General features: G+C 36.4%; 6 protein-coding genes and 3 pseudogenes across 14 annotated transcripts; 5 read left to right on the plus strand and 4 right to left on the minus strand.

Moving 5' to 3' along the window:
* Positions 1 to 337: 337 nt before the first annotated feature.
* LOC137736540 (putative aspartic proteinase GIP2 pseudogene) lies at positions 338 to 5,938 on the minus strand (annotated as a pseudogene).
* Positions 5,939 to 7,607: 1,669 nt separating this feature from the next.
* Positions 7,608 to 12,377, plus strand: LOC148691904 (putative aspartic proteinase GIP2 pseudogene; annotated as a pseudogene). The gene is made up of 4 exons (XR_015954703.1): positions 7,608 to 7,828; positions 7,959 to 8,009; positions 8,119 to 8,189; positions 9,912 to 12,377. The product of XR_015954703.1 is annotated as a putative aspartic proteinase GIP2 pseudogene (transcript).
* Positions 12,378 to 15,452: 3,075 nt separating this feature from the next.
* Positions 15,453 to 16,961, minus strand: LOC137738047 (putative aspartic proteinase GIP2). The gene has a single exon (XM_068477650.2). The coding sequence runs from the start codon at positions 16,882 to 16,884 to the stop codon at positions 15,568 to 15,570; it is 1,317 nt and encodes a 438-aa protein (XP_068333751.2). The 5' UTR covers positions 16,885 to 16,961; the 3' UTR covers positions 15,453 to 15,567.
* A 12,020-nt stretch (positions 16,962 to 28,981) lies between these two features.
* Positions 28,982 to 30,373, plus strand: LOC137738164 (putative aspartic proteinase GIP2). Its single transcript, XM_068477790.2, has one exon. It carries the CDS (start codon positions 29,119 to 29,121, stop codon positions 30,343 to 30,345), a length of 1,227 nt encoding a protein of 408 aa, XP_068333891.2. The 5' UTR covers positions 28,982 to 29,118; the 3' UTR covers positions 30,346 to 30,373.
* A 1,943-nt stretch (positions 30,374 to 32,316) lies between these two features.
* LOC137738165 (putative aspartic proteinase GIP2 pseudogene) lies at positions 32,317 to 33,053 on the plus strand (annotated as a pseudogene).
* A 1,860-nt stretch (positions 33,054 to 34,913) lies between these two features.
* Positions 34,914 to 39,784, plus strand: LOC137737422 (dual specificity protein phosphatase 1). Of its 4 annotated transcripts, none has more exons than XM_068476885.2 (6): positions 34,914 to 35,137; positions 35,814 to 35,964; positions 36,077 to 36,212; positions 36,682 to 36,802; positions 37,243 to 37,388; positions 39,522 to 39,784. In XM_068476885.2, the coding sequence occupies exons 2-6, from the start codon at positions 35,857 to 35,859 to the stop codon at positions 39,542 to 39,544; spliced, it is 534 nt and encodes a 177-aa protein (XP_068332986.1). In that variant the 5' UTR covers positions 34,914 to 35,137; positions 35,814 to 35,856; the 3' UTR covers positions 39,545 to 39,784. The 4 variants fall into 4 exon arrangements, 3 of the variants coding, with proteins under 3 accessions (XP_068332986.1, XP_068332985.1, XP_088539429.1); XR_015955208.1 differs by having other exon boundaries at positions 34,920 to 35,137; positions 37,243 to 37,747; positions 38,512 to 39,784; XM_068476884.2 differs by having other exon boundaries at positions 34,920 to 35,137; positions 39,519 to 39,784.
* Positions 39,785 to 48,688: 8,904 nt separating this feature from the next.
* Positions 48,689 to 50,288, plus strand: LOC137736595 (transcription factor MUTE). The gene is made up of 3 exons (XM_068475836.2): positions 48,689 to 48,855; positions 48,975 to 49,418; positions 50,037 to 50,288. Exons 1-3 carry the CDS (start codon positions 48,760 to 48,762, stop codon positions 50,112 to 50,114), a joined length of 618 nt encoding a protein of 205 aa, XP_068331937.1. The 5' UTR covers positions 48,689 to 48,759; the 3' UTR covers positions 50,115 to 50,288.
* A 42,783-nt stretch (positions 50,289 to 93,071) lies between these two features.
* Positions 93,072 to 95,943, minus strand: LOC137736768 (heavy metal-associated isoprenylated plant protein 32). The gene is made up of 3 exons (XM_068476028.2): positions 95,440 to 95,943; positions 95,222 to 95,297; positions 93,072 to 95,062 (listed from the first exon to the last, which is right to left on the minus strand). The coding sequence occupies exons 1-3, from the start codon at positions 95,467 to 95,469 to the stop codon at positions 93,492 to 93,494; spliced, it is 1,677 nt and encodes a 558-aa protein (XP_068332129.2). The 5' UTR covers positions 95,470 to 95,943; the 3' UTR covers positions 93,072 to 93,491.
* A 7,913-nt stretch (positions 95,944 to 103,856) lies between these two features.
* LOC137737997 (putative E3 ubiquitin-protein ligase LUL4) lies at positions 103,857 to 109,643 on the minus strand. 5 transcript variants are annotated; one of them, XM_088683041.1, is made up of 4 exons: positions 108,767 to 109,643; positions 106,170 to 106,680; positions 105,707 to 105,853; positions 103,857 to 104,149 (listed from the first exon to the last, which is right to left on the minus strand). In XM_088683041.1, exons 1-3 carry the CDS (start codon positions 109,432 to 109,434, stop codon positions 105,740 to 105,742), a joined length of 1,293 nt encoding a protein of 430 aa, XP_088539167.1. In that variant the 5' UTR covers positions 109,435 to 109,643; the 3' UTR covers positions 103,857 to 104,149; positions 105,707 to 105,739. The 5 variants fall into 5 exon arrangements, with proteins under 5 accessions (XP_088539167.1, XP_088539169.1, XP_088539170.1 ...); XM_088683043.1 differs by lacking the exon at positions 103,857 to 104,149 and adding an exon at positions 104,572 to 105,124; XM_088683044.1 differs by lacking the exon at positions 103,857 to 104,149 and adding an exon at positions 104,572 to 105,233.
* Between the last annotated feature and the right edge of the window lie 10,728 nt (positions 109,644 to 120,371).

The raw sequence follows: 120,371 nt of genomic DNA on the forward strand, positions 1-120,371 counted from the left end.
AGATTCCAATACTTAGTGGATCACAACTAGGTCAGATCGTTTCCCTTTTCAGTTTTCTATCATCTCGATCTTGAATTCTATTACATAGAACATAAAATTATAAACATTTTTCATATATAGATGCATAATAGTTTCTTCAAGATACGACATGCATAATTAATTTTTAAATTATTTTGATTCCATCAAAATACCTTAGATATCAATATTGTCAACATTTCTACATATTATTTGAGACTAGAGAACAATTTTTATTTATTTAATTTTTTTTTTTTTTAAGAAAAGACTCATTAATGTCCAAACTCATATTCAAAAAAACTTCATAAAACACTTGGAAGAAAAAAAAAAAACACAACATAAATTATTATCTGATCACTACATGGCCAGCTAGCCACGAGCTACACTGGCAAAGACACGAATAATGTTGGCGTTCTCTTTGTCTCTAAGCAATAGATGTGAAGTTGAAATCAGCACAAGTTGTCGGTCCAGACAAGAGCGAGTTACAGAACCCAAGCCTAGACGCAGCCAAATCAAACTGCAAAAAATTTTCCTCTAACTGAAGCCCTCCGATTACAATTGAGGTCATTGGGTTACTAGGGCTCAACCCAGCATCCACAAACCCTAAACACAAAACCTCCTCGTTCACTTGCACCATTGAGTTTGCTCCCAAGAACCTCCAGTATACACTCCCACTCTGCAGCACAAAGTCGATGGTAGGCACAGCTGGCCCGACACGTGTCCTTCCGATGCGGGTTGAGTTGAAGCAAGCTCCGAAAGGCTCCACTGGTGCAACCCTAGGAATGTGAGCAGGGACTTCTTTGAGAAACAAATCCACAAACGCGGTGTAGATTGTGTTCTCCAACACCGTGTAAGGGTTGACGGTGCTAATCTTTGTGCCTCCGTAGCCGTATTCTTTAATGACTAGCAAGGAAGTGTTTAACGGCACGGTATTATTGCCTCCTTACCTAATTATTGTGTTGGCTGGCATGAGGACGCAGGTATTATTGTTGCAGCCTGGTCTCACCGGAGGCGAGTTGCAGTCGTGACAAGACTTGGAGTTTGCAAGAGAGCATTGGGCGGAGTGGCAGCGGGAAGGCTTGTAGGTGGAGGAGACAAAGTCTTTCTTGCAGTCAACCCAGAATAACTCACCACCAAGATCTATGGTCAGTTTTAGGGGCACTAGAGGGTTTCTCTGCTTGAAGGTTGTGAGGTCTTGGAGAGTAGAAGCGTTTTTTTGACCGGAAGAACTAGGGCCTTGGGTCTGAATGATTTTTTATTCGTCACAAATTATATGATTTGCAAATTTGATCTAAAAAATTGGTATACATAGCATTACTCACTTCACTTTATTTTTGTATAATGTTAAATGATTGTACACAAAATCAGTATGTATGTTCTTTGAACTTTCATAAACCTAATCTAGCGGCACCAATTTAGTTTATTCATTAATTTGGTCTACATAGTATTACTATGAAAACTTCATTTTAAAGAGATGACTTTTAGAGTAAAACTTTGACTGGTCCTATGATTTTCTAAGACCAACTCCAACCCTTAGAGTGAAACTCAAATTTTAGGTTCTAAATCTCCCATAATTTGCTCAAATCCTTGGGGCAAATATGAGTTTTAACCCAAAACTCATTTAGGCTAGGATTCCCTTGGGTTAGTGGGCTAAGATCTAACGGTTCAAATTTAAATCCAACGGCTAAAGTATTTTTTCATAGTGTTCCACGAGTTTCATATTCATAAAATTAAATTAAGATAGTCTACATAATTTTTTTTTTAAGTTACTTTAAGAAAAAAATTCTTAAATTCTTTCTTTATTAATCTCGGGCTAAAACCTTCTGAGTTAAAATTTTTAAGTTTTAACTCAAGGATTGGAGATGGTTTGAATGGGTTTGTTATTCTTTGCCAGTATTTCTCACCTTTGGAGTAGTGTTTCAAGGTATAAAGCAAGGCTTGTAGCCCAAGGTTTTTGTAATATCCTGAAAAAATTGAAGTATATGAAATTGATATTCATAGTTATGAATATGTGGGCAAAGTAGGGAAATGAATCACTAAATGGTTAAGAATATTTCAGTGGGGAAATGTGAAATCCCGTTCCTAATTTTGAATATTAAATTAAGTATTTTGTAGTCGTATTAGTGGTTACGATGTATTTATACTTACGGCGGATATTTGTTCGATAAGTGAACAGATGAAAATGCCCTAGTTGGCTCAATTTAATTATACAAGGATGTATTTTATCCTCACATATTTTATCATATTCTTGATATATTTGGATAGAGGACGATCCTACGAGCACGTCAAAAATCGTTTGTCCATTGGAACGAGAAATGAAAAGTTACGGACGTTAGAAGTTCTTAAATAAAATAGACATTTAATATTTTTGGGTTCCCATTAAATTGGGAAGGGACCAATTAGAAAAAAAAAAAAAAAAAAAAAAAAAAAAAAAGGCATGAGGAGGATGGACGAACGGAAAGGAGGGGAAAGAAGAAAAACAACTGAAAAAATGGAAGAAAGAAGAAGAAGGGGGGCTGCCCAATTAGGGAGAAAAAGAAGATAGAGGGACCAATGATGGACAGGAGAAAGGAGAGGGAAGAAAAGGAGAGGATTTTTTGTTTTTTTTTTTTTGGGGGGGGGGGGGGTGGTAACAACCCAACAACACTGGGTCATCCTTTAACCTGCGGCCCGACCCGACAAAAGTCATGGTATCGACGCCCTTTCAGGCTGTTTCTCCGGTGATTAGAAGCCACACATCACCTGGAATTGACCTAGCACCCCTTCCTCTTCCAATTTCACAAAATAAAAAATAAAAGCCCGAGTTAAATTCGTTTGATTTTGTGATAAACTCACCGGCAGGTTAGTAGGGTGTACGGCTAAATTCCTCCATTTTTGAAGGTAGTACAGTCGACCACCCCCATCAAACTACTTCTCATGAGGTTTGGAACAAAGCACAGACAACTATAGGGGTGGCGGAGAACCGGAGGTGAAGGATCAAAGCCACCTATTTCTAAGGTTTCCGGTGAGTTCGAGTGAAATTGGGGCCTTTCCCAACCAAATTGGCCTTGGTCACAGGTATGAAACTTGCTCTACTCATTGAGATATACAATTCTGTAAAATTTTATAATTTTTGGAGTTAGTTGAATTTTACGGCGAGTCAAGGAGGCCGACATCCATGTACGGTGGTGTGTGGGCCGAGGCACCCCCTAACCATACTAAGCTAAATTTTGATGGCCTAATTCCATATTTGACATCCTATTAACAAAATTCCATTGTTTGAGTATAATTTCGTTAAGGTCCGACACTTCAATATTATAACAATCGACGATCCGACAGTTGGATCGTCACCAAACTTTGATACATTATAGTACATAATATTTGAGGACCATAGAAACTTACGGATCAGGAATCTGACATATGGATCTTCCCAAATTGGATTTGTAAGTTCGTAAAATAAAACGTTGACCGCCACTGAAAATTATGATTGGCAGAGATCCAACCGTTGGATCGTGGTAAGATTTTAGGAGGTTCTATGAGCATAGTAAGGACCTTAGGAAGTTATGGATCTAAAATCTGATGTGTGGATCTTCCAGATCAAATTACGGAGAGTTGTGGACCCTACCTTGACCGAGTGTTGACTTTTGGTCAACATGTCTCAAAATGTTCTAAATAATAAAATTAGTACTACAGGAGACTAAGTGAAGTCTAGTGGGCCTATATTGGTTAGAGAATGACTTGAATATTTGCAGAAATGAATTAAAAATGAATTGTGAACTACAATTGGCTTGATCCCTCAAAAGGGTACGTAGGCAGTCTAACGAGAAATTAGATGCAACCATAAAATAAATGAGAATAAATTTTAGTGGAAAATCTTCAAAGATAGAAATGTTAGAATGGTTGTTAACCTAAAAGGTAACAATGACATTTTTGACCTACCATTAAATGTATTTCTGAAAAAAATTGGCGAGGCGGGGCAGGGCGTTACAAATGGTATCAGAGCAAATGATCCTACCTTACAATATGCAATATTATTGATGGTTGTGGATGTGAATTGCATTGATTTTGCACTATTTCATAAGTCCTTTGACTAATGAGGAATTTAGGTGAAATACCTATATTGTGGATCACTATGAAGTGAATTGAATTGAGTATGAGTAGAAAATTTTAAAATGCCATATTTTATGTATAGCTATAAGAACGAGTGTTTGACTTAAAGTTTTTGGACTACTCTTGAATTAAGTTGATATTATGTTATTCATTATTAAGATTTTGAACACTAAGTTGATTGTGAAATTGTGACAAGTATATGGAAAAGTCGTATTATACCTGTGCAATTGAGAAATGTTGAATTGGGAGAAAAGGCCCGTGAAAGTTGATTTGGGTGGAAAAGGCCCGTGGATGTTGATTTGGGCAAAAAGGCCTGTGGATGTTAATTTGGGCGTGATGGCCTGTGGAATGGGAGGAATGTTTGATTGGGCAAAATGGCCCGTGGATGTTTGATTGGGCAAAATGGCATGTGGATGTTTGTTTGGGTAAAGTGGCCCGTGAATGTTGATTTGGGCGAAATGACTCATGAAATGTGGAGAAATAATTGAATGGGCACAAAGACCCAGAGTTTCCAGGAGAAAAGCTCCATGTGTGGGTTGTGAGAATGAGTTATCAATGTGGTGTGTATCGACCAGGTATATTACAATCTTTTCCAGTTGCTAGTCACTTATTGGGATAAAAGAAAACGGTGATGAAATTGTTGTTTTGCCAATGATATTTATGGCTGGAAAATTTAAGTATGTGAAATTCTGATAGTTATTTGGCTGATAATGGCTACGATGGGAAAATATGGTAATTGTTTTGCCCAAAAATGAATAGGGCAAAATTTTTATGATGTTTGGTATTGCCAGTGAATGTGGCTAGAATTTCTGATATTGATTCTGCAAATAAATGTTGCTGGGAATCTGAGTATATGGGTGAGAATCACGATGATTTATTGGTTGATTTTTTTTTTTTTGTTTTATTTTGAGCTTGAATAAAATCGTAGACTGAGGTTATGATTTTACTATAAATGGAATGGTGGGATTAGCTTTAAATTCCTTTTCGTTAATCGATGGTAGAAATTTCGGGGACGAGATTTATTTTAATAGGGGTCGAATGTAATATCCTGAAAACATTTAAGTATATGAAATTGATATTCATATTTATGAATATGTGGGCAAAGTAGGGAAATGAATCACTAAATGGTTAAGAATATTTCAAAGGGGAAATATGAAATCCCGTTCCTAATTTTGATTATTAAATTAAGTATTTTGTAGTCGTATTAGTGGTTAAGACGTATTTATATTTACGGCGGATATTTGTTCAATAAGTGAAAAGAAAAAATGCCCTAGTTGGCTCAATGTAATTATACGAGGACATATTTTATCCTCACATATTTTATCATATTCTTGATATATTTGAATAGAGGACGATCCTACGAGCGCGTAGGCAAAAACCGTTCATCCATTGGAACGAGAAACGAAAAGTTACGGACGTTAGAAGTTCTTAAATAAAATTGAAATTTTGGGTTCCCATTAAATTGGGAAGGGACCAATTGGAAAAAGAAAAGGGAGGAAGACGATGGATGAACGGGGAGGAGGGGAAAGAAGAAAAAAAAAACGAAAAAAGGGAAGAAGGAAGAATAAGGGGGGCTACCCAATCGGGGAGAAAGAGAAGAAGGATGGACGAATGACAGACAGGGGAAAGAAGAAAAAAAAAATGAAAAAAAGGGAAGAAGGAAGAATAAGAGGGGTTACCCAATCGGGGAGAAAGAGAAGAAGGATGGACGAATGACAAACAAGAGAAATGAGAGGGAAGGGGGAAGAAAAGAAGAGGAACCGAGGGGGGGAGGGTAACAACCTAGCCAAACCTGGTCATCCTTTAACCCGCGGCCTAACCTGGCAAAAGCCATGGTTTCCGACGCCCTTTCAAAATATTTCTTCGGCGATTAGAAGCCACACACCCCCTGGGATTGACCTAGCACCCCTTTCTTTTCCAATTTCATCAAAAAAATGGAGTTAAATTGGTTTGATTTCGTGATAAACTCACCGGCGAGTTCGTGAGGTGTACGACTAAATTCCTCCATTTTTTAAGGTAGTTCGACCACCAACATCAAACTACTCCTCATAAGGTTTGGAACAAAGCCCAAACAACTATAGGGGTGGCGGAGCACTGGAGGTAAAGGATCGAAGCCACCCATTTCTTGGGTTTCTGGTGAGTTCGAGTGAAATTGGGACCTTTCTCGGCCAAATTGGCCTTGGTCACAGGTATGAAATTTGCTCTTTTCATTGAGATATACAATTTTGTAAAATTTTATAATTTTTGGAGTTAGTTGAATTTCTAGCAAATCAGGGCGGTTGACCGTTGTGTGCGGCGGCGTGTGAGCCAAAGCACCCCTTGACCATCCTAAGCTAAATTTTGATGCCTTGATTCCATATTGGACATCCAATTAACGGAATTCCATTGTTTGAGTACAATTTCGTTAAGGTCTGACACTTGAATATTATAGCAATCGACGATCCAACCATTGGATTATCACCAAACTTTGATACATTATAGTATATAATATTTGAGCACCATAGAAACTTATGGATCGGGAATCTAATGTAAGGATCTTCCCCAATTGGATTTGTAAGTTTGTAAAATAAAACATTGACCGACACTGAAAATTGTGATTGACGGAGATCTGACCGTCGGATCGTGGTAAGATTTTAGTATGATGTTCTATGAGCATAGTAAGGACCTTAGGAAGTTACGGATAGTAAGGACCTTAGGAAGTTACGGATAGTAAGGACCTTAGGAAGTTACGGATCAAAAATCTGTTGTGCGGATCTTCTAGATAGAATTACGGAGAGTTGTGGACCCTACCATTGACTGAGAGTTGACTTTTGGTCAACATGTCTTAAAACGTTTTAAATACTAAAATTAGTACTATAGGAGACTAAGTGAAGTCTAGTGGGCCTACATTGGTTAGAGAGTGACTTGAATATTTTCAGAAACGAATTAAAAATAAATTGTGAACTACGATTGGCTTGATCCCTCAAAAGGGTATGTAAGTAGTCTAACGAGAAGTTAGATGCAACCGTAAAATAAACGAGATTAAATTTTAGTGGAAAATCATCAAAGAAAGAAATGTTAGAATGGTTGTTAACCGAAGGGGTAGCAATGACATTTTTGGCCAACCATTAAATGTATTTCCGAAAAAAATTAGCGGGGCGGGACGTTACAGTTTTTCTTAAGAACATGGGATTGACTACTTGGACACCTTTAGTACTATTGTGAGGCATACCACTGTCAGAATTATTCTAGCTCTTGCTGCCATTAATAATTGGAATCGCAAAAATTAGACATATATAATGCCTTTTTACATGGATATTTTGTAACGACCCGTCCTTAAAATTTCGGTTTTATAATTTTTTAAACATATGATTTTTTTACTTATTATTTACTATATATTACTATATTATTTCTATATTTTATTTAATATAATTTTAAATAGGATTTTGTGTGGCCGTGGGGCCCATACCCCATTTCCCATTTTCTCCGTGTTTCCCTTTTCCCTTACATTCTGGAATCCTCTTGAACTAGCTCTATCTTTCTCTCTTCCCCCTACCTTGATAACTTTATCTCTTTCAACTTACCCCATTTCTTCTCTCAAACTTATCACAGACAACCAAGCCTCAAGGGGTTGATTGCACCCCAGATCCTTACTTTATTTCCTCCCTCTCATCCCTGTCAACACTGCAACCTTGCATGCACGGTTGAACACTGGCGACCTAACTCGGAATCCAACAAAACCGAGGTGAGTTCAAGGTTGATTTGAGTTTTGTTGTGCCCTCACTTCATTTCTTTTTCTTAGGGACTAAAATAGGTGAGGTTCGAAGCTAGCTTTTTGAGTTAACCCCTATGTATATCTTTGTGTATGTGCCCAGATTTCGGTTGTCTTCTCCATGTAAACTTTGATGAGTTTGTGAAGTTTTGAGGTTGTGCTTTACTCGAATCGATCTAGGTACTTAAATACCTTTCTGCATGTAAAAATTGGTTGGAAAATCATTATGTTTGACGTGCATGCACTCTGCCTTCCATTTCCAGATTTCGACGAGGAAACTAGCAAGTTGCAGACCATTTCAGGCCATTAATCTGTTTTGTTTTGTTATAATTTGGTATAATCTTGTTCCTTACTTGTCTAGCTTCATTTTGATGTTTAAATGGTAATTGTTTATTGTGATTTGACCCCAAATCGGAGCCGAGGAAATTTCCTGGCTAAAAGTCCAGCTTTCTCCTTCGTTGGGTCCGGTGACCTGTGAACTCAATCAGGTCGAGCCGACCCGCAACCCAATTTGAACTCGGCCCAAACCTTTGGGCCATGTAACCCATTAACCCAAGCCCAATTCCTTTAACCCAGTAACTTAGGCCTAAAGGCTTAACCCAATAACCCTAACCTAGGCCTAACTCAATAATCGGCCCAACCCTACAACCCAAGCCCAAATCCGACCAGTTGACTGTTAACCCGACCCGTTGACCGTTAACCCAACCCGTTGACTTTTCGATCAACGTTGACTGTTAACTAGTCAACGTTGACTTTTGGGTTGACTTTTTCAGGTTTCGGCCAAGACCCCTCATAGACTAATTTTGACATCCTGATTCCAAATCCACACTCCGTTTTCACAAATTCAATTGTTTTAGTAGAGTTTCACTAATTGGTCCTCGTATGTGTTTAGGTACGATTGTTAGTGGCGATCTAGTTCTTCCTAGTTCAAGCGACTCCCTAGCAGCGGAATATTTGTCAGTGAACCCTTTCTAAACCTGCATGTTTATATAAAATATTAGGATTGCATGCATATCTTATTTCATAATTTGAGCATGTTTTAAAGTATGTTTTAAGGATTTCCATATTTTTGGTTTATAGAGAATTTATGATTTATTTAAATTGCTTTACGAAATATTTATGATTTATCTAATTTACATTCTACTAAAGGTTATGAACTATTGCTTTTATACATAAGAAATTCGGTGGATTTACGAATATGAATTAGCATAGCCTTATTTGACGAGGTTTTGAGCTTTTGAGCTCTGATGTTTTGACATGAGTTTTTGAGATATGTTTTCTATAAATATCTAGTGGGTTATCATACAACACATCTACACAACACGATTATATAGAAGTCTATGGCCATAGGACACAGTTAAGGATACTTATGGTATACCCCTCAGCTTTACTGACGGAACCAGTGTCGGACAGCTTCACTAGCCACGACTAGTGTCGATGTGTGATGTTATATGTTTCTTCTTTGGGGTAACCCAGAGTCGTACAGCTTCACCTTCGGGTGATGGAGCTACCATATTTCTTCATTGGTGTAACCCAATGTCGTACAGCTTTACCTTTGGGTGATACATAGGTACTGCCTTCGGGCGAATGGGGAATGAGATATTTATGCGATACCCCTAACTTCACTAGCCTAGGGCTAGTGTCGGTGTGTGATGTTATATATTTCTTCTTCGGCGTAACCCAGAGTCATACATCTTCACCTTCGGGTGATGAGGCCTACCATGTTTCTTCACTAGAGTAACCTAGTGTTGTACAGCTTCACCTTCGGATAATGGACAGCTACTACCTTCGGGCACCTATGATACCCCTAAAAAGTACAGTATTTATGAGATTTACGGATTTGCCTTTGGGCGTTTTGATATCATTTTTAGAGATGATTTTACAGCTACGCACATTTCCTGCATGCTAGAGTTTTAGCAAAACCTATAGGTAGTATTATATATGTGTTTTCAAAATAGGGGGTTATTATGTTCAAAAAAGAAAACGGTTTTCTTATTATTAGTATTATTATTATAAACTTTGGTCCACTCACCCTTTTGTTTTGCGCCTCTTTTAGGAGTTAGAATCGAGGCATTCGATCCTGTCGTCAGGGCATTTCCGGATAGGTATCATCAAGTCTTCTCAGTGTAGGACTCACTTCTTTATTCATATATTTTATTGTAATACTTCATATATTCCTTGATTAGTTGTATGCACTAAACATGTTTCCGCATGGACATATCTCTTTCTAATTACATATTTTATTTATATGCATGTTTAAAATGGCTTCGCCACCCCCTGGGTGTTATAATCTTAACATATAGCTTTACTGGTTCCAATCCAGTGAAGATACAAAAGGTGGTTTAAGAGCTCTTTAAGGTATTTGAGTTAAAAGACATGGGTCAGCTGACTTATTTTTTGAGTTTGCAAGTTCAATATAATGGAGATGTTTTTGTTAATCAGTCCAAATACATTAAGGATTTGGTTCACAAAGCAGGAATGGACTTATGTAAACCTACAACCACTCCTTGTAAACCTTGTCATCAAATGCTTCATTCAGAAGGACAAATTTTGACAGACCCAACCACTTATAGAAGCATTGTGGGTTCCTTATAATATCTAACTTTTACTAGGCTAGATATTGCCTTTGTAGTGAATATAGTATGTTGGTTCATGGCTTCACCAACTGATATCCATTTTGAAGCTGTCAAGAGAATTATTCGATATCCCCAAGGAACTATAAACACTGATATTGTTTTTTCTGCAAACACAATTACAAAGCTTAATGCTTTTTCAGATTCTGATTGGGTTGTACATTTGAATACTCGAAGATCAATTATTGGTTATGTGGTTTATTTAGGGAATAATCCAATCTCTTGGCTGTCTAAGAAACAAAACTCAGTGTCAATGAGCTTTATTGAGGCTGAATATAAAGCCTTATCACATACTGCAGTAGATATAGCTTGGGTATGAAATATATTAAAGGACTTGGGAATGTTCTTACAAGTTCCACCAACAATTCACTGTGACAATATGTTTGCCATTGCATTAAGTGCAGATCTAGTTTTTCACTCAAGGATAAAACATCTTGACACAGATTACCATTTTGTAAGGGACAGAGTGCAACAAGGAGATTTGGAGGTTTTATACATTCCAACTGAAGACCAAACTGCAGATGTCGTCACTAAAGGTCTTCACAATCTCTCATTTGTCAATCCAATCTCAAACTGGAAAATCCCAGTTGAGATTACGGGGGGATGTTGAAGATATATGACTACTGCCATATCATTTGACACATCATCACAGTTAGATAGGAATGCCACATCAGCTATTGTAGTATGTTAGTTTGTTAAAAGTTAGTTACATTGGTAGATTAGTTGACAAGCTAGATTCAGCTGCTATATAAGCTTGTATTAAATCATTGTGGGATGATCTTTTCCATCTTTCTAAGAAATAATAAAGTCTGCATTGTCTTGATTTTCTCTCTACATTTCTTCTTATGCAGTTTTTATATTTTTCTGCAAAACATTCATCTATGTATACCTTGATGAATGTTATCACCACCCTGGTAAACTCGTCTCAATCCCTAACTTCCTCTTCATTTGTAGTCAGATGTATCTTTTGGCAAAGCTTCCCACTACCATCAATGGTTTCGCTGGACTTGGCAAGGATAAAATTGGAATTCCATCCCAATTCGCTTTCGCTTTCAGGTTCAGCAAAAAGTTTGCCATTTGCTTGCCTTCTTCCACAAAATCATACGGCTGTTATTTTCTTTGGTCTCGACCCTTATGTTTTGCTCCCTAGTATGGATGTGTCCAACTCGCTTACTTACACCTCATTGCTCCTCAACCCTTTCACCACAGCCCTGGATTACGTGGAAGGTAAGCCTTCGGCTGAATATTTCATCAACGTAACGTCTATCAAAATGAACGGCCTTACATTGCCGTTAAATTCTTTGTGACTCATCTTAGATCAAAACGGCCTTGGTAGTACAAAAATTAGCACCGTTAATCCCTACACAGTGTTGGAAAGCTCAATCTTCAACACTCTTAGTTGGGCATTTCTGAAATTACTCCCCGCTTCAATTCCTAGATTGGGATATATAGAGCCTTACGGACAATGCTTTAACTCGTCCTACATCAGAGAGAACGACGTGCTTAGTATTGATTTAGTGTTGCAGAGTGAGAGTGTGTATTGGAGGCTGTCTAGACCAAACTCGATGGTGCAAGTCAAAAAAGACGTGGTGTGTTTGGGATTTGTTGATGCTGGGCAAAGTCCAACCCCTAGGACTTCCATTGTGATCGGAGGGCATCAATTGGAGGAGAATCTTCTCCAATTTGATTTGGTTAATAAGAAGTTTGGGTTCAGCTCCTCACTACTGTCTCAAAAGATCAGTTGTTCCAACTTCAACTTCACTTCTACTGCTTAGAGAGAAAGTGTCCTTTAGGTACCTGGTGTGCTTTCATTGTTTATTATAATGTTTCTTCCTTTTATTAAAACAATAATATTGTTTTATATTGTAGGTGTTTATTAATCTTCTTGAATCTTGATTGCTTTCAATGCAATATTTGGCATCATGACAAATCTATTTATTTGATATTTTACTAAAAAAATATTGTTGTATAATTTTGTATATGAAACAACTAGTCCTACCCATGGAGGATTGGAATGGTACTACTTCACACGATGTATTTACTTTTAGGGTAATTTTGTGAAAAATTAATAAAAAGTTACAATATTAATAATGGATCAACAATATTTATGTTAAGTTAATCATGTATTGTGATACTTAAATGCCTTTAAAATAAACAAAAAGTACAAAATCTGCAACTACAGCTAGCACCCACTTCAACTAACACTCTATTTCTTATAGGTTTATATTTGGAATAAGTCAATACGGATCAGACATTGCATTGTTTCCTAATTCTGTTTTTTACATTTGGATCCAGACACTGAGTTGCAGCGTCCATTTATTGGTTTTGTTTTTTCCATCACTCACACACCTCCTACATGTTCCTTTGTACATTTGGATTCAAACACTGCAATGCAGTGTCCGTTTCCTGGTTCTGTTTTTCACTTTTGGATTCAGACGCTGTGTTGTAGTGTCTGTTTCCTGGTTCTATTTTTTTCATCACTCACACGTCTCCTACACTTCACACCTCACGGGACTCCTAATTTTACATTTAGATTCAGACACTGTAATACAATGTTTGTTTCCTAGCTTTGCTTTTTACATTTAGATTCAAACACTATAATGCAGTGTCCGTTTTCTAGTTCTGTTATTTAACAATTGGATTCAGACACTACAATACAGTGTCCATTTCTTGGTTCTGTTTTTTACATTTGGATTCGAACACTACAATGCAGTGTCCGTTTCCTGGTTCCTTATTATTATTATTATTTTTTTTTTTTAGTTGACTCCTTCATGTAAACATAGGGTGAAAGAGTGATAGAATATACATATTTTAACTATTTACTAGATTCAGATAATCTCAAGATCAGTTCTAGAGGAATATAAATCCAACGGCCGAATCCTCTTCCCCCTCAACTTTTATTTCTCCCTCGCACCCCCACACCCCATCGTTGTTAACAAACCCCAAATTCAATTGCAGGTCATCTATGCTTTAAGTTTGATTTATTTTCACTATCCTCACTATCCTTTACTGTTTTAGTTTTTTATTTGTGATCTCTTTCTTCTTGTTCATCTTTGAGATTTCTCTCACTCTAATTCTTTCATAGTTATGAAAAAGATCTCTGCAACCAAAAGACATTGATTTGCACGACCCCTCTCTTTGTTGTTTCATTAACATCAGCTAAGATTTTAAGGTCAAAGGACTTGCAACTGAGGGATGCGGTGGTGGTGGGGCTGGGTAAGGTGAGTGACTTACAATTGGTGGTTGTGGGTTAGGTGGGTTGTGGCAGTGTTGGGGCTGATTTTGAGGTGGGGTTGAATTTAATTTGGAATTTGAGGAGTTGGTGGTTTGAGGTTGAGAGCTTCGAAGTGAGGGAAAAAGAGAAGAGTTAAGGGGGAAAAGAGGAAGGATAAGAGATTTTGGTCATTTGATTTGGATGAGATCCATCGGCCAGGAGGATCTCCACAAATTGATCTGGAGATGATTTAAATTCATATTTATAATATATTAAGCCCATATAACATTTATAGAGAGAAAAAGAAAGAGTGAATGACAGAATAGTCAAATTCTAACTATTTATAATGACTAAAAACCTATGTGGCATTTATTATTGACCTATGCCTAATTAATAAAAATATATCATTGATTAAGTCCAAAACAAAAATACTCCATTGATATATGGCTTAATAGTAAAGTTTTTATTGACTTTTGCCTAAATTACCTTTACTTTTATGCAATTAAGTTTGAATTATCATCAATTTAATTTGAATGAATGTAATATAAATTATTATCTCGTTTGTCATAAAAGAAAATAGTGCTTATCATGAAATGTTATTGTATTTATTCATTGAGATTTTTTAAGAATTATTCTATTTGGTCTAGAACTGTTGTAATCATTCTTGTCTTAAAGTGCATTTTTAGTCTATTTACAAGTTGTGGCCTTCTTGAATTAACATATGAGAGAAGTAAGAGAGATAACCCACTCTATAACCACTTAAACAGAAATCCCTATGTGAGGAGTGAATTTAGAAAATTACCTTCGTTCAATTGTTCTTTGTAGGATCGAATAGTTTATAGGGAAACGAATCCGAATATATTTATTTATGATGATCCCATTATATGATTACTCATATCCCATTATCTCCAATTCATTTTGTTAATTACAGTTTGTCTTTTTCTTGTATTGACTTTTACCCCCTCCAGTATTTTAACATTTTTTCTGTGTACCATTATTGACTTTGTATGGCGTTTGGAGCTGTGGGCGAGGAAGCTAATCGTTCGAAGATGGAAAATAATAGAACTATGGACTAGGAAATTGTGGGTAATGGTAGAGTGTTTAAATTTTTAAATTAAATTTGTAAGTTAAATGTCACTTAGTATTACATATAGTAGTATTTTTCTTCACTTATAAATGAAATATCTTATGTTCGATTTTTGCTAAAGTAAATTTAAATCACATTATTGACTCTGCCAAAGTGTGACTCTCTATAGGCTTTCCATTACATCATGTTTTAGGTACGATGTTTTATAATGCTGGCAAGAAAATTATGCTAAAAATATAATATGACGAATAGTCTATGAAGAACCTATTTTTTAGAGGGTTTATTTAACATTTGTCTAATATAAATAGTGTGTGACTTTTCATATTGACTTTTAACTTATTGCCTTTGGGCTGGTGAGCAGGCACACTAGAAAATTGTTAGGAATAGAATGGGGACTCGATGAAAATTTACTTGTTGCCGCGTCTCTTGACTTTGATTTTATTTTTTAATTAACACTTCAAACCTTCATTTTTTTTAATCTAAACCAACCAATTCGAGTTTAGAGGAGGATATATCTCTTACTTTACTGTATCCGTATCCAATTTGGAATAGAAGGGATATGCGACTAATAAGTCCATCATGTGTATGATATTTGTAAATTTGGAAATCTTATTCTCCAACATTGTATACAACTAATAAAAGCTGAGGTATTTAGAAAAAAGATTAACAAAGTTTAAGCGTTGCATAAATCGTAATCATCCTGACCATTATTCATAATGTAATTACCATAATGAAAAAAATTACAAATAACAGTTGAATCATAAGGTCCTCTAACTTCTTAAGCATTAGAAGTGAAGTTGAAGTTTGCACAAGTTGTCCGACTGAACAAGAGCGAGGAACTAAACCCAAGCTTAGAAGCAGCCAAATCAATCTGCACCAAATTATCCTCCAGTTGGTGCCCACCAATCACAATAGAAGTCCTTGGCCTTTCACCTCCATCCACAAACCCTAAACACAACACATGGTCGCTTACCTGCACCATTGAATTTGCTCCAAATATCCTCCAGTACACACCCTCGCTTTGCAACACGAGATCAATTTGAGGCACAGCAGGCCCAACCCTCGTACTACCAATGTTCTTCGAATTGAAGCATGCTCCGAAAGGCGCTACTGCTTTCACTCTTGGGATGTTTGCAACCTCTTTCACAAATGCATTGACCACGGCATTGTAGATTGATGTCTCCAAAACCGTGTAAGGATTCACAGTGCTGAGCTTCGTGCCACCATACCCTTCATTGTCAATAGCCAGCAATGAAGTATTCAATGTAACAACCTTTTCGTTGATCTTAATTGACTTCACCTTGATGAAGTAGTCTGAAGAAGGCTCGCCTGTGAAATAAGCACCTGCTGTGCTGACAGGGTTGAGGATCAGTGGGGTGAAAATAAGTGACTTGGACACGTCAATATTGGGAAGCAGATTATAAGGCCCATCCCCGAAGATCACAACACCTTTAGAACTCGTTGAAGAGCTCAAACAAATTGCGAATTTTCGACGGAAGCTAAAGGCGGAAGCGAATTGGGAAGGAAGCCCAATTTTAGCCCGGCCGAGGCCAGCCATGCCCTTGACACCACTGGCTAGACCTTCCAACAAAAATGCATAACCACAAGTGAAGAGTAGGTTGGGGACAGAGACCAGCCTACCAGGATTGGACCCATCTGTGGATTGGATGGACACCATGTCTTGACCTAGGTCACCGCCCCCGGCGGTGCGGTTGATGGGGTTGTCCAGTAAGAGACCACATGTGTTGTTGTTGCAGCCTGGAGATGGGGGAGAGTAGCATTCTTTAGTACAAGACTTGGAGTTTGCGAGTGAGCATTGAGCGGAGTTGCAACGGGCGGGCTTGTAGGTGGATGAGATATAATCTTCACATTCAACCCAAAGGAACTGACCTCCAAGATGTACTGTGAGTTTTATGGGGACAAGAGGGGATCTTTGGCTCAAAGTGGTGAGGTATTGGAGGGTGGAGGAGTCTTTTGTTACTGGAAGGAGAAGGGCTTTTGGTCTGAAAGATGCCGATTTGGCTAGTGACGGGACGAAGATCAAGTGGAAGAGTAATGAGCAAAAGAGAAGGCAATGAAATGAGGAGGAAGCCATTGTTAATTGATTGCTGGCAATTGATAGAGATGGTCGAAGAAGTGGGAGGGCATTGCTACCAATTTATAGGTTTTAGAAGTCCTCGAATACTTGGCGAGCTTGCGAGGAACCGACGCTTTGTCAAACTTGGCAACTTGGGGATATTCTATGTATCTATATCCTTATTATGCCAGCTAAATCCATGGTTTTCATCCTTCCTATGGCTACTTTGTCTCTTTAGATAGCTTTGAATTTCATGGTGTTTGTCCTCTGTTTAATTGTAATATTTTTACCCCTCGTCAATCAAATTGGCTCATCTATTGATGACAAAGTAACAAACAGGAAAGAAGGTTAACTTCTGGAACATTACTTGGAGAGCTTAACAGGAACAACACTATCAATAAAAGTATTTCAATCAAACTTATGTAGTTTTGAGAAGAGCTTATAGTTGAAGTAGTTAATTAAGGGTACAAGTCAGCAATACAGTTAGAAATATAGTTAGCAAGTATGTTAGTATTTGGTTAGTGTTGTTAGGTTTTCTAGTATAAAAACAGAGTTGTGTAATATCCCTCTTTAGTTAATTCATGTCTCATATTTCTCTCTCTAAACTCTCCATGTTCATCTTCTTTGTCTTTCTTCTAATTTTCTCTTCGAATCTCAAATATTTCAATATAGTTAACAAAGAGTATGTATTCTTACCTGAGGTTTTGTATTCTTAGGGCAATTGGTGTGCATGGCCGTCCTACAAGGACTCCTCGGTGTTCTTGAGATGTTATTGTGTTTCCTTTCTTCTTTTTGCGTTAAAGTAAGCACGAATGGTGCTGTTAGGAACTCTCTCGACTTGGCTTGTTTTGGTGTTATTTTTCGAGATCATAATGAATTGGCACTTGATGGTTTTGCGGGATCCCTATGGTTGACGACTTGACGTCATCTTTAGAGGCTGAGTTTCATGCCGTTATTCATGTTGTCTCCTTTACTTGGGATAACGGTTGGCATTTTTATGGAATGAGCGTGATTTCTCTTTCGTTGTTCATTTTCGTTCAACTCCATCTAATGAGGTACATTGACCTATTCATGTTCGTGGCACAATTTCATGTGATTGCATGCAGGGTAGCGGGTATGGGTGTGCCATATATAGTATGAAAGTAATTATGCATGTGACAGATTGCTTAGTTAGTTATTGAGTTGACTGTTCGAGTAGTTTTTTGTGGGATTTTAGTCCTCCTCGTGTTACTGCAGTTTATCTTCATAATGCTTTTCAACTTCCTTGTTAGAGATTTTGTTAAGAGAATTATTAGTATCTCATTACTAATTCTTAGCTGAAGTTCATATCTTGTTATGTAGTATCACTCGCTTAATGAAATAAATTTGGGTAAAGTACAAAAAACTACCTCAACTATCGGTGTCACGACACTTTTATACCTTATCTTTTAAAATTAACAATTTCATACCTCATCTTTAGAATTTGTGCCAATGTTATACCTTTCGTTAGCTTGGCCGTTTATTTCTTAGTTAAATGTTGACGTGGCTTGATTCGAGACCTATTTTTTATTAAAAAATTATTAAAATATTATTAAAAACTAAAAAAAATCATTTATTATTTTTAAATATTAAAATAATAAAGAAAAGTAAATTAAAAAATTAAAAAAAAAACCCCAGGTCCGTTCGTCCCTCCCCCCTCTCTCTCTCTTCCCCATCTTCCTGCAACCCAGAAAGAAGAAGAAGAAGAAGAAGAAGAAAAAGAAGAAGAGAAAAAAAAACAAAAAAAAAAAAATAACCCAAACCAAACTCAGGTTATCCCCCCCTCCCCCCACCACAAACCTAACCCCCTGCAACCCAGAAAGGAGGAGGAGGAAAAAAAAAAAAAAAAAACCCAACCCAACTCGAAAGAGGAGGAGGAGGAGGAAGAAGAAGGGGAAAAAAACTACCCCCCCGGGGGCCCAACCTGCAGAAGAAGTACAAGAAGAAGAAGAAGAAGAAGAGAGAGGAGGAGGAAAAAAAAAAAAAACCCAACCCAACTCGAAAGAGGAGGAGGAGGAGGAAGAAGAAGGGGAAAAAAACTACCCCCCCGGGGGCCCAACTTGCAGAAGAAGTACAACAAGAAGAAGAAGAAGAAGAGAGAGAAGGAAAAAAAAAAGGAAAAAAAGAAAATCTAGTTAGAGCAATAGTTGCTCAATTTTAATCTAATTGTAACAATGGTCTTCCAACATAACTCATTTTAACAAAATTCTGATGCAGTTGACGAAAATGACCATAACTAAACGTTTTGATGAGTTGAGACATCTCGATTGTAGCAATGGTCATTTCAACATAATTTATTTTGATAAAATTCTAACAAAGTTGGCGAATAATCATAACTACATATTTTGATGAGTTAAAGAATCAGTAATAATAAATTTTTAGTTAAATAATCATTGTTTTAATTTGATTAAAATTAAAGAATTATTGCTACAATTTACTCTAACATAAATCGGAGGACTCGGGAACTACGTACTTAGTGCCGCCTGATCAACGCACGTTTTCCAGTTAGTGCTGCGAAATGATGACCTACGTTAGCTTTTGTCTCTTTGACTTTGACTCTTTTTTTTTACATGACACCTCAATCTTTTGGCTTTTTGTAATTTGATCCACAATTATAATTTTAAGAAAAATCTCTCTTAATTTAGTAATACAATCTAGAAATATTGGCTTTGCTGGATGCCAGTTATGATGTATTGGAGGGTGGAAATGCCTTTTGTGACTGCCAGAACAAGGGCTACGGGTTTGAAGGATACTTGGGATAGTGAAGGGGGCGATGAGATTCATATCGAATGGTACCAGGGAGCAACATAGAAAGCAATTTGGACATTATTTATAAAGTATTTGCAATTAATTAAGCTGCTAATTAATCAATGAATTAACTGATGATTGGTTTGAAGAAGTGGGAAGGAGGGCATGTCCATTAATAAAAGTTGGGTGCATTTTTGTTCACTATCTTATTTTTCATTATTAGATGAATATAAATTTTAAGATTTATATTTGTCACTTACGCAAATTTCTAAATTTAACTCATTTAATGATAATAAATAATGTAGTAAGTATTACCTTCATTTGAGAATGATAAGCAAAAATATTTTATAGAAATTTGAAGTCTTTTAAAATTGTTAACCCAAAAGACCCATGTGTTTCAATTCTTATAATATATTCTGTGTAGGGGTGGGTCATTGTAAATAAAATGTGGGCAGCTTCGGCGTCAAGGGTGGCGACGAGGGAATACTAATTGCCAGGAATCCACTCTAATTAAAGTCTTTCTTGCTGGAAACCACGTGCAGATGTGCTAATTAAGTGCATGCCTCCAAACATTAATTAAAGATATTCTCCATCTAAATCTACAGTTTGTGTATAGAAAAGCATCACCGTCTGGTTTGGTACTGAGGTGATTCTGAAAAAAACTGGTATAAAAAAAAGCTGAGAGCTGTTTTTGTGTTTGATAAACATTCAGCTTCAGCTTTTTTTCACAGTTTTGGGTGAAAAAAAACGGTGAAAAAAGCCAAAAACAAGAAACTGCAAAACCCAGCTTTGAAAAACCAGTTTTTTTTCACATCTATTTTACATAAAAGTTTATCAAACATTATAATACTGCTTATTTTTTTCAAAAGCACTTTTACAAAAAAGTTTACCTAACACTATGCTGCTTTGTTTCACAGCTACTTATTCTCACAGCACAGCAGAAGTAGCTTTCTTTCAAAGCACAACAATACCAAACCAGCCCTTAATTTGGTCCTCAAAAAATTATATATATATATATATATATATATATATATATATATTTTACAAAAAGCGGGGGATATTTCATTAGTACGAACGGAACAAGTGTACAAGTTGGTGCTAAAAGGTACATATTTTACAGGACAAAAGATTCTCTCCGAATCCTCTTTGTAAGGATACGAGAATCAATCAATTATGTATGTTTATCGTAAATCATACGGTTATTTTTTGTTAGATATTATTTATATTCAATTTAAAATTTAAAATGATTTCTGACCGCACGATATATGATAAACGGATGTGATTGATTGATTCTTTAGATTCCCACAAAGAGGATCTGGCGAGGATCCTTTTCCATTTTACAGAGATAATATTGCACAATTAACAATAAAACAAAAACAATGCTTGAATATTCAAAGATAAGTAAGAATTCCTATCTAAAACTATTCGTCTTTGAATTATAGAGATTTGTGCTTATGATCAAAACCGTTCAAATTATAAATATTTTGTAAATATTAACTTTGCAAAATTAAAACTAAAATCATTAAGTCAATCTATTGTAACAAATACAAAGACGGTTCGTAATGCTTTTATTAATTTCGTTCATATGTTTTTAATTAATTTATTACAGAAACAATTTTTATAAAATGATTTATAATACGAATGATTCTAATCATAAATACGAAGCTCTATAGATTGACAACCAACAACTTTGAGTAGAAACTCTTACTCAAAGTCTCTCTATATGGCCACTAACCACTACAGTAACTAATAAACATTGGTGCAAATACGCCACAAATACAACGGTAGACGTAACACACCTGCAACCGTAGCACACTGCTAAATGATGAAGCCAAAACAACTCGGCAAAGCAAGCACAAAACTGCTAAGCGAACTGTGTTCATAAAGGCCTGCCTAGGGTCGCCTTGGCGCTAAACGACTGACCACCACCACGATTAGATAGGCACCTAGGCTGCTTAGGCGCTCGGATGCCCCACCTAAGTACTCACTTAGACTACTTAGCTCGCGATTCTCACTTAGACAAAAAAATAGATAGCTTTTATTTTGAATTTTTTTTTTTTAATAAATTGTAAGAGACTTATTGGATATTTGGATGAACATTCATTATACGCTCATTCTCCATGTTTTGCAATATGTTTAATTACTTTATACTTTACATGTTATTCTATTTTGCAATTTATTATAATTATGTTTGTTTAAAAATATACATAAACATTTATTATATGTTATAAAATAACTTTATTTGGAAATTAAAAAAAAATGTCTAGGTTCCTACCTACCGCCTGACTAGCACTTATTAGAACCTTGCGGACAACACAAGACACTAAAATCTAAGTCAGGAAAGGAACCACCAATTAACAGGTTTCCACTGTGAGGACTCATCATTTATTGAGAAATCCGTGGCAGCCATAGAAGGAGCCTCGGCAAATCTGGCCAGGTAAAACGGCTCAACTTTTGAGTCGGCTGAAGAGCACATAACTATCACGGAAAGTCAATCGTAGGAGGCGTATTCGACCCACCACAACCACAAAATCGACCCACCACCACGAGTCTAGTTGAACTCTGAAGGCATAGCCCAAGTATGAGAAGGAAATCCATAAAAACATAGGTTGTTGCTTGCGAAAAACATTGGACTGTAAAATCTGATGATTATTTTGCAACTAATTTACCTTACATTTCTGGTAATTTAGATATTAAATGTTAATGTCATGTCGTAACATAGTTATTTGTAAAAGGTAAGCTATCAAACGTTAATAACAATAATGGGTAATTTTGGGACGTCAACTAATAATTTTATTAAAATATAGGATATTGGTACCCTTTGCTTTTAAGGGTGACGTCTTTTTAAGGCAGTTATAGTTTACACTAGAGGTGGGCACGGGCCGGGCCAGGCTCAAATTTGGAGAGACCAGACTGGACTTGTTCAAATTTGGAGAGACCAGACTGGACTTGTTTAAAAATGCAACGGGGCGGATAATAAGATTTTGAAATTTGGAACCAGACCTAACCCGCTCCATATAAAACGACCCAGTTCTTACGGGTCCACGGGTCCTTTGTTTTCAATTTTACAATTTTTTTTCTTTTCATTTTACGACTTCTGGAGATGTACATCCATAACAATGAAGCATCCACAATGATAATCCATGCCTAGAAACCCAATTGGTTTTATCCACTAATCAAAAAATCAAGATGGCTTAAGCAGAGCTGCTTTGTTATTAAAAAAAAAAAAAAAAAAAAGGCATTTTCAATGAAAACCCAGATGCTCTAAAGTCTAAATTCCACAACAAATTCAGAAAGAAGAAAAAAAAAATCTATCTCAGATTTCCCACCATACCTGTAGATTAATGAAAACCCAGATGGGCCAGATGCCAAATCTTGTAGAAAATTAAGATCTAAGAGGAGACACTGGAAGACTAAGAACAAAGGGCATAATGATCAATTTCGATTCGCATAACGCTGACGATAGTGGTGTTTGACAATCTCGAGGTGCTGATCATGGGGGTCTTCGTCCTCTTTACTTGGGACTGTAGAGTTCGACAATCTCGATATCAATTTGGAAGAAGATGAGATGGTGATGAATTTCGATTTTGATTGAAGAGTTGGAAGACGGAGAGAGGGAGACAAAGACAGAGTCAAGGCTTTCGTGTCGAGTCAGTGAATTATGATGGCTTTCGTGAATGAATGGGAAGCGAAAAGAGAGCAGTCTGACTTAGAAAAGATCCAATCAAACGATGGAGTGGATATGTGATTAAATCCAATCCAATAATCCAACGGTAAAAATGGTTCGGGTTGAGCCCCTATTTTTCCTTATTTTTGGCCCCGCCTCATTTCTTTTCCAAAATATTTCGACCCATCCCGTATCTGCCCCGATTTGCTTAAACCCACCCCCACCTGCGAGTCTAGGACCCGTTTGCCCACCCTTAGTTTACACCCATTATTCATACTTTCTATTCTATTTTCACCTTGAAAAATAAGTCTTTTGACACACCCCAACCTAGAATGTTCAATTGGATTTCGAATCGAGTTGTGTTTGCCGACACCAAGATGGTGATGAAGCTATAAAGTGTAGTGATGTAGAAACTTGAGTAAATGTAAGAGTGCGCTTGTAAGCGGAAATGAACCAATTTCTCACATGACATCAGAGCATAAGTAAAGTACAGTAAAGTAGGACGAGAATTATACCATCGAAGGTAACCTCTTATACCAAGATTTGCCAAGATTCCTTGTCGATACGAAAACTCAGCTACTAAAACCTGGAGGAGGAAAAATAAGGGTGAGTGGGCCTAGAAATAAAGCTTTGTAAAAACCTTTTCAAAAACATAATATCCTTTTGTCGTAAAACAAGTATAGTTTTTAAAATATACATACTATGTCTAGTATGAAAATACTTACTGTAGCCTGCAATATCACAAGAATTCAAAACGTCACAATATGTCGTAAACAAACACCTAACGTTCGATAATCGCATCATCTCACATAAACAAACATATCATATCAAATGCTCATCACCATATGCTGACACACTAGTTCATGCAAAGATATTCTGACATGAACAGGACTGGGTGTAATAATGATTTATGCTCTAGTACTACAATCACATGAAGACTGGTGTTATGCACATCACATACGACTCCTAATTGCCTATAGCAATCTAGGACAGGACTGGCACCTACAATGGATCCAAAGTGAGCGTACAGTGCGATGTGAACATACAGGTGAAACCTGGCCTTGGCCCGGCCGAGTACAAATACCAGTGTAGCACACGATGAGCAGAAATGTAAATATAGTACCACATTGATTCGATAAACCTAGTCAACAACATATTATTCAAATAAAATATTGATCATGGCCATATATAAAATTCCATAATAGTACGCTTAAATGTGCATCCCGTAGGATTAAGCATACTTTTGTAAATTCCATCATTTCGCTAATTCTTATAAATGTTAACTAATCTAGGTATACATAGTAAATTCTTTATTAAACATATATGGAAACTAGATAAATATATATAGTACGTAAAAGCAAAGACCTACTCACAAATTATGTCATCAAGTCGAACCCGCCTCGCGAACATTGAAGATCCTTACAATGCGTTTCACCTAGAACAAAACCATTCATGCAAATATATAACAGCTAACGTATAAATGCGTTTTCGTACAAAGTACAACAAATAAAGAAACTCTTTTAAAATAATCGAATTTCAAAAAACGAACGGTGGATTCGGATTTGGCACATCAAGAAATTTAAGAAGGGATCTCAGGTTCCCCCACGCGCCACTGCATTTGCCGTCACGGGACAGCGGCCTAGGAGGCCACGCGCCTAATTAAGTTACTGAAAAGTCGTCGGCGCCGCCGTCCACAGTACCTCCGAAGAGGCGCATGTGCTTCACGCGCCAAGCACTGTAGCACCACGTGCAATTCACGCGCTTGCGAGTACAACAACACTCACCGTCTTCGCGAAGCACATGTTCGGCCTAATTTTTGGGCCAACTTCCAGGGCTAATATCTAGCTTGATTCACCACCAAAATCGATGATACAAAAACCAACTTGAAGCTAGAAATGTAGGGAGTCGATCTATACGTATTGGTAGTCCAGTCGTGGTCGGTATTGGTCGGGAAGTTGGTCTGAAAATGGTCGAATGGCCACAGTTTTTCCTTACCAGTTTTCTAGAAAATTGTCCCTGAGGTCTTTCTATGCTTGAACACCACCAAAACAAACGCGTAACTTCAAAAGTAAACTCAGACCAACAAGAAGGGAAAGATCAAGGAAGTCATGAGGCTTACCTTGGTCGAGATTGTGGAGAACTCGCCGGAAAACTCCTCGAACATAAACAGTGCTATAATGACGTAGGGTCTGGTCTGGGTTTGATATGAAGATCTGAGCTTAACAAAGGTGTGGGGAATGATAAGGTGTGGTGGTTTAACAGTTTGGCTTGCCAGAGCCAGTGAGTGATAGTGCTCAGGTTTTCCAGATTCTCTATACTTGCAGAGAAAGAAAGACAAGAGGGAGTTGAGAGATGAGAATGTGAGTGAAGAAAGGTAGATTTGGATTTGTTGGAGAAGAAAGAGACACATGACAGAAAATGTGAGGAGAGTTAAGGTGAGGAGTGGGTCCCACGGGCCTAAAAATATCACCCAAATAAAATAATAATTATGAGAAAAATATAAATAATAAATAGTAATGTTTACAAAACTATTTTTCAGATTCATAGTTCCGTAAAATCTCCATTGTAACTCTGATTTCGATTCTACTTGCGCTTATGCGTTCATACCATTGAGTACTTCTAGAATACGATAAAATAGTAGCTCATACGCGTCACAAAAATATGGTCAACAAAAGTCAACAATCACACCTCAAGGGCATTTTCATCAATTCACTACTTTAAAATGAATAAAATCGTAAAATTAGGGACGGGTTGTTACATATTTCCTTTCTACTTGCTACTTGGAAACTTTTTTTGGGTAGATCCTATTATTATACTTCTATTCTATTTGAACCCTAGAAAGTCCTTGGTGACCACAATTTTTCTGTGTAAACAACCAAATTTTCTTGTTGATTGAGTTACAAAAATTATGCATCGTAACCTGTTTTACGTATACATATATATTCTATTTGGGCCTTGGTGTTCAAATTGTAAAGAGTGCTGCTAGACCCACCATATGTATGGAGCAAAAAATAATCAAGAGACGACACATGGATTTTTGGGTTGAAAGGACAAAATTACCCTTGAGGAGCACCATAATTCCCACGCGCGAGTAGTGGACAATCATCCCACAATCAAGTCAAAAGTGCCCAAAATAGGTATTTATTCAAAACCTATTTCATCTATCTTCTCCACAAGGTAACCCCCAAAACATTCCTTTTAAATTATGTTAATTAGCCAATTAATAGATTTATTACCTAATTAATCTATTAATGGTAAATTAAACTACCAATTAACTACAAAATACACTTAAAAACATCACAAAGTGCCGGCCACCTTCTCCCCCCATGCCCTATATATACTACCCCATTTTCTCTAAAAACCTAGGTCTACACTCTTGCTAAATACTCAAAATTCTCCAAACACTTTTTCTCTCTAAATTCTAACTTTGGCATCGGAGGTTCTTCAGCCAAAGCCCCCCCTCCCCCCCAATTCATTGTGGGCGCGTGAAGCTCCTGGCCTTGACCTAAGGTGTTATTTGTTTTGTTGGTGCAATTCTGTCCAAGAACAAGGAGGAAGAAATTTGCATTCACAATATGTATTTTCCCCACACATTATAATCGCTAACCACAAAAAGTTAAAAAATTGAAATGTTATTTTTTCACCCACTATTGTTCCTAAACTATCGTCCATCTAAATTATTTTTTAAATTTTCAGAAGAATAAATATTAGAGTGCTGATAAGCCTAGCCAAGCCTTCACTCACTGCCAAGGTCTCCCTTCCAGATTTTTATTCTGGTTAGAATTTCATAATCCAGTCACTTCCCAGATCTCCAATCGATTGTATCTCTCATTCCCTCCCTTTCTTCATACCCCCAACACCACCCCCTTCTCTCACCCTTTCAAATCCCACAACAAGAGTCATGTAGCATTCCCGAACTTTCATCCTCATGCTCTATTTTCAAATTCGCGACAACCCAATCCCATCTCTCTTAGCTGAATTCTTTATTATTATAGTTTTTAGGGATTTAAAATTGTTCAATTAATATATATAATTATTATAGTATTTTTTTTAGGGTTATAAAATTATAAAATTAATATTTTGCTTATCGTGTATCGTGTTACCCACGTGTATACCCAAACCAACCCTTTATCTTAACAGGTGCTTATCGGGTTACCTGATAACGACCCGATTCGTTATCGTGTCGATCCAAACACCTGTTAATTTTGTGTTGTGTCATGTCGAGTTATCAGATCATGTTAGGAATTGCCAGACCTAATATTAAGAAGTGAATGGTCAAAGGCTTTGGAAATAAAGCCCATGAAATTTGAAGTGTTGGTGTTAGGGTTTACAATTAAAATATATATGAATGATGCTAGGGATACCAAATTGTTAAACAAATGATGTGCCATTAATAGGAAATAAATTAATCAACACTTATTGATAATCCAATCATCAACGTCCACATCATTTGATTTAAAATTTTAGTCTCCCTAACATTGTGTTGCATTAGAACATACGCACAGATACACAAAGAGCAGAGATCTGAAATATTGAGAGAACTCACACATGTTTTAAAGAGAAAAAACTTTGTGTGTGTTAAACAATAATTTTTAATGAGTTCATGTGCATATCATGTTCCTCGAAAATTTGTTCCGTGTTTGAGATTGTGTGTGAAAGATTATGGGGAGAAGAGTCCTGCAGTGAGATTTTCATCATGGTGAAAGACAACGTAGCGACTATGTAAATTCTGAGAGTTTTGGAAGGTGTCTTTGTGTGCTAGGCTAGGTTGCATAAGTCCATTGGGTGAGTCTCATAAAGGTACACTTTTCATATTGGATTTGTTTCACTAGTTGTGTGCCCGAGGATGCTTCCCCATGTGTTGGAGTTTTACCTTGCTAAGTCCTTGTGTTATGTAATTTAGTTTTGTACACGTTATTATATACGTAATAAAATCCATATCCGCTTTCAATCTAGCTTGTTGTTTGATTGTTATTTGCATTTGCTCATTGCACTTGTTAGTCCAACTTGTTTTCTATTTCCGCTAAATGCCTGATCAACTTGATTAATAATTAAAGTTTGGCTTGCATTGGAGAGTACACATCAATAAATAAGTTTGTTGTATGCATTGTCTTGAGGACAATACTTCCCTCGTCAAGAGGGAGGAACTTTCCTCCGTCTGTATTGACGTAATATCACCCTACTCAATAATGATAATTAGAATAGTTAATTTTTTTATTTATATAGATGATTAAATAATCTTCAAGCATATAGTAGAAATAGATAATAAGAATTCATTCTCTAATAAATAAAGGTTGAGTGAGTAAAGATGGTAGATGAGTTCGGAAAGGGATCCTCTCCGGATCCCTTTCTCCTAATCCACCAAATTCAGGATCCGGACCGTTGAAATTTGATCCAACAACTCAAGTTATTATAACTTTTAAAGTGAGCCCCTGTTTGTAGCCGTTGGATCAAGTTTCAACGATCCGAATTCTCAAACTTAATGAATTAGAAGGAAGAAATCCGAAGATAATCCTTTCCGATAAGTTCCTTCCCAGAAGCTCATCCAATATACATTTATCCACTACATAAAAAAGTTGGTCGCATCGAATCACACCCAAGAAGATAAACACTGACCAACTCTCACTAGATGTGGTCTACTCAGCACAAATTCAGAATATCCCAATCCCTTATCCACTTCCATTATTTTGTATCTTTTCTGGTCAGTAGCCGCGGCAAACCGCAAAAGCACCAACTTTTTCCACCCTTTATTTATTTTATCATCACCTTCTTCCTTTGCCAGATTTCCCAAAATATCCATCTCTCTCTGATTTTCTTTCATGGCGTCTTCTCTGCATTTTCTTCTTCTTTTCTCGTCACTTCTGTACAATTTCAGCATATATCAAGCCAAACCCTTCAACCCAATAGATGGTCTCATTTTTCATGTGAAAAAAGATGTGTCCACCCTCCAGTACGTGACCGAAATTCACATTGGCACTCCACTTTTACTATCCAAGCTTGCAGTTGATCTGGGCGGTCCATTTCCCTGGTTCAACTGTGCACCTTCGTCTTCCAGCCGTCTGGTTAACAAGTGCTCAATCCAGTGCCTTGCAGCAAAGCCAAAAACCCATCAATATCAGGGAAGCAACAAGAAGTGTCATATTTTCACGGAGAATAGGATCACCCAAATGGCAATCCAAGGGGATCTAGTGGAAGACATCATGGCCATTAATCAAGTCACAGATGGTTCAAAGACAGGATCAAAATCAATCACCACCGTTGACTACAACTTCCAATTTTCTTGTGCACCCATGCTGTTGTTAAACGGCCTAGCAAGTGGTGCCAAGGGAATGTTAGGCCTCGGAAGGACTCAAATGTCAATGACCTCACAAATTTCTGCCCAACTCAGCTCCAAACTCCAGTTCATCATCTGCCTTTCTTCATCCAACGGCGTTGTATTACATGAAAACGGCCACCGCAGTTCGAATTTTCGCACGAAAATTCCGGACTCAATGATATACACACCCCTTGTTAACCAAGTTGAGACACCACATGAGTACGTCATCAATTTGAAGTCCATTAAAATTAGTGGGAAGAAATTGTCTCTGGGCATTGAAGAAGGGAAGATTAAGCTAAGCACAATTGTTCCCTACACTACCATGGAGAGCTCAATTTATGCTACATTTACTAAAGCTTATGAGCAGACTGCAACGTCTATGAACATAACTAGGGTTTCCCCTGTGGCACCATTTGGGCAATGTTTTAGTTCACGAGAAAATGATGGCACGTTGGTAGGTCCAAAAGTGCCCGCTATCGATCTGGTGCTGCAGAGTGAGATGGTAAAGTGGAGAATTCACGGCAGAAACTCGATGGTTCAAGTGAGCGATGAAGTTATGTGTCTGGGGTTTTTGGATGGAGGCTTGAACTTGAAGACTTCGATGGTAATAGGGGGTTATCAGTTGGAGGATACCCTTTTGCATTTTGATGTAGGAGCTTCTAGGCTAGGATTTACTCAACAAAGTTGTTCTGTGCTGAGATTGGATTCTGCGTTTAATGACACATTGTAACATGTAAATAAATGCTCAATTTTCGTAACATCTACACGCAGTGGTCTTGTACAGTTATACTACTTTGTGTACCTACAAGCCGTGTTTTTTTTAAAATCTCTTATTATTAATGAAATGGGAAGGATTCGAAACTATTACAATAATTTATGACAGGAGGACTTTCAAACTCGGAACGCATGGTTGGAAATCTAACACTCTATTTACTAAGATATTAGACCATATGCACCTTATACTAGATTTTGACAAACCAAATGAACTTTTTTGTGCAAGACTGACACACAATGCAAAAGCGAAAGCAAGTGTTTACATCATCTTCTTTTTTAGTGCATTCAATATTATTTATACTAAAAGGGTGAAGGAGTGAGACCTCATAATTTGAAGAGAATTGAATCTAAGATTGATCACTTACTTATAAGAGTAATTCCACTAGACCATAGTACTAAGTGACAATATTACATCTTATTAAATATGAGAAATTTTTATATGTGCTCAGTATTTAAGCGGGTACTCCACGTGTCATAAAATAGGGACACAAAAAATATATTATTTCCTCCACTTGTATTATGGCATGTAGAGTACCACTTGAAATACTCAATATTTGAAAAAAAATCTCTCATTTAATAGAATAAACTTCTTCTTTAGTCCCTAAATTATTTTTGGTACAATAAGTCCTTAAACTGGCATGGGAATTCTTCAATTTGAATCTGGGATCTTCGTTAATTAAAGAAAATATACAGTCAGCTTGCTGCAAAAATTTGGATTGAAAGACTGCAAACCTATTAGCACTCCACTGGTGATGAGTGACAAACTTAAGAAATATGATGAATATGAGAAAACATATGAGAATGTATATAGGCAATTGGTTGGGAGTCTATTGTACTTAACTGTAACATGACCAGACATTGTGTTTGCAGCTAGCCTACTTGTTAGATTCATGCATGGACCTTCAAACAAGCATTTGGGAGCAGCAAAGAAGGTTCTCAGATATATACAAGGCATATTGGAATATGGGATTGAGTATAAGAAAGGCAAAGAATCAATTCTCATAGGCTATTATGACAGTGATTAGAGTGATGATGAAACTGATATGAGAAGCACATCTGGATATGTTTTCTCATTTAGAAGTACGGTTTTCTTTTGGGCCTTGGTTAAACAACATAGTGTAGCTCTCTCAACAGCTGAAGCTGAGTAAATGAGTGCTACTGAAGCAACCACTCAAGCTGTGTGGTTGAGGTTTGTGCTTCAAGATTTTAAAGGATAACAAACTGAAGCTACTTCTTTTTACTATGACAATACATCTGCCATTACTATGACAACAAATCCAATGTTTCATCAGAGAACAAAGCACATTGGAAGAAGGTATCATGACATTTGAGAAGCATTGCAGTCAAACATCATCAAGCTAATCTATTGCAAATTAAAAGATCAACTTGCTGATATTTTCACCAAGGCATTTCCCAAAGATCAATTATGCATACTCAGAGAGAAGCTTGGAGTTAAACCAGCTGCCAGCTTAAAATGGAGTGTTGGTGAATAAGCATGGCAGCTAGATTCCAGGTGCATTGCAGCTGAAGAAAGGAATAAGAAGTTGAAGGTCGAAATGCCTAAGTGTTAGAGTAGTTGGTATTCAAATAATGTAATGAACGGACAAGATTAAAACATCTCAATGATGTGTATCTTGCCACGTGTTTAGTTTGTTAGAAGTTAAGTGAAAAAAATGTGAGGTGCACGTGATCACAGTCACGATGTAAGTGTGTGTATGTGAGGGTAGCAACGGCTATAAACCCCTCATTGTATGCCAAGTTTTGTGGATCGAATCAAACGTATATTCAAAGAGCAACGAACTCCATTTCTCTCTAAAGTTCATCTCTGTTATTTCTTCTCCAAATCCATTTTCAATTATTTGTTGAATTGATTACAAATTGATACAGAAATTTAGCTCAAAAGTAGCTCAAACACTAACATCCCTCACAATTCACTTCTGCCTTTAGCTTCAGCCGAAAATTTGCAATTTGTTTGAGCTCTTCATCGAGTTCTTACGGTGTTGTAATCTTAGGGGACGGGCCTTATTCTCTCCTTCCCAATATTGAGGTATCTAAGTCACTTTCACTCCATTGATGATCAACCCTATCATCACAGCCCCTTCTTATTTCGTAGGCGAGCCTTCGGTGGAGTACTTCATCAATGTGAAGTCGATTAAGATCAACCAAAAGGTTGTTGCTTTGAATACTTCAATGCTGGCCATTGACAATGAAGGGTATGGCAGCACGAAGATTAGCATGGTGAATCCTTACAAAGTTTTGGAGACCTCAATCTACAACGCTGTGGTGAATACACTTGTGAAAGAAGTTGCTAACATCCCAAGAGTGAAACCAGTAACGCCTTTCGAAGCATGCTTCAGTTCGAAGAACATTGGTGTTACAAGGGTTGGGCCTGCAGTGCCTCAAATTGATCTCGTGTTGCAGAGCGAGTGTGTGTATTGGCCAATGTTTGGAGCAAAATCAATGGTGTATGTGAGCAATGACGTCTTATGTTTAGGGTTTGTGGATGGCGATGAGAGGCCAATGACTTCTATTATGATTGGAGGGAACTAGTTGGAGGATAATCTTCTGCAGTTTGATCTGGCTACTTCTAGGCTTGGGTTCAGCTCCTCACTTTTGTTCAGACGTACAACTTGTGCGAACTTCAACTTCACTTCTAATGCTTAAGAGTTAGAGGACATTATTTGGTTGATGATTCAATAATTATTATTTGGAATTAATTTTTGTTTTTACATGGTGAATAAAAATGGTTGTTTTGATTATTAATGGTTTTGATGTAACCTTTCACCGATGACATTTTATGAGGAAACTTCATGTGAAATCTCGTCCCCGGAATTTCATTATTGACTATATATTTTCGTTATTAAATTTCGTATTTTGGGTTACATTTTTTTTTTGTTAATTTTTAATTCCGTAAATTTTAGGAATTTAATCGAATAGTTATTGGGTTTGAATTTTCGTAATTAATCTTTAAAATTCGTTGACCTTTCAAGGTCACAATTAATGTTTTCAAATAGATCTCGAAACCACAAACGGATAAGCGAAAGCCGTTTGTGAATCCGGGTTTTAACGGTATAGTTATGGACATTTGAAGTTGTTTTACTAAACTATAGATTTTAAATTAATTAAAATTCCCACCATGTGAGAATGGTAACCAATCAAAGGTGAGGACCGGCCCAAACAAGTATAAGTTTAAGGGGCTAATCAAAAGTAAGGGAGGGGAAGAAGGACCAATCAGGAAGAAAGAGATATGACCATCCCTTCCCGTCGACCCATGTACCTGCAGCCAACCCGACTTGATTCCGGAGATTTTCACCATTTTTTATGTTGAAATTCACACATCCACCACCTGCAACCTCTTCCACGACCTCCCCTCTACCATTCCTGCCCAAGATCGAAGGGTTTAAAGTCCAAATTCGCGAGGAACTTCACCAGAGCACCTGAGGTACTCGACAACGATTATGTTGTTTCAGTGAGTTGCACCACCCGCCACCACCCTTATTCAACTCCCCTTGGACCCAGGAACAAGACCCAACCAGTTGTAGGGGCGTCGAAATACTGAGGAAGGAGAATGGAAGCTCACTCATTTTAGGGTTTCCGACGAATGCGAGCCAATTTGGGTCTTTTTTCAACCAAATTGGACTTGGCCACAGGTGTAAAATTTGCTTTACTCATTAAGATCTTCATTTTGCAAAAATTTGGTAATTTTTGGAAATAGTTATATTTTCCGCCGAGTCAGGGTGGCTGGCTGCCGCGTGCGGGGACGCGTGGGCCGAAACCCCACCTGACCTTCCTAGAATAATTTGGATGACATGATTCCATATGTGACGTCCGATTGACAAAATTTCATCGTATGACTATAGTTTTGATAGAGACTGCCACTTGGTCATTATATGAATTGACGATCTGATAGTTGGATTCATACCAAACTTAAATATGTAATAGTACATAATATTTAAGTACATTAGGAACTTACGGATCGGGAATCCGAGATACGGATCTTCCCGAATTTGATTTCAAAGTTGTAAAATCAAATGTTGACCGCCACTTGAATTTGTGATTGGCGGAGATGCAACCGTTGGATCGTAATAAAATTTTAGTATGTCGTTCTATGAGTAAAGAGGACTTTAGGAAGTTACGGATCCAAAATTCGATGTGTGGATCTTCCAGATTGAATTGCTAGGGTTGTCAACAAGTCTCTTATAATTTATTAAAAAAAAATAAAATGTAAAATGAAAGTTATATATTTTCTATCTAAGTAAGTCGCACCATAGGGTTAGGCGGTCTACGCGCCATTTCTTAATTTTCAAATGCTTAGGCATTAATCGGGACGGTGACTAATCGTTTAGCGCCTAGGCGGGGACCTGAGCGGCGCTAAGCAGGAATTTTTAAAACAGTAATTTTTAGCATTATTTTTACTTTATAATCCATTATTATTTCTATCCCTTCGATTCGTATTTCAATTTTTTAATTGTGCTAATTAATTGATGTTGCAAATATTATATTTGTATACAAAAATAGTAGTATGGATTTGTATGAGGGAGAGTGTGAAAACGGGAATGACTTTGCAGAAATAGACGACTTGGAATACAAACATATCATCCGGGAAAAAATGAATATTAAATGAAAGATGAAAGACTAACTTTTATATGGGAGGGCGAAGAGAAACAGAATGATCAAATGCGCGCGACAAGCAGACGCACTCCTTCTCGGATCCCAATTTTCCTACACTCGCAGTCGTAGCTTCTTCAGTGAGTCTTTTCTTTGATTTTCCTTTTTAATTCTCTCGTTTCTTTCCAATTCTTCAATCTTTGTCAATTATTTCTTTTTATTTTTTTAATTCCCACACACCACACCTGATCTAGATGTTTGTTCGTCCAGTTTAATCTGAATTTTGTTCTTCTAGGGTTGTTGAACAAGTCAATGATCGGGGAAAGTTGCTCCCTTGAAAGCTAAATTCATAGTATTATTTATTTATTTTAATAGTAGAAGCAGCAATTCATATGGGTCAAATTGTTTATGGTGATTTGATTTGCTCCTATGGTTTGTTTAATTGATCATCGGTTCTTCACATCCGGGTTTACAGTCCAATGTTGAATCATCTCAAGAAAATGTGAGCTTTTTATTTTACTTCTTTTGGTACTTGATTTGCTTTGTTGTCAAGATGGTATTTCAGAAATTAGTCAAAGTTCGTGTTTTGAGCCAGATTTAGCTTCTGTGTTATGTCATTGGGATCGGTTCTGGTCCGAATCTCGTATGTTTTTTACCAACTTTTATTTTATCTGTTCTGTCAGTTAGTTAGTTAGTTATTGCTCCCCGGGTTTCTTTTCATTTGAGCATGATGCAATATAAAGTTTAAACTGGGGAATCTATAGTTTGTTTGAAATTACATTTGCTCGGCTTATCATTCCGTTGTGTTCCTTGCAGGGGAGTAAGTGTCCAAGAGTGAGAAGTTTTCCTGTGATTAGCAATGGATCCGATAGACGAATCCTTCAAGAAACAAATTGCAACATTGTTGAGAGTTATACATGTGACAAGATGCTCTAAAGAGGACAATGTTCCATGCCAAATTGAAGAGGTAACTAGATTTTAATTTTACGATCAGTTTTGGTCATTCACTCTGCATTTTTTTCTACCGCCCTGCTTTCCGCAGCTAGGGTCACTTGTTTCTTGTTGTTTTAATTTTGCAGGGTCTCTTCTTGGGTTCTATTGGAGCTGCAAATAACAAGGACGAACTGAAAAACTTAAACATCACACACATTTTGACTGTGGCTAATTCTTTGGCACCTGCATATCCAAATGATTTTGTGTATAAGGTTATAAATGGTATGAATGTTGTTCCTCTGATATGGTGCAATTCGGTTGCTCATGTCATTTTGGTTTTTAAACTACCCTCCACATTTTGGGGATAATTTTACTTTAATTTATTGTCTCAGAGTTGATTGTTTCTTACACAGTCTTCTACTTGCATCTAACCATTTGTTTTTTTTTTTTATCTGAGATGATTGTTTAGTCGATCATAAGTGGTTTTCAAATGATTTTAGCATATATTATGTGAAATGCATAAGTAAATCTGTACATCGTTGGTGGTCTTCTTTCTTCTAGAATAGCATTGCACTGCAGTATGCAATCATGATTCTATACCCCAAGACCCCACCTTATCAAGTATTTAATGCCTTGGTTCTACAAGTGTTTAATTCATAATCATGATCATATTTGCTGTTTCAAGCCAAGGTGTGAGATAGTAGAACTGAATTCGTATTTATCTTTTGGTGCTGTTTCAAAATTGTGGTAGTTGCGGACAGAGTCTGCACAGATCTAAAACAGCACTTTGATGAGTGCATCGATTATATTGACGAAGCTACAAGATCTGGTGGTGGTGTGTTGGTTCATTGCTTTGTGGGAAGATCCAGAAGGTGATTTTATCTTCCAGTATAGGTTATTGCTTTCAGGTTGTCTTCTTCGCTGTCTTAATTTAAGTCATCGGTTAAGTGAATCCTTCAAATAAGGTTCTGTTGATCTCTTGGATGCAACATGGATAAGGAAATAATGTTTTAGCATAAATTTTCTACGATTTTGCATCTCTGTTATTAATATTAGAACAGAAATAAAATTTGGGCTTTCAATTGCTGGTTTTAACTAGTTAAAGGTCAAGAGTTAGGTAGTTTTGCCTAGGTTTTTTGTCATTCTAGGTCAGATCCAAGCTCTGTCCAATGTGCATCAATTCTAATAAGCCAAATCCAAACCATCTAATTTAGGAGATTTGTACAGCATAGAAGAAAATATACTTCCAAAGGAAACACTTTGCTTACTAATATTATTTGAATTTGGACTTTATTAATTGTTTTCCTTGCAGTGTGACTATTATTGTTGCATATCTGATGAAAAAGCATGGTATGAGCATATCTCAAGCTCTTGAACATGTGAAGAGCAGACGACCTCAGGCATCTCCTAATGCTGGTTTCATTTCACAACTGGAGAGCTTTGAAAGGTCTCTTTGTGGTGAGTCATTATTTTATTACTCATTTAATCCAACTAAGGTTCATGAATTACCGGCTTAAGTGGCTGAACCAGTGTAGCATAGGCTTCATTTTACTGAAAGATCTCCTACTTGGGCAAACCATAACATAACATCTTCCTACTGGCCTGAACTCCTGAATTTGAGCATATAGTTTATTCTAATTATATTGGTGTTGGCATTACATTAAAATCGCTGATGATTTTTACGGGGCTAATTCTCACTACAATTAAAGAACGATTTGAAGGAAATGCATCACAAAAGGGTAAGGATGACAATGCACATATTGAGTGTAGCACGCAGATGTTGCGGCAAGATTTAAGCTAAAACTGATCTCATGTTAGTATATCTAGGGGTGGAAAAAATTCCCGAAAATCCCGAACCGAACCGAAAAAATCCCGATCCCAAACCAAAAATTTCCCAAACCGAAATTCCCAAAATTTTCGGGATGCTATCCCGAACCAATCCCAAAATTTCGGTATGGGATTCGGGATTGGCTTCTCGATATTTCGGGAATCCCATACCAAACCGAAAATATATAATATTAATTATTATATATATATATATTTATACATATATATATTATTCTTTTATAATTGATGCTAGTAGTTTCTAATTCATGCTCAGCAACCTAGAATGCCCTACACCTTGCATATTTTTCATGTTCTGTTTGATATTCATGTGGATTTTATTATTGTTGCTGCCATGACTGATGATTGCTGCTGCCATGGCTGATGATTTCAGAAGGCTTGATTCTTTTGTCTCTCAACAGATTGCAAAAAGAGTTTAATTAATTTGAATTTTGACTATAATAAAAAGAGTCAAGCATGCCAGTGTTCAATTAAATGGTAGTGTGAATGAAATGAAATTCCTAGTTCATGAATGTGTTCTTGAATTATATATTTGAAGAACAATTCATAATTTCATATTTCAATTTGGGATTCCCAATTTGTCCCAAAATCCCGAAAATATTTCGGGATTCCCGAAATTTGGGATTCCCGAAAATTTGGTTTGGGATTGGTCTTCAAATTACCGTCCCGAAAAATTTCGGTTTGGGATTCGAGATACAAGTTTCGGTATGGTATCCCATACCGAACCACCCCTAAGTATATCTCTCACTGTGCCCCATTTCCATCCAAATCCATAAAAAATGTGTTAAACCTTCTGATCTGCCACAAATGGGACCCACTTGAGGATCCTCTGCATGACTTTTCCCATAAAAGACTATACAAGGCTTTTAATCTTAGTCCCTCGAAAGAAATATAAGGGCCGATATAGTGCCACAGCTTTAATAATTTTTTTCCCTTCATTTTCCTTCGTCTTTGGCAGTGGAAGTCTCTTCCATTTTCCAGTCCCCTCCTTTCCACTCTTCCATGGCAGTCCATCGGGATCCTATACCCTCCCTCGTCAACACAGGTTCTTTTCCCTTGCCTTCCATCGTCCCACCCTGCGGATTTTGTGAAGAGACAAAGCCACCACCCACACCAAGCAAATATTTAAAAACTAAAGCATACAAATTTGATTCGAACTCCAAAGGCATTTGTATTTAGGTTCTGCATTTCTTTTCCTAGAAGTATGGAGTATGATTAACGGGGATTTATGTTGAAATATTGATAGAGAAGAATATAATTAAGTAATTTATGGTTTTTTAAAACTGGATACCTTTTGCTCTTGATAATCAAATGGTGGAAGGCCCATTTGGTTGATTAGGGAGAAAAACAAGGGCAATTAGAGGGTTCATGTCAAATTTGTCATTCTCCCCCTTTTCTAGTCTTCTGTGTGTTTCTCCGATTCTGGGATTTGAACACCACCAGTTGCAACCCCAAAAAATAATCCATGCTTAGGTTGTAAGAAGTGAGAAAAAATGAATTTTACGGGGCAAAGTGAGAACAAGTATGAGTTTCAGGGGGACAGCCGTAAATAAGCCTAAAACTACTGTGCAAAAGTTTTGCCTTCAAAATCCATAGTTGTCACCTGAACTATGTGGTGTCAAGATCTAGGTTTTCTGCTTTTTAAGTAATGTTTGTGCATATTCTATGTGCCATGTTTATATATTTAGCACTGATGTTGGTTTGTTTGTGATTTGCTTTGGATATTCCTTTATATAACTGAAGCAGATGAAGAGAACAAGACAACGTAATGTACATGGTTGGCCTCCTGCGTTGAAGAACCTCGCTTGAATATATACGTTACCCAAATTAGATGAAATTTCGGTGGTATAGATAGAACTTTCACAGTTCTTAACTTGTTACAATAGAAAAGGATGTGCTCTGGATTTAAAGTTGACTATGAATGATTAGGTTGTAAGAAATGTAATAAAATTCTTATTGCACCTCTGTATAAATCGTCGCGATATATATAGAATAGCAGACTGGTACTATCTCGTTGTGATGTTAGCAGGGATGCTAATTTGTACATAAATACCAATTAACAAATATAAACACCAAACAATGCTGTTTTGGCAAAACGTATGTATGATTCAAAGGAAAGGATGAGAGTGAATCGAAGGGAATTGAAAGGAAGAAAAATATAAGAACGCGGTATCTTTTGTGCCAACACCTATTACCGTCGGAAGTTTTTCAAAACAAAGATATTAAAGAGGTAGACGGGTCGGAATTATTACAGTGATCAGTTGGATGGAAGCAGGATTTGAAAATTGAGAGAAGCAACAGGGGCGACTAGGTGGACCGATGTCGAACGACCGGTCGGACCGATAAAACCTTGCAAGGCGAACAGTCGGAGCATGTTGAAGGACCGATTGAAGTTGTTTTGATATTCAAAATCTTCATTATCTTTCCGAAGGTAGCTAGCATAAAAAACACTTCAGAAACATGTTCTACAAGCTAGAGATTGAATTCAAATGAAAAGACATTTTTCACATGAAATTGTGCCTCTTTATTGAAATGGTGCAAACCAAGTGCTATATAGTTATGAATGGTGGTGGTTGTTGAACCATTGCAGAAATGAGCACATATTAAACCTCTATTAATTGACGAGTCACGGACAAGTGCTATAAGAAAAAGTTTGTATTCTCAAGCCTTTTTTCATTGACAACCAAAGCACTAAGAACAAAATTATGCAGTTTATGTTTTTGGTTTAAAACATGAGTGTTCTTGTTATCCTTAGTGTGTTTCAGGTTTATTTTAGGAGTGTACAAACTTTTTACAAACAAAAGACGTACGGTTATATGATGCATTATATCCATAAGATTATTTCATAATTCTACTTTACACACAAGTTATGAGACCAATTAATTAAGCAAAATAGTCGTACGTATCTTGAAACAATCTTTCATCTTTCTTTGGCGGGAGATGGAAAGCTAGCTAGTAGCTGTGGAGCTAAAAATAATCAAGAGACGACATGTGGATTTTTTGGCAGAAAGGACAAAATTACCCTTGAGGAGCACCGGAATTCCCACGCGCGAGCAGCGGACAATCATCCTACAATCAAGTCAAAAGTGGCCAAAATAGGCATTTATTGAAAACCTATTTCATCTATTTTCTCGACAAGGTAACCCCCAAAACATTCCTTTTAAATTATGTTAATTAGCTAATTAATAGATTTATTACCTAATTAATCTACCAATTAACTACAAAATACACTCAAAAACACCACGAAGGGCCGGCCACCTTCTCCCCCCATGCCCTATATATACTACCCCATTTTCTCTAAAAACCTAGGTCTACACTCTTGCTAAATACTCAAAATTCTCCAAACACTTTCTCTCTAAATTCTAACTTTGGCATCGGAGGTTCTTCGGTCAAAGCGCCTCCCCACCCCCCCCCCCCCAAAATTCATCGTGGGCGCGTGAGGCTTTTGGCCTTGACCCAAGGTGTTATTTGTTTTGTAGGTGCAATTTTGTCCAAGAACAAGGAGGAAGAAATTTGCATCCACAAATTGGTACTTTCATTGAGAGTTAAGTCCCACACTCGTAGAAGACTCTCGCATCCAAGGTTTTTCTATTTTTCTTGTCCATTTGTAGATTTTTTGTACGTTTTTATTATTAGAATTTTTTATCTGCAAAAATTCTTTGATAAAACGTAAAAGAGAAGTACAATGGCTAGAAATTTAGAAAATTTAAAAAGTGAAAATTCCAATATTCAAAAGATGGGACAACGACGATCCATGAGGTTAAATGTGACAATAAGTGGAGCGGGACCACCACCATGAGTTTCCACCAAGGGAACCACTGTGGTGGCTACCACGGTAGCCACCCGCGGCGAGGTCCATGGTGTCACCACCACAGCCCAAGCCGTGCCATCCAAGGCCCACGACACCAAGGTCACGGGCCAAGCCAAGTCACTCCACGCCCAATGTGAGCCCAACGCATTGCCAAGCCGAGCCCAAGCCTCGCACCCGTATGCCCCATAAGCTAACCAGCCTGCTCCCACCAAGCAGCCCACTTTTGCGGCCTAACCTGCTCCCGTGGCATTCCAAGCAGCACAAATCGGTCCAAGATTAGTTCAACTTACCCGGTTTCAAATTTCTGGGCCTACGATTGAACGGGGGCATTTTCACCATGTTTCTCTACAAATTTGACATTTCCCAATTCAAATCTCGCACCCGAAGCCTACTACACTTCTACTGCTTAAGGAGACACATTCCTTCCAAGCTCTTCCAATCCAAATAATTAACCACACTTGTCTCGACAAGTCATAGAGTTGACGAACGCCCTTGCACAACAGACAACCTTGGTGAATCAACTCTTGCAACGCACCGAGATCCAACGTGCCCCAAACGAGGTGTTTCAAAGTAAGATAAGGGCAAACGAACCTCTCTACCAGCATCCCGGCAAGCAGCCCATCAACCATTCATGATTTGAGCGTTCTGGCAATTTAGGCTCCCGCCTGGGTCCTTAGGATAGCGTATACTCTCGTCTTAACGCGCGGAGGAACGGGACATTCCCGATCAAGCCCACAGACGAGCATATGTTCACGGTTGAGGTCACACTCCGATTATCAACATGGACAACCTTCCAAGCGAAGTGTTGATTCATAACTAGGCTCGCAAGGAGTATTCTCCACCTCACATCAGAGTAGACAGCACGGCAGACGAAAAGAAGCAATCACTCAATCCGACTCAAGTTTAACTGGCAGCCCGTTCGCCTACCAGGAACATGCCACATGCACTGCAGCCGCGACATAGACGAGTCGAGCATAAGAAAAAGCGGCCCAAATCCATAGGTCACAACCGGTGGCAACCGAAAGTTCCACTACCCCAGCAAAGGCAAATTCAAAAAGAAGTTGAAAGGCTCCTAACTGAACGATTGCGCAATTTCAACGTAACAAGGTCGCTGACAATGCGCTTCGACGGAACATAACTAGCTTAAACATGTCACCATTCACGAATGAGATCGAGCAGACAAATCCACCTCACAGGTTCACTATGCTTTACTTCACTCCGTACAAGGAAAAAGATGATCAGGATCGACATCTCAAGCAGTACCGCAGTACCATGATCCTCTACAGGAGCAACGACGCGCTTATGTGCAAAATTTTTGCCACAACTCTACAAGGTGAGGTGCAAGATTGGTTTCACACTCTACCACTGTAGTCGATCCGAAGTTTCAACGAACTTTCCTTTGTTTTCACTAAGGAGTATTCGTCTAACCGCTCAATCAAAATGACATCCAACCATCTCTTCAACATCAAAAAAGACCCTTGGGAGACAATTCGTGACTATGTCAAGAGGTTTAAAGCAGAGAAGGCCAAAATTGTTGGCTGCAACGGCAGCATTCAGAAATGGGCTTCCCATCGAACATCTTTTATTCGGAAAACTAATCATGGGAGAATAACTGACCCTAGCAGCTTCGTATGCTTTTGCAGAAAAACATGCACTATGGGACGAGGTCAAGCAGTCTAATAAAAACGAGTCGGAAAAGAAGCACATGGAACGTTCCCTGACCAAAGAAGACTTAGCGCCTGAAACATTCACCAACTTCACAGTTCCAATCGGCCAAATTCTCCGCAAGCTCAAGAACAAACCTTGGTTTGAACTGCCGCCACCCATGAAAAGTGATCCTACCAGGCTAGATCATACAAAGTATTGCGTATTTCATCAAGGACTAGGCCACATTACCAACGGCTGCCTGAAATGGAAACAATACCTTAAGAAACTAACAAATGGGGGCCGATGTGACGAATATCTTGATAGGTCAATGAAACGGCCTACATAAGCAAGGGAAGTTTCTATCACCTCTTGAACCCCGTTTGGGCTTTTCTAAATAAGTTCGAAGTCTCAAGCAGCTCGCCGAACAAGGCCTCGCAAGCCGAAGAATATCCAGTTTGTTATGCAGTTTCTACACAATTGGTTTATTTCTTTATTCTCAATGAAGATTCAAGAAGTTACTTATAAGCCTGGCTCAACTGCCGTCCACAACAACTGCTTAAAACCCTTTCTGGGTCTATTTTCCAGTGCGAGAGGATAAACTAATTACTCTCTAATGCGAGAGGGTAAACCAATTCCCTGACACCCATATGGGTCTGCTCTCTAGTACAAGAGGATAAACTAATTGCTCTCCAGTGTGAGAGGGTAAACCAATTCCCCGACACCCATATGGGTTTGCTCTCCAGTACGAGAGGATAAACTAATTGCTCTCCAGTGCGAGAGGGTAAACCAATTCCTCGACACCCATATGAGTATGCTCTCCAGTACGAGAGGATAAACTAATTGCTCTCTAGTGTGAGAAGGTAAACCAATTTCCTGACACCCATATGGGTCTGCTCTCCAGTGCGAGAGGATAAACTAATTGCTCTCCAGTGCGAGAATGCCACATAGCCCAAAAGATCGAATGCTTGAAGATCAACTAGGCAGTAAATGGTTAGGGGGCAGCAGCCACTTTTGCACTTAACAGTTCGCTCATCAGACACTTCATCTTCAACAGCTCCGATCTTGGCAGCTCCATCCTTGACTGCTCCATCTATGGCAGTTGAGAAATCAAACTCAAGCAGTTTCCTCATTTTTGGCAAGCAGCCTAAACCGTTGCCCATGCCACACCACTTCCTCGACCATGCCAAGCCAATCCTTGGCTTCAATCAAGCCGAGCAGCAAAAGCAATGGCCCCTGCCACACCACCTCCTTGGCCCATGCCAAGCCGACTCCTGGCCCCTGCTAACCGAAGTGCCGCACCACCCTGACGGTTGCCTCATGGCATCACCTCCTAAGAAGAAGACAAGGAGAATTAAGTTTTTCTTACATCGGTGCGGCTCGAAGAAGACAAGGAAATCAACGGAAGACGGTTCTTTGCACGAGCAAGAAAAGAAAAGTGCTAGGGGGAAGGGAACAAATATCCTCTAGCTTTCTCTTTTTCTTGTAAGGATAAATAATTGCCCTCCGAAGTTGATTTAATACCCTACTTAAGGTAGGCTTAAATAGGCTTTGAAGGTGATTTATTTCCTTTTCCTAGAAGAATCTAATTCCAAGTCCAAAAGAGAATCTACATCAAAGTTGGAGATCTCTACACCTGCTGCCCTTCCTGCGAGCAGCCCAGCAGGTGTAGTGACATTTGTGGAGCCAAAAATAATCAAAAGATGACATGTGGATTTTTGAGCAAAAAGGACAAAATTGCCCTTGAAGAGCATTGGAATTCCCACGCGCGAGTAGTGAACAATCATCCCATAATCAAGTCAAAAATGCCGAACATATGTATTTATTCAAAACCTATTTCTTCCATCTTCTCCACAAGGTAACCCCAAAACATTCCTTTTAAATTATGTCAATTAGCTAATTAATAGATTTATTACCTAATTAATCTATTAATGGCTAATTAAACTACCAATTAACTACAAAATACACTCAAAAACACCACAAAGGGTCGGCCACCTTCTTCCCCCATGCCCTATATATACTACTCCATTTTCTCTAAAAACCTAGGTCTACACTCTTGCTAAATACTCAAAATTCTCCAAACAATTTTTCTCTCTAAATTCTAACTTTGGCATCGAAGGTTCTTCGGCCAAAGCCCCCCATTTATCGTGGGCGAGAGGCTCTTGGCCTTGACCTAAGGTATTATTTGTTTTGCAGGTGCAATTTTGTTCAAGAACAAGGATGAAGAAATTTACATCCACAATAGCTATGTTCATGCCAAAACCAAATAATTCGTTGTGGATTCTCGTACGCGTTTTTATATATAGCTGCCATAAAAGTTCTTTTTTTTTTTCTTTTTTTTTTTTTTTTTGGTGCCAGTGATTTATCAACGCTTGCAAGATCGATCGGTTTTGAATTAATAAACTGAGACGTGGACTGAAATTATTATTACGTGGCCTCAATCGATTACAGAGTCGTCGATTTTGCTGTAGGTGTAGTGCTTGAAGGTGAAGCCTTGGCGGGATCGAAATGCAAATATATATACATTGTCATAGGGTTTTTCCAATCAAGATATAAAAACATATGTTTTTCTTCCTTGTCTTGATGTAACGGAATGCCATTAACTACAAGCCTACACCACATCAATTACCCTAAACACCCAGTCACCTACTTAATTTCTGAGACTCTAAAATCTAGAAAGACAGAGATAATATAGTTCTGGAGTCTAGAGGCTTCTCTCTCTCTCTCTCTCTCTTAAATTTTGAATGGTTTTGGGCATGAACCCATTCACGTAGTAGTAATTGATAAAATGGTATGAGAATGTACGTAGTAGTTTGACGACGATGGGACATTCATTCTCTGTGTCTCATAAAGTCTTCGGCGCAAGATTCAGGTATCATCCAGGAGTCTTATCTATTATATACAAAGAGGGAAGACAAGGTGAATAGTGTTATAAAATAATGCATCAAATTAGGTAAGGGCATTTTCATCATTTTAATAGTATTTTGTTAATAATTAATTTTTTTGTGTGTGTGTGTGTGCTTTTTTAATTTTTTTTTTTTTATAATTAGTATATCACAATAGGTTAGTAATAATGTGATTCAGTTTCTCTATTTTTAAACACGTTCAAAAAGTCTTAAGAGACGTGCAATGCCGGTTATAAAAAAATGTCATTCGCACGGGGATAATAATGTGATTAAATTAGTTGTAAAATGATTGTTTATTTTTCACACGTTCAAAACATCTTAAGAGGCGTGTAATGCCGTTATAAAAAAGGTCATTCGCACTCGGATAATAATGTGATTAAATTAGTTGTCAAATGACTGTTTTTTTTTTTTTTTTTTTAACAAACGATATTATCTACACTAAGAGGGAGAGGGTGGGCTTAACCTCACAATAGGTTAGCAATAATGTGATTCAATCAGTTATTTATTAAATATTATATTATCTATTTTAAACACGTTCAAAACATCTTAAGAGACGTGTAATGCCAGTTATAAAAAAAAAGTCTTTCGCACACGAATAATAATGTGATTAAATTAGTTGTCAAATGATTTTTTTTTTAACAAACGATATTATCTACACTAAGGGGGAGGGGGTGGGCTTAGCGTCACAATGGGCTAACAATAATGTGATTCAATCAGTTGTTTATTAAATATGATTTTCTCTATTTTTAAACACATTCAAAACATCTTAAGAGGCGTGTAATGCCGGTTATAAAAAAAAAATTTCACACGCGGATAATAATGTGATTAAATTAGTTGTCAAATGATTGTTTTTTTTTTTAACAAACGATATTATCTACACTAAGGTGGAGGGGGTGGGCTTAGCCTCACAATGGGCTAGTAATAATGTAATTCAATTAGTTGTTTATTAAATGCCAGTTATAAAAAAGGTCTTTCACACGTGGATAATAATGTGATTAAATTAGTTGTCAAATGATTTTTTTCTTTTTTTAAACAAACGACAGGCTAGCAATAATGTGATTCAATCAATTATTTATTAAATATTATTTATTCTATTCTTAATGTAAATTCTATAAAGATCGATTTTATTATGTGAATTCAGCTGGCTTAATTGATTTATGAGGGGTTTCTTCTAGCATGATCTAGGATTATTCATTTACTTCAAATATTTGACTTTCCTTTTGTCAATCTACGCATAGAAATACATTTAAAACGTATAAGTCGCGCTTAACACGCCATGATTCAAAAAATGTCTTTTGCACGCGCATAAGCGCGTGCATGAAGGCTAGTATATAATATGTGTATAGCCTAGCTACGTATTTTCCCACCAAAACAAAGAATGGAATTCAGCAGATGTCCACCGGGAAGAATTTGATAAATACGTAAACCTATTGAATCCTTACATATATATGTTCATATAACCCTCATTATTGTAACACATATTTGACCAGTAAATTTAATTAACTCAATGCTTAAATTAATTGAGTGATCGATGACAATTGAATCAAATATAACGTCAAGTATATATGTGTCCACTTAGTGCATAGGTACTCAAGAAATATTGGCTTAACCATAACAGATTTCATGATGTACCACATAATTATACCACATTAGTGTACTACATGATGTGACAAGTGATCCATACAATTATCTAATCATATAAATTAACTAATTGACATGATATGTATACATTTCTTGCTACATGACCCACATCAATGGTACACTGATGTGGTACAAAAATATAATCTTCCTAATATTTTTCAGTGAAATGATGAGTAAATACTATTAAAGTATTAAGTTTTTTGAGCCCTCTACCACTAAAAACATCTTAATATTAAGTATTTCATTTGTACAAGGGTATACGTTATGTACTATTAAGTATATGTATAAGGGCAACTCTATTTTAGTTTTGTTTTAAAGTGTTTTGAATTATTGTTATACCCTAATATGTTCCTTAAATTAAGTGTGAATGGACAGATAATTGGAGCAAGAATAGTTATGTTGGGGTGAGGGATTTCCAAGTTAAAAAGGAAAAAACTACACAAATATTAGATAAAGAGATTAGAATGCACTTCATGATTATTACAAAAGCATATAAGAGGAATTTGCACGAAGATAAACTCAATAAAAGGCTTACGTAACGAACAAACCAACAATACTCAGTTAGGATACTTCTTCGAATATAGTACGCAATTTCCAACAAAGAACTTCTAAGGTGAATCTTCAAGTCCCAAGAAATTTTCTGAGGTGAGCATGTCATGCGCATGATAGAGAGTTAAAGAGTAGATAGTAGATAAATGTTTGCATGGGAAAGATAAAGCTCAACTCTAACTCTTCCTTCTTTAACTCGCACGGAGAGAGAGAGACACAGAGAGAGAGAGAGAGAGAGTAGAAATTACAACTTCACGAGAATGCGACCTATAGCATTTAATATCAACCCAACAGGTGTTTTGTATATGTGGGTTTCTTTCAATGTATATCATATAAATAGCATAGTTTTTAAGTTGATAGATATGTGGAAGAAAAAGAAAGTAGTTGAAAGAAAGGAAACACTGCACAGAAGATAAGCTTAAAGATCAAAACCATGTCTCACATAGCTGTGGAGAGAAACAGGAGAAAACAGATGAATGAGCATCTCAAAGTCTTACGCTCTTTGACCCCTTGTTTCTACATCAAAAGGGTATATCTTATATATAATCACTTGATACATATCTCTCTCTATGTTTGTATACTATATATGATTTAACTTAAGTCGGTGTTAATTATTTTCTAAGTAACTAATTGTTTAACATGTACTAGGGAGACCAAGCATCAATCATAGGAGGTGTGATAGAATTCATCAAGGAATTGCATCAAGTTTTACAGACTCTGGAATCTAACAAAAGAAGAAAAAGCCTAAGCCCTAGCCCTAATCCAAGCCCAAGGCCAGTAGCCCTACTGCCTCAGAAATATCCAACGGCTCCGCAACTTCATCAAAACCCTAATTTTAATTTTAATTTGGGGACTGAAAATCATCACCATGTGATCAATAAGGAACTAGCTATAGGAGCAAGTTGCAACTCTCCAGTGGCTGACGTCGAAGCAAAGATCTCGGGATCCAACGTAGTGATGAAGATAATATCTCAGCGAATACCTGGCCAAATTGCCAAGATCATTGGTGTTCTCGAGAGGCTTTCATTTGATGTCCTTCATCTCAACATCAGCAGCATGGAAGACACTGTTTTATACTCTTTTGTAATCAAGGTACGTACGTTTTATCATTAAACCTCTTTATGTAGAACACTTCTAATTGTGCTCAGTTGCAAACTACGACCAAAACTTTGTTGGGAAGTTAGGGTTTTAGTTACCCTCGAGCGCCCACTACATATCATGACAACGAGAGCTGCTTAGGGCAAATATGTTTCTAATTAATTATTAATCAAATCACCAAATTTATCTTCTATTAGGTAGCTATAAATAAATAGTACTGATGTTTAACTTGTTTATCTAGAAACAGAAAAATGAACTGAAGTACTATATGTGATCACCTGCGGATAGAATATGGACTAGCTTCCTGGAGTCGCATGTTATTAGCTAATTTTGTAAAATGGTCAGGCATGCTCTCTGATGAATGGAGATTTTGCTTAACAAATATTAATATTGGTAAGGAAAATGATAATTACACTCTTTCGTCTCCCTATATGCTTATGTTTAATCATTCCTTGTTTCTGTTTGATTTATTCAAATAAAGATTGATGTAAGAGGAGAAAAATTGAAAGTGTGATCATTTTCTTATTGGTAATTACCATTCAACAACATTGAGGACTAAAATTTTGCTCCGAACGAGGATTTGATGATGAATTTCTTTGGGGATTGTTACAGATAGGGCTGGAGTGTCAATTGAGCGTAGAAGAACTAGTATTTGAAGTTCAACAAAGTCTGCGCTCAGACGCAAATTAAGCAGGCGTCGACATACAAATGCAATAACGTGCTTGGGTGCGGATCAAGTGGTGAAGTTACGTTAATGGTTTTGTTATAATAGGCATATGACAAGGGATATAAACGTTTATTTCACTTGAAATGTATACCAGCTGAGATGTCAAATCATATGCGTAATAAGTACCGCTTTATACCTATAAATTATTAGTTTGATATAATTATTTTACTCTATTACATGATATGGCACGTAGGCATGTCTATTCATGGATGAGTTACACTCAAAAATAGAGTAAACTAATTCTATTAAACAAAGCGTTAGGTGTAGCATGTTTCAAGAAGTATAATTGTTAGTAAGAATAACCAGCTCTCTTGGGCAATTGGTCATTTACTACCATGGTGGAAAGGAGTTGTGTCTTTGTATTTTGGCGTAAATTCAAATCCCGTCGGCTTAATCTAATATCTAACCACTAATGCTATCGTCTTATCAAAACAAAAACAAAAAATTGTGTAACTTGGAAGGATTTGATTGGAGCATCATTCTTAACTCATGATTTAACTAGTAAGGACCTATCTCATGATTAGGATGTGGAGTTGATGACATATTTACTTATTTGAAATAGAAGAAGTCATGAATCAAAAAAAATATGTGAAAAAAGTTTATGACACGTTTATTGTGAGAGTTGCATTTTTTTTTTTTTTTTTTTTTTTTTTGTGGTTGTTTAGTATGTATTAGTAATTGTCAAGAAGTTGGAATGATTCCAATAAACATGAATTAGTGGGAGAAATTTTTTTTTTCCTTTTATACTTCTTTTCTTTTTATATAATAATATATTAACATTAAAGGGTGAGGGGAGTATATTGGTTTCACACTAGTTATTCATGAGATTTAAGTTTAAGATTACTCACGTACATGTAAAAATAAATATTACAAAATCGTAGTACTAAATGGTAACACATGAAAACTTAGTAATCAAAAGAATTTAAATACCAATTTTAAATAAGTAAATATGTAAAACAAATATAAATTTAATTAATTAGTGTTTTCTCCTGGATAAATGGTAAGGATAAAGTGGCCAAATTATAAATTTACCAATCCAGATCAAAAGTCACGAGAGCTGGTGAAGAGAAGAAAATGTGGAGTGGATATCGGAGCAAGTCTAATGGGTAGGCAGAGGACTAAGGGCCGCGTTATCAAATATTTTTTTTAAGTACAAGGATATATTTTACATTAAAGGAATAGAGGAGTTCGGTTAAGCCACACAATGGGCAATCTAATTTGGTATCGAATTCGCCATCTTTGAAATTCGAACTTAAGATCTCTCACTTACAAGTAAACAGAAATACCACCAGACCGTAGTACTGAGTGGCATCAAATCTTAGACTCAAACACTTTTTTTTTAGGGGGTGAGAGCTAAGACCAAAATTTATAATTCAGGCTTAATAATTGCAGTGGTTCTTGAATTACACCTCAATTTGCAGTTTGGTCCTTGAACTTAAATCCGCTACTTTCTTTAACCACAAATTGTAGCATTCAGTTCTATTAGTTTTACTTCTGACAAGATTTCTTCTACTATGTTTCGGGGGTACCATTTCCTATCATGTGTAATTTTATCCACATTCATTCACAAATGCAATCAGCCCTCAATAAAAAGACTACCTTCTTCATCTTCTTCTAACACAAATTCATTTTGGCACATCAATATTTCTCTCCTCCAAAATTGAAAAATTAGGTGGGAAATTGATGAACATATATGGTTGAGTATTTATAGAGTTGTGAAGGAAAAAAAAATGAGTGTGTGGTTCTTAGAAAGAAAAAAAAAATTGTTTTTTTTCGTCAAAACCATTGCAAAACCTAATTTATTAGGCAAAATTGTGATTTTTTTTAAGCGAATAACTGTTGTTAAAAAGATATACATCGCTGGTTAACAGAGAAGGTGGTTGCGAGATATACTGATCAGGTGCTCAATATCGAGCTGTCTAATGGTGTGAGGTAGTTATTCTGGTTGAAAAGTTAGTGAAAAACATTAGTTTTATATCAAAGAAAGCCGTGAGTTTGCAAGGAATGCGGGAGAAGATCTCTAATCCTCTCCAATTTGAGCTACCGCCGAAAGTGATCACCTGATTTGAGCCTTCATCTGAAGACCCCAATACTTGTAGAAAAGGGAAGTCGAAGCGAACGAAACTCCGGTATTTAATATCTTAAGTTGTCAGTAAGAGTAATATACTTACTAATGCAATCTTGAATGATGTGTTTTGATAACTCGTTTCATGTTGGACATTCGTGATATCTTTATAGAAGAGAGTATTGGCCAAGGATTATAAATGTATGATATCTTTCCTATTGTAATTATCTTTCTTTATGAACACTCTTTAGACAAAAACTCTCAAAAACAACTGATTAGCATGGGCTACATATGGCCCATTAGACATCCTTCAGTGAGTCATCCCAATCCTCATAGAAAAATCAGCCTTAAACCAAACATGACTTTTGATGAAGGATAAGTTAAAGTGAGTAAGCTGTAGCCTTTGGGGTCCTTTAATTAGTGTCTGATCCACTTTGTGATAGTGAGAATAAACCTACTTTGGCGCACACTATGATTGCTATTGATGTTACAACTTATATTGTTACTTGTGTGAATAAAATTACAATTAATTAAGTTAAACCGCAATCAAGTCTTCAATTTGCAGCAGAAAGCAACACAAAAGCCACAAATCCGTGATTAATTAGCTGCGTGTGTCTTTCTTAATTTCTTCAAAGCACCTGGACCCTCATCCCGATTATTAATTTTTTATCGTAAGACTCTGGTTTGCTGCTTAATAAATGGGTTAATGGGTCCATTGCTTTTGAAGGAAAGTGATAATGCATGCATCAAGATCGTGAGCGTTCAACTTGATGATTGCTAATTCACAAGTAGTACTGTTTATTGGTTTACTGTGTGACACATGACCTGCATGCCTTGTGGATTGTCTGATATTTTGTTGCACAATGATTGAAACAACTAGCTCTCAAGAACCCACTCTCTGAGTATCTGAGTAATTGATTATGATTCCATGTGAACAACAAATTTAATCACAAGCAAAAGTTTCAAATCAAGGTTTAGAGAATAACCATTCGTTGGTTTATTGGTAGTTGTTTCTCTTGGTTACTGTTTGAAAAGGGTTTGATATTTGGCTTATATAAATTCAATGACATACATTTTAAGATAAGTTTGATACTTAATTCTAATCAATCTTATTGTAGTCGTATAACTTTGTCATAAGATGATTAAGGTGTCAAATTATCATCGTAAATATCGTATTATTTTTCAAGTAAATATTTGATGGTCAAACGATGCGAATTTTTCAATACGTTAACGTACTCACTAAAATATGATTTCGACAAGTGGTTTATAAAAGTATGTACTTTCTGCATTAATTTACTCAAGAAAAACCCTAAACAAGTTCATCATTGATTACAAATCGACCAGAGACATCCCCATTAATTAAGGAATGTTGATGATTCCCACATGGTAAATCTTAAACTGCAATTTTACATGATTTGATGCATTGCAGGAGGCAGCATTTTGTCTAATATCATATCAAATATCAAGTGCTTTTGAAATTCAAGTGCACTTTGATTGAATTTACTTTTTATTTCAGTTTTCACTGTATCACCTGCGCGCCAACCGATCGTGACTGAGGTAAAGGCCAAAAATCTGTAGTTGCAAATAAACCCTAATTTTAGGCCTAACATTTAGGGGAAAAAACAAGCATATGAACCGTGAACGAACCCAGACCAGGTGGTCCAACTGCTCTGAAATTTACACTCAAATTATTGCAATAGCAGCCAAAATTTGTTGAATCCATATGCCATATGCATACACCAGTTGTATTTGGTACTCCATTCTGAATCTGGTCAAATTTACTGTTCTAACCAAATTAATTTAGCCTATTTTAAGCTCTTTTAACACTACGGGTTTATATTATATAGTCCTTAACCAATTAAGTTATAAACCCTAAAGTCCAACTATTTGTCTGAATATGAAGTAATAAGATTTAGGGTTTGGCGTTTACGACCTCGTAGAACATTAAAATATTTATTGGTGCAACTTAAATAATAAGTAAAAAATTTTGTAACTCAAATAATTAAAAATGTTTATTTGTTCACGCCGGTCTCTCTGCCGTAATTAAAAAAAAAACAATCAATCAAACGAACGCCAAGGTTTCGATTTGGATTAGTTAATCTCTAACCAAAGCTTTTAAAGGGAATTTAGCAAACAAAGGGGTTCGACTAAGGAGGAAGCACTTCATGCATTCATGCAAATGATGCAACCAACTACCAAACCTAACTCCAACCCTAACACTGATATTCCATTTTCTGACAGACGACAACACAGACACTGAGACACACACACAAAATCAATAAAGTCGTGACCAGCAAAGCTCCCGCGCGTGACGCCATCCATATCGTCATCATCATCATCTGCCACAATCGAAGTACACAAAGCCATGTGTACAGCCAGCACGAGAATCCCTACTCTTCTCTGATATCATCAGTCACAATAACAGCCAACACCAGCGACCATCCATCCATATGCAGCTGCAGAAGTGAACGTGGGAGTGAGTCCGACGCGGCGAGGAGAGAGAAAGGAAGAAAGAAACAATAACTTACGACTGAGTCTGACTCGAGAGGAGAGAGAGTAGGGGCCCGCGTGAGGGGTGGCTTTAAGCGGACCGTAAACAAATATTCTGCGGCTTTTCGGAGGACGAGAGTAGGATTTTCTTCCGTTTTAACTTCTTTTTATTCTTTCTTCTTTTATTTAAACAACGTAAATATTTTATATTGATTTATAACCAAAAAAATAATATAAAATAAAAATGTAAGAAGGAGGGATAAAAAGAAAGGAAGAAAATTCTACTCACAGAGTGAGAGTGCTAATGACCCCACCCCCTACTTCTCTACCAAAGTCGAATTCTCTCTTCTTTAAATTCTTTTCTTCTTTTTTTTTTTTGTTTTATTTGAATAGTGATAATTAAACACGTTAATATTTTATATTAATTTTTTAAAATTAAAATGCTAGAGGAGAGAAATAAAAAAAATTAGCAAGGAAGAGAATTTGCTCCTCCTCTAGCTATATGGTGAAGTGAGGGCAAGACGGACCACAGAAACAAAACTTCCTTGCCGTTTTGCAGCCTAACTGACATTTTTTGCGTTAATTGGCTTCCGTTATCTTCCTTTTTTAAGTTCCCTCCTTTTTTTTTTCTTTAATTTATTTTCTAGTTTTCTTTTCCTCCTATTCGATCGGCTCCACTTATTGGATCGGCTTCCGACTCTAACCAAGCGTGCTATTACTGCTTACTTCTTTTCTTCCCTTTTCACTTTTGACTCCTTTTGTTTTCCTTAATTTACCTTTTACCCCTTTTCTTTTCTTATTCAATATTAATTTCTTCGTAAGGACCTAGAAAAAATTTAATAAGAGAAGTAATTTTAACACAGCAGTTTACTTTTCCACATTCCTTTAGATTTGAAAAATCAAAAAATGGTGAAAAAAAAAAACTAAAGAAAAGTTCAAAAAAAACAAATAAAGGTATAGTGAATAGTACCAGAAAAAAGGTAAAAATGTGATTTTTCGTTAAAAGTGAACAGTACTGGAAGTATTTCGATAAAATTCCAAAAAATAAAAGGTGCAAAAATCACCCAAAATTAGGATTCACCACTCTTTTATCTTACTTATCTAGCCACTATCCAGTATCCACCTATTATCGTCGGGGGCCTCGGGGCTTAACAAAAGCTAAATCACTCTTTAAACCTAAAAAGGCCTGATAACGGCATTAGCCTAGCATGGCTGTTTACGAGATGATCTTGAAGGATCCTAGTGTACTTTAATAAATCGTCTTCAAGCTCAACCCTACCAATATATGATGTCTTGGTCTTCAATCACGAGAGCAATTGTTCATTTACCAAGAAACTCTAGCTTTTGAATTCTCATTCATTTCCAACTTTAACGTAGGCATCAAAGAGCTCTAAGATACACAATATCAGTGTGACAATGTCTAACATGTAACTATTCTTTTCTTGATTGTAGAAATATTCAAGTAATTTTTTGCGTAAAATTTACCCACATTTTTTACCCTTAAAGAAGTAAGTTGCCGGCGGCTAGAAAGGTAAGATAAAAGGGTAAAAAATAATTTAAAAAAAACATATTTATTTATTTGGTAAATGAAAATTATTTAAATCACTTTTCATCTATGATATGAAAATGATTGCACATGGTTTAAAGTCAATTAAACTTCTTGAATGAAAACGCGACTCGAAAGGCTTTCGTGTTACAAAGTGATTGGACAAAGCAATTTTTTCCATCTATTTTTTAAGTTTTTTTGGAAACACAATTTTTACAATTTTTTTTTTTGTCAAACGATATATTTTATTAAATAGATATTAAATTAATTACAGATAAAATTTAAACTAACGTTGTCATATAAGAATTTAATATTTTTTTACTATTGTAGTAAAGAATCACTTGTACGATTCTTACTTACTACTTTTATTCTTTTAAATTAGTAATCTCGGTGTTTATACTATTCTCTCGTGTCCTATCACGAGGCAGCGGATGAAATGACAAGAAAATTGAAATTTGTGTGAGATTGCAGACGTTAGTGTCTGGTGTCGCAGATTCAGAACGTGAGTCAGTACACATTGTGTTACGCGGGAATATCTTTCATAAGATATTTTATCTGAAGACGTCTTTGTAAATTTCAATGCCGACGTTACAAAATGACCCTTCAACCCCTACTCTGGCCCCATCATCCTTGGAGTTAACATAGGCATTCTTGTCAAGAAGCAGTTGCTAATTGCTATGTGACCAGAAACAGACCAGATAGCCCGAACCAGTACAGTGCAAGCTTACCAAAAAATTTGTTTTGGCCGGTTTCAAGTTTCAAAAACCAGTCGGGCCCACATGGGGATGCTATGCTGCTGGGTGTAGGGCATCTGTACTGAATTTAGATTCGCATTGGTGTTGGTGGTGATGAGGATTTAGGGTTAGGGTTAGCTGGGTGTAGGGCATCAGTACTTGATGAGTGCAGTGCAGGGAGAGAGGCAGCAGCAAACAAATTCAAGCAAAGATGCTGGGATTCGGTTGTTGTAATGAGATTTAGATGTTAGATATGTCCAGCTGCTTCTTCAGTCCTTTTCTTTGGATTTCAACCTTTCAGTTTTTAGGTCCTTTTGATGGGGGAGAGAGAAGTTCTCCAGGTTTTTTCAGATTGGTTCCTGCAGGACGTTAACGTGTTGGGAAAATTAATGTTATTTGTTCAGGATAACGTTATAGTCAGTAATCTTAATTTTATGATTGAATTCTGTTGTAAACTTCACGAGCCATGTCTGTCTGTGTGTGATTATTTGTAAGGGAACTTTATCAAAAAAATTTCGGTATTAATTACTTTAATTAAAAATTACATTTTAATATTAAAAAATTAGTTATGATACTATTTATTTCACCTTTTATTTTATCTTTATTGTTAAAATTTAAAATTTTCAAACTATTTCCATTAATTTTTTTTATTTGTAATGATATTTTATAAAGTTGCATCTATGACGAAGGACGTTTTTGTTGACTACGTGTACTCAGTTTGATATATTAATTCAATTCGACAGACACAAATCCTCACTTTAAAGAATCATAGCATGCAATTAGCATTTAGGTTTTTCTTTTTCATGAACCATTTTATCTGTAGGGATTTTTCTTCCTTCCCTTTATAACCCTTTTATTTTTTTTAAGAGGTTTTGTTTGATTTGGAGTATGTAAAAACATTATTTTTCTTGATCATAATCTACGCTGTACAATGCGAGACAATTATAATTTGCACCAAAAAGTCAAAACCCTAGTAACTCATTCCAAATTCAAAACCAGTGTTGTTCATAAACTGCAGACTACGATGCGAGACAATTAGGGGACAAGCATGACATGAATTAAGGTGATCAAATATGTCGGCTCTACAAAATTTGAGGTAAGAATATGCCTATATCATTAGGACAAAAACAGATATAAAAGAATAATAAAATACCTTGAGAAATTAAAGAATTAAAAGTATCACTAAACGTGATGAAGTCTCATAGCACAAATCTGTTTAAATTATATCAAAATATATGGTTCCTTCCAGCTTAGGCTTAGTATTCAGTGATGGAACTGTTTGTTAATGAATAGACTACAAATTTAAGGACTATGTTTCTATAATTATTCATTAGGTAATCTCTTGATTTAATAAATAAGACTACAAACCTAGGGATTTTGGGAGTATTCTTGGTCAAAAGCTGCTTTCGGGAGGGTTTGGAGTTGGAACCAATAAGATGCTACAATTATTAATTCCTAATGCTAATTATATATGAGAGTTAGTACTGGTGGTTGCATGGTGGTTTATAAATTTAATACTAGTGGACAAGCAGTCCTAACCTTTCTTCAATCGATGAGGCTAAGTTCAAAAGGAGGTGATGGTACGTACCATATATTGCGTAAACCTTACTGCTAAAATGAAAGATGCAGTGTGTGCAATCTAGATTTGGCATGTTAGTGGTGGACTTCTCGTTCAATTTTGTCCTTCGAGTATCTAAAACAAAAGAAAGAATACAAACCTATCAAGAGAGCTTAATCTAAATTATATATCGTGACATGGAGTTACTGTTGACATTTTAAAATAGTTATTTAGATCATATATAAAAAAAATAGTGCATGATGACTAGTTTTGAAGGTAAAAAGATGAGAAGGAATGCATATAGGATAAACAATCTCAATTTAATTATAACTACACATTCATTTTACAAGTATGTCATACCTAAAATTCAATCAGACTCGCATACTCTTTCATTACTTGTTAGTAAACACATGAATCAAATTTATACTCATCATTCCTTACAAATTACTTTTTCCCTGTAAAGAAATATGTTTTAAATATTGAATAATGTAAAAGGAATTGTTATTGGCACTCAAAAAATCTCATTCTACACTCCAAACTTTCTATATTTGGAAAGAAAAATACACTTGTGAAGAATGTAAAATGAGATTTTTGGAATGCCAATAACACTTCCCTAACGTAAAAAGTCGCAAATCAGTCATCTTACTAAATAAATAGCAACTTTTGTTGAATGGTAATGTTTTTCAATATGCTGAAATCTTTTTAGTTAAAATCTCATGTGTCTTGACATGGAGACAAGGGGCAAGCAACCTTATGAAGTATGAATTGTTTTTCCACATGGAATTATGAATTGTTTTCCCACATGGAATTCTTCCCAATGGCCTAAAATTCTTATTAGCCTACGTAAGTTAGAAAGAGACAGTGGCACACATGCCGGAAGGAGCCTAGTTTACTATTTCTTGGGAAATCAAGCAAGAAAAATAGAGAAAGCATTGTCCTAAACCCTAAAATAATACATAGGAACATGGGGCATGAGCCCTCCACGCCAAACCGGCTTCCGAAGCCCAAAAAGAGTGCTGTGAGCTGCCTGGCCAGAGCCATGTGATTTTACTGCTCCAATTCCTTGTTATTTGAACCTTGAATTCCTTGCTTTGACTTATGTAATTCTATATTTGTTAAAACTATAGTTAATTAACTTTGATACTTTGCTTGTGAGAAAATTGTTTTCAGCTTTCTGATTAGAATCTCAAATACTTAGATACAATAATAGCATGAGTCAGAAAATGCGGTTGCTGCAGCTAACTCCTCTGCACAAAATTTGCGCCAAGTCCAAGATCCCAGTTAGTCACGCTGGTAACTTCATACATTCGGCCACGTTTACACTGTATTAGGAATAGGCTTCTCGCTTTGTGGTAAAATATAAATAAATCTGTATTATACTTCATATGCAACAAAAACCACAGGTAACTCATAAATAAAGGAGGTATTTTTCTAAATTTTTGTTCAATATATACTCTAGTTAAAGACGTAAACATTTATATTTGAATTTATAAAACATCTATCTTTTGACAAAAATAAAAATTGTATTCAGGTAAACTTTAACTAATAATTTAATTTACAATCTCATAAAGAACGTTTTCATATATTATCTATAACTACTATATAAAGCCAGCAGCCCATTTGGGGTCACATGCTTCACCAAAAAAGAATGGAACAAAAATGCCCTCCAAACAAAAAAGTTCAAAAGTAACTCGAAATAATGCAAGGGTATTTTCGTCATATAAATAGTATTTTTTTATAATTAATTTTTTGTGTGCAATTTTGTTTTTTTAATAATTAGTACCTCACAATAGGCTAGCAATAATGTGATTCAATCAATTGTTTGTTAAATATTATTTTCTCTATTTTTAAACACGTTCAAAACATCTTAAGAGGCGTAGTACCGGTTATAAAAAGTCATTCGCACGCGCATAATAATGTGATTCAATTAGTTGTCAAATTATTATTATTTTTTTTTAACTAACAATATTAGCTACACTAAGACCTACTCCAACTCTTAGAGTAAAACTCAAATTTTATGTTCTAAACTTACCCCAACTTGCTCCAACCCTTGAGGCAAATATGAGTTTTAACCCAAAACTCATTTCTGAGGCAAATTTAGCTTAGGATTCTCCTAAGTTAGTGAAGCTGGCCCACTATATATGTGTACCTTTTTTAGTTTTATATTTATAAATTCATTGAATCCAACGGCTAAAATCTAATATGATCAAATCCAAACGAAAAAAAAAAAAATCTAATTGTCAAAATTTAAATCCAACGGCTATAGTAATTAAAAAAAATATTTTATGTGTTTCATATTCTTTCATAGTGTTCCACGTGTTTCATGGTGTCGATTTAGATATTTTTTAATATTTATTGGAATCTAAATATTTTTAGGTTAAAATGTTCATAAAATTAAATTAAGATAGTCTACATAATTTTTTTTTAAAGTTACATTAAGAAAAAAAAATTATCCTAAATTCATTCTTTAATACTCTCAGGCTAAAAATTTAACTCATAAGAGTTGGAAAAGAAAAACTGTGATAGCCCGTCCCGAATGGGTATATTATTTTATCCTTGCTAGCGTGGAATGACGATTTTACCCTTGAATGTTAAATGGCGTTGTGTGACATGCACTTTGGTTGTGGACCAAATAAGTTTAGTCCAACTTGTTTGGACCCAATTAGAACTAAAAGACTTAAGGTTTTGTTTTGGTTGGTGACCCAACGAGGACCACACACACACACCCTCAACCCGTGTACTCTCTCTCGGATTTTCTTCCATTTCCTTACAATTGTACGGACAACTTCGAAGCTAATTCTCCACTCACGGATCGAGATCGTTGTTGGTGGTTTTGGACTCCTTTCAAGCTCAGGAGTCGATCCATACCTTTGCTTGGATGTGAAACCTTTGAAAACCCAAGAACCAAGAATTCCCGATTTGGTGCATTGTTCATGCAGTCGTAATCGTAAAGGTTTCATCGAGTTTTAAGGTTATAGTGAACCTTAGAACATCTTCACGATGCTCGGGGAGTAATTTTGGAAGATTTTGGACGTCGGAAAGCTTGGGTTAGCGAGTTGCAGAGGTGACCGGAATATCGAAGGATTTTCCGCCAAGTTTCCGTGGGTTTTAAGTCACAAAAGTGGTAAGAATATGTTCTATTCGTTTAGAGCTTCATTTTGGTGAAAATTTCATGAGATTTGGTTGAAAAATGGAGAGTTATTGAAGTTTAAAGTTTTTTCAGAAACCGGCAGTCGCAGAGGTCACCGGCGCCGGACTCCAGCGAACCAAGGAAGAAGGAGGAGAATATTCCGTCAAAGTTGACCGAATATTATGACGCCGTCAGTTAAAAACAACGACATATTCTAGTTTTAACGGAATATTCCTAACGTCGTTAACGGTTACCGTTAGGCATGCTAGGCACGTGGCCGCGTGTCTGGCCGTGCCTTGGCTGGTGCATGGCGGCGCGTGGGACGTCCAAAAATTATTTTAAAAATATGGGGATGTTCGTGGTGTTAAGTAGATCACGTTGGTATATTCAAACACCCCATTTGAGCAATGTTTGAGAAGTTATTAGCTAGTTTCATTTATGTGCTTTAAATTAACGTTTTTATAGTTGTTTCGCATATAGGTGAGACCTATCCTCAGGACTAGCGTAATCAATCGAGGCTTGGAGGCTACGACCCTTCCACATACCAGTGAATGGGCTTTTGGTTTTCCGTATATACCTATATACTTGAGATTTTTCCCAGAAAATCGATTTAAATGAATTTATGTTTAGAAATGCCATGCATATTGATTTATAAGTAGATCATTGAATTAATATAGTATGCATAAATGTGATTTGACGTTGTGGATGCTCAGGTAAGTACCAGGTGAGTTGTAGATTGTTTATGTGAATTGATGATTATGTGAGATGCATTGAGAGCTCATAAACCTGCACCCCGGTGTTAGTGCTCCCGCCCGTGGTTAGGGCACAGTCCTTCAAGTGATGTTCACTTCCCGCACCATACGCTCAACTTGGATCCAAGTTAGGTGCACAATCCTATCGTACAGACCACTAGATTTAGTCGTACAGGTCACGTCAGGTGACTCCGGCTGACATATCATTTGCATTGATTGATATCACCTGCCTTACATATTTTATGATGAGATATTTAACATGGCATATATGTGGATTTCGCTAATATGAGTATGGTTTCGATATACATATATATTCTATTTTCTGAGAAATTATACAGGTTTTACGCCCAGGGGTTAGAACATTTGAGAAATTAAATGGTTTTGAAAAGTTTTGTTTTTGCCCACTCACACTTTCTGTTTTGCGCCCCTCCAGGTTCTAAGTATGAGTTATCGTTGGTGGCTTACGAGGTTTCCAGCGGAGGTTCTGACAGAATTCACAAATGTATGATCACCTTTGGGTGTTGTATAATTAGTACTTGTCCTGTTGGATTGCACTTAGGTTATTTATGCACTGGTTGTGTATTTCACACTTAATCTCACACTAGCATGTTATCTTAGCTAGTACTGCTAGTAGTTGGTTTTTATTTATTCGCATTATTATTATTATTATTATTATTATTATTGCTTCCGCATTGTGCACATGGCTACGTCATCCTCACGTGATGGCTAGCACATCTTGATTTCGATCAAGGTGTGTCAAAAACTGTTTATGGGTTAAAAAATTTAGATTTTAATTCAAGTGTTGGAGATGGTCTAAGAGGGAAGGGGTGACCTTATGGATTAGCAATAATGTGTACGTAGCATGTCGTGATTTAAAAAATATTTTTTGTACGCATGTAAGTGTGTGCATAAAAACTAGTATTCTATATAGTAGCAAAAGAACAGCAGCAAAAAAAAAAAAAAAAAAAAAAAAAAAAAAGGAGGAGGAAATGGAGAAGAGATGTAGACAATGTTCTGATAACAATAATGGTAGTCATTTCAAGAAAAAACACGATCCGAGTTGAAATTTTACTTTTACTTTTAATGAGAGTGAATACGTTGCCCAAAAAGTTTAAAATGCTTGTTCTGATCTTGCATTGGATAGCTAAGCAGTGAGCACCAATTGACAGCAAGTTTTAGGATCAATCTTTCTCGAGAATTAAATAAGGTTAATTACATTAACACCCCCTGAAGTTTATCAAGTTTTCATAAAATTCTCTCATGTTTGAGACATTACACTAACATCTCTTCAAGTTTTAATTCACTTTCACATAACCCCTTTAGTCAAAATTATACTAATAAACTAACAACTTTACCCTTATAACTAATACTTAAACAATAAAAAAAAAATCTTTATAATTTATACAAAAAATAATTAAACATTAAAATAGTATCACCATCTTCATCTTCCTTTTCCCTGCTAAGAATGGTTATGTACAATGGGATTCACTTCATAAGCATTCTGCTTGCATCCATAAGAAAATAATTAACAACAACAAAATTTTAGTTTCATGAAAAATTACTTTGATATTCCAAAGCAAGTCAAGAGGATCAAGAGGAATCAACTGAATTTGCAACTTGTAATGAAATTTCTTGTATTTACGTCTAATTCTATTCTTTCGAACCAAAAAAATAAACAGACGGTTGCTTTTCTTCCTCAAATTAATTTCCAAAGAAAGGAGTAAAATGAGTAAAATGAGTAAAATGAGAATTCCTGAAGAATAATGGAGCATCGATGCATAAACCTGCTAAATAACTTATAGTTATCATAAAGTTCATAACCTCTATGCTTGTAGAGCCTTGATGCCCCTCCCATTTTGCGAAAGCCATGATATCATTGCATTCCTAGTTATTGTATCCCTCGTTGGCATCCTCCTACACATCAGATTGTTGTCTTCCAAATTCCCACACTTTGCATACATGGTTGAAAGAGCACTTCCAATTGGTACTACAAGACTGAACGCATACTTGATGGTACGGGCATGGATTTGCTTTCCTTGTTCAAAAGCATTAAGACTCGAACATGCTTTGAGGACGCTAGCCGTCGTTCATAGGGCATTCTTCCCCTCCCTTTTTTAATGTTTAATTTTTTTTAATATTTTCTTTTCTATGGAATAGACTTTAAGAAAAGACTTAGAGTACTTGGATTTAAGAAAAAATGTGGCACAGAACCGAGCGCAATGGTGTTCTAGAATTCATACAGCCGACCCCACTTAGTGGGAAAGGCTTTGTTGTTGTTGTTGAATATTTTATTTTCCATATAATTATAAAGACTTTCTTTATTGTTCAAGTAATTAATTATAAGGGTAAAGTTGTTAATTTATTAGTAGAATTTTGACTGAAGGGGTTATGTGAAAGTGAATTAAAACTTGAAGGGATGTTAATATAATGTCTCAAACATGAGGAATTTTTTGAAAACTCAATAAACCTCAAAGGGTGTTAATGTAATTAACCCGAATTAAATACCATTCGATCACGATTGATATATCAAGATTTAGGGCCTTGGGGCAGAACTTAAACCTAACCGCGAGAAAAAAATAAAGAGAAGATTATTTGACGCGGACTTTTGTCTTTGGCTTTAAGTTCAGCTGCAATATCTTAGAATCTATTCACTTGACTTCCTTACAAGTTATTTTTATTTTTATTCTAATTATCTTCATTTCTTGGTTGTAATTGCTCTTTTACTGTGACAAAAAGAATCTTCATGATTGTAAAAATAGCGTTTTAACGAAATACTTCCGGTACTATTCACTTTTAGTGAAAAATGACATTTTTACATTTCCTGGTACTATTCACTTATACATTTATTTGTTATTTTTCATTAAAACTAAAGTTTTTAAAGACTTTTTGTTTGTTTTTCTTTATAAAAATTATCTTATTTTGTCTAGAAGAGCCTTTATGAATATAAGTCCTCGTAGCTAAAGAATTGTATTCAATTCATAATGAATTTTTAATTGTGAAAGCTACGTTTTTTTTATTGTTCTTAATAATGTTTAATTTGATAAAAAGGAAAAAAGACTTGTCTTTACGGTTATCAGATAAGTGTAGTGTGATGCTAAATGGGTTTGTTTCTTTCATTCAATACTTAATTAGGTCATGTTACTAACCAAAAGAAAAGGGAAAAAAAAAGTTATGAGATATCGTTTTTTTATTAAGAAAAAAGAAAAACAAAGGTATAGGACATAAGACCCTCACATTATATGCAAAAGACTTTTTAGCTCAAACGTTCCTTGAGATTTGCATAACACATCATTTTGGTCCTTGAGATTGAAAATCAATATAAATGGTCCCTGAGATTGTCCACCTTCCATTATTTTGGTCATTCCGTTAAAAACTCCGTTAAGTGTCCCAGAGCTCTTGGCCGGAAGTTTGGGCAATTTTCAAAACTTTGTAACTCAATCGTTTCTTAACCAAATTCGACCCATAATATATCAAAATGAAGATAGGAAAGTGTAGAACAAGATTATACCTATTTGGAAGCCCAATGGTTGCCGGAGATGGCCAGAAAATAACCTGAAAGATGACTCGTCCGTGGGTAAACTGAAAAACTCGTCGAAAACTGGGTAAATTTTAAACTTTCATAACTTCTTCAATACTCAACGAAATCGATTGATTCAAAAACAAAAATCATACTTCTCGACGAGAAAAAGAGAATGGTACCTTTCTAAATAATTGATTCACCATGGTTTGGCCAGAAAACGGCTCAAATGGCTAACTCGAGACCAAGACAGCCACTTTTGAGTCGTTTTTCGGCCAAACCACAATGATTTAGCCGTCAAGAAAGGTACCATTCTCTTCGTCTCGTCGAGAATTATGATTTTCGTTTTTGAATCACTCGATGTTGTTGAGTATTGAAGAAGTTATAAACGTTTAAAGTTTACCTAGTTTCCAGCGTGTTTTCTAGTTTTCCTGCCGATCAATCACCTTTCAGGCTATTTTCCGACCATCTCCGACAACCATTGGGCTTCCAAATAGATATAATATTGTTCTACACTTTCCTATCTTCATTTTGATATATTATGGGTCGAATTTGGTTAAGAAACGATTGAGTTACGAAGCTTTGAAAATTGCCCAAACTTTCGACCAAGAGCTCTGGGACACTTAAAAGGAATGACAATAATGGATGGTGGACAATTTCAGGGATCATTTCTATTTATTTTGGCTAAAAAGCCTATGCAAAATAATTAATAATTGAATTCATGCAACTCGTCCAAAGTAGCAATCTACATCTACAAACAGCAGCCGCACTGACTTGCTTCTATAGTTCGATTGAATAATTGAGCACTTTAAAACCTTATCAATCCATCTCTCCCGCACTAGTATTGGGTTATTAACTCAGCTTGGCATTTATACACACACTAGCAGATAGCACACACTTTATGTGTGTGAACAACCACCCATTTCCTCCCACATTCTTTTCACGCGCAACCGTTTTAATTCATTCAAACTATCCAAAAAACATCATGATTTCACTTACCTGTATTAAAAAATAATGGTAGGACAATTTCTCTTAATAAGTGCATATTTTTATCTTATGTAAATATTTTGATATAAAATTACTATTTTATCCTCCTTATGTAAATATGGTGTATCAAAAGTGAGGGCAAAATAGGAAAAAGATCAAAAGATACAAAATTACCATTTTGCCATTCTCATGTTAACATTGTGTATTTAAAAGTGTGGGCAAAATTAAAAGAAAAATGGGCAAAAAGTTTACAAACCCTCTTCTCTTAATAGAATAGAATAAAGAGAGAGAGAGAGAGAGAGAGATATATATATATATATATATATATATATATTGAAACAGAAAAGTATATAAGATATTCATTTACCCCTTCAGTTCTATATTTAGAAGCAGAAAAGCATTTTCTTCTCTTTAACTTAAAAACTCATATAATGTACACTGTTGTAAGTGGGTTTGTGTCTCTCTACTTTATATTATCCAATCTTTCACGTAGTTGTCGATATGTTTTCAACGTTTTTAATTAGGTTTAAATGTTATAAAAGCCATATAATTGACAGTGATATTATATAAATACAGAGAAAAATTTTCGAGCTACCCACCAACAGCTAGTGCTTAAGGCACTGAAACCACTCCTTTGTTTCACTTTCATGATAGGAAGGATATCATTATCAAGCATTGTAAGACCATCTCCAACTGAATGGTCCAGAGGGTTAGATGGTCGAAAATAGCCCGAAAATCATCTCCAACAGAGGGTTAGACCAAATGGCTCGCAGGCCCCACAGGAAAAAAAGGGCCAAAGGGCCAACCGGCTGGCCCAATCTAGTCAACCAACCAGCCGGGTCGGGCTGGAAATTTATTATTCCTATTGGTTATATCCAACAACATTGTAGTTGTTCCTATCGGTTATATCCGATAGGAATTGTAGGCCAAAATTTGAAATACAACGGGTAGCTGACGTCAGTTACCATTGGATTCAAATTTTTTATTTATTTATGAATTTAAAAAATTCCCTTTTTTTTTCCCTATAAATACCTAAGCTATTCCTACACAATTTCTCATATAATTTTCATCATTCCATACTATCTCACTTCATTCTATTTCAATTCTTCACATTGTATTTTCTTACATCTTCCAATAATCTTTCCTTCAATTTCTTCAATAATTTTCAAATGGCCTCATCTACAATGAAGGGTAGGGCTTGGACCCGAAAAGAAGATGAAGCTCTTTGCAGGGCTTATAGATGGGTGTCGGAAGATAGTGTGAGGGGGAGTTCTCAAACAAGAGAAGGTGTTTGGACTCGTTTGTCCCAAAAATACTTAGAGTTCTACGAAGGCACCACTCCATCGAATATCTGAAACCACGAGAGTTGTTATTCAAGATGGAAGAAAGATCTTCAGCCAAGTTTGAACAAATGGCATCAAGCACTGTTAGCATCCGCAAGTAGACATGAAAACGGCGCTAACTACTACGATGAAGTAAGTGTTTTCACAATTTATTTTAAATATTAATTATATTACATTTAATTTCATGAATTACTTTCCTTTAATTTTTGTAAATATATTTAATTATATTACATTTAATTTCATAAATTAATTTCCTTTAATTTTTGTAATTATATTTTCTAGGCACGCCAAGCGGAGGAATTGTATATGAACGGCAGCTCGAAACCCTATCAGTTTCACGATTGTTGGGAAATTTGTAAAGGGTGGGTGTTATTTGAAGATCCACCTCAACATAGAGTAGATTCTACGCCGATGTTCGGAACTGCATCCTCAGCTGTAGATATGGATGAAGATGGATAGAAAATCAGTTTAACAAACAAGGATAGAAAATTCGTCTTCTGGTGAAGGTTCCATAGCTAGGGCTATGGTACGAAATAAGGCCCGAAGGTTGAAGTAAAAGGGCAAGGCAAATGATGATTACACCGCTCAACAGGAAGTGGCGGCCTCATTGCGACTAATGGCGGAGCAAAATGCCATTGAGAAGGAAGAAAGGAACCATAGACATGAAGAACGGGCCAAACAAATATAAGAAGAGATGGATGATAAGAATATGGAAAGGAACACTTCGAATTACACTCCAATGAGTAAGGCCTATTTTGATAAGAAAAAAAAGATATTATGACCCGGCGGCAGTTGTTTACCTCCGACTATACTCCAACAATGGCGGATGATGAAGATAATGTTGATTATGGATATTAAATTTAAGTTGTTGTAGTTTTTAAATTTAAGTTAATGTAGTTTTTAAATTTAATTTGTAGTTTTTAAATTTAATTTGTAGTTTTTAAATATAAGTTGTAGTTTTTAAATATAAGTTGTAGTTTTTAAATTTAAGTTGTTGTAGTTTTTAAATTTAAATAATAAATTATGTTTGGCCCTATGACTCTTTGGCCCTCGGTTGGAGACGGTTTTTTGTGATAGGGCTAAAACGAGTCATATGACCCTTTGACCCTTAGTTGGAGATGGAGGCAAATATAGTCATGTACTGTTCATTAAAATATTAATATCTTGGACGACCAGAGGGCTAAAACGAGCCCTCTGGCCAGCCTTCGGTTGGAGATGGCCTAAGAGCATCCTAATGAGGACTATATGGGGCTGGAAAAATAGAGAATGAGCCATTTTAGAGTTTTGGGGAATCTTTATGGTTTTAAATAAAATCTCTCTTAATGAGAGGTTTCATATCTTTTGTACTCTATATGTGAGAGGTTATATATATTTTTGGACTCTATATGAGGTGATATATATCTTTTGGGCTTTATATGAGGTTATATATTTGTACTTACCGCCAAGTACCAACTATAGGTATCATTTTAAATAAACATATTTTTTTTCTGTAGCAAACCTCTTACAATATCAATTTTAAATGGCTCTGGTTCGTTTAGAAAATGTGGTTATAGCAACTATATAAAGAGCAATTAAGTAGAAATTGAAACAGATTTCTCAAAATCTGGTAACTTTAACTCCATATTAACAACTAATAATGATTTTTTTTCAAATTACACCCATTATCTCAAGTTTCTCCCATTAATAGTTTTTGCAATGGAAATCTAATTAACTCAGGGTAATTTGTTGATTTAGTCCTTAAATTATTAACCAGAAAAAAAAAATTATGTTCTTACCATTTTGGAAAATAAACTCTTTAAGCTCATCAAAAACTGTCAATTTCATCCCTATATTATTAGAATTGAAGATATTCTAGCTAAACTTTTCTTCAATTTAAGTGACGCGACTAGCACTGTGACTTGTACGTGACACACTTTAGAGAGTAGTAGAATAATTTCTTGTTCATAAGTCCTTACATAGGTTGCGAATTTAAATGCTAATATATCCTCTATAGTTAACTCCATACACTATTTTTTTTCCAAAAAAAAGTTCTTAAACGCATTAAAAATTGTCAATCTGCCTGCCAAAGTTTATCACATGCAAGACCCGTGACTTAAACTAGCGGAATTGAATAGAATAGCTTAGATGGGGAGTAGCCCGACTCCTTATAAGCTCATGCAAGGTTCATTCTTCCATCAATGTGAGAATCATTCTCAATATGCCTCATCACTTTTGATTTTCAAGCCTAGTACGTGGAGAACACAAATCGAGTGACGTGAAGCACGTGTAACCGTTGGACTTCACGAGTGAGACAACTTACTCTGACCATGAAGGAGGTTAAGATTCCACCATAAAACTCAATTTGCATTATAGGGAGTAGCTCAACTCCTATAAGCTCATGCAATGTCTCTCCTTCCATCAATGTGAGATTTATTCTCAACATTCAAAACCTATAATAGGGGAAATTTTGCAATTTTTAATGAATTTAAGGGCCTATTTTTAAAAAAGAAATAGTTTGAAACTAAATTTTCATTCGGACAATAATTCAGGAACCAAATCGGCACATTACTCTAAACTATATGGTAATTGATATGCAACCTAGTAGTGTAATTTGTGGACTAACTTTCTTGATCCATCCTTGATGACGGTTCCGGCTCTAGGGTATTGCCTCCGCCTCAGATCCTTGGGCTCGTCTAGGGAGTTCGAGTGCTAGTTCAAGTTTTGTAAGTCTACGATACCATGTCTTGGAGTTGGGGTACGGTGCATGTGTCGGAATATACACTTAAGTCATTTCCAACCGAAAAAGCTAAACGTAATCCCATTCAAAATTATAATCTTATAAAAATTATTTTTAAATGAACTGTGTTAGATCATATTCATATATCATCTCTAATTGAAGAGGCTAAACATAATCCTTAACAATTTATTAGCTTTAAGTTTATATTTTATATTTATTGGTTAAATAATTAAACTATCATTGGATGTTTTTAAATCTAGTCTTTAAATTTGAGAAGAAGATGAGTTTCAGCATTGTTGTGTGGCTCTACACGATTGATTCTGTGTTTTAAGCATATTTTTCTGCAAATAGATAGAATAATATGAACATGAGAAAGAAGAAGAAGAAGAAAGAGTTGGAGAAGAGGAACGGCTCCAGACTTGGGAAAGGAGAGTTTGACTTTTTAAGTTTTGTAACACGTTGAACACAAAAGTTTTAAGTTTTTAATTGATAGCGGAGTTCATGTGTCAAAAAATGACTGGAGAAGGTAAATAAAAAAGACAAAGTGAAAAGTGAAAAGGTCGCCATCACCCCGAATTTAAAACCCTCTTAAAAATATTATCAGAGTGAATAAATAAATTGAAGGCCATGAACAACAGCTTCAGACTTTGAAGAACTCTTGCAGTTTCTTTTTCTTTTTGTGGATTTAGATCCTCTCCTGAGCCTAGGAAGAAGATCTTCCTGATCAAGCATACATCGTTAGATTTTTATTGAATGGCTACAAATAAGAAGATCTCTTTAAAATTATATTAATTATAATCGTTCGATAAAAATCTAATGGTTCATACTACTTGATCAAAAAGATCCTCTTTTTAAGCTCATGAGAAGATCCAAATCCCTTTATGGCCACCAACACTCAACATTTCAAAGTGCATTATTATGAATAGAAAAATCTGGAAACTTTATGAGACAGGAGATGGAGTAGAATGGAAGAATTTGACCTGCCGGCACAAAAGCACAGGAGATGATCGGGAGATGAACAATGACCCCACCTCCCCATCCTTTCCCTTGTAGCTTTTTTTTTTTTTTTTTTTTTTTTGGAAAATTCCCCTTGTACTTTTGTCAAAGTATTGCGACACATTAGTCATATCTGCAACATTGTTACCTTTTTCTCAGAAGTAAATAAAAATAAAAATACGAGAAAAAGTATAAAATAGCCGTATGTTATGTTATATGATTCCAATCTTGTTGATGAAAGTTCGTTGGAGTCTTTATCAGAGTCATCATAATCATTTGTGACATGGTATCTCTCGAAATCCAAGGGCACGTGAATAAAACAGTCTCTAGGACTGAAGAAAGTCACCAAATGAACATCAGCTTTGATCTCAATCAATATTGCAAGACAAGTCATGGTAATCATTCTGTTTCTGTAGCACAACTCCAATCTATCTATAGGACATTACAAGGCTTTCAGTCATGAAACCCACGGTTTGTTAAGCCAACTCATCTCTCTAGCTAGAACAATCACTTCTATATTAAGTAACAATAACATGCAATTCTAACATTACATTTATGGTTCAAAGTCAGTACGATGCATGTACAAGAAGAACTTGCATGTAATTGAAAGAACAAAAAAAATAGAAAGTTTTTACAAGATGAATTGTGATCTATTTTTTGATAGTTATGTGTATGTGATTAACAATCATTTTCTTTGAAGCGATACTTGGGTCGAGTTGACTAATTTTTTATGAAAAAGAATTCTCTCACCTTCTATTTCTCTCCTCTCTCATCCCTTCTTGTTATGTAACACATGTGAGAATTGTTGAACAAATTAATGAGAACGCCGACGTAATCCAAGAACTCCAAGTCTATTTTGGATTGGTTGCGCTCATTACCACTGAGTGAGGTGAACTTCTTGAAATTAGCAACAAGTTTTATTTTTTTCAAAAACTTGCACTAAGTTAGAGCCCACTATGGTCAAAAAGTGATTCTATCATTGTGTTAAAGAGAAGGTTTTACTCGCTAAATGCAAGTTCATTGTAGTCACCCAAATTGTCAAAAAGGTTCTTATATATGAAGAATTCCACATAACTCCTTACAAAAACCGATCTAAAATCCAACAATCTAAGCCACATTTCCTAATAAGATTATGGGTTTAAAATATACATTTAACAAGCAAACATGTTTTCCCTAGGAACTGTATATCACTATGTCCAAAGTGGCCCTTTGCATATTAACCAAAAGCTAACAGTACCATGGAATAACGAGTGCTCTACAACGCTGCACTTGTATAGGTTGCAGCACTAAATCCTTCAATTTTAGGGACAACACCCACTCCAATCAAGGCATCATCTTCTATATATAAAGCCGGAAGGCTGTTTTGGTGTCATAGGATTCGACAAAAATAATTGGATCAAACTATCCCTTAACCAAAAAAATTTAAAATCTGCCCAAAATAATATATCAAAGCATGCAAGGGTAATTTGGTAATTTGGTCATCATATAATATATTATAAATACAAAATGGGGAGAGAGAAAAGAATAAACAAATGACACAGTTGATGGTGCCCACGTGATAGGAAAGAAAAATATAATAAAAAACAAGAAAAATCATGAATGTTGTGTTCAAAACATCTTAAGAGAGGCGTAGCGCCGGCAATAAAAAAAGAAAATAATGAAATAAAAAAATATTGAAGCAATTCACACATATAAATATATTTAAAATGTCTAAGTCATGCGTAGCACGCTGTGATTCAAAAAATGTCTTTTGCACGCAGTTGTTTATTAAATATTATTTCTCAATTTTTAAACACTTATGAGGTGCGTAGTGCCAGTTATAAAAAAAAGTCTCTCGCATGTGCATAATAATGTGATTCAATTTGTTGTCAAATGATCATTTTTTTTATAACAAACGATGTTATCTGAGGAAGAGGGCTTAGCCTCATAATGGATTAGCAATTAGTTGTTTATTAAATATTATTATTTCTAATCTTAATGTAAATTCAATATAATGTAGATGAAAATTGAAAGACCGTTTTTATTAATATGGATTTAGCTGTTTTGATTAGTTAAAAGACCGCTTTTATTAAATGCATTTATTATTCATTTCCATCTACATTAATAAATACATTTAAAATATGTAAATCGCGCGTAGCACACCGTGATTCAAAAAAATACATTCTGCACGAGCGTGAGCACGTGCATAGAGGCTAGTAAAAAATAAAATTAAAAAGGAATAAAAAGAAGACGATCCTGTAAATGTCAAAGCCTTGGAAAAGACCTTCCTTTGAGTTAAATACACCTAAATATCTATCATTGATCCTGATGACATTATAAAGCACAGTTTTAGAAAGTGGTCTCGTGGTTTCTCCAACTACACTTGCACTTGCACACATATACTAGTAATTTTGTCATTCATTGTGTTGATTTTTTATAATAATAATTAGCCCTAGTTTGGTACTGAGATGATTTTGAAAAAAGTGGCTATAAAAAAAAGTTGGAAGCTTTTTTATGTTTGGTAAACATTTAGCGTCAGTTTTTTTTCACAGTTTTGGATGAAAAAAAAAAGCCAAAAACACAAAGCTGGAAAACCTAGCTTTGGAAAACCAGCTTTTTTTCACATCTGTTTTACATAAAAGTTTATCAAACACTATAATACTACTTTTATTTTTTTTTCAAAAGCACTTTTACAAAAAAAGTTTACCAAACACTCTGATGTTTTATTTCACAACTACTTATTCTCACAGCACAGTAGAAACAGTTTTTTTTTTCAAAGCACATCAATGCCAAACCTCAAACCCATGACATCTGATGTGCATCTTAATTTTACCTAGTAGTTGTGTAATAAATCATTTGTACAGATTTCAATTTTAACTCCACTAGGATACACGTGTTGTTATGAAACTGAACAAACGATACATTCTATGATTTACTCATATATGTGTGAACGATTTTTTATCATAAATAACATAGAAATTTCACATCTTAATTACCAATTATGAGAAATTGCCAACAACAAGAAGATCTTCAAACACAACAAAAAAAGTGTTATGAGTCGAAACACAATTTCTACATCTGCACATTGGATGCATGGAAGAACAAATCAATGCAAGAGAATATCTGTTTAAACAACCTTAAAAATAAATAAATAAACATTCATGCAGACGTTAGATGTAATTTCCCCATCTTGGCCGAAATAGATCACATCAGATTAACAGTAAAATCCGAAATACATGAGGTTCCGCCGTCTGCGGGACTATTCAAAAAGGTGGAGGAATTCAACTCGAAGAGGTATGGTGCGATATGTGCATATGAAAACAATGGTGTGGACTACATATCCTATCCTTGACCACAATACAATCACATCGCATTGAAGGTATCAAATGGATCCTACTGTAAAATCTAAAATGTGATGGAACATAACTGATGGTGCTCTAACTATCATGGGTATATTGTCTGATGAGTGAACTCTAGTTCTGTTTGCCAGATGAAAACAACAGGGACCAATTCAACTTATTAATTATAGCCTATAGGATTCACTCTCTCTCACTCGAGTGATCTCATCCCACCCAGCTTATTACTATATATTTCGTTAGATAGTGACTATTTACTGAATTTTAGGTTGCAGCTTTTGTAATTTACAATGGTTAAGAGTATTTATTTTAGTATCTGGAATACCTCTCATAAAAATTGAACAAATTATGTCCATGCTCAAATTTTATCCACGAGTTGTAAATGCATATATGATATATAAATGGACATTAATAAATATTTCTCCAAATTGTTAACTATATTGTTAAAAGTATATAATAAGGAAAAATTAGAATCACATCATTTCTCCACAATGTTGTTTGTTTGAAACCTGATTGGTTTTCAAATTTTTATAAAAGTCTTTTGACTTTGTCCACGTCACCATTTAACTTGCCAACTCAACATTTTATATTAACTTTTTTTTTTAAAATAAAACAACCTAAAATTGGAGAAAAACTTGTGCGGGTATTTGTTTGCCACTGGACTTTGCTAAGTAGCACTACAACCCACTCAAAACTCTTCACACATGGCCAATCTTATATATATTTTTATATTTAAAACTCCCATAATTATTTTTTTTACTAATAATTATACACTATAAGATTAATCTAATAGTTTTTTTTTTTCCTCTTAGATATGCATTTGAGTGTTTAAATTGGAGTGCCTTTTAACGCTCTGCTAAGTAATTGAGTTTTTGTAATAATTCAAGTATCTTTTGGAGCAATCAAGTATGAAGAAGCGCCATAGTTAGGTAGCCTCCCACAACATCAAGAAGAGGCAAAATACTGTTTCTACGATTAGACCATCTCCAATAGTGACCTAAAACCTAAAAATATTTAGCCCATAAAATTTAGGTTTTAGCCCATAAACAGCTTTTCTACTCCAACCCTTCTGACCTAAAATTTTAGCCCGAGATTATCAAAGAATGAATTAAGGCTAATTTTTTTTAAAATTAACTTTTAAAAAAATGTAGACTATCCTAAATTAATTATATGAACATTTTAACCTAAAAATATTTAAATTCTAATAAATTTTGAAAAATTACTAAATCAATACATGAAAATCACGATAAACCACATAAACTATTATGTCACCCTATGCAACAAATACATAAAAACGGTTAGTTGCAAAATACTACTATATACATGACAACTAAAATATCAACAAAGAAACTCACAATTTCTGAGGCGCCCCTTCCACTAGGCATGTCAACCGTGGCTCTCTCCAAGCTTCCCTTCCACAAAGTGCACGCTTTGTTGATAATCTTCCACCGATCATAAACACCACCAACTTCCCTTCGATCGGCGTTGGAGTTTTCATGGAACTTATCAACGACTTTACCCCACAAAACCTTTCTATTTTGATTTGTGCCGACGGCACCATCTTCGCTAACAGAAATCCATGCCAAACATAAAGCAGTATCTTCATCAAAGGTCCAATTACGACCTCTAACATGCTCTTTTGCCATCTTGAAAATTTTAGAAATGAGAAGAAATGGTAGAAAGAAAAAGTGGAAGAATTGTAGGAGAAAAGTGAGTTTTGTGTGGATGTTTGAACAAATACATAGGTATTTATAGAGCTTTTGGTTGAATTTTAAGTTAAATTATTTTAGCCGTTGGATTTAAATTTGGACTGTTAGATCTTTTTTTATTACCGTTATATTTGATTATATATGATCTAAGCTGTTGGATTCAATAAATATATAAATATAAAACTAAAAAAAAAAAAAAAAAAAAATTGAACCTAGACCGTTGGATTAACCAACGGCCCATTTAAATGGAATCGTTGGATGAAGAAAAGTAGCCCAACGGCTACTTGATGGTCTGACACAAGGGGAACAACCCCACGTGGGTTGGTACAAAAATCTGAAAGAGCCTAGCGCGTAGGCAAGTAGGGATTGGGCAATGGGCTTCACAGCCCCGGTTTCAGTCTCAGTTGGTGGGGCTCATTTTGCTTTATGGCCTAAAATTGGGCCGGTATTTGCCCTCCATTTGGGTTTTAGGTTAATTTTAGGTCATGGGTTGGAGTGGATTTTTTTTGGGGGGCGGGGGGGGGGGGAATTTTAGGGTTTAGCCCACCATTAAAGATGGTCTTATGGAGTTAAATTAGATGTCTGGTTTATAATGATAAAAAAAACAAAACAGTTGTGAAACAGTATTTTGTGTAAAATATGGATATGAAATCGTTTTTTTTTTTTTTTTTTTTTGTAGCATCGATCATTTCGACCAAAGGGCATTTCAACGAGACATTTGCAAATTGATAGTGACACATCCAGGCCCGGATTGTCCACTAGAACTTCGAATCGAGTTGTGTTGGCCGACACCTGGAAAGTGACAAAGCCATATAGTATAGTGATGTGGAATATGTGAATAAATTTAAACCTAAAAGTGCCTAAATACGAGAGTGCGTTGTGAACGGAAATGAACTCATTTCACATGTGACGTTAGAACATAAGTAAAATACAGTAGAGTGGATTGAAAATCATACAATCGAAGGTAATCTCCAATACCAAGGTTTGCCACGAATCCTAGTCGATGCGAAAACTCTGCTACTAGAACCTGGAGGGATAAAAAAAAAATAAGAGTGAGTGGGCTAGAGTATAAAGCTTTAATAAAGACCTTATAAACAATATAACCCCTCGTTATACTACCTGTATAGTTTCCAGGAAATCATACCACATCTAAGTATGAAGTCAAGTGTAAATCAACATTAAATCCAAGAATAATCCAAAATCACCACAAATTGGCAACAGCATAATAAAATCAGGTGCTCATCAATCTATGATAACCCATGAGTCAGAGTTGCCTAACGCAACCTGTACGACTCATAAATCAATCTATGATAGCACATGAGTTAGAGTTGCCTAATGCAACCTGTACGACTCATAGGCAACATATACGACAGTGTCGAAGTTGCCTATTATTGCAACATGTACGACAATGTCGGAGTTGCTATTATTGCAACCTATACAACAATGTCGGAGTTGCCTATTGCAACCTGTACGACAATGTCAGACTTGCCTATCATTGCAACATGTACGACAGTGCCAGAGTTGCCTATCATTGCAACCTGTACGACAATGTCGGAGTTGCATAAAACATAAATATAGATATGCCATCAAACAATCATTTCGAATAACACCATAAACTCACCTAAACTTACCTACGCATCCCGCGTTTACCTTAGCACTTCAAAGCATTAACAACAATTATATGTAGGTAATATGCATATGGATATGCCATAATGCAATCTAAAACTCAACCATATCATGATATTTTAGCTTATATAAATATATATATATATATATATATATATGACATGGCATAAAATGCATAAAACAATTTAAAAGCGTTTGTGGAATTATCAATCATATATATACGATAAAAAGGGAAAGACCCACTCGCCTAAGGTCCGCGCCACGACTCCCTAGCATGAATATCAAGACATCACGAACTATCTTCACCTAGAACAATTAATCAATCACGTCTCAGAACTCTTATCAATAGAACACGTAACTTACATAAAACACATCCCAAGGACGTTCTAGAATGATTTGAGACCCATTGACCAAAAGTCAACCGTCGGTCAAATATCAACGGTAGGGTCTACAACCCTATGTAGCTCAATCCGAAAGATCTGCATTATACTTCTAAAATATCATACTAAAGTTTCATTACGATCCAACGGTTGGACCTCCGCCAATTGCCAATTCAAGTGGCGGTCAACGTTTTATTTTACGAACTTACAAATCTAATTCGGGAAGATCCGTACTTCAGATTCCCAATCCATAAGTTTCTAATATATATTGCATACTATATTGTATTAAAGTTTGGTGACGATCCCACGGTCGGATCATCAATTCACATAATGTTCAAGTAACGGTCTTTATCAAAACTATGTCCAAACGATGAGATTTCATCAATCGAACTTCACCTATGGAATTGAGGTGTCAAACTTAGCTTAGAAAGGTCAGGGGATGACTCGGCTTTGCGTGCTGCAGCACACGGCAGTCGGCCGTCCTGATTCGCCAGAAAATTCAACTATCTCCAAAAATTCTCAAATTTTACAAAAATGAAGATCTCAAAGAGAAGAGCAAGTTTTATACCTGTGGCCAAGTCCAATTTGGCCGGGAAAGGCTCCAATTTCACTCAAACCCACCGGAACCCTAAAATGGTTGAACTTCTCCTACCTCGGTGTTCCAATGTCTCTACCACTAGTTGGGTCATATTCCTGGGTCCAAGGGGAGTTGATTAAGGGTAATGGTGGGTGGTGAAACTCACCAAATCAGAGGAATCACCGTCGAGAACCTCCGGGTTCTCCGGTGAAGTTCTACCCTGTTTAGGCCTTAAAACCCTTTGATTTTTGGTGGAAATGGTAGAGGGGAGGTTGTGGAAGAGGTTGTAGGTGATGGATGGGTGTAGTTGGCCTGAAAAAATGGTGGAGATTGGCCGAAAACAACTCGGGTCACCGGCGAGTTGTGGTGTGCACGGGTTGAAGAAATAGGGAAAGGATGTTTGTCTCTCTCTCTCTCCTCTGATTGGTTTCTTCTCGTCTCCTTTTTTTTTATTGGTCATTACCCTTTAATCTGGTTGGTCAATCTTCCCACAAGGTGGGAGTTTAACACTTTATAAACTAAAATATAAATAACCACCTTCAAACATCCATAACTATACCGTTATAATCCGGACTCGCAAACGACTTTTGTCTATGTGTTCGTACCAATGAGTACTACACAAATGCGCTAAAGGAACAAGTCATACATTTCTCTAGACGATGCTCCACGGAAGTCAAAGTCTGCCTCTAGGGGCATTTTCGTCAATTCTCTCGATTAAAATAATAAAAACGTAAATTTAGGGACGGATTGTCACAGATAGCTCGTCTTCGTTATGTTCCTTAAATTAGCTACTGTCATAATACTTGATTCAAATATTGTTTTTCAAGTATAAATGCTTTCTTAGTAAATCGAATTATTACATTTATAGTAGGAAATGAAATCCCACATCCGGTGTGCTATGATTCAAGCATAAACATCTGCCTCCATTTTGTTGCCCTTGTGACCATATTTTTACGAACAAAGAAAAAACATAGAGTAGGAAAGAAGACAATAGAGAAAGTTTGGGAAGAAATTAAAAGGAGAGAAAGAAGAGGAAAAAAAAAACCACTAATTAATTTTTATGGTGTATATTAATTAGAAGGAAAAATAATTATAGGAGTTTTAAATATAAAATATTATATTTAAGATTTGTCATGAGGCGAGTTTTGATTGGATTATAGTACCACTCACCAACGTCTAGTGGCAAGTAAAGCCCCACACAAGTTTTTCTTCTAAAATTGAGTATTTATCTCCTAAATTTAAGGAAATTAATTATCAGTATAAATTTATTATATTTTTAAATATTACTATCTATTCTTGTTTCTTTGTCTTCCCCATAGTTTCGACTCCCGGTGTTGTGCAACAACTCCACTCATTTCAGTCATCAATTATTTTCATCTTTTTAGTTTTTTTTTTTAACTGATAGTAATATTTATTGTTTAAAATGTGGTCGTCTACACTTATATATCACAGATACAATTCAGTTTCTTTATACATATATTTCTTCAAGTGCAATTTTCTTTTGTTGGTTAAATTTCATCATACATATTCTATGGGTACAATGTTTTTGGGTTGTTTTAGTATATGTTCCACATAATATAGGCAGATTTCATTTGGTTGTTGCATTTTATGTACCCATATCCCCACATATCATTATATGTATATTGTTTTTCGTTGTAAAATGCTCCCATTTGTCAATAGATCACTTTTGGTACATTTTTATCCATCTTGTATGAGGATTGTAGGTAGCTTACACATACTTTCATGGGGCACTATATTTGTTGGAATGTATATGAGTACATTCTTTTTTGTCGAGTTGAGAATGTATTCATGTGGAGTTTGTTGTTAGGTTCATTATTTTTTCCTTTTTTTTTTTTTTAAGAATGTATCCATGTGGAGTTTGTTATTAGGTTCTTTATTTATTTTATTTTATTATTATTTTTTTTTTTTAAGAATGTATCCATGTTTTTTGGTTTGAAGAATCTATTAATGTTTTATGCTACATTATTTTTTTTCGGTGATTTGATGGATGTACCTATAGTTATATATGTATCAATTATCTTTCTTATATGTACATAATTTTTTTATGGCAGACCATGATCTTGTATTTGACTTCTAAGTTGTGGACCGGCCTTCTTGATCCTAGGCTAGTGGTTAATTGCGCTAGCATGATTTCTGAGGTTTTGGGTTGTGAGGCTGGTATTGAAGATGGCGAATACTCTGATCATGGTGATTTTTAAGTTTCTAATCTATCTTTAATATTTCAAATCCCACAAATTATGTGTTTTATTTAATATTTCATAAATATAGGTAATTGTAAATTATGATTTTTAAATTAAAAAAAAATAAAATAGGTGATATGGAAATACATTTAATATTAGTATGTTGAGGTGTACAAAAATCAAGGACCTTGATAAAAAAAACTGAAAACTAATAAGGTTTCAATTCAAGAAAATTGGTAGCTAGAAACTGCATTCAAATTGTGCCATATAATAATGTACACACGTATGTATTTTATACATATTTTACCATATCTTCATCTTGCACTACAAGTTAAACCATGATAACTAAAACCTAGCGCTCATATCATGCACACTGACATCATTTTTTACGACAATAAATTGAGCAGTTGCTTGTTATAGACAACAACAACAATAATAATTATAACGTTATTGTACATGCAAAGTAAATTAAGCATGCCAGACAAAAGCTTGTGAGTTTATAAATTGATTCGAATACAACCGGATCTTTGATTTAATGTTTGATACGTATGTGCATGCATGGTGCTAGTTGATGTTGTTGCATGAGTGGGGTGAAAGAGGAAATTGGACAGGGATATAAAATGGACCACTCCAAATGAAACTCTCCTCAACACCTTAATTTGGAAGTGGAATGATATGGTGGCACCACCACAACCCCCCGCCATGCCAACTTACAACAATGAAGATTAGCACACTTTTACAGGCCAGGCATATTGAATTTCAATACCGCCCCTGATCATTAATTAGCATTTGCTTCTAAACAAATTTTGATTTAATTTTCCATAAAACTTGTTGGTTTCGATTTGAACTTTAAATGATCTCTATATGCCTAGAAAAATTATTTTCCACTTGGAAATCGAAACTGTTTTATTTAGTTATAAAAGGTTACTTGTCAACTACAGAATAAAGACTTTTGTTTCCATCTAACCAGGTGTAACTTTTATAATCTTTTTATATGTTTCAATAAAATTTGAAATGGAGGGACGATCAGTGGGCTTCTAATGAGTATATGACCATTTGCCTTCGAGGAAAAAAAAATACTCTTATGGAAATGAATAATTAATTTTTTGGAGTGTTAATAATAGTTATTCCAAATAAGAGAATCTCTCTTATATCCATGACACCACATGACAATTACACAACCAATCACAATGGAATGTTATAATTTTTTACTCCTTTTCTCTCTTCTCTTAGTTTCTACCATCGCAAGTGAAGAATAAGCCATTAAACTTATGCATTGGATACATAAGAGATTCTCTCCTTACAAAGGCATATTATCGAAGGCTTTGCCTCCATGACAGCCATACTAAAAGAGTACAATCCAATTTGGATAAGAATAGTTAAAATGACGAGTGGAGGAATAATTTTCATTTGACTTAACGTTAAACTGTCACCATTATTAAATGTCTTTAATCACTCGATTTGCAAACTCTATCTAATAAAAATCTAATTACATGATTTTATTATGCATGGGTATGTACGAGTTGTTTGCATGAGTCAAGTGCGCAATAATTAAAATATGTAACCGTGTATGTTGTCTCCCCTTAAGTTGTGCTTTCGTAAATTTAAAAGCAAAATGATCCTTGACGGATTCTTTTTCTTGAGATTCAGAGGATTTTGTGATCGTGTTCGTTTATCGTATATCGTACGGTTAATTTTTGTTAGGTACTATTTATATTTAGTTTTAAATTATTTATAATCGTACGATTTACGATGAACGAATACGATCGCAAAATTTTCTAGATCTTCCGGAGGATCCTTTTCCAATTTGAAAGATAAGTAATTTGTTGATGTTAGAGACAATTTACGGGCCCCGGTCAGATGTGATCACTTAAGGCGACTTGACACACAACACCCCATCTCTGACATCCATCCATCCATCACTATTTGGATGCATTTGGCAAATCCTTAAGTTGTTAATTAATTAAACACCCCATGATTTTAAATTTTAAATTTTTTTTTTTGACAAAAAATAAGATAATTTATGTTAAATTTTTATAAATTCCGAGCAGGTAAGGAAATCAAACACAAGATCTCAAGAGCAAAAGTGAATGCCTACAAATCACTTGTATGATTTAAAGATTAATTGATTCTTGTTAATTTCTATTCGAATATGAGTTTTACAACATCATCAGCCATATTTTGTCAATTTTATTAGCTAGTAATTGCGTTAAAAATTAATTTAATTATTCAGTTTAACATATTATTTCCAACAACGCTGATGTCCATGTTGCCTCTTGGAGCAACAATTTATTGATTTTTGGCGTTTAAATAACTAATCAAGAGTTATAAAGAGTCTCTTGAATATGATCTTACTTTACTACAATTTCCATCAAATGTTTTGTTCATTTCTGTTGTAGATGCATCTCTAAGTTTAGGGTTTTCTAACATTCGTGAACTGTAACTTTATCTTCCTTTTCTTTTTTGAATGAGAGATTAGATTCACACATTTCAAATTACTTTCTTCATACCTTTTAATTTTTTTAACACACTACGAACACTTGATAGAAAAATATTAAAAAATTATATAAATATAAAAGAAATAATTTGGAGTGTGTGACTATAATCTATTTGGGTTAATATTTGAATATTGGGCTTTGCATAAGTGAAAGCTGTAACATCCCACAACATCCAGGGGGAGTGGATCATGTAAGCCTTATATGTATATTCTCATCTCTACTTAGCACGAGGCTTTTTGGGAGCCCATTGGCTTCGGGTTCCATCAGAACTCCAAAGTTAAGCGAGTTCGCGCGAGAGCAATCCCAGGATGGGTGACCCACTGGGAAGTTCTCATGTGAGTTCCCATAAACAAAACCGTGAAGGTGTGGTAGGGGTCCAAAGCGGACAATATTGTGCTACGGTGAAGTCAAGCCCGGGATGTGGTTGGGGCCTGAGATGTGGTGGGGGCCCGGGCCAAGGTGTGACAAAAGTCTAAAGGCACCAAAACGAGGTGAATTTGCCCGAAGCCTAACGATGAAGACTGAAACAAATTGAAGCTTCTCAGCCAAGGCATAGGCCACATGCTTATGATTGAAGTGACAAGTGATAGAGACAACTCGTTGCCAACCAAAAAGCACTTTCTGATAGCATAAAGGTGTAAATACAAGATGACTCACTGCTCCTGAGAGCCCTCGGCCAAGAACAAAGCTAAGACAGTCAAGCCAGTGTGAGTTCTAATGTGAGTTCCCAGAAATAAAACCGTGAGGGTGTGGTAGAGGCCCAAAGCGGACAATATCGTGCTACGGTGAAGTCAAGCCCAGGATGTGGTGGGGGTCTGGGCTGGGATGTGACAAAAGCCTAAAGGCACCAAAACGAGGTGAATTTGCCCGAAGCCCAACGATGAAGACTGAAACAAATTGAAGCCTTCTCAGCCAAGGCATAGGCCACATGCCTATGATTGAAGTGACAAGTGATAAAGACAGCTTGCTGCCAACCAAAAAGTACTTTCTGATAGCATAAAGGTGTAAATACAAGATGACTCACTGCCCCTGAGAGCCCTCGGCCATGAACAAAGTTAAGACAGTCAGGCCAAACTGCCTATAAAAGGAGAAAGAGACAACATAGATAACGACACTTAAACCAATCAAACAAACCACATACAAACTCTGCTCTCAAGCCAGATTTGCACCCAGAAAGCTGAAACTCACCCATATTCAATCCTTTTAGCAATAATTCCCTCATAAAAGCTATCTTTTGTCTAGTGTAAAAGCTCTGCTACATTTCATAGTATTGTAGTATCGATTCCCTCATGTAAACCATGTTTACCATCCATCCCTTTTAGCATATAACCTCTGTAAACTCAAAGAGAAGTGGCTGCAAGAAGTTCAACCTTGCCCGACAAGGTGAAATCTTGCCTGAGTCTCTTTGTTCGTCATTTACATTAGTAGATCTATCGCTTAAATATACTTTTCAGCATATATTCAAGTTACTTCCAACTATTCTCTACCTAAGAGTCCTATTTGCATTTGAATCTGGTTAACTCAATAAACCTGTTTTCATTAAGAACAAATTGGGATCAAGGAAATGGTTTAAAGGGCTTTGGACTACCTCCTTTTTGGTCATACAAAATTATGAACTAAAAGTCCTTGTTTTCAAGGCAAGAAAAAGAATTTAATACAGACTTAACTCATCTGTGACAATATTTTGATATCAAGAAATTTAAATAACTTGGTGCGCAAGTAATCGACTTAAATCACATCCGTTATATTGAGATAACACGCCAATATCCTTGTTAGCCTTGATTGTGAGCCTCAAGGCCTATACCTAAGGCCCTACAAAGGCACCTTTCAAGTTAACTACTAACTTATTTTGTAGCACACCAGCAAGAGCAAGCCCAACAACACGCCAAAGGCACCTTTGCCTCGAACATAATCTCTCTTGAATTATTACTTCATTTGACCACTATTCTTCTCACTTACTACTATTGGACTCTTTGTTTCCTTCATCTTGTTCCTTTTGCGGTCGATGTACGTACGTTTCAAATTTTTAGTATTTTATTAGACGACACTTCTCTTGAGTTAATGGTTGATTCTTATTCTTTGGGGATAAATATATCGAATGTTGTTTCTTTATTTTCTTATCTAGAGGAAGATTCTCTACCCTCCTAATCTCTCCTATTTGAATGGTCACGGTTAAGCCACGTCAACATCTTATATTGATTTTTTTATAAAAATAATAAGACAAAAAACAATGTGTGAGAGGAAGAGATGGAAGGGGATGAGAATAGCAGGGTAGAGAATCCTTCTCCTTCTTATCTACCTAGTAGTCAGAATATGTAAGCGTTTTGAAGAAGACAAAAATACAAAGTTTATATCCTTTGACTAATCCCTGTTTGGTCATACTGCAGTAAATTTGGTAGGGGTTCTAACCAACATGATTCTTTTCGGATCTTTGGTGAGAATCCTAAAGATCTGTGAATCATGTCCGTTCATCGTACATCGTGCAATCAATTTTTGTTAGGTACTATTTGTATTTAATTTTAAATAAAAATATTTAAAATAATTTCTGACTGTACGATATACGATGAACGAATATAATTCATGGATTTTCGAGATCCTCACAAAGAGGATCCAACGAGGATCCGAATTCAAATTCAAATTTCATTGTATATGTAGTCAGTCCATCAAACATTATATTGCTTCTCTCTTATTGCTCTCTTCGGGTTTGGCCTGTTATGTCTTTTCGTTTGTCTAATTTTTTTTCGCACGTTTTATTGTAGATGCATATTTCTCATGAACACTTTTCACTGATAGATGACCTTTCTTTATATATTCCTCATTTAGTATAAAAAAAATTACTTGTTAATAATTTACATAAAACATCAACTAGGAGATCTGACCCTATAAATAATAAAATTTTCCATTGATTAGGATTGAAAATTTGTGGGATCATGAGACTGATTAAATCCACCCTTGAAAGTTAGGGTTCATCCAACAATAATTAGCAGAAGACAGAAGTAAAGAATTTGAGCATATATATGTGCGACGAAAAGGACCAATTTTTTTGCTTCCCTAATGCGCAGGTTTGTTACATCGTGTTTTACGATTAGAAGAAGTATATTTCACCATCTTAAACTCTATCCAGAATCAAGATCATCCAATTAATAAAACAAGATGAGGACCCACGTGAAAGTTCATGCATCATATCAAATTCAAATCCTCAGTCAAATTAAAGGCCCGAAAGAAAAAAGCAACAGAAAAAGGTTCCAGCCACTGTTTTCATCAATCATGATTACCACTTTCTTTTCGAATCATGCTTAGCGTCTCCCTTCTCACCCTATATTAACCATGGTTGGTCAATTCATTCTCCCATTTAATTTTAAAGTAATGTTAAGTAGATTAAATTTGCAAACTAAATTATCGATCGCTGATAAGAAGAATAATTGTAGAGAGACCAAAATTTTAAACTATATTTGCAAACCAAATTATGTGTCATCAATAAAAAATAAGCACATTAGTCGGCAGTTAATTAATAATTAATCAACACTTAAAGTAATAATTCAATTATCAAGTTTCAAATTATTTAGTTTGCAAAATTTAATTTAAACATTTACTTTCCTTATCATTGCCCCTTATCTTAATTAGTATTATTCAGCAAGTCATCAATTATTCTATTGGACGGAGTTTTTATCTTTAATTCACTTTATTTCGCCTTTTTAGTCAAAATGGTCCTTGAGATTTGCATAACGCATCATTTTAGTCCTTGAGATTGAAAATCAATAGAAATGGTCCCTGAGATTGTTCACCATCCATTATTTTGGTCTTTCCGTTAAAAACTCTGTTAAGTGTTCCGAAGCTCTTGGTCGAAAGTTTGGGCAATTTTTAAAGCTTCGTAACTCAATCGTTTCTTAACCAAATTCGACCCATAATATATCAAAATGAAGATAGGAAAGTGTAGAACAAGATTATACCTATTTGGAATCCCAATGGTTGTCAGAGATGGCCGGAAAATAACCTGCAAGGTGACCAGTCCGCCGGAAACTAGGTAAAGTTTAAACGTTCATAACTTCTTCAATACTCAACGAAATTGAGTGATTCAAAAATGAAAATCATATTTCTTGACAAGACGAAAAGAATGGTACCTTTCTTGATGGCTAAATCGTCATGGTTTGGCCGGAAAATGGCTCGAAAGTCGCCGTCTTAGCCACTTTTGAACTGTTTTCTGGTCAAACTATGGCGAATTAGCCATCTAAAATGTACCATTCTTTCCATCTCATTGAGAAGTATGATTTTCATTTTTGAATCACTCAATTTTGTTGAGTATTGAAAAAGTTATGAATGTTTAAAGTTTACCTAGTTTCCGACGAGTTTTCCAGTTTTCCTACGGACCAGTCACCTTTCAGTTTATTTTCCGGCCATCTCCGGCAACCATTGGCCTTCCAAATAGGTATAATCTTGTTCTACACTTTCCTATTTTCATTTTGATATATTATAGGTCGAATTTGGTTAAGAAACGATTGAGTTACAAAGCTTTAAAAATTGTCAAAACTTCTGGCCAAGAGCTCTCTGACAGAGTTTTTAACGGAATGACCAAAATAATGGATGGTATAACCAAAGTGATATATTATGCAAATCTCAAAGATCATTTTGGCTAAAAAAACCCTTTTGTTTTAGATTCAAACATATCATTTCTTTTTCTTTTTAGTGTAGCTTCAAATATTCATATTGCTAAGGGTAACCAAAACATAAATGCTTCTTACGCACTTGTAACGTGGTATATACGTAGATGCTTTCTTCTTAAATGATTACATCTAAACAGTTTAATAACATAATTTGCAAATCAATAATGTGAAAAATCTAAGAAAGAAACAATGGTAGTTTGCAAAAGAAGAAAAAGATAAGGAAAACTGATGAAAATAGTTTAAAAGTTTTAAGTTTTAACGATAAGGACAAAATAAAGGGTAAAGTGAATAGTATCAGATTTGACTTTTTAGTGTAAAAGTATAATTTTTCATTAAAACGAACAGTATCGTAAACTTTTCGTTAAAACCACCAAAAGATCAAGAAAGCCAAAACAAGAAACACGATTTTGATGAAGCAGAGGTGAAAATGTTGCTGTGAGATGTTAGGTTTGTGTGAGTGTGTGCCAATAATTTTGCAAATAAATCCGAAAAAAACCCCACTGAAACTGAACCAAACCGTCATATGCCCATACTGCCATACAGGCATGCAGCCATACACCATCACATGTGAAATGTGAATATACATGCATGATTCTCCAGCTACCCGTCAAAGTCGTCCTCGTTTCTCCTGCCACGTGTTAGTATGCATAAGTTTTAAAAAAACTCCAGATACTGCTCATTTTAAATTGTGGAAACTTTAATAACACTTTAATGTTGGAAACTTTAATGAAAAACTTCAAATACTGTTCATTTAAAAAAAAAACTACATTTTTACACTAAAAAGTCAATTCTGATACTATTTATTTTATCCTTATAATTAAAATTCAAAATTTTCAAATCTTTTTAATTAGTTTTTCTTTAAATGTTTTTTTCGGATCTCTGATCACCCCCCTGCAACCGTGGTCCGTAGAGCCTGATACACAAGTTGTTGTTGGCTCATCTTGCAAGCAAGCACATAAGTAAAGGTTAAAGGAGTAGATGAGCATTCTCTCTATAGAAAATATGAATATTCTATCAATATTTTCATTCTCGTTTATTGGTTTGTTGTTCTCAGTTTAGGTGCTCTTTCCATCCCCTTATATTTTGTGTGGTCATAGTTAAGTTACGTCAACATTTTATATTGATTTTTTAATAGAGATAATAAGACAAAAAGAAATAAAAATATAAAATGTTGATGTGGCTTAACCGTGACCGTACAAATACGAAGGGATGAAAAAGGCACCCAAACAGGAGGGCGGACAATCTGACTCCCTCATTTATTGGTTTGTTGTTCTCAGTGCAATATTGTACAAAGAATCGAACTGTCTAATTTTTATATAACTCTTTAAATATTATTTACAAACCTTAATTAAATGTAGAACTTGAAAACATCTAACAATTATTCAATAGATAGATGAACCGTGTTTCTCACTCTAATACTAAAATGTTGACCACATTAATCAAACGGGTAAAGAATTTCTACTTTGGTTAGAAATTAGACTCTTCCAATCATCAAGACACGTTGAAGAATAAAAAAATAATAATCAGGAAGGTAATAAAAAAAATTCAATTGAAAAGGTTGTTAGCATCTCCATAAATATTTACCACCCACAGAAATAAATCCTCTATTGTCAAACAAAAATGTATTTACTCTTGATGGAGTAATTATATATGAATGTGCAGTCTCACTTAACAATCTAATAATATATCGAAATCATCGTTTAATAATATAGAAACACATGTTTGTTTCTCATACAAATAAGGCTTTCACCTCTATTAAGGAGTACGTGGATAATTTTATATATCTAAATAGCATTATTGTTAATAATATATATATATATATTACTGATGTCGTTTGGTAATGTGCAATTTTGATTAACGGTCTAACATCATACACTCGCTAACTTAAAAGACAAATTGTGGTTGGAAGCCAGTTGAAATTAAATTTGGTTAATTTTTTTTATTACAAGCGGTATCATTAAATTAATATATGCTATAGCGAGTGTTTAAATATGAAAAACAACGAGTTAAAAAGAAGAAATCTATCCATAAAAACAATTGATCACTTACAAATTACGTCAACAATTCGATTCCTATAACTTGTAACAACCATTACCATAACATATAAAATAATAGTCTTACATTGCATGTTTATTTTAGTATAATATTATGTACAATCTCAGTTAAAAATTGTCATATCCCCGCTCGGGGGACCACTTCTCGGGCCCGCTCCACCACCACAGCACGATATTGTCCGCTTTGGACCCCCAGCACACCCTCACGGTTTTGTTTCTGGGAACTCACACGAGAACTTTCCAGCGGGTCACCCATCATGGGAATGCTCTCGCGTGCTGCTCTCGCGCGCTACTCGCTTAACTTCGGAGTTCCCATGGAACCCGAAGCCAGTGAGCTCCTAGAAGGCCTCGTCCTAGGTAGGGATGAGAATATACATTTAAGGATCACTTCCCTGAACGATGTGGGATGTTACAAAAACTCTTACCATAATAAGCTATTAAAGCAAACACAAATTATTAAACAGAAGTCATTGGTTGCAGCCAGTTAAACTTTAAAAAAATCCTACTAGACTTTAGTTTATTGATTATGCTACTAAATTAGCAAATTAGTAACCCAAAGCTTGACCCAATTAGTTACTTATTAATTAAACTTTTGCTTCTCGTTAATCAAAGTTTTATTATAATTATATGCAAGGGAATGGTAAGCCGAGGGGAAACAGACAAGTACTTTTGGGTACGTACACTGAGCTTCCCATCAATCGCTGTCTGATTAGACAGTGGCTGATGGATGGAGCTCGACGACGGAACAGCATGGCAGCATGGCAGCATTGCAGCAGCAGCAGTGCAGCTCCTCCACTATCATCATGATCATCATGTGACGAATCCAACGCATCCAACACATCCTGTTTGTGTTATGGGGGCCACCCTCCTTCATCTTCTGCTCTGTTTGTAATTTTTTTTTTTTTGGTGATTCTCTTTCTTTCCATCTTTCCTGTGATAAGACGCAGACCTGAATTTCTGTTCGAAGTGTCAACGCCGTTAGATTTTCTCCAAAATGTAAAGTTGTTACCTTGTCTTTGTCAACACCTTCTACACTTTGTTTCTTCCTCTTCTCATTTTACCCGATATACACAGAATTTACAGTCCATATTTCAAAACCACTCCCATTTTGTTTATTTTTTGAATTGATTTTCGCACCGTTTTTGTTAGTCTGTCGCATATGTTTATTTATTTATAATTATCAGATTAAATAAATAAATAAATAAGAGAATTGTTATTTGCATTCTAAAAATCTCATTCTACACTCCAAACTTTTTATATTATGAAAGAAAAATACACTTGAAAGAAATGTATAATGAAATTTTTGGAATGCCAATAACACTTCCCAAAAATAATAGATAAAACTAAGGAAGAGAAACAAATGTGTTTGCTTATACTCTCCATGTTTTTTTCTAGCTTTGGAAATGATTAGAGTGATTTATATACTCTCTTTTATCTTCTTCAAATCTCTACCTTAATTACGACTCTTGATTTGTTTTGAAACAAATCATTAAAGAGAGTACATAAATCACTTTTTTAATGACAGTAGGGAGAATTAATGAAAAAAAATAAAAGTAAAGAAAAAGGAGACATGAAATGTGAAAAACACTAATCACTGCTATTTACATGTAATAACTCATTATCTTTAGGGGAAAAGTATTTCTTGAATATAACCCTAGGACATATGCATTAAAAACTTTTTTTTTTTTTTTTTTTGGTCAAGCATTAAAACTATCTATGTATTGTTAATTTATACAAAATTTTCTTTTCTATTCATATTTTAATTTCAATTTTAATAGAGACACTCTGAAGGTCTGAACTTTGAAATTTGATCTCATCGCATTAGGGAGAATCAAATCAATGATTCTTTTATCTTTGTAAACAGTGGCTACTAGAAACAGTGTTGAAGATTGCAGATTTCCACTAGCCCTACTCATTTAGGTGGACCTACCACCCAAAACATCCATGATGTCAATCACATTGAAGAAAAATTTGTACAAAGATGATGAGCAAAGCCCATGAACAATTCTGATGAAATGAAAATAAGAGAGGATTTGGAATTGAAATTATGAGAGAAAACGGGCAGAGAGAGAGATGGGGCCTCCCCTTCTCTTTTCATCTTATTTTTGCTTCTGCAACTTATAAACATATATAAACATCCTCATAAAAAACAGAGACAGCAGAGCAGAGCAGAGCATTATCTCCTCTCCCTACACTTACATCCCCATCTCCTCCCCTAATTACTTTAAATATATTATCTATAAATACTCCCTATTCTTAATTAAACCCTAATTAACTTGGATTAAAAGGTAAGATGATCAAAGATGGAAAAAAAAAGGAGAAATTAAAAAGCATTTCCATGTATAATATGGCATCAGATCTTAGAACCATTAACTGCAATCACCAGAACCACGACAAACTCAGCAAATTAACCCAAATCAGCAGCTGCAGGACCAATTTTCAGTCAATTGTTCGTTTTTTATTTTTCACATCACATTGCAACTTGAGGTGTTCTCATCACTGAAGAAGTGAGTGTATGGTTCACCAGCTGGAGGAGGAGCGTATGGGTATGGGTATGGCGCCGGTGGGCCGGGGGGCATGTAGTTGACAGCAGGTGGTGGCCTAGCATACATCATTGGTTGGAACCTCTCATTGCCCATTGCCCTTTGCTGGTTCATCACAGCCTGCAAGTATTGTTGTTGTTGGTAGGGGTTACCGGGCATGGCCTCAGGCCCAGCTCCTTGGAAGTACCCTCCGCCGGCGCCTCCACCACCGCCATTCATGGCACCCGCCGGAAGGCCTTGAACAGCTGGAATGTTGCCCATTTGGCTCATAGGCATGCTGCCCATTGGCCCCATTCCCATGTTCATGTTGCCCATCTGACCCACACTAACTCCAGGCATGCCCTGAGGACGCCCACCCATGTTCTGAAAAGCATTGTTCATAGCTTGAACTTCACTCATTCCTCCTCCGCCGCCACCACCAACTTTTTTACCCCCATTGCCATTGTTCATGCTCCCATTAGGACCCCCTTGACCACTGTTTCCATTCTTGGCATTTCCCCCACCACCATTTTTGCCTCCATTCTTTCCACCCCCGCCTCCTTGATTGTGGTGTTGGTCTCCACCACCGGCACCGCCCTTCTTTCCTGCACTTCCATTTTTACCCTCATTGTTCCCACCACCAACAGGCACAGGCCCACCACCACCTCCTCCTCCCTTCTTCCCATTAACCACAGCACCACCTCCATTCTGGGCACCACCATTCCCGCCAACACCCTTTTGGGCGGCGGCATTCATCATCTGAGGATGGTTCCCCTTCATCATCTCATTCATCATCCCCATGTTCGGAGGCATCCCCTGGCCGCCATTGCCCATCACCACAGGCTTCCCCTTTGTGTGAGGATGATGGGGCTCATCCATGTCATATTCAAACTCATCGTCGTCATAGTCATAGTCATCATCGTCATCAAGGTCATCGTACTCATCGTCACTCAAATCCTCTTCCTCCGGCATGTTGAACTTCACCGCCTTCTGGTTCGGGTTCGGGTTCGGGTTCGGGTTCTGGTCCTTGAAACTAAGGGGCATTTGCATGCCCTTCAATTGTGGCAGCTTCACATCTTGGAACCCCTTCATTTGCTGGAGTTGCTGCAGCTGGAGTTGCTGCTGGAGTTGCTGCAGTTGCTGCTGCTTGAGTTGCTGCAGTTGCTGCTGCTGAAGCTGCTGGTTCTGCTGCTGAAGCTGCTGGTTCTGCTGCTGCTGCTGCGGTTTCTGGCCGCCTTGTTGGCCGCTCTTTGGCTGGTTGTTAGCACCGCCGCCTCCGCCGCCACCACCATTCTGCCCGCCTTTACCGCCATTGTTTCCACCCTTGCCATTTTCAATTTGCATGTTCTTGAACTGATTAGGGAGGTTGCTCTGGTTGTTGTTTGCCTTCGGAGCGCCCCAAAGCTCTGCATATTTGCCGGATTTTGCAAGCTTCTTAATCAGAATAGCAGGGTCCACATTTCCGGAGACCGTCACCTTCCCCTGCTCTGAATCTATGTCGGTGGTGAAAACCCCTGTTCAAAAATTAAAACCCAATATTAACCAACAAAATTTCAGAAAAATGATGCAAACTTTGATATTCGTATCACACAAAACCAAAAGGGGAAACGTGATTCATCACATAGAAACATTTTTGTGACCGAATTTAAAATATGGGTTGAAATGGAGCATACCATCGATTTTCTGCAGAATTTTCTTTACTTTGTGTTTACATCCATCACAGTGGATGTTCACTTTGAGAACACATTTCTGCATGTACAAATAACCCAAAGAATACAGCAGAGTAAAAAGAAATATTCACAAAGGTGAATAAAAAAATAAAAGTAAAAAAAATAGAGACATTTGAGTTCAAATGAAGCAAAGAATTAATAACGAGAGTGAAAGAGTGTACCTGGATCTTCAAGAACTCTTCTTTACTCATAATCACAGCTCAAATGCAACAAATTAACACAAGGTTACAACTAATAGATCTAACAAACAGAAGCTACAGAAAACAGAGAGAGAGAGAGAGAGAGAGGGGGAGGTGAAATTACAGGAGCTACGGAAAATGGGTTGTTTCACGTTTCTTTTGGGGACTTTTTCCTAGCAAAGAACACAGAGAGAACAAATGGGTCTGCGTTTCTCTAAGCAGAGAAAGTTTAGAACCAACAAAGTTTCAGTCTTTGTAGAGAGAGAGCGAGAGAGAGAGAGAGAGAGAGGAAGGGAGAGAGAGGAGCTCAGAAGAAGAGGTGGGTAGACATTAAACTCTAATGGGTATCTCTGCTTCCTGTATTTCAGGGTTAGAGAGAGAGAGAGAAAGAGGAGTGAGCTAAAATAGAGAGAGAGAGAGAGAGAGAGAAAAAGAAGAGAGAGAGAGAGAGAGAGAGAGAAGAGAGAGAGAGAGAGGAGTGAGCTAAAACAGAGAGAGAGAGAGAGAAGAGAGAGAGAGAGAGGAGTGAGCTAAAACAGAGAGAGAGAGAGAGAAGAGAGAGAGGAGTGAGCTAAAACAGAGAGAGAGAGAGAGAAGAGAGAGAGAGAAAGAGGAGTGAGCTAAAACACAGAGAGAGAGAGAGAGAGAGAGAGAGAGAATGGTCCCTCCTCCAAGGCGTTTTCTCACTCTTTATTTTTGGGGCTTTATTATTTACTGATATTATTGCTATTTTATTATTTCTCTGCCCTGCAATTTGGCTTGGCTCGGAAGCCAAATAGTGATGGAGAACTGGGGGAGGAGGTTGAGTGTTAAATAGTGATGGTGAATTGAAAAGGGTAAGATTTGGATTTAATCTTTGATAATTATTATCAGCGGATGCGGATGAAAACTGTGTCAGATTTTCCTCTCCCAAAAATGGGTGGTACAATAAATAACGCCATTAAATAAGACCTCTTTCGTTTCGTGTATACGCTTGCTTTGTTGACGGGAAAAGCGAGAACTTGAACTTGGCAGAAACATTTTTACCTGACCACCTCTTTAAAATCGACTGGATTTTGAGGGTTTGAGTGAATCCAATGCCATTGAGTGAGTAAATTCCTCGCAATGTCAACTTCTTTTGACATAAATCAACCAATGGCAGGGATTTGTGGTGATGCAAGAGGTCTTAAAAGAAAACAAAATTCACACAAAAAATTTGAGAGGCATTTTATCAAATATATAATTAAGTAAAGTACAAAAAAACACCTCAATTATTGGTGTCACGACACTTTCATACCTCATCATTTAAAATTAACAATGACATACCTCATCTTAAGAATTTGTGCCAATGTCAGACATCCGTCAGTTTTTCTGTTAAATGCTGACGTTGTTAGAAATGGGACCCATTTTTATTAAAAAAATAATTAAATATTTAAAAAAAATAATTAAAAATTAAAAATTAAAAAAAAAACAAAAAAAGCAAAAAAAACCCATCAACCCGTGTCCCCCCTCCCCAAAAACCCAGATCCCCTTATCTGAGTTCTTTCCCACCAAACCCTCTCTCTTTTCTCTCTCTCATCTCTCTCTCTCGCCTCTCTCTCTTCTCTCTCCTTACAACCTACATCCCTAAAATCCCAAAACCTAGAAATCATTGCCACCCGTCCCCCCCCCCCCAACTTTCCTCTCCGATCCACCGACGACAACCCTACCTCTGTCGTTGACTCCAGCGATGACAGCCACGATCCCTAATCGCCCCTAAACCCTAACTCTAGCCACAACCTCCACAACAACATTCCCTTCTCCTCCTCGCCCCCGAAGTCTGCCCCTCCGGCGATTTGCGAGAGAAAAACAAAAAAATAACAACAACAACAATCCTAATAGAAAAACTCTCCGTTTTTCCCAGAAAATACCGAGATTTTCCCAGAAAATCAGAGGAGGCGTGAGAAACAAACAGAGAGTTGTGATCTGAAAGTGACTCTCTTTGGTTTGAGTTTCTGATAAATGGTGTATATAGGCGGGTCGGATGAGGAGGAGAGAGTGGAAGTGAAGTCCATGGCGATGGGTTCTGAGAGGGTGAAGCCTCTACACAATTTCAACTTGTCGTGGTATTTGAAGTGGGGGAACCAGAAGCACCTATGGTGCCAGAAGGAGAGCTCCGAAGCCAACGGGTGTGGCGGGGAAGGGTCTGGGGTTAATCGGCGATTGTCGACTTAGAGGATTAAGAGCTTGCCGGCAATGGGTTTTGGGATTTTAGGGATTCAGGTTGTAGGGAGAGAGAAGAGAGAAAGAGAGTGAGAGAGAGGGTTGGGTGAGGGAGAACTCAGAGAAGGGGATCTGGGTTTTTGGGGAGGGGGGACACGGGTTGATGGGTTTTTTTTGGTTTATTGTTTTTTTTTTAATTTTTAATATATAATTAATTTTTTAATAAAAATGGGTCCCGTTTCTGGCCACGTCAACATTTAACAAAAAAAGTAACAGAAAAACTGACAGACGTCTGACATTGGCACAAATTCGTAAGATGAGGTATGACATTGTCAATTTTAAAAGATGAGGTATGAAAGTGTCGTGACACCAATAGTTGAGGTAATTTTTTGTACTTTACCCTATATAATTTGCTCTTGGCTTTAAGAAAAACTCAAGTATTGAGTTTAAATTATGTAACTTAGCCAAAGGAAGGCCATTAGACTAATCTTAGAGACATAAATAGGTGAGATGAAATTGATGATGATAAGTTCAAACTGCAATGTTATATAAAAAATAGAGACTGACTTCAATACTTCTATGTAAAAATTAATAGGAAATAAAGTTAACCGTAAATTTAATATTGAAATACGTCTTGCACTTATAGTTAGGGTAAACAAGTTTTGAATTAGAGTCAATCCATGTTAAGGTTCTAAAAGGCGCTAGGAGCTAGTCAGACAGCGAGCTGTGGCCTAACGCCTAGGTGTCTAAGCACCCTTTCTTATTTTTTTAAATGCCTGAGGATTAATTGTAATGGTGGCTAGCCATTTAATACTTAGGCGGAGACTTTTAGAAGACTGATCCATGCTCTTGATGAAAAAATAGAATAAGAGCACCCTAACCCTTTCCCAGCTAGAGAAATCTTGTTCTGGAGACTGGTCGTATTACCTGAAAAATCATGGAAGCGCACTTAATCCCCTCACTACGACTACAGAGGTAGAGCACGATTTCCTCTCTTCCATATTAAGTTTAATCGGATGTTACAATATATACATAATCATATCCGAACTCAAAAAAGCTTACATACTAATTCGACTTACACGTATTATAAAGTTCATGACAGGATTCTACACAATTAAGGACACATCAAGTGTACTGCAAACACGTTATATTGTACACTCTAAACCCAACACATTTCATTTAATTTGGTCAACTTGTACAGTGAAAATACTCATATACAATGTAACATCAAAATACATCACTAGAGACTACAAAAGAAAACCGACCTTAAAAAGAAATATATTTAAATTGATAAACAAAATCTTACCACCTCTTAAAGGTGTACATAAGAAGATAACTGTGGTAAAAAGATTACCACCTATTGAGGATTTAACACGTGTACATAAGAAGCTCGAGTTGACACATTTCAAGAGGCGTGGTCTTGAAATTTTCGCTTAGCAGAGAAGATACATATGTCAAGGTCATATGCTCGCTACATATAGTACATCACAACATGTCGTTTTTCTTAGCAATGATATTAAGTCAAAACGGCTTAGCAAAGTTCACACTATTCAAATATAGCTAGACGTAATGAACAATTACCCCATCATGGTTGTGTTTGGGTGAATAATTAACATTGGGATGAATTCATTAAAATCCCAGGCCTGCAAATGCTTCTTGGCTATAGTTAGTTGAAGCACATGCCCAAACAGATTTAAATATCATTTTTGGCAGCTAATAGACAGCAAGCCTATGATAAAAGTGACAAGGGATAGAGGGCAACTCACTTTCTTTATTCATACATTGATTTCGAGATGCTTTGAATAGTAAGAAGTCAGTCAACTGGAAGTAGCATGATATAATTGTAGTCTTCGCTTGTTAGGCATATAGCTAGTCTTCTTTCTGAGCGAATGCTTACCTCAGGGCATCTCGTATAAGTCCTATGGTGATAAAGCTATTCTATTCTTTGGTGTGAAAGAAAGACGTTGCAGAGGCATGCCAGATCGAGATAGAGCCGACAAGAAAGGTCCCAAACGCCATCATTCTGAGATGAAGCATAAGCAGCCGAAGCTAGGCCTCAATCTTTTTTAGCTGGTTCTTGAGCTTTGTTTCGTCGAGTTTGAACTGAAATCCTTAGCTTAGGAGTTCCAAATCAAAAACCTAAAGTCGGTGAGGACAGTGTGCTGAGTAACGAGAAATCCTGTCTTGCAAGAAATCTATGTGAGTTTTGTCAGTCACATATAAAAAGTACTTTTCTGTGGTATGGGTAGGTAAATAACAAAACTAGATGATGACTCACCTTGCTTCATAAGCTATCACCAAAAATGGAAGGCTTGGACACTTGGGCAAGAAAGTCTATAAAAGCAACAAGGAATGTAGAAGAAAAGACTCTCAACACACTCAACTCTAAACTTAACAGCAAAAAACGAAATAGCTTTATTGTAACATCTCACATTGACCAATGAAGAGGCAGTGATGTGCCTTACATGTACATGCCCACCTTCATTTAGCACGAGGCCTTTTGGGAGTTTACTGGCTTCGGAGTTCATCGGAACTCCAAAGTTAAGCGAGTTCGCACGAGAGCAATCTCATAATGGGTGACCTACTGGGAAGTTGTCGTTTGAGTTCCTGGAAACAAAATCGTGAGGGCGTGGCCGAGGTCCAAAGCAGACAATATCGTGCTACGACAAAGCTGAGACTGGGATGTGACAGAATGGTATCAGAGCCACTCTAACGTGTGGTGCAAGTGTGCCGACGAGGACGTCGAGCCCCTGAAGGGGTGGATTGTACATCCTACATTGACCAACAGATAGAGGGTAATGTGCCTTATATGTATATGCCCACCTCCATTTAGCATAAGGCCTTTTGAGAGCTCACTGGCTTCAAAGTTCATTGGAACTCCAAAGTTAAGTGAGTTCACATGAGAGCAATCTCAGGATGGGTGACCCATTCGGAAGTTCTCGTTTGAGTTCCCAGAAACAAAACCGTGAAGGCATGGCCGGAGCCCAAAGTGGACAATATCGTGTTACGGCGGAGTCGAGACTGGGATGTGACAGAATGGTATCAGAGCTCTGTCGTGTGGTGCGAGTGTGCCGACGAGGATGTTGAGCCCCTAAGGGGGTGGATTGTAACATCCCACATTGACCATCGGAGAGGGGGTGATGTGCCTTATATGTACATATCCACCTCCATTTAGCATGAGGCCTTTTGGGAGCTCACTAGGTTTGGAGTTCATTGGAAATTCAAAGTTAAACGAGTTTGCGCGAGAGCAATCTCAGGATGGGTGACGCACTAGGAAGTTCTCGTCTGAGTTCCCATAAACAAAACCGTGAGGGCATGGCCGGGGTCCAAAGTGGACAATATCGTGTTACGGCGGAGTCGAGACTGGGATGTGACATTTATTTTGTCTACCCCTTTCTTTTCAAGCATTAGGACCACTGTAGAAAAGCTCTTTTTTGTCAATTTTTAGAAGCTCTGCTACAATTTTCTTTTTGTAGTATCGAATCCCTTTTGTAAACCTTGGTTATATTCTACTTTCCAAAAATGTATGTTTTGTAAAACACAAGGAGAATGGTCTGTGAGGAGACAAAACTTGCTCTAATCTCCTACATTTGCATTTATATACAGTAGATCTAACTTTTATGCATCTTATTTGGTCTTTATGTTCTTTTCCATTGCTTATTGTGGGGTTTTCTGTATATTTAATCCTATCAAACTAATTACTCTTATTTCTATATTTTTAATAAAAGTTGATCGCTGAGGAAATCACCTAATTAAACATGAACTCCCTTATGAATGGACATACGATGTTCAAATAAAAATCCTTGTTTACAAGGCAAGAAAAAGAACTTGATATAGACTTAACCCATCTGTAAACAATCCCAACGAATTAAGAAGTCTAAATGACTTGTGGCGCAAGCAACTAACGAATCTAATAACCAAAAAGATAATATGTTGAACAAAGATAACAGTGGCATGCTCAGATCTATATTAGTTTTGATTGTGAGCTTTGGAGCCTAATAAATGCCCCACAAAGGCACCATTCAAACTAATTCTAAACTTATGCTGCAGTAAATCAAGCAACGAACTTTGCCCGACAGGCAAGACAGAGGGAGTTGTGCGAGGGATAATCTAGCCCGAACAAGTTGAATAAGGAATGATCCTGCATAATCAACAACAAGATAATAAGGGTAATGCTAAGGAGACTAAATTTGTAGACTAGATCGTGGCTTAATTATAACCATGTTGGTTATACTCGATGTGGTTCTAAAACAAGACTATTAATTGGCACTTATTGTCACGTCTCCCAATGTCAGACGCATGATGTCTTCATGGGTTGGATTACGAATTTCAAAATTGACAATCACGTAACGCCATGCGTGTCTTAGTGAATCACCTTCAAATTTAAAATTGCCACTATATAAATACTTAGTCATCGACCTTTAAGATGTAATTATTCATGTACCAAGAAATTTAGAGCTTACATATTTATTTAATCTACTACATCTATCTTAGGGATTATAGAACTTGGTTCACACCACATAGTTGTGACAAATCTAACTTGTCTATCCTTTTCTTAGTTGCAAAGACAGTCGAGTAAATTATACGCGTGTGTAAAAATCATTCTCCACAATAACAGTTCAAAATCATTATGAATTTGAAACAATATTTTATTTTCAAATACATAAACAAATGTAAATAAAAATTGTTTAGAAAATTGAATCAATTGGTAAACTGGACTAACGAAGAAAATTCTGAAATTGCTCTATTAATCCAAAATTTTAGATACTGTTTTTAAATGCCATTAATTGATAAAAAGAACATAAAAGTATGTGAAAGAGACTAGCTTAAATTCCACAATCCAATTGCTAATCCCCCATGCAAAAATATCATATTCCCAAATGGTGGAAATAATTCGACAAAAAAAAAAAAAAAAAAAAAACTGTTATTAGCACTCCAAAAATCTCATTCTACACTCATTTTAAGTGTATTTTTTTTTTCTAATTATAGAGAATTTGGAGTGTCAAATAAGATTTTTGGAGTGATAATAACAATTTCCAAAAAAAATGATGGAAATGAAGAGTGTAAGTATCCTTTTCTACATGTATCATTCATTCTCCCCAAAATTGTTTGCTAGTTGATACACCAACTAGAAGAAAGAATTTCCCAATTGGGCTAAGGGTTTGGTTCAATGGAAGCTCCATTATTTATGAAATGTGGGAAAATATGGGGGAAAAGGAAAAAGTGAAAGAAGCTTTTTACAATATAAACTACCTAAGATTTTGGTATTTTCCACAAAAGCAGTGATCCGTGGTGAAGAAATTGTGAGTATTGGCTGTCACAGAAGTTTTTTAGAAAAAAAGAAAGGTAGCTGTGGATCAGGTTAACAGCAATTAGGCAGAAGAAAGCTACTGCAGAGGGCCACAAGCAAAGTCCTCTCCTCCTCCTCCTCCTCCTCCTCCTCCTCCATTGATGCAGATGAACCATGCTTTGCTTGCTTCCGGGTAGGTTTTTTCATGAGTTTTGGACACTTGTTTCATGAGGTTACCAATCATTGATGTCCTTAGAAGCCTAACGGTGAGGTGAGAGAGGTGACAATAAAACAAAACCCTAGTGGCTTTTTTCCCCCTTAAGCTTTTGCTTTTTACCCCTTTGAAGGGGCAACTTTACTAGTAAAAGGATGTTTGAACGGTGAGAAAAGGGACCTAAACCAAATGGCTTAGTTTCCTGTTCTAATTTAAACGAAGAGGATTGCTTTTAAAGCATTGATTGTGTTTTTGAGGTGACTTGTGGATTAGGTAAAGGTTTGAACTAAACCATTGACAAAAGTGACACTCATAAACAGGGCAAGATCTGCCTTGTCATTGGTTGTAATCCCTGTTTCTCTGTCTCTCATACCATGAGACTTAGCTACGCTAGAATCCCTCATAAACATTGGAGATTGTGACCGGTTGTATATTCATTTGTGTATATTAATCTAATCATGTGAAATCTGCTTTGTAACTGGTTGCATATCTCTATCTCTAGTTGTATGTGTGCATATAACTACCTCTCATTACGTGGAATCTGCTTCGTAACCAATTGTGTATTTACATCTTCAGTTGTATATCTGCTTATGTTTATCTCTCTCATGTGAATTCTGCCTTACAACCGGTTGTATACCCTCTTATGATGAGATAGATAGACAGACCCAAAAGAATATACAACTGGAAATAGCTGAGAATCTCAGGGAAAACATATAGAAAAAAGGGTGAAAACTATTGTGGGGTTTTCAATTTCCATTTAGCCTCCATACACAAAGAGACGGTGATCAACACGGCAACACTTGAAAGCAGAAAGGTCTAAAATACAATGGGGCCTTTCAACTTTGTTGAAATTTGAATGATGTCAAGCGGGTAGCTCAGTAGCCTCTCTTATAAATGGAACATAACATCTTTTCAGCGTGAGGGTTTTAAAAAGGAATGACTTGGGCGGCCAAGCAATGCCATTGCCATTTATGCAGAATTTGTCACATGAAGCACCACATGGCCCTCTGCACAGAGAGAGAGAGAGAGAGAGAGAGAGAGAGATTTAAGGTCGTCATTTATTAGATTTTTGCCTGCAAACCAAAAAAATGCTTGCCAACCCACATGCTCTCTGCAAACGCTTTTTACTCGTTTCAACCCTTGATTTTTGTGTGTGTGGGAAAATAATGGAGGGGTGGATGCTAAGAAGTTGACTTTTGACACAATGATTCGTCTGTAACTTGGAAAATTACCATAAAAATACAATGTGCTTCTGCAGATTATGTGAACGTAATAAGTAAGATTCTAACAATTTCGATCAGAAGTCCGTACGCAATGACAATAGTAATTAATGAAATTTGTCACAAAATTTCTTTGTTGTTCTTTTTCAAACCAGAAGAGAAAAAGGAAACCAATTCTTTGCACAAGTGTTTCGGAACGATATCAACAAGTTGCAGAAGTGAATATACATATATACAGTGCTTAACAGACTGCAACAGACAACATTATGAAGGATGCAGGATATACAGAGGAAAATGGGTGATCAATATAGGACTTCTATGGCTCACATTTGGTGTAGGCAAATAGCAATGAATTATACAGAGGTACCCTTAAATGTAAGAATACAACGTGACGAGGTAACGCATGAAGTTTTGTATGGTAACAACAAAACAGCTGGTGATTTCATAAACACTGCTTGGATAATCTAAGCGGGATATTACCAGCAATTTGTAATGTAGTTAAGGAAGGTTAATAAAGTAGGATTATGACACATACGAAATAAAGGACTCAGACCAAATACAGAAAGGATGTTCAATAAGATGCAAATTGTCCCACCTAAGCTTTATAGATTCTTAAGTTGTTCCTTTACACTCTAACTTCAACGGAAAACATTCCCTCCCAAACTTTTTCAGATGTATCCCAGAGTGAAAAAAGTACTTCCTTGAGACACAGAATGTTTGTCCTTCTAGATGTCCCAACCTAGAATGTTCTTCATTCTCTTCCTTGAATCCATATGTACACATAAAGATATATACATCGCATGTAAAGATATCATAGAGAATTGACTAAAGAAGCGGAAAGTTAACAAACACATGCCTCTCCCGCTTTCTTCTTCTCCCCCAAGAAAAGAAAATGGTGAGGAGTGTGGAGAAAAAAAGCATGGAAATTGATAACTTGTAAGGAAATACTGTAAACCTCATAAAATTCAAAAAGTTATTCAAACATCGCCTTGAATATGGAAAATGAAAAGATGAAGGCTCCTTAAATGTATACAAGCTTCAGAAAACAATCAAGGAAATCAAACCCACAGTTTTTACTTATTTGTTTTTTTTTTTTTCCTTAAATTCTAAACAAGTTGCTTGTAGAGGGAACCATTGAAGAGAGCTTGCGGTTTGCACACACCATGTGTATGTATAGTAGTTAAGAAATTTCAGTCTTTGAGGATCAAATTTGAATCATCTATGTAAAGATAGTCACATGAATATTAGAAAGCAACGCAGCAATTACAATATACAAAACAAAACAAACAAAAATGCCTTTATACAAGTGAAAACACACAGATAAAAAGAATTCGATAGTCATACCACAATCCACGTAGTATGGAGAAACAAGTATCTTCATTGCTCACTTTTATTTATCTTGATCTCTATAAGTTCCTCAATGGGTTGACGGCAGATAGGGCATTTATTGGATTGTATCCGCAATTCTTTTGCACAGTCAGTGCACATACACTGGAAAATAGAAATGAAATGAGAATAAACAACTGTAGTCTATAAAATTTTAACCAAAGAAGCAGGATAACAAGAAATTTAACAGAAATCTAGTGTGGGACTATCACAGATGCATTATTGGATGAGTCAAGCCCATCTGCCTGGATGAGTCTATTCACGACCACAAGAGACATCCTCGAGCACAATGGGCTTGAATCTTCCAGACCATCATTCTTTATAGATTTTCTAGCATATGGTATAAGTGCAGATTCTCCAGCATACTCTATGATAATTAGAACCCTCTCAATATAATTATGTATCTTAGACACATTCTCACCATATGTCGACAAGGTAACACAGCAGTGTCCTTAGGCTCAGTCATGCATATCACGCATTCCTTCCCTGGTTCAGTGTCATCAAAGCTTTCCACTGTCGAGGTTCCTATTCCATATATCTCACGTAGCTCATACCGAACTTCATCAATCCACAGTATCTGCCTAATTACTTTCACTTGGAAATGGTCACCATTGTTCTTTTCCAGTACAGCTTGAGTAATCTGCATACGAGGGGAAGCATCTGGGGCAGGCTCACCAACATGCTCATCTGTTGAATCAGGTGGCAAACATGTTTCAGCAGATATCACAAGGGGAAATACATCTTCTCCAGGTGATGGTTTTGAAAGATCATCCAACTCAAAGAAGCCTAAATCAATGCCTGTTCCTGAGGGCTGACGAAATTTTTGGCCAAGACCCTTCTGAAAGGGAACTCTCACCGGTATAAATGCTTCAGGAAATAGTGGAACAAACCTACACTCTGGCTCTTCCTTGGCAAAGTAGAAAACCGTGACGCTGTCAATAAGAAGACTTGATCAGAAAAAAGGAACGTGATATAGCCCTTAAGAAATGACGACCACCTAACAATACTGTTAAGAAAATGGAAACTGTTACCAATAAACCATGGAGAACTAGCCATGGTCTTTACTGTTAGAAAATCATGACCGTGGCCAAATAGGCATGTGATGTAAGCGGAACCCACTTTTTTTTCTATATACGGAAAACGCATAGGGTGAGTGCCATATACATGCACTACATATATAGCTGGCTCCACGCAAATGCTCAGCAGGAATATGCAGCAATCATAACACAAAATGTTTTACATAGTGCTACTTCTGGACAGTAACTCTTGCACTTAAGAATGCTAATCTCACATCAAATATATAGACAAAAGTGCAGACAAACTAAAGCGCCTACCAGCATGGTTTTCTGCATAACACAAGTAGCACTAACTCAAGAAAGTTGTATCCAAGCACTTTTGAAAAGCAAATTAAATATAATACTTCAATGAACAAGTCACATATTTTATCATAAGTTCATAACTCTTTTTAATATGAGGATCAAAAGACTCAATTTACTGCTTCAAATTGCATTTTAACGTTTTTTTTTTTTTTTTTTTTTTTTGTTTTTTTGTTTTTTTGTTTTTTTTCTCACACTGCTCAATTATAATTTGATATTTTTAAACCTCTAGACTGAAAGAAATGTGGATAAACAAGACATGGACTATAGCACCACTGGTACTAGAAACAGGGTGGACCAAATAATAAAGAGTTGCTTAAAAAAGAATTGCCTTACATGAAGCGCAAGAGCATATAGACTCAATTACAAAGATAAAACTGTTACTTTACATGATGATTTCTCAAAACCTATGAAATATTTGACGAAAGCTCTACGAAACAGTTTCAACATAGCTGCATCTTACTTTGGTAAAGATAATCAAATGTGAGAAGGTTCGGTTAGATGCCAGTATGACCCTCTTTTCTGTAGGATTAGTGAAGTATATCAAAGGTAGTATGACCTCCTAATCCAGAGTTTATCATGAAAAGCAGTAATCTGGAAAAACTGAAAGATAAGCTAGGCCCAAACAAGCGATTGCAGTAAATTATAGGGTTCTTTAGATATAGACCCTTGCAACTCTTATTTTCTAGACAAGAACCCACCTAGATATATTCCTTCCTATTTCTACTTCCTCTTGAGAGCAGTGTTCAACAAACAAAAGCAAAAAAATTAAGCCTTTGTATATGATAGGGAACCTTCCTATGGGAGGAGGACCCATACCTTCTCAAGATAGAAAAAAAAAAAACCTAGAGCTTCAGGGTGCAGAGCTCAAATTTCTACCAAATAATTATACTTCACACACAAATGTGAAATTATTTGAATCATTGATTTGCCAGCGAACATTGACGGCCGTAGCTAATTTCTTGTTTATGTTCATATCTACCACTGTCATCCCCCAAGCGAGGAAACATATTAAAAGGCGAAATTCATGAGCTCCATTTGTTTTAAGAATTCCATCAGCAATTACATCAGCTAAAACTCAAATATAAGCATCAAGTAACAGTCGTTTCATAAGTCCCGCATCTTATTAAACTTTCATATGCTTAGATAATCAATATAATGGCAGTTTGAATTCAAATTGTTATGTATAACTCACAGAGTATTATCTCTTTACCCTTCTAATTGATCACATATGGGAACTTTATCCCACCTCCCCTAATTTCATCTGGTTCAGTACCATAGGAGCAACACTATCATTCCATTTTCATGGATATCGACAATGAATTCGAAAGCAGCATCATATTTCTCTTCCCTTATATCTCATTAACACGCACACTCTCTGCCTATTAATTGCTACGGAAATTCCATCTCGGCTAACTCAAATTCTTAAACTTAAGCTTATACTATTAAAGGTTTAATATTCTCAGGTCCTAAATGCCGATAACTTTGAGATCGAAACCCCATCCCATTTCTTGTCCACAACACTCAGCATGAATACAAAGAAAAGAATCTATCACAAGCTACAAGCTTCAAACATAGACATAGACATAGAACAATTCAAGAAGCAAAACAAATACAAAGAAAAGAATCCCAATTTGCTCACCTCCCATCATAAATGGCGTCAAAAACGAAAGACACTAAATGCTGATCAGGGTTCAGCTCATCAATCTCAAGCCTCAACGTGTCCTTACGCACGTTGACATCGTTCTTAACCTTCTTGGCGTTCTGATGCTCAACGTAAGGCGGCGGAGGCGGAGGCGGAGGCCGAACTGCGGGCCACCCATTACTCTGACTGGCACCATAATTATAAGGCCGCTGGTAATTGTAATTGTAATTGTAACTGAAGCGCCCCATCATGGAATTCCCATGGTTGCAGGAGTTGTATTGGCCGTAGCTGTAATGGGTTTGCGGCGGCGGAGGCGGGAAAGGAAGAGGGTGGGTGGGGTAAGGAGCTCTGGGCTGCGGTCCTTGTGGAGTGTAAGGCGTGGCGGAATTGGCATATGGGTGGTTATTATTTGAAGTAAAAGAAAAAGAGGAAGAAGAAGAAGAGGCAGAAACCAGAGGACCAGGTGGCGGTGGAGGAGGAGGTGGAGGTGGAGGTGGAGGTGGCGGTGGCGGTGGCGGTGGAGAAAGAGAGGCATGTTCTGATGAGTAATAAGGATGAGAACTTGAGATGTAATGGAGTTGACGTGGCGGCGGTGGCGGCGGAGGCGGTGGTGGGTTTTGGTAATAGTTGTTTCTTCTTCTGCTGCTGCTCCATGAAATCCCCATTTCTGAGAAATTTGGGGAAGAAGAAAAGATCAAAGCTTTTGGGTTGTGAAATGTGAGTCAACAAAAATGGTGGGTTTTGGGGAGGCTTGGTCTGGAAACCGCGCGTCTAGACGACGACTGTAGGAAAAAGGAGAAAGGAACAAGATCGCGTTTTGTTCGCGTGAAGAGTCCAATTATTTGGGCTAAATTTTTTTCTTCGTCCGTATGGTGAGTCATTATTTTTAAATTGACCTCTATAAAAACAAAAAAGTGTTAATTTTAATTCTGTGATGAAGTTCGTTATCAATTGTAGTCCAAATTAAAATTTCTGTTAAAATCTCATCCACATGCAGAGGTAAAAAAGTCATTCCATTCTCTTTCCTTTTCTTTTTGGTAATTCCACTTTTTTTATAATCAACAAAAACAAAAAAAAAATCTCTCCCCAATCCCTACCCTTGTTAGCCACATCAACAACGACCACCCACCACCTTCCCCCCTCTCTCCCACATAACACTAGCCATCCCGTCCACCACTGTTCTTCTTAAAATGAAACTAAATTTAATGTTTGCATAATAACTTATATTATAACCTAAACGCGGTGCGGTACTTTGTGATTTTTTAAATCTTGAATTTGAACTTTTGGCTATCTTGAAATGAGAAAGTCTGGTAATATGAACCTTGTAATTTTATTGTTTATTTATTCTTTTATTGTAGCTCTAAAAGTGTTAAAAATAAAATAAAAAATTATGTCCATATGGCACTTTATGTTTGGTTGATGGAATCAATAAAAACAAAAATAACAATTTTTGTCCTTACAAATAACAGAAGAATGAGGAAAAAATTCAATTTGGACAATGAGTGATAACGAATTTCACCACATAATTACAATTTATAACTTTTTCACCACATGAATCTATTTAAAAGTAGGATATCACCATAAGGATCACGAAAAAAAATTGACCAATTATTTGTGTATAAAAACGTTAAGGATACTATTTGCCACGGTTTGGGGTAATTCGAGGTTTATATAGAATTTTAGGTTGCTGACATATTTTTAAATTTTTTAACACTAATTTTGGTTGGTCTATGATTCAACATTTCTGACTTTGATTATTTATTTATTTTTTTAAACCAATGGATTCAATTCTTTCATTCGTAAGGTTGAATTGAATGGATTTGAAGGGATTAATTTCTGAAGGCTTTTCGTTCCATACGTGCGTCATTACGAGAGATAAGCGTTTTTTCAAACTTGGAACTTTGAATTAAAAAGAAACAAAAACACTATTAATCAATTAAGCTACAACATATTGCAAAATGATTAATTTAACATAAGCAGTTTCAGCAAACAAAGCAAGTAAATTTGTACATAATACACTTATTATTAGACATAGCAATTTCTTATACGACCCGTTAATATGACACATAAACGATACGAAAATAATGAGTTTCGGGTCAACACGATAACTAATCGGGTCGTTATCAAGTCACACGATAAGAACATGTTAATAATGGGTCCTTAACAGGTTTACACGAGAGTGGCACGCGGGTAACCTGTTTTAACACGATAAAAAAAAGGTTATTTTGATGATTTTAATTTTTTAAACTACTATAAAATACAATAGATATAGTGGATATGTGTGTATTGTTTATTAATTATTATTCTATATAAATTTAAAAAAATTTAGTTTTATTTATTTATTTATTTGTTTTTATAGTATACTATAGGCAAAGAGTGAGAATAAAAAATTATAAAACACATTAAAAATAAAATATTAGGTAATTTAAAAATACCAAACATATTAAAAATTATAATAATTAATTTACAAGTGCAAAAAATGTGAAAAAAATATAAAAATGCTCGTAATCGCATCCTCTACGTTTTCTGTCACATCCCCGCCCGGGGTGGAACCACTTCCCAGGCCTGACTCCACTACCGTAGCACGATATTGTCCGCTTTGGGCTTACCATTCCCTCACGGTTTTGTTTTTGGGAACTTACGAGCAACTTCCTAATGGGTCACCCATCATGGGATTGCTCAAGCCCCCTTCTCGCTTAACTTCGGAGTTCCTACGGAACCCGAAGCCAGTAAGCTCCCAAAAGGCCTTGTGCTAGGTAGGGATGAGAATATACATATAAGGATCACTCCCCTGGGCGATGTGGGATGTCACAATCCACCCCCCTTAGGGGTCCGACGTCCTCGTCGGCACACCACGGTCAGGGTTAGGCTCTGATACCAAATTGTCACATCCCTGCCCGGGGCGGATCACTTCCCAGGCCCGACTCCACTACCGTAGCACGATATTGTCCGCTTTGAGCTTACCATTCCCTCACGGTTTTGTTTTTGGGAACTCACGAGCAACTTCCCAGTGGGTCACCCATCATGGGATTGCTCAAGCCCCCTTCTCGCTTAACTTCGGAGTTCCTACGGAACCCGAAGCCGGTGAGCTCCCAAAAGGCCTCGTGCTAGGTAGGGATGGGAATATACATATAAGGATCACTCCCTTGGGCGATGTGGGATGTCACATTTTCAGGATAGGTACATCCTCGTTTGAATTTTTAAAACTATGCAAACCCTCATGAATAATATTTTTAAGGGAGTTCAAAATGAATAAAATTCATAATCATTAATATAAGTTTGAAAAATGCTAAAGCATATATCAATGCTCATGATTGCATCATTTACGCTTAGGCGATGGTTACATGGCCGTTTAGGTTTTTAAAACCCTCCAAATCTCATGAATAGTGTTTTTTTATTTGAGTGCAAAATTAATAAAATTAATAATAATTAGTGTAGAAGTGAATACAATCACTTATAATGACAAGCTTTATAACTTTCGTGGAAGGGTCAACTCCAAAATCTAACACCATAATCCATAAACCTTATATTTGAATTTAACCGTCAATTGTTGTTTACACTTTATTCTACTCGCCGAATTTCATTTTTTAGATTTTCTTTTTTGAAAAGTGATCTTTTAGCAAATGTAGAAAAATGAACAGTTCGGATCATTGATATGACATTCCAATATTTACGGTTAACTAAAAAATGAGTTGATGTTATATAGTTTCTAGAGAAATTATAAACTTCGAGCTATATTTTCACTAATGGTAAAACTCTGAACGTAATATCAACGATCCGAACCATTCATTTTCCTGCATCCTCTAAGAGATCATGTTTTCAAAAAAGAAAATTTGAAAAGAAAAAAAAAATTGGTGAGAAGAATGGAGCGTAAATATAAACGACAATCAATAGTTAAATTTAGATCTATAGTTTATGGATTATGGAAAACCTTAGTGAAAACATTGTCAATATAACTCTGGAAGACAATAAATCAAGCCAAAATTCCAATATCATTTCCCTTAGTGATTGATGAAAATTGAAAGGTTTTATTTTTATTGAAAAAAAATGTGCAAGGTTTCACAACATTGAAACGCAATTTTTTGCATATCTTAGAACATTTGTATTTTGTAGTATGCACTAATGTTTTTTTTCGTTAGGCTCTTATTTTGGGGTATGTAAACTTGGAAGACAAATATATATATATGTATGTATGTATGTATGTATGTATGTATATTTAATGTTTGGAAGTAATATTTATGTGACAATGTGGTATGTATATACTAATTAGGTATTATGTTTTACATTTTTTTGGGTCAAATTATGTTTTTCTTTTTCATTATTTATTGATTTAAATATATTTTTTCTTAACGGGTACTGGGTCGGGTCATATTACCTGATAATATTAACGGGTCGATTTCAGGTCGAGTCATATTACCAGTTTATTTTAATGGATGTTACACGACACGACTAGTTAAGCTATTAGGTATGACACGAACACGAGAAACACGACACGAATGTTAGGTCTACATATTATACACGTACATACCTTTTTTACAAAATATCTTCATTTTTCAAACACGTCTCACTGATTCATTAAATTTCATAAAATTCAATGAACGATATACGTTTCATGCTTAATAGAAGTTTATTTATATAGATTTTACACATAATTTTAACATATAAAATTCACTTATACATATTAAGAGGAGTGTGTAAAAATTAAAAATGGATGTGTAGATAGCATTACTGTGACAGCTCGTCCCAAATTATTTGTACCGTAGGTGTGAAATGATGATTTTGCCCTTGGTCGGTATTTGTCATTTTGGGGTGTTGTTTAATTGTTTTTGGGGGGTTGACTCTACAGGACACACACACACACACACACCCATCCCTTTCCTTTCCCCCGTGACTCTCTCTTTCCTTCTCACTTGTACGGACGAGACTTAAAACCCTTGCAAACGTGATGGATCGAAGTGGAAAATGGTACCTTTGTGTCCGTGAGGACCATACGAGTTCAATCATACCAAATTTAGGTAAGGAATCCTTCAATTTCACATTGAACCATGAACCTCCGATTTTGTCACTGTTTATGCACAAGTGAAATATTGATTTTTAGGGAATTTGAAGCTTTTAGGAAGTTTTGTGAGGTCTTCAGGAAGCTCGAAGTGGTTCGTTGGGTGAAAGTGGACGTCGGGAAAGCAAGTTCTAAGGTTGGCCGGATTTTGTGAGGTTTCTCCGACGAGATTCCGTGAATTTCAGGGCTTGAAAGTGGTAAGATTTTGTTCTACTTGTTGTAAGCTTCATTTTGGTACCAATTTCATGGAATTTGGTTAAGAAATGAAGAAGATATGAAGTTTTGAAAATTTTCTAGTTTCCGGCGAGAATTCGTGTTGTAGACGGCGGTGCTAACAGCAGCGGTCGGCAAGACTCACCGGAGAAGACAATGAATATTCCATCAACTTTGACAGAATATACTAATGGCGTCAGGTATATATAACGATATATTCCATTTTTGGACGGATTATTCCCTAACGCCGTTAGGGTTACCACACGTGTGCCAGGCACGTGCCCGCGCGTGGCCGGCGTGTGGCGGCGCGTGGGAGGTCAAAAAATTATTTTAAAAATATAGGGATGTTAGTGAGGTTGAGTAGATCACGTTGGTATATCCAAACACTCCATTTGAGCATTGTATGAGAAGTTATTACCTAGTTTTGGCTATGTGCTTTAAATTGACGTTTTTATAGTTGTTTCGCATATAGGTGAGACCTATCCTGAAGACGAGCGCAGTCACTCAAGGCTCGAGGGTTACAACCCTTCCACATACTAGTGAGTGGGCTTTTGGTTTTCCGTATATACTTATATACTTATGGTTTTTCCCAAAAAATGAAATTGAATGTTTATATGTTTTAAATGCCATGCATAGTCTTTGCCTATTTTAATTATGCATTAGTAGTTGCATATATTTTTTATTGGTGCTGCGGACGCACAAGTAAGTGCCAGGTAAGTTTATAGATTATGGTTGTGAATTAGTGGTTATGTGAGATGCATTGAGAGCTCATAAACTTGCATCCCGGTGTTAGTGCTCCCGCCTAGAGTAAGGCACAGTCATTCACGTGATGTTCACCTTCTGCACCACACGCTCATCTTGGATCAAAGTTAGGTGCACAATCCTGTCGCATATACCACTTTAGGTGGTTCCGACTCGTAGGTGACCCGCGATTATTCACACAGTTTTCACGTGATCGTAGCACTTGAGCTTATTTATTTACACCCAGTCCTGTCGTACAAACCACTTTAAGTGGTTCTAACTCGTGTGCAGGTGTAGTGATTGAGTTGTGGATTTGAGCTCTGGATTCAGCCATACATGTCACGTTAGGTGACTCCGGCTGACATATTTTCTGCATTGATTGACATTACCTGGGTTACTTACATCATGTGTTGAGTTAGTTGACATGGCTTACATACATACATATTTATGAATGTTACTACTCTGAGCATGGTTGTGATATATTTATATATCCTATTTTTCTAGGAAATTATACAGGTTTTACAGAGAGGGGTTAGAACTTTTGAGAATGAAATGATTTTGAAAAGCTTTATTTTTACCCACTCACACTTTCTGTTTTGCACCCCTCCAGGTTCTAGTTAGAAGCGCTTTGGTGGCTCTCGAGGACTTGATGGTGGTTTTGACAGAAGACATCAAAACAATTAGAACACTCACAAGATATGCAAGACTGCCAAACTAGGCTCTAATACCAAACTGACACACCCTGACCGAAATCAAGGCATGTTGGCCGTCATGTAAGGGTGATGTAGTCATGTGTACAGTGCGGAAGCAAAATAATAAAAACAATTACGAATAAATAAAAACCAAACTACTAAATAAGCTAGTTAAAATAACCCACTAGTGCAATACTAAGTGTGATAAACATAATCAGAGCACAAAAAGCCTAAGTGCAGTCCAGAAGAACGAATACTAATTATAAAACATCCAAAAGTGATCCTACATTTGTGTTGTTCTGTCAGAACCACCGTCAAGTCCTCGGGAGCCACCAAAGCGCTTCTAACTAGAACCTGGTGGGGCGCAAAACAGAAAGTGTGAGTGGGCAAAAACAAAACTTTTCAAAATCATTTCATTCTCAAAAGTTCTAACCCCTCTCCGCAAAACCTATATAATTTCCCAAAAAAATAAGATATATAAATATATCACAACCATACTCAGAGTAGCAACATTCACAAATATGTATGTATGTAAGCCATGTCAACTAACTCAGCACATGATGTAAGTAACCCAGGTAATGTCAATCAATGCAGAAAATATGTCAGCCAGAGTCACCTAACGTGACCTGTATGGCTAAATCTAGAGCTTAAATCCACAACTCAATCACTACACCTGCACACGAGTCGGAACCACCTAAAGTGGTCTGTACGACAGGACTGGGTGTAAATAAATAAGCTCAAGTGCTACGATCACGTGAAGACTGTGCGAATAATCACGAGTCACCTACGAGTTGGAACTACCTAAAGTGGTCTGTACGACAGGACTGTGCACCTGACTTTGATCCAAGATAAGCGTGTGCGGGAGGTGAACATCACGTGAATGACTCTGCCCTACTCTGGGTGGGAGCACTAACACCGGGGTGCAGGTTTATGAGCTCTCAATGTATCTCACATAACCACTAATTCACAACCATAATCTATAAACTTACTTGGCATTTACCTGTGCGTCCGCAGCACCAATAAAAAATATATGCAACTACTAATGCATAATTAAAATAGGCAAAGACTATGCATGGCATTTAAACCATATAAACATTCAATTTCATTTTCTGGGAAAAACCACAAGTATATAGGTATATATGGAAAACCAAAAGCCCACTCACTGGTATGTGGAAGGGTCGTAACCCCCGAGCCTTGAGTGACTGCGCTTGTCCTCAGGATAAGTCTCACCTATATGCGAAACAACTATAAAAACATCAATTTAAAGCACATAGCCAAAACTAGGTAATAACATCTCGTACAATGCTCAAATGGGGTGTTTGGATATACCAACATGATCTACTTAACCTCACGAACATCGTTATATTTTTAAAATAATTTTCTGACCTCCCACGCGCCGCCACGCGCCGGCCATGCGCGGGCACGTGCCTAGCACGCGTGTGGTAACCCTAACGGCATTAGGGAAGTCGACATAACATCTCTCCCCTCTAGGCATAGCAAACTCTAAATCATACCCTAGAGGTGTAGGGTGAGGTTGCGTCACTTGAACAAATGTATGAGAAATAACAGAATGTGTAGCACCACAATCAATCAATACTCTAGCAAAATAACCAAGGATGTTTAATGTACCCATAATCAAGTCAAGATGTCTAGTGATGGTGGAAGATGTAGTTATGCCAGCTAACCTTATCCTGTTAGATATTGTTGATTTTGATGTGATTTTGGGCACAGATTGGTTGCATTTTAATCGTGCCAATATAGATTTCTACGGGAAAACAGTTACCTTCCATCGTCTTGGATTACATGTGGTTACTTTTATGGGCGAGCAGAGTGGGGTGAGACATGGCGTTATTTCTGCTGTAAAAGCAAAAATGTTGTTATCAAAAGGTTGCCAACGATACTTAGCTCATGTGGTGCTGGATGATGTTGCTCCTTGTTGAGTGGAGGATGTAAGGGTAGTCAGGCATTTTCCTGATGTTTTCCTTGATGATTTACCTGGACTGCTGCCAAACCGAGATGTGGAGTTCACTATTGATTTACTTCCATATACTAATCCTATATCCTTAACTCCTTATCGAATGACTCTTGTTGAGTTGAGGGAATTAAAAATCCAGTTGCATGAATTAGTGGATAAAGGTTTTATTCAGCCTAGTACTTCACCCTGGTGAGCTCCAGTATTGTTTGTGAGGAAGAAAGACGAGACTTTGAGGCTATGCATTGATTACCGGCAATTGAATCGGGTAACAATTAAAAACCGTTATCCATTGCCGCATATAGATGATTTGTTCGATCAGCTTCTAGGCGTCTACGTATTTTCCATGATTGATTTGAGGTCTGGTTATTATCAGTTGAAGATCAATAGTGAGGATGTCCCTAAGACAGCTTTCAGGACTCGTTATGGTCATTACAAGTTTCTGGTAATGCCATTTGGATTAACGAATGCACTAGCAGTTTTTATGGATTTGATGAACTGAGTATTCCAGCCGTATTTGGATAGGTTTGTTATTGTCTTTATTGACGATATCCTGGTATACTCTAAGTCTAAATCTGAACATGTTCAACATCTTACTTTGGTGTTGAAAAAATTGAGGGAACACCAACTATATGCTAAGTTTAGCAAGTACCAATTTTGGCTAGATCAAATGGCATTTTTGGGACACGTCATATCTGCTCAAGGTATTTTGGTGGATCCTCAAAAGGTAGCAGTAGTGGAGAATTGGGAGCAGCCACAAATCGTCACTGAGGTGAGGAGTTTTCTTGGCTTAGCAGGATATTACCGATGGTTTGTAACGGATTTTTCCATGATTGCTTTACCACTGACGAGGCTAACTAGGAAGGATGTTAAGTTTGAGTAGGATGATAATTGTGAGCAGAGTTTCCAGCAATTGAAGTATTGTCTCACTCATGCACCTATTTTGGCACTTCCAGATGATAGTGGTAATTTCGAAGTCTACAGTGATGTTTCCTTGAATGGTCTGGGATGTGTGCTGATGTAACATAGTAGGGTGATTGCTTATGCTTCACGACAATTAAAGCCTCATGAGATGAATTACCCTACACATGATTTGGAGTTAGCCGCTATTATCTTTGCTTTGAAGATGTGGAGACATTATCTTTATGGAGAAAAATGTAAGATCTTTACGGATCATAAAAGTCTCCAATATCTTTTCACTCAGAGGGATCTTAATATTCGACAACGGAGATGGTTGGAACTGCTTAATGATTATGATTGCACGATTGATTATCACCCTGGTCGTGCGAATGTGGTAGATGATGCACTTATCAGAAAATCTTAAGGTCGTGTTAACGCGTTGTACGCTATTCCTGTTCCTCTTCTGACAGACTTGAGATCAACATGAGTGAGGTTAGAGGTAGAAGATCGAGATGAAGCCTTACTTGCTAATTTTCCAGTTAGGTCGATTTTAATTGATCGTGTACTTGAAGCCCAGATGGATGACGAAGAGACCCAAGAAATAATTTAAGTAAGGAATCAGGGGAAAAAGAAAGACTTTAGAGTTCGAGAATCGGATGGCATGTTTATGCAGGAGAGTAGAATATATGTGCCAAATAATTTGGAATTAAAGAAAGCAATTCTTGATGAAGCATATATCTCAGCTTATGTGATGCATCCAGGAGGTACTAAAGTAAAATGTATCATACCATTCGACCATATTATTATTGGCCGGGTATGAAAAGAGAGATAGCTGAGTATGTGAGTAGGTGTGTCATTTGTCAACAGGTTAAAGCTGAAAGGAAGAAGCCGTTTGGATTGTTGCAGCCGTTTCCTGTTCCAGAGTGGAAATGGGAAAATATTACTATGGGTTTTGTGTACAAGCTTCAGCGTACACATATTGGTTTTGACGACATTTGGGTGATAGTTGATCGGCTTACTAAGTCAGTGCATTTTATTCCAATGAGGGAAAAGTATTCTTTAAGCTGATTAGCTGAATTATTCATATCGAAGATTGTGAAGTACCATGGTGTTCTAGTGAGTATTGTCTCAGATCGTGGCCCTAGATTTACTTCTAAATTTTGGGTGGCTTTTTAGGAAGCTTTGGGTACGAGATTACACTACAGTATAACATATCATCCTCATACAGATGGACAATTAGAAAGAACCATTCAGACGTTGGAGGATATGTTGAGATCTTCGGTGTTGCAGTTTGGCGACGCTTGGCACAAGCAGTTGGATTTAATGGAATTTGCCTACAACAACAGTTTTCATTCGAGTATCAGCATGTCACCATTTGAGGCACTGTAAGGTAAATCTTGTCGTACACCTTTATGTTGGTCAGAGGTCGGAGAAAGAGTTTTGGTGGGCCCCGAGATTGTAGATGAGACTACTCAGAATGTTCAAGTAATTAAGTCTAACCTGAAAACGGCCCAGGATCAACAAAAGAGCTTAGCAGACATGCATGCCACTGACAGGGTGTATAAAGTTGGTGATTGGTTGTTTCTGAAGCTTTCACCATGGAGAGGTGTAGTACGGTTCGAAAAGAAAGGCAACCTAAGTCCCAGGTATATCAGACCATATCAGATCACCGAGCGATTTGTAAAGTTGCTTACAGGCTTGAGTTGCCTTCCGACCTGGCTAAAGTGCACAATGTTTTTCATGTGTCCATGCTTCGTCATTACTTTGCTGATCCGTCGCAGGTGATACCTCCTCACCCATTGGAAATAAATCCGGATTTGACATATGACGAGGAACCAGTAACGATTCTGGATTGGAAGGAAAAGGTTCTGAAGAACAAGACTGTGAGTTTAGTGAAAGTTTTGTGGAGGAATCACTCAGTGGAGGAGGCTACTTGGGAGACGGAAGACCAGATGAGAGATTTGTATCCCCGCTTGTTTTATGGTTACTAGTGTTTGGGTTATTATTGTTGTGTAATTTCAAGGACGA

This window comes from Pyrus communis, chromosome 13, assembly GCF_041283825.1.
Source record: "Pyrus communis isolate YQ-2024b chromosome 13, ASM4128382v1, whole genome shotgun sequence".
NCBI lineage: Eukaryota > Viridiplantae > Streptophyta > Magnoliopsida > Rosales > Rosaceae > Pyrus > Pyrus communis.

What these genes read in the sequence shown, in the direction of transcription:
- LOC137738047 (XM_068477650.2), bottom strand. Translation starts at nt 16,884, where the DNA reads ATGGCTTCCTCCTCATTTCATTGCCTTCTCTTTTGCTCATTACTCTTC.
- LOC137738164 (XM_068477790.2), top strand. Translation starts at nt 29,119, where the DNA reads ATGGCGTCTTCTCTGCATTTTCTTCTTCTTTTCTCGTCACTTCTGTAC.
- LOC137737422 (XM_068476884.2), top strand. Translation starts at nt 35,857, where the DNA reads ATGGATCCGATAGACGAATCCTTCAAGAAACAAATTGCAACATTGTTG. An exon ending in TGTGTATAAGGTTATAAATG is followed by an intron (nt 36,213 to 36,681) that starts GTATGAATGTTG and finishes AAATTGTGGTAG; the next exon opens with TTGCGGACAGAGTCTGCACA. An exon ending in TTTGTGGGAAGATCCAGAAG is followed by an intron (nt 36,803 to 37,242) that starts GTGATTTTATCT and finishes TTTTCCTTGCAG; the next exon opens with TGTGACTATTATTGTTGCAT.
- LOC137736595 (XM_068475836.2), top strand. Translation starts at nt 48,760, where the DNA reads ATGTCTCACATAGCTGTGGAGAGAAACAGGAGAAAACAGATGAATGAG. An exon ending in CTTGTTTCTACATCAAAAGG is followed by an intron (nt 48,856 to 48,974) that starts GTATATCTTATA and finishes AACATGTACTAG; the next exon opens with GGAGACCAAGCATCAATCAT. An exon ending in TATACTCTTTTGTAATCAAG is followed by an intron (nt 49,419 to 50,036) that starts GTACGTACGTTT and finishes GGATTGTTACAG; the next exon opens with ATAGGGCTGGAGTGTCAATT.
- LOC137736768 (XM_068476028.2), bottom strand. Translation starts at nt 95,469, where the DNA reads ATGAGTAAAGAAGAGTTCTTGAAGATCCAG. An exon ending in AAGAGTTCTTGAAGATCCAG is followed by an intron (nt 95,298 to 95,439) that starts GTACACTCTTTC and finishes TTGTACATGCAG; the next exon opens with AAATGTGTTCTCAAAGTGAA. An exon ending in AATTCTGCAGAAAATCGATG is followed by an intron (nt 95,063 to 95,221) that starts GTATGCTCCATT and finishes ATTTTTGAACAG; the next exon opens with GGGTTTTCACCACCGACATA.
- LOC137737997 (XM_088683041.1), bottom strand. Translation starts at nt 109,434, where the DNA reads ATGGGGATTTCATGGAGCAGCAGCAGAAGAAGAAACAACTATTACCAA. An exon ending in GACGCCATTTATGATGGGAG is followed by an intron (nt 106,681 to 108,766) that starts GTGAGCAAATTG and finishes TCTTATTGACAG; the next exon opens with CGTCACGGTTTTCTACTTTG. An exon ending in TGTTACCTTGTCGACATATG is followed by an intron (nt 105,854 to 106,169) that starts GTGAGAATGTGT and finishes TCTATTTTCCAG; the next exon opens with TGTATGTGCACTGACTGTGC.